The sequence below is a fragment of the Diuraphis noxia genome, unplaced genomic scaffold, assembly GCF_037042655.1.
Source record: "Diuraphis noxia isolate RWA-SAM2 unplaced genomic scaffold, SU_Dnox_SAM2 contig0003, whole genome shotgun sequence".
In the NCBI taxonomy this organism is placed as follows: domain Eukaryota; kingdom Metazoa; phylum Arthropoda; class Insecta; order Hemiptera; family Aphididae; genus Diuraphis; species Diuraphis noxia.
This window is the reverse complement of record NW_028301713.1, coordinates 40,751,099-40,872,994: the sequence shown is the minus strand read 5'-3', so window position 1 is coordinate 40,872,994 and position 121,896 is coordinate 40,751,099. Positions and strand designations below refer to the sequence as shown.

The 121,896-nt window shown below is 27.6% G+C and overlaps 7 protein-coding genes across 11 annotated transcripts; 3 read left to right on the top strand and 4 right to left on the bottom strand.

Annotated features, from left to right (window-relative positions):
- The first annotated feature begins 451 nt into the window (after nt 1-451).
- On the top strand, nt 452-20,775 carry HnRNP-K (Heterogeneous nuclear ribonucleoprotein K). 2 transcript variants are annotated; one of them, XM_089222308.1, is made up of 12 exons: nt 452-648; nt 11,475-11,572; nt 11,653-11,709; nt 12,265-12,308; nt 12,997-13,078; nt 13,154-13,300; nt 14,383-14,511; nt 14,578-14,771; nt 15,363-15,556; nt 16,944-17,059; nt 18,303-18,472; nt 20,100-20,775. In XM_089222308.1, the coding sequence occupies exons 2-12, from the start codon at nt 11,477-11,479 to the stop codon at nt 20,146-20,148; spliced, it is 1,278 nt and encodes a 425-aa protein (XP_089078434.1). In that variant the 5' UTR covers nt 452-648; nt 11,475-11,476; the 3' UTR covers nt 20,149-20,775. The 2 variants fall into 2 exon arrangements, with proteins under 2 accessions (XP_089078434.1, XP_089078433.1); XM_089222307.1 differs by lacking the exon at nt 452-648 and adding an exon at nt 7,609-7,728.
- A 9,064-nt stretch (nt 20,776-29,839) lies between these two features.
- LOC107167579 (brain-specific homeobox protein homolog) lies at nt 29,840-36,644 on the bottom strand. The gene is made up of 5 exons (XM_015516707.2): nt 36,337-36,644; nt 33,716-33,878; nt 30,906-31,111; nt 30,674-30,800; nt 29,840-30,495 (listed from the first exon to the last, which is right to left on the bottom strand). Exons 1-5 carry the CDS (start codon nt 36,433-36,435, stop codon nt 30,230-30,232), a joined length of 861 nt encoding a protein of 286 aa, XP_015372193.1. The 5' UTR covers nt 36,436-36,644; the 3' UTR covers nt 29,840-30,229.
- A 16,819-nt stretch (nt 36,645-53,463) lies between these two features.
- On the bottom strand, nt 53,464-62,913 carry LOC107167659 (transforming growth factor beta activator LRRC33-like). 2 transcript variants are annotated; one of them, XM_089224851.1, is made up of 6 exons: nt 62,774-62,913; nt 62,207-62,638; nt 55,069-55,301; nt 54,637-55,011; nt 54,399-54,574; nt 53,464-54,018 (listed from the first exon to the last, which is right to left on the bottom strand). In XM_089224851.1, the coding sequence occupies exons 1-6, from the start codon at nt 62,775-62,777 to the stop codon at nt 53,655-53,657; spliced, it is 1,584 nt and encodes a 527-aa protein (XP_089080977.1). In that variant the 5' UTR covers nt 62,778-62,913; the 3' UTR covers nt 53,464-53,654. The 2 variants fall into 2 exon arrangements, with proteins under 2 accessions (XP_089080977.1, XP_015372309.2); XM_015516823.2 differs by lacking the exon at nt 62,774-62,913 and having other exon boundaries at nt 62,207-62,660.
- A 101-nt stretch (nt 62,914-63,014) lies between these two features.
- LeuRS-m (Leucyl-tRNA synthetase, mitochondrial) lies at nt 63,015-76,368 on the top strand. 2 transcript variants are annotated; one of them, XM_089224849.1, is made up of 12 exons: nt 63,015-63,152; nt 69,635-69,790; nt 69,989-70,417; nt 70,502-70,714; nt 70,779-71,021; nt 71,092-71,234; nt 71,577-72,254; nt 72,318-72,484; nt 72,543-72,899; nt 73,443-73,684; nt 73,748-73,981; nt 76,043-76,368. In XM_089224849.1, exons 3-12 carry the CDS (start codon nt 70,325-70,327, stop codon nt 76,289-76,291), a joined length of 2,619 nt encoding a protein of 872 aa, XP_089080975.1. In that variant the 5' UTR covers nt 63,015-63,152; nt 69,635-69,790; nt 69,989-70,324; the 3' UTR covers nt 76,292-76,368. The 2 variants fall into 2 exon arrangements, with proteins under 2 accessions (XP_089080975.1, XP_015372252.2); XM_015516766.2 differs by lacking the exons at nt 63,015-63,152; nt 69,635-69,790 and having other exon boundaries at nt 70,194-70,212; nt 70,290-70,417.
- On the bottom strand, nt 73,979-76,044 carry LOC107167627 (uncharacterized). Its single transcript, XM_015516774.2, has 4 exons — nt 75,603-76,044; nt 75,396-75,534; nt 74,507-75,243; nt 73,979-74,448 (listed from the first exon to the last, which is right to left on the bottom strand). Exons 1-4 carry the CDS (start codon nt 75,885-75,887, stop codon nt 74,098-74,100), a joined length of 1,512 nt encoding a protein of 503 aa, XP_015372260.2. The 5' UTR covers nt 75,888-76,044; the 3' UTR covers nt 73,979-74,097.
- A 1,392-nt stretch (nt 76,369-77,760) lies between the features above and the next one.
- On the bottom strand, nt 77,761-79,098 carry LOC107167438 (gamma-glutamylcyclotransferase-like). Of its 2 annotated transcripts, XM_015516486.2 has the most exons (3): nt 78,577-79,098; nt 78,369-78,478; nt 77,761-78,309 (listed from the first exon to the last, which is right to left on the bottom strand). In XM_015516486.2, exons 1-3 carry the CDS (start codon nt 78,578-78,580, stop codon nt 77,878-77,880), a joined length of 546 nt encoding a protein of 181 aa, XP_015371972.1. In that variant the 5' UTR covers nt 78,581-79,098; the 3' UTR covers nt 77,761-77,877. The 2 variants fall into 2 exon arrangements, with proteins under 2 accessions (XP_015371972.1, XP_015371963.2); XM_015516477.2 differs by lacking the exon at nt 78,577-79,098 and having other exon boundaries at nt 78,369-78,570.
- Nucleotides 79,099-86,308: 7,210 nt separating this feature from the next.
- On the top strand, nt 86,309-109,559 carry LOC107167399 (DNA-binding protein D-ETS-6-like). Its single transcript, XM_089223992.1, has 4 exons — nt 86,309-86,630; nt 88,361-88,615; nt 104,770-105,016; nt 106,300-109,559. The coding sequence occupies exons 1-4, from the start codon at nt 86,555-86,557 to the stop codon at nt 106,637-106,639; spliced, it is 918 nt and encodes a 305-aa protein (XP_089080118.1). The 5' UTR covers nt 86,309-86,554; the 3' UTR covers nt 106,640-109,559.
- Nucleotides 109,560-121,896: the final 12,337 nt, after the last annotated feature.

Below are 121,896 nucleotides of genomic sequence, written 5' to 3'. Positions count from 1 at the left end.
CCATTTCAATAACGTGGAAAATGACACGTTATTCCACAAACATTAATTTGTAAAAGTAATTTCGTTACAATTGCGTTAATTTAAATAAATTATCATTGAATTACTCCGCTACTACACAATTAATATCGTTATTCGTTATAGTTAGAGAGCCTATAGATAATTATTATCCAGGCTCTCTAGTTATAGTTATTCGCGATACGTATGTATTAATGTTGTAATTAAATATTACTAAAATGAAGTTAGTTCCCAGCACAGATGAATCAGTGGTGATAGCACACACTGTCGCCTTCGCCGAATGAATTTGTTGAATTATTTTATTCTATTGGGTTTCAAATTTCTAAAATCCCGCCAGCGAGAACGAGTATGTTTACAAGTTTATAGTACTCCTTGGAAATGTACCGCTCTCTACTGCACCACTACGAACGTGTACTATGACCGGCGGACAAGGACGCGGTTGCGGTTCAGCCATTTTGAAGTCGTAACAATTTGTTATACGTTTATACGTTGGTCCATCGCATTATTACATACTCCACCGTTTGTGTTGTTGTTGACTGTGGTATCTAAAAGGACTAAGGAGTTCGTTCATCGACGTTTACGTTTTGCAGCTGCAGTTTAGACGCTTACAAGACCATACTTCTGAATCTTCAGGTAACATGTTTTAACCTCACAGTGTTTTTCGAAAATTACGAAATCTCGATCGCGTCCCGGCCGGTTGATCGGCAAACCGCCGTTCGGCCTCCCGCCTCTTGGTTTTTGCTGACTAGATAAATTGTAAGAAATGTAGGAAACGCCAAGCTCTAATGTCAGTCATTCCCTATCCCACTCGCGTGCGTTAGGGTCGAAGCTTTTGCGATTGTTATAGAAATTTTGTTTCCCGCCGTCATGGTGCACCTAGTATTTACTATTTAGTAACGGTCCGGCGGGGGCACGTACCATACATGAATACATGATGTACGTGACCGCACGCTCATAGGCGTAACGTCTGGTGGTTAGGTATTTTTCTGGTACCCTCACTTGTGCGTACGCTTAATGACCCGTTGTAGTTGTCATACTCCTGGTACACCCTCCCCTTTTGTCCAATACCCGCTACTTACAGCCATCGTTTTCCCAAACATTTTGCCGGCTTTAGTTGCTTGCCTACGCCTTTTTCCATTCCCCTGGTAAATTACTAGGGAACGGGCTAACCATTAATTTTCGTGTGGTTGGTCTGGTGCGTTACTATGGTGTCAGATACGACAACACTGACTGTCCGACTTCCGCAGCTGGGTGCTTGGACTTTTTCTATGAATATTGTATAAGGTTTTGGTGGCTGGTCATTAGGTCAGAACACTGCTAAAGTTAGTTTGTTTCATAAGTATAAGGTTTGGTCGCAGCCCAGGAACGCCTCAATAACTATTAATTAATAAATTACTACATCCAAACTCCAAAGTAAGCGATCTATGTCATTAATAGTTTAAAACACAGGATTGTTTTGTGAATAATTTGGAGGCTATCATGTCCTTTTATTATAGTTTAATCTATACTTTTATAGTATGTTTTAAACTTCTTGGAAATAAAGTAGGTTTTTAACTCATAAATGGCTAATGAAGTATTAACTAATCACTAAAAATTGGATGAATCATTAGTGACTAATAATCCTTTAGCAGGGTTGGTAATATAATAATTTCAAACATTATATATATTACACATATAATACCTTACTTATAAAATTTATATTAATTTGCGACTAAGGCATAAGGAATATTAAGTGTACATTGTTTTCTTAGAAATTTATAATTGTTACCCGAATTGTTATAATATTGATAATACCATACATTTTAAATTTTAATAAATTTAAACTTAAAAAGCTTCATCAACTTGATGAACTTTCTTAAATTAAAACATTACAAAATAAATTTCTTTTTTGTTATTAAAAATATTAATGAAGTTATTTATAAGGATGGACTTAATACCTTATTTATGTAACAAATAATTAACAAATCACATCAACTTAGTGAATTATGCTTGATATTGCTGTTCAATTCAGCTAAAAAAAAAAATGCATACAGTATAAAGTGTTTACAACTACAGTAGGGTCTCGATAATCCAAACGCAGGCTAATCCAAAAGACTGTATTTATTTATAAATAACATTTTTCGATTATGTGGGACAAGGCTACCAAACCATAATAAGAACCAGTGTAAAAAAAAAAATCAATATTTTAATTAGTTAAGTTCATAATTATACCTACTCATTATATTATATTAATATTTTTATATATTCATTGTATTTTGAAATGACGAGTTTTTACACGATTAATACAAATAAAAATAAAATTTCATGTTTAAAATTACAATAAAATTGATGTTTTTTTTTCAAACCATAGATAATCCGAATGACCCCTTTCCCCAATCTCATTCAGATTATCGAGACCCTACTGTATGTAGTTTAATATGCATGTTTAATATTTGTTTTATACTTGACTGTATTATAATAAAATGTCCTTTAGATATTATATAGTAGCTCTTGATTAATTTTAGTGAATCATCATTAAAAAAATCAATTTTAAGCAACCCTGGATAATAATGGCTTTTTAATATTAATATTTAGTTATTTTATTTATTACAGTTGTTATAATTTTTTAGCCATATTGGCAATTTTGTATTAATTATATTTTTTAAATTATTTTATGTAAGCTGAGATTATTTAATAAAATTCTGGTTGGATACATTATGAGAACGTTTAATACACTTGTTAAACACACTTGCAAGTATCTAATCATAAAGTTCATATTTATTAACATTAGTTTTGGAAATTATATCAACACATTGGAAATAATATATTATAAAGCATTAAAGATATAAAGGGACATAATGAAACTTTAAGAATGAACAATAAAAAATAAATCCTCCTTGACTTGGGTAATATAAAATAGTTTATAAAATAATATATTCCGGCCTACAAGAAATCAGTACCGTTATTCATCCTGAACTGTCTGATTCTACGCATCCCCCATTTAGTGTATTACAATCATGTCACATAGTGGGGGATATTCCATCACTTCCGGTTATTCTACATGTGTGTGACGGTACTGATCACTTGTGAGCCAGAGTTGTAATAAAATCAACTTGGTTGAGACATTTGATATTTCAACCAATAGTTATTTGTTACATCATAAGGATACATAATGTGAATGTAATTAAAAATATATACATATATAGTATATTAAAGTTTTATCTTGTTTGTTATAGTATTTTCTGTAATGACTAATTGCATAATTATATTTATGAATTGCTAAAATAATAATAATGACTATGAATATGTCTCGTATATTAATACATAACAATTTAAACAATAAACAATTGCATGAAAAATTCCTTTTTTAGATTATTAATTTGTTTTTAATTTTTAAACTAAGTTCAATATATTTTTCTCAAACCCATTTTAAAAGTCTAACTTGCATCAATAGTATTTTAAATTGGAGTTCTTTAATCAACATCTTAAAATCCAATGTAAAACTTAAATTTTTTTTACTTTAACTTTATCAGTTTTTTATCAGCTATATGTAATTACTCATTAGTTATTACTTATACCACTTTCTCCATTAAAAACCAAACAATCCATTTTGATCTATTTAATATTCTACTCAGTGGCATACCCAAGATGGTAAGTGCAATATGGGTCAGCCCAACTTTCGAGTAGTTACTTACTAGTATCATCCCATATGGAGTGTTTTCAAAAGCGGCTCATAAATTATTTCATACTTCTATAACAAAATTTAAATACTTATTTATCTTACTAACTTAGGTACCTATCTATGTATAAAAAACAGTAATAATGTAATTGTTTTTTTTACACCAATATTAATTTTAAATAAAATTTAATTAGATAGCTTTTGCTTTGATGAATTATTCCTCAGATACTCCATTAATAATTAGTCTGGTGTTTGGTAGTAGAGAATACTATTACCATCAATGTAAATGAATGTACAGAAATGTAAACCTCTTAAGATGATATTGAGTCAACTATGTCCTACTAACTTTTCTCATTTTACTAATTACTCTTAAATGGCCTGTAATTAAGATTATTAATTGTGAATAGGTATACATTTTTTTTTATTTATGTACAATAAAATGTGGTATAAATTTTTCAATTAAAATGTAAAAGTGTGATGGTGGTTACATGCCATTTTATTCAAAATCAAAAGTAATCATTAGTGTTGCAACTCAGTACTCACCGAGGACCTCTTTTTCAGTCATACATGTTACATAAATGTTTTTTATAAATTCATCATAGGTATAACATGCTTATAGAATTTGAAAAAAAAAAAATTATTTGTTGAAATTTTAGGATTATCTACTTGGTTGTGTTTGAACTTAGAATAAATATTGGTTTTTATAATAATTATTTTTTTAATATTTTATTAACGCTGTGGCCTGTGGTTATAAAAACTGTTAAATATTATGGGTGTTTCCCATAGCAACTGTTCACAAACAAACTGGTACTTCTTCATTCCCATAGTTGACATGCAAACATGCAATCAAACAAAGAGCTTATTTTCATAATGGATGACACTACTTTTCCCCTTTTCTTTTATTAATATCATATGGGTAGCAAATAATAATATTTTAGGTTTTCATTTATTGGCACAATGAGTATATCATATTATAATATTGTAGTGTAGTATTTTCTTTTTCAGTATTTTTCTATAATTTTTAGTATTGTTTGTAAATTATAAAATAAAAAACTATATTTATATTTTAAGCTTTATTTTTCAATTATAGCTTATACACCTGAAAGTTAAGTCAGCTTAAATGAGAAACCTATACAAAGCCTGTCCTAATCATGAATCTTGTAAGGCTTCATCCTTATTATGTGTTTTCATTGTGTAACTCTTATATTATTATAAATAAGAGTAATAAATCCTTAAAATAAAATTTGCTTAATAGAAAATTAAATATTTCTATTGTAGAGACTTACTATAATAGTAATTTATGGTGCGTTTAATATATCGAAGTAAAATAATCGAAATAATGAAATTGTAAAATGTTAGACATCAAGTGAATGAATTATATAAGTAATTGACATCAGACATCTATTCCTTACTAGATATTTAAAAAAATAAAAATATTTTTATGAATATGATATATGTATAATATAAATATATATAAATATTTTTTGTTTTATAAACTTGGTTAAATTTACTTTTCTGGTGTCTATGGCAATTGGTATATAGTGTTAAGGTGGACAATATATTAGGATACCTACAGTATTTACACAAAGGGCAGTGTATTACTTTTAAGATTTAGTAAATATATCAATTTCATGTTATAGTTATTAATAACCCCCAGTGTAAAATACTCTCAGAGCTTGATTATCAAATTTAGGCCCCAAAACTGTCCATCTCTATTTTCTTCTGTAATAAAATAAAATGAAGCATAATATATTTTAAATTAATGTCGTATATAATTAGTTATTTATAAATGGGTAGTTGGAACATAGTTAAAAATTTGATTATTTTACTTTTTCAGTGCCTCTAATAATGTTTAATAATAATATTTATTTAAGTAAGTATATCTATTAAAAAGCTAATGTAAATTTATCTAAACTACCGTGTAGTTTTTTGTTTCTTCATCTTGTTTATTCTTGTGAGGAAAAATTAGTTTTTTAAAAATACATTAGTATTATTAAAGAAGAAATAAGCGTTTTATGAAATATTTGTAGATTACATAGTCGAAGACAATTCTAACAATTATTTCAATTGTTTATTCATTGTTACGTCTTTAATCAGAGTAATATTGTAATGTAATTAATCCAATTTACTGTTAAATGATATCTATGAATTGGTATTTACAAGGTAATTATTTTTAAGGTTAACATTTGATGCTTATTGAACTATTTTTTTTCCAGATTGAGAATAATTTCAATAAACTTCCGATTACTTATAACTGTTTACCTTTAAAAAAGTAATGTGTGTATACTAATTAATTTCATGCTCAAAATCAGGATGATTTTCTGGAAAACGACCATATAAAAACGAAATTTAAAATTAGGATATATAAAAATAAGTAGAAATTAGAGATTAGATTAACTGAGTATGGTAGACCTACATTTTCATGGTTGCCACGGTTTCTGGAAACCTGGAAAACCTGGAAAAGTCAGGGAAAACATGGAATAGTCAGGGAATTCGCACGAAATTCAGGAATTTATATTTCAAATCGTAATTTATATTTTCCCTAATATTTCAATGTAAATCATTCATTTCGAAAAAAAATACTTTACTTTATTGATAAAAACAATATGGAAAATATGGAACTTGTAAACAATAAATTAGGTATTCCCTAAAATGTTTAAAGCATATCCATTGTCAATTTAAATTATTATTTAAAAAAAAAAAAAAAAAAAAACGGTGTTAGGTATATTAAACTTAAAAAAAAACAAAATTTACACTTAAAATATATATGGAAAAACATGGGAAAGTTATGGAAAAGTCAGGGAAAATGACAAATAAAATATTGTGGCAACCATGATTTTGTAGGTTTCCCTGTGTAGCTCTCGTTCCGCTTAACTTAAAATACTTATTTTATATTTAATTAACTAACCGCTCAAAATTTTATTTTATGTCGAATAATTTTTAATTTACTTTGGAATATGAAAGTGCTATCATTGAAGAAAGTAAAAATAAATTGTATAATATGTTTTTTATATTGTTTACAAAATTATGTAAAAAAAAATATAATTTTATAAAACGTTAAAACTATATGATAACATTAAAGTTAACCATTTAAAATTATTACCTTGTAACTATATAATATATTATAGTCTTATGCAGCAGTGCCCACTATTTTTAAGGCTCTGTCAAACAGAAAGCGTTATCTTCACGTCGTGTGATTTTTTAATTTGTTACAACGCGGCGTTACTCACGCGCGTAAAAGCACCACGCCGACGAGCCATTTACCGCTTTAACGCGCGTTATAACGCGTTCTGTTTAACAGAGCCTTTAGTGTACCAAAATTCAAATATCTGTGTATAAACATAATGATAATGATACTTGTGAAATTAACTGGTCTTTACTATTCATCAAAATATTTAGTAGAATACTATAATGTAGAAATAATACATTATCCTGATTTAGGTGTAATTAATAGGCGTGTAACTATTAAATTTTCGAAAATTGTCAAGTAATAGAATGTGTTATCAATAATTATAATGGGCAATGAAAAAAAAATGCACTTGATTTGTGAAGATATTATACTAAAATAATTTATAACACACGCCATGGTAGTCTATAAAACTTCATATCAATTACTAGTAACAATATTACTATGCGGTATGTATACATGCTTCAATTTATTGTAATCTAATAATAAATAAATATAATACGTATATATATATATTTATAATTTAATATAATATTATTAAAATAACCTTTGTTTTGCATGCATGTTTATTAAATGTTTAGACTATTATTATGTGGGTTCGTCTAATACATTTGTATGAAAAGTATTAAAAAATAATAATAAACCCTAACATTCTATTTTTTTTACTTTTCAATAAATTAGTCAGCTTAAAATTGACCGTTAGTGGTCAATTTCTGAACTTATAGTTTCCATGGTTACTGTTTTGTAAACATCATTGGCTAGTGTCTACCAGGTGCCCTTAGTTTTCCTTTTATATCAGTCTGAGTGAAGCAGTCAAACAGTCTACTTCTCCCCTTATGAATATATTTTAAGTTCAAATATAATATGGGTAAGTCTTTGAAAACCTAATATTATTAATTTTATATCCTATACTTTTTATTCGTATCTTTTAAAAATATTTCTATGAGCATTTTTTATGTATTTATTTTTGTTAACCAAATATAAATACTTCGATCATTAAAATAATGTAATTAGTAATTATTTTATAAGATAATAATTCAATTTTACGTACGGCAAATACAAAAGCAGATTTATATAATTAAAAAGTGTATCTATAAGTTATTATGATGGTTAGAATATGAAAACAATTTAAAAATTTAAAAAAAGTATAAGTAGGCACGTTGGTAATAATATTTGAATAAATAGTTTATTTATTATATTAACGTCTTTTTGATATTATATTTCATCTAATACTAATTTATTTTTATAATTTTTTATGTTTGCAATAATTTATCTAAAATGTTAATTTCATTACTAAATTAATATATTTATAGTTTATCACAAAATAGTATTTGCTTTTCAATTTTTCAATTTTTTTACGTTTATTGATTTGATTTAATTTAAAATTCGTTAGTATTGAAACAAAATCGATTTATAATACCTAAAGCTCAGAATTATATTTTTACTTAATGAAGTGATTATTCTTCGATTTAATTTATCCATATATTTTATTGCAATGAAAATATGTAAAAATATTTTTCTATAAACACAAATCTTATAATCGTTATAGTAATTTTTATGAATAAAAATATTTTTTAACTTTTGTTGTTTAACATAATATGTAGTAAATCTAATTACGTTGATGGACTTCCGTCATTTTTAAATCAATATATTGTCTATTATAGTGTATACACTTGGGGGCTATAGCATGACATTGGTTTTTACTGGATCAATAGGAATAGAGGAAGTGTCCCCTTGCAGGGTAAAAGGGGTTGGTTGTTGGCGCCAGTCTGCTGTCTGCCGTATCGTGCATGCCAGTGAACTCAAGGTGAATGAAACTACCCTCGATTAAATCGCTCCCCACCAATTTTCAACGTGTATTATGTAATGTGCAAACCTTGCTAAAATTACTATGTAAAATGAGATCCTTGATTATAAGTATCCTTGACAATAGTTGGGTTTTAATTTAATTTAATTTTTTTTTTCATATGATTTATTAAAATTATTGATGAATTTTTATTTTTATTAATACATTCATTTTTTTATAAAAACAAAAAAGTTTTCGGAAAGAATATTATATTCAAGCTTCTTGGTGTTATTAAGCTGTTTATTTCTAAATTTTATTATAAAAAAATAAGTATCCAAAACTCGATTTTTATGTAATAGTAAATTGTTAGTTCTTAAATCGTCACCTTGTTAACTTCACCATATTAATTGTTATATTTGATGGGTAGCTTGAAATTTAAATAACCTTAAACTGATTATAGCTGAGTTATCTTTAGTTGTTGTAGGCCGTAGCTCATAGTCATACTTTGTTGACTTTGGTCAATGTAAAATATTCAGTAATTTTTTCCTTTTTCTTGAATTGTTAGTTATTGATAGTTGACTCGACTGTTCTTAAATTTCAATTACTGAAAGTTTCATAGCAATAATCATCTTGCATGAATTGATATCTACTCATAATTTTCTTACCACATTATTGCGTAGAATATGTAGGTGTATATAGAAGATATTTCAAATTCAAATTAACTAATGTTATATTATTATTTTTTATTTCAGTGATTTAATTTTTAACTTTATTAAAAATTTAACATCCCAATATTGATTAATATTCGTTATTAAATATCGTTGTTAAAGAACAAATTGCGATAAAAATTTAAAATATAAATATTTACTTATATATTTGATTTTGTTATGTTAGGTTAGTTCATTTATGGGATCATTTATTTTTTTCTCCTATTCATGTTTTTAGCGCAATGTATCTGAAATCTGAATCAACGATCACGTTGGTTGTGAATAGAATCAAAAACGGTAAAACATTTAACTTCGAAAGAAATAAGAATCTAAATAAATCATATAGTACAGAATTCAAATTAAAAACCTCTTCCTAAACTTAATCTTGGCTTTGCTCACTATTTAAATATTGGAAAAAATAATATTAAACTACATAATAATATCGTGGGATTGAATTTGATTCTATTTTAAACAGTTATCCCTGTAATTGTACAGGGTTTTTTTTATTGATCTTTATTTAGTTTTGTCGACTTAGTCATTAGCTTTACAGAAATTATCTTTCATAATAATTAGTAGTTATTAATGTTGATATTTATATTGATAACATTTATGGTACTTTAAAATACAAATAATTAATTTGATGTTATGGACACGAAATAACGAATATACAGTTTATACGCTTATACGTGTATACTGTATAATATAAAACATGGTAATTATAATTATTATGTTGGTATTTATAATAATAGTAGTAATGGATAATATCGAATGTAATGTATTTATCGCTACAGCGATACAGTTACATGTCATAGAGTATAATATTATTTCTGGTTCATAATCTGACAAGTATTTTTTATTCTTTACTAATAGAAATTTTTAAATTATAAAATATGTATTTTATTAATTGTTTTCAAATTAGAATATTTTACTTTGAATTTTGGTGCATATATAAATATTCGAATTACGAACATAAAGTTAAATATTTGTTACGAAGTATTTAAAGTGGTGCATCTAAGCTTCAAACTTTAACGAGGTGTCAAGTTTAATTTGCTATTGCTTGCATTTTTTATCTTTATTTATTGATAATTTAAAGAAAAATAGGTAGAGGTACTAATAGAGGCAGAGTCGCCGACTTTTAGATATTAGCGCGGGGGTATACTCTTCTATTAAGTGAAAAAAAATTCTATAGTATGCTGTAGTTTGCTTACCGGGAGGAGTAATTACCAAATTGTCCCTTAACTCTATTTTAATACTCCTCTAGGGTGCTATAAATATATTTGTTTATAATTTATAAATAATATTATTTGAATTGAAAATTTTTAGTTTATGTACTATAATGGTAATAAAATCAGTTCCGTCTCTATATTTCGGGAAAAATTGAAATGACAGATGTATTTTTAGACAAAATATAAAACCAAATAGTAGTGAGCGTCGAGCGATCTATAGTATTTATAGATCATATTTAGGTAATATACAAATATTCAATCGTCGATGTTCTAATGAATATTATCTGAATGAATAATCTGGTATTTTGACCAAATAATTATTATTGTACACAACGGGGCACGGGGGCGAAATAATACTTTTGCCCCCGTTAAATCAATGTACGGGGGCGATCGCCCCCTTTGCCCCCGCGGAGTCGGCGCCTATGAATAGAGGTACTTGTTATTTTTCTTCCAAATGTATGCACTACGCATACAAGAGGGATTCCACCCGTGGCACCCATTGTGTTTAAACTCTCTTCTTTTGAGTTTACTACTTTTCAACTTTGGCATTTCTATCTCGAAATAAACAATTTTGATGTTAAGATCTCAATTGGCTATTAATATCTGAAATAATAATAAAAAAAAAATAAAATTAAAAAAGGTTTTAATCTTAAAATTTGATAATAATTTATAACATTTATTACTTAAAATTTACCAGTAAGATGGAGGGAGCAGCTCTCCTAATTTTCTTTTTATTATGTACTTATAATACATTCATAAAATTTATATTTTTATATTTTTTTTTAAATTCAAAACAACAATAAATTAACTGATTTGTTCAAAATAATAATTGTATCAATTCTTGATTAAAATTTGGTTGACCACATTAAAAATTTATATTTTCTTATAATTTTAGACATGAAGAGATTCAATGATGGTCATTCAAATGCCCCATTCAAGCGTCCTAAGATGGGTCCTGACGACATTGAATTAAGAGTTCTTATTCCAAGCAAGGTAAATATTTGTTTCCCAAATTTTATAAATTTGAATATTTGATCTCTTATTGGTTATATTTTTATTATTGCTTATCTTAGGTTGCTGGTTCGATTATTGGTAAAGGTGGATTCAACATTTCTAGACTGCGTACAGACGTGAGTTTTTTGTTTAAAATTTGAAAATTATGTTTGTTAAATATACTAAAAATTAAAAACCAACCAAAATAGGCCTACTATTGACTATTGTTATGTACATTTAATCCCTTTATAATTATTTCTTGTTTGGTCGAGGAGCTCAGTTGATCATGAAGGAATATTGTTAGACTATTTTATACTTGTCAATTATTCCCAATTATTTTATCTTATAAAATTAAAATTAATAGAAATATGTATGAAGGTAAGTAGGCCTATTTGATATTTTTCCTCTCGGAACATGTTAAGTTTAAAAAAAAAAAAGGATACTGGAATTATAAAGTTCAAATAATAATCATGTATAGTTGCTATGTAACTTAACTAAAACAGGACTGATCTTGGAAATTTGTTATGTGTTCTATGCCCATATGCCCATGCCCCTCGATGTGATTTATTTCACATGTCCCGTGGTACCCTGGGCCCCTCTGCATATACCACGCATATGCCCTGAACCTCAATCATCGACGAATACAACCTGCGAACAATAACGGATACTACCTGACGCTGTCCATCTAACAGTACAATGCCACAGTCACTGTCCCAGATTGCCCGGGTCCTGAACGGTAAATCATCCATCATCAATCTCTCATATATATATATATACTTAAAATTTTCTTTTATGCATAACTTTTTTTTCTTTAGTAGATTCAGATGTGTATTTATAATCATTTTATTGTTAATAAATTATTTAATTGACTGAAAGCCTCTAATATTGAGAAATTTTATTTTATGAAAATAGGTTAATTTCTCATATGGCTTTCAGGGCTTGCAGTTTTTTTTTTCAATTTTCATTCTTTATGGTTAATTTATAAATTGCCTCCTACACTGGGATTTTACACTGAGAATAACTTAGAAGAAAAAATCCATTATATCCAAAAACTATTAAAAAATATAAATTAAATGTTATAGAACTGTTTGCTAAATCACTTTCCGTTAGTCCTCTAATTCAGTTTATTTAAACTGATAAATTTCTTTTTTGTTTGTGAGTTTTATGGGGAAATATGCTAAGAGTAGACCAATTTCTTACCTGCATTAATTAATATTAACTATGCTTTTTAAGTGTTTTACCTATTTATTTTTTATCAATATAATTTAATTTTAAAATATTGACATAAAAATTTGCCTTTTGAGATTAATTTTAGTGTTTGTATCTATAAATTGGTCCATTCTTAGTGATATGCTTTATTTTTTTGTTGGCCTTTTATATATTCATGTGAGATCAAATAATTATTTATTTTATTTTTTTGTTAGAATACTGACTATTATATCAAGTAATGACAATGCTTTGAAAGTTTTGGGCGAAGTTATGGGTAATTTAGAAGATGGTGGTTCAGTAAGTATTCAAACATAAATAAAAAATAAATGTATTAATTTAATATTAATTTAAATATTATTTATTGATAATTAGAGATTTAAACGTGGTGGAGCTGGTGGTGGTCAAGGTAATAACGATAATCAAGGAGAGACTGATGTCGATGTTAGAATGTTGGTACACCAAAGTCAAGCTGGGTGTATAATCGGAAAAGGAGGATTAAAAGTGAAAGAGCTAAGAGAGGTTAGTTTGGGACATAATTAATTAAGGGTTGTAAAATAATTTTACAGATTGTATACTATTGATTAGGTTTTAATTTAAATTTGTACATTGGTGAAAATAAATTTAGTGTATCATCCATTTAAAAATATTTTTTTGTAATACAGCTCTTGTTATTTTCCTAAGTTACATTCCAGAAAAAAAATATACTAATAACAGACTATAAAATAATGCAAAAGGAGGAAATTACTTTATTTTTTTAATTTTAAAACTTCTATTGTGTTGATTGTTATTTAACTAACAGTATAGTATAAACATATTATATTTGTTACAATATGTAACATATAATAAAAATTATCTAATTTAAGAACTGCCTGGTGTGGCCGTAATCACTTACATATTCTGAGGTCAAGTATCGGCCTTAATCCCTTGCTCTCGGATGTGTAACCACCTGAGTTTTTAGTGATCACTCCTCATACTATATACACTTGTCCCAAATCAACTGTGCCCTTCCCATACTAAATACCAGCTAATAACCGTGCAGTTGATGTCTTATAGGAAAAAATTAAAAAAATTGTGGATCTAAAACAAACTATAGTGGTTGTATAACAATGATAAAATGTTCTGGTGTTTCTGATTCAATCATTGATACTAAGGCTGAGGGATAACTGTATAATATTGTATGATATTACATTACTTACATTCAATATTATTTACATATCATTAAATATCATAGAAAATGAACTTGGCTATGCAATCTTATCACACCGGAATTAATTAAATAATTATTTGAGGTTACAATACACATTTTATAACATAACATAACGTTAAAAACGACCCCTTGCAGGAATGATTAACTGCCCTTACTCTCTTTGATATAACTCTGTTTTTCTATGATAATTATTCCATATATTATGAGCTGGAACTGTAGATATCTGTAAACCAGAACTTAAATATTTATAACTAATGCTTATTTTATTGCTGAATTTAAAATTTTAATCTTATATTTCATTAAAATTTAAAACTGAATACAGTTTTTATTTTAAATTATGTAATAACTTATACAATTAAGTAATACCTTTATTATCAATTACAAATAATTTTAGAAAACTGGATCACGGATTAAAATTTACACAAGTTGTTGTCCTATGAGTACTGATAGAGTTGTACAAATAACTGGAAAGCCAAATACTTGTTCAGATTGTGTAAGGGAAGTCCTGGATTTATTAAAAACTGTAAGTTTTTTTTAAAATTATTAATTTTTCAATGTATAATTCTTTATTGTTGGTTTAATTCCTTAGGCCCCTGTTAAGGGAGCAGAAGATCCTTATGATCCCAATAATTTTGATGAATACTATTCTGATGAATATGGTGGTTATGGTAATCCAGCTGGTGGTGGTGGTATGAGAGGTGGTAATATGAATCAACGTGGACCACCTGGACCAGGAAGATTCCAAGGCGGTGGTGGTGGTGGACCTATGAATAATCGGGGAATGTAAGTGTTACATATTATTATTTCTGAAAAATATCTTATGTCAATAAATTATATTATACTATGTATAAATTTGGGATGGCTGCCAACCGAAGTAATCTCATTTTGAAAATGCATTTAATTCTTCATTCCTTATAAAAAATTAGATAAAAAATATTTTTATTATAGTGTCATTGGGCATCACATTTTTACGAATATTCTGATACTAGGCTTTCTTGATAAATATAATTAATAATTTTTATATAATATATTTTCTCGTGAAAATGTAGGAAAATGTCATGAGGCATAAAATAATTAAAGGCAGTCAGAAAATTAGCCACCTTTGCTATAAATTATAACTATTAAATGTTAAATTATTTATATTGTTTTGAGATTTTGTATATTGTATTATTACTAGAAATATAAGTTATCAAAAAGTTTTGTTTTTCGTTGCCCATTTTTTGTGTCTTGACTATAAATAGTTATGAGTTATAACTCATAAGCTATAAACTTTTTATTAAAAGTTATTATTAATTTATTGATAAAAATAATGTACCATGTTATTTTTATTTATTAGTTTTTTAATAATTGATTCTTATTTTCCATATATTTAAGGGCTTATTCCAGAGGCGGCGGAGGTGGCCGTGGAGGTGGTGGCGGTTTTGGCGGCGGTGGAGGTGGAGGATTCAATAATACTGGTGGAGGAAATTATGGAGGCAATACTGGAGGCTATGGTGGCGGACCAGGTGGTTATGGAAATAATGTTGGCTCTGGAAACTTTGGCGGTGGTGGTGGAGGAGGTTATGGTGGTAAGTTATATTTTTATTTTTTATTTTTTTTTTTATTGATCTAAAGCCCGGCGACCAAGGCCATTGGGTGGGGGGTGGTATAGTAGGGGTTATTGTTTGTGTATTGAGTTTGTAGGGTTTTTTAGTGGGAAGGGTTGTAACACTTGTTGTGTGGCAAGGATATGTTGCTAAAATTCACAGGTGGTCACCCATCTGGGAGCTAGCAACTGCGGCCGGTACATACACCCAGTGCGTTTCTGCAGATTGAGCGTATGATCGCGCCTCACCAAGCCACATATATTTTTATTATTATTACCAGTAACACGAAAATAATTTGTTTGAACAATCATTTTCACTACTCTATTTATTTATAATTTGGGTATATGATACAAAAGTTAATTTAATGTTAATATTGGGGGAAAAACAAAAAGAAACATAATTTTTATCCTAATTTAATCAAATCATGCCTATATTAGAAAAATTAAACTTATGCAATCTAATGAATTTCTTATTCAAATGTATTGAATAATACTTTCTAAATAATTTTGATTATAGGAGTTTCAAACATATTTATATTATTATATTATTTTCAATCTTCATCACAGTAAATATAATTTAGTTAAAATGGTCTAAAAATGTTTAAAATTAAGATCAATATTGTAAAAAAACAATTGATTATTAAATTTGTATTACATACTTTATAGTGATTGTATTAGTACAAATTATAATTTTATACAATTATTTATAAATATTACCTATCTAGTTATAAGCTATTAATTAAGAAATTAAAATTTCATTATAAATACATTTTAGGTGAATACTTCTGACTAGTGATATGTCCAGAATTTTACATATATTATTATATAATACAACAAATAAAATTTAAAAGTTGTTATTATATATTAATTGTAATTATGAATTAGATACTTATCGATTTATCTACTTAATGAAATTATATATTTTGTTTTTTTTAAATCTTTATAAATTTAGGTATATGATATTGATAAATGCATTTTGTCTAATTAATAACATTTATTTTTTAAGATAATATGAATCTTATTAGGTATATCTTAATATCTCATAATTTAATTCACCTTCAATTAATGTATTAAAATACTAATTAACAAGAAATATTTTCAACCATATTGAGGCCTATCAGTATTAATATTTTCTATTTATTTAATATCTTATAATTTAACTAACACAAATCAAATTTATGAATTTGTTATTATACATATTAATCCATGTATGTTTAATGCTAAAATTTTTTTTGTTTTTATGATACAATTAAAACTAAAAATGAAGTAAAATTTGACATTTCTAATATAATTATCTCAAAACTGAAATACAAAATTTTTTATAGCAGGTTTTCTTGTGTAATATAATTCATATTTTTTTATTACAAAAGGTGGATTTGATGATGGTCCTATGAGTGATTTTAGTATGCCTCCTCCAGCTATGGGTCCTGGAGCTGGAAAACCTGCGGCTTTTAATGGTTCTACGCAAGTCACAATTCCGAAAGATGTAAGTGACAGTTTTACCGTTGACGGAGTTATGCACAAGGCTTGCGTACCGAAAAGCATAATAATTATCAATAAATGTAAAATATAAGCGATAATAATTTTATTAACCAAACATTAATATGAGTTAGTAAGATAATTAAAAATAGAAGCAAAAAAGAATAGTATTTCTATCAGGGGGAAATTAATGCATCACTATTAGCATTATGTAAGCAGTAAAAAACTTAATAAAATAAAAAAACTACAGTGAACAGAAAAAATTAAGAAGAGAAGACTTAAGGTACATTGAATGGAATATGTGATATAAATAGTTCGTTTAAGTTAGTTAACTTTGTGCTTCAATTAACTCCAATTAAATTTTGTTTTGTTATATTATTTGATATTTCGGTACGTTTGTCTTGAGTAGTTCCATTTTAGCGATTAAAACTGTTGCTTCCATTGTTTTTCGGTATGCGATCCCTTGTGTGTATTTCTTTTTTACAAATATTTTAACTCAAATACATGTTTTTAATTTCCTATTGGGTAATAAATATTATAATTAAATGTGCTTCTTTGATGTGATTTATGTTTCTAATTTTACTTCATCAATTCAACATTTAAATATAGTTTATACTATAATTAATTACCTTTTAACGAAACTCAACAGTTTTTGACCTATTTTATATGGACATGGTGTTTCCTAAAGATGAAATAATTATATATTGTTCTAATTTATTTGATAAATGCAATAATTTGAATAATTTGTCATGTAAATAAATAACACAATACTTGTAAATTAAATTATTAAACTCGTGTTCATTCTAGATTCTCATTTAATTTGAATATAATTTAGTATGTTATGTTTAAACTTTTATGATGAATGTTAACCCAACTCCCACAATTTAGCATAAGTGCTCATCTATCATTATTAAACCTTACATTATATGTTAATAATGTTTAATCTATCCATATTTAACATTGTATAGCATTTTACAGATCATTGATTACTTTATTGGCATCAGCATGTGATTAAAATTTTGCTCTGTTTTTATATTACAAATTATTTCTTAGTTATTTATTAAGACTCAGTTTTTACATAGCTATATTATTAATTTTAAAGTCAATCTTAGCATACAACTAAAAATTATTTGTTTAAAGATATATTATTATCTAGAAGTTTAAAATATTTTAAACTTTTTAAAAAGTTTCATGAGAAATCATAGTGACTGTCCATTATACTTATTTAAATATATTTATTTTATTTAAAGCTCGCGGGCGCGATAATCGGCAAAGCCGGCGCTAGAATACGCCGTATACGCCAAGATTCAGGAGCCGGAATCACTATTGGCGAACCAACTGAAGGCTCAGATGAACGAATAATCACTATAAATGGCACAGACAGTCAAATTCAAATGGCACAATATTTATTACAACAATGGTAAATATTTTATATTTATATTTCTTTCTTAATGTGTATTATTTAAGGTGAAAGGATCTTATAAAAAAAATACTAACATGTAAAAACGAAGTGCCAATGCAGCTAACTATGGGTTCTCAGCTACAAGAAAACCGTTAACTATCGTATGGAAGACTAGTGATTTTGTTGTTTTAAAAAAAATTTATTTTCCTAACAAGAAGTCTCTAGTCTTCTTACGAAAGTATCGATTAACAGCATGCAACAACATAACTGCTTTTATCTACTTTAACTATCTAATAACTTATATGCTTTATATTTTACTTAAGATTGTTTGTTTAAATATATTATAATTTTGTATTGTATTTTTCATCCAAAAGTACCTACATTTTTTCTTCTAATTTTGTTTTTGATTAAAATTTCATAAAAATGATTAACAACTACATTTTATTGAAAATTTAATTTATTGCTATTTTTTATTTAAATTATTTTATGTTAGATATAATTTAATGTTCAACCATATTTTATGTCCGTATAAATATAATTTTTATACTGTCAATTGCATTTTTAAATCTTGCTTAGTTATATTTTTTTTTTGTGGCCAACATGGGAAATAATATATATTTACTAATTTTGAAATGAAAAAATGTTTTAATTTTGAAATTTTTTTTTTAGACAAATTTTGTAAAATTAAGATATTATTGTTAAGTGTTCATTCATAACTGTATAGCACTTATCCCTATTATACCATTATTCTAATGATATATAGATCAGAGATGGGTAATTGGTGTATTGAATTTCGCCTGCATAGCTTTTTGACCTGACTTTGCTATATTTTTAAATTCCTCTATAATTATAACGTTTTATATATATTTATATATTACGTTGTTTGGGGATAAGAAATTTGTGCTATAATCTTATGACAGTTGAAGTTGAAGAGCAAGATACTTAATTTTATAATTATAATTATGTGAATTGTAAACAAATCTGTTTTTATCTACAAAAGACATTGAATTGTGCTTTAAAATATAATAATCAATTAAAGAATATTCACTTTTGCAATATTTAATTGTCTTCATATTAATATTGTTGTCAATGTTCTTGCCCTCTAGATTTTAAAGTTATATAAATTAGCCCTCTAATAACTTGTGTGGCTACCCATCCCTGATACAAATTATTCTATTCACTAAGAATATTTAAAATTTAATTTAATATTTTCTGATGTGAAAATGTTATCGATTTGTTTTTATTAAAATTAGCAAATTTTTATTATTTCCCCTAAAATTTAAAGCATCTGAGTATAAAAGTGTTAATGCTTGCATGGATTGTTGTTTTTAAAGTTATTTTGTAAGTTTAAAAAACATTGTTTACCAAAAGTATTTTAAAACTGACCTTACTAAAAAATAATTTTAAAGATCTATTCTAGCTTAAGTATTGTGTTAAGATTTGTATTATATTTAAATCCATATCTTTTTTTGTATAGCATTATTATTTTTTAAATTTTATACCTTATTGCACATCTGTGTAAAAATAAAATAATTGGTATATTTTTAAATTTTGTCAATTAAATTATTTTTAAAACTTTAACCACTTCATAGCTTATGATGTGTAAAATATGAAATTAAACTTATTTTATTTATTTTTGTTTTAGCGTTCAAGCCCAAAAACCTGGAGGTCCTGGTGGCGATGGCTTCATGTAAATAATAATAATAATAATAATAATAAAAAAATAAATACAATTTGTGTTTTGCTTTTCAATTATGTATTCAATCATATATTATACTCTTTTCATACTATTTAATGTAGTTAAATTAGTATCCATTAGTAATTATCTGTGTATTCAATTTTATTTGGTTTTTTATCTGTCTGGAGAAGAGGTATAACTGAAACATACTTTGAGGGTTGCTCATGATTATTACACCTGTATTTTCAGTTATTTGTGCTTCTATATATTTTTTTTTTTTTTTTTTTGTAAATATATGACATTATATTAATACAGATTTCCATCATTTAATTCTATTAATAAGTTTTTTAAATTTTAAACGCTTTAAAAATTAGTAAAATACCTAAGAAATACATTATATCTATTAAGTTGATTTATAATAATTTAAAACCTTTCAATATATACAAAATTATATAAATCTTACAATTTATTCACGCATTTTATATTTTAAAATATAAATTAGGTATTAATTATTAATATTAGATTATATTTATAAAATAATTTTATAGACATGTAATTATTTATTATGTGTATTGTGGATGACGATTTTGTACTGGTGTAATAATACTCAATAAGTAATACAGTGTGTGTTCTGTGGTTTTAATTGTATGTAATTTTTTGTAGTGTGTTTTCCAATTTTGAAATTATTTGAGGAATTAAAATTATTGAGATTAATCTAATATGCATTACTCTCAAGTATGCCATTGGAATATTGCTGTTCAAATTTCTGTGATAAAAATTATTTATCAAAATGCAACATTATAATTGAATTTATGTAATATGTTCTATACAGGCAATAATTATTATATTATATATTATACAATTTTTTGACATGTCTAAGAATCTTAACTACATCATACAATAAATAATAAGTCTTATATCTGAAATAGGATAAGTATAATGTAAATTAAGTGAGAACATAATTATTCAATTAGTGGCGGAAAATTTTATCCATATGACGTGCTTAAAGTGGGGAAAAATTCCTGAGGGACTAATGTCTCCTTATAGTTTTAAGCAATCCATACCTATATTATCTTATGTAGAATTTCATAGAATACATTGAGTATATGAAATGTATAAACAGAGATGGTATAAAATATTCATACCACTTTTAAACCTGATTAATGTTAAAATTTGTAATTTTTTTCATGATAAATTTAAATCATTAATAATACTTCCTTGGCTGTCTTGTATGCGCTCTACCGTTTTTACCACTCTAATATACATACACAGGTGATAGGCACAAGCAATTAATTTGATATACAAGAAGTCGAACTATAGGAATATTTAGAAACCGTATTTTTAGATTTATTTTATTCTGGCAAACATCGTAGTTTAGATAATTTTGAAGATAATAATATTATCTGGGCCGGATACGGATTACGATTACAATTTATAGATTGAAAAATAAAATCATTATACAAATTAAATCATAAAGTAAAAAATAATACACGTAAAATTATATAAATAATTAACCAATGAGTCAAGTGTTATACCATATTAAATGTTGCAAATAATCTTTATTAGCATTAAGTCAAGATATTAAAGATAAATTGGGTAGTAGAGCACATACGACAAGATAACCATTTCATTTTAAGATTAACATAATATGTTTTATACAGATTTAATATTTTGAGAGCATATTTCTTCTCATAATATTAAGTTGTAAGTAGTGGTTGTCTTTCAAGAAAACTGAAGAAATCATCCAGACATAACTTTTTTATATCATACAAATGTATGTGTTTAGTGTTTAAAATTCTAGAAGGAAAAATTAAAATTCAACGCAAGGTGGGGGTGAGCAGAAACATGACACATTCATATATATATACATATATATATATATGTATGTATGAAAATCAATTGTACATTATTTCATTATTTAATAAAGAGCTATTTTAGAATAAAACAACTTAAATAGGAATATAAGTTGTATTTTCTTTAGTAAATGTTTTCTTTAACATTACATAATAAGAATTCATAGAAAAATAAAAATAAATATACATTATAATAATTTTGTATTATAATTGGAGCGTTCTGGTCATTGGCACAAATAGGGCAAGTGCTTTGGGTCTTTAGTACCCCTAAGTCCAAATTAGCTCACTAAGTTTTTCGAAAAATTCATGGTCCTATTAAGTTACAAAAAAGACTTGGAGCTTAAAAACCCCCTTATGCAAATGTTTAGTTGCACCCATGGTTCAAATGTACCTTATGAGTTATGGCTAATTTGTTAAAGGGGTTGTCTTTTAACCACCATTAGTGGTTGAAAGACTCATTCCTTTGCATCCTCACACTTCATCCCCTGCCTGTGAAAATATTTAAACTAGCCACCTACAGATAAATAATTATTAAAATCAGACTATATGTCTATATATATAGGTATTTTTTATTATTTAATTAATATTGATATTTTGTTTTACAGTAATAATTATGTTACCTATAATTTCCAATAATAAATATATTATACTATAAAATAATATTATCTTCTCAGATTCCTTTATACAGTAAATATTTTATTCCTATATGCTGACTTATAGTCCCTAGAGGAATCAGGAAATCAGTAAAATATACCTACATTGCTAATTTATCACTACATTAAAATCAATTTTATATTGTTTATTAATTTTTGATCTTTAAGAATTAAAAATATTTTTTCACCCCAACAAAATTACTCACCTAGATAATTAAAATTGATTGAAGTAATTGCCCCCCAAAAATATGTTTTTGACGCCATTCATTATAATAAAACACGATGTAGATAAAACGGTGTAGTCACTATCAATGATACGTCATATGAGAAATAAATGAGTACCATTTTTACGGCAGTTTAGTTACAGAATTGTCCACCAGAAAGAGCTAAGAAGGCCGATTTGAAAATATTTTATAAGCAATATTGTCTATTTAAGTATATTTGTTTTGAATAATATACATATTATTAACAAATTGATGAATATTGTTTATTTATATTTTATTATTATATAGTACCACACTACCTATAGTAGAAATATAACCCACACCTACCTAAAACTAGTAAAACTTATTATTTTTCATATTGTGCTAATATGCCCAACAAATGTTTTGTTCCCGCATGCAAGTCTGGTTACTTAAGTAATACTAAAATATTAAAATCAGCAGGGAAGAATGTACCAACCATGTTCCATCCACCACAAGTGACACTTACCCGATAGTTATTGTTTTGTTTTAAATAATAATAATATTTTGTATACTTAATTATGTACTGTAACATACCTCTAACGAAACTTAACACGTTGACCACCGAGAGGAAGCCTGCGTCCACAAATTTTTTTATTATTCTACTGATCTTTTTTAAGACAAAAGAAAACTATACAATACATATAAGTAAAAAAATAAAAATAAAAATAATAACAAAAACAAAATAAATATATAAAAAGCTACATAACAACTAATACAGGTATTCTGGTATAAACATGAACGTTTTAAAATTATTTATCTTGCAGGATATTAACATTGTTAGATTTATTAAGTTATTTTTAAGGAAAAAATAACAGAAAAAGGTAACTAATTAGGTAACAAAGTAATGCATTTATTTACCAATGCATATTGTTCTTCCAGTAAAAGTGGTCGTGACTCGAGAATCATTCCATTCTTCACTTTAGTTATTATTTTTACGTCAATAGTATTAAATAGTATTATAAATTATAATATTATAAAGTGCATATTTGATTATATTTATTATAAATTTGAATGAATATTGAATACTGAAGTCTGAAATTTTAAAACTTTACCGTGGATAATACGCAAAACGGCATTATAATAATAATACGGCCTTCTCTATAGCAGCCGGTTGTTGATCGGCCTTTTTAGCGCTACCTGGCGGAAGGCGCGCAAACCAAAGTGCCGTCAGATATGGACTCACTTTTGAGCTCGAGTGACTACACCGTTTTATCTACATCGTGTAATAAAATAATCTCTGCTCCATGAAAATATTAGATTTTAAAAATTGTCGTGTTCAACCTTGAAAACTAGTTTTTAACTTTTCTCTCTACGCCATGTCCTAACTAAATTGAAAATTCGTGCGTTGCGTTTAGACGTTCGCCCGCAACGCACGAAACGCAACATATTGTGGCAAAATTGACGTCGATGAATTCACACCTTCAACGTGCAAGAGGTTGTAAAGTTGTTGGCAGTTGTACATTTTATTTTCAGTAGTTAACATGTTGTTAACCACCGAACAACGTATAATTGTACTATCCGAAAGTTTGGCGGTTAAACTTTTTATTTTGAAAAAAAAAAACCGCAAACGTAATCAAATTTATAAAGATAGGTTTGATTTTGGCGAGTTTCATCATTTGTATTCAGAGCTACGCGCTGATGATAATTTATTCTGTTCTTACACAGTTACACACGAATGAGTACAAGTACTTTTTACTATATAAAAGAGGCAATTGAAAATTAATGTTATCATAAAACAACCAATTTTAAAATACCAATTTCTGTGTAAGAGACTGATTATTAGGTACTTTAAGGTAAGCACATTAGTTTAATAAATAACAAATCAAAATGATTAATAGTTTTTATATTATATTAACAATAACATAATATATTAAAATATATAACTAATTTAATTAAACTAAACTGGATTTCTGTATAGGTAGCAGTATTGTCAGTATTATATTAGCATTAAAATAATTAAATAAAAAATAAAACTTTTAAAATAATAAATTATAAAAAATAACTGTATTACAGTATTAAATTAGCATTGTAATGATTAAATAAAAACTTTTAACTTATAAAATAAGAAATTATCAAAATAACTAATTGTATATTTTAATTTTAAATACTAGAATGTGAGTCGTCTGAATACTGATAATTTGTTGAAGATGGTGGTATGGAAGTGTATGTTGGATGTACGGTAGAGGCTGATGGAATAATGTAATTTTGGTTATGCGAATTTGTCGAGCCGAAGTATTGCTGTGGGGGTACACTTTCACAAATCAAAATATTTTGGATCTCGTTTCTCACTCGTAATTTTCGGATGGGGCACGTTTTTTTTAAAATACGGAAGAATGGATTTAAAAAAAATCTTCGTCATCTGGAGCGGGTGATTCAGTTAATGCAGCTAGTTTTCTAGTTTCAAGATCAATCAATATTGTTGTTCAAAAGTATTGCCCGTTTCTTGTTTTTTTTACCTCTTATTTTTTTTTTTAGTTGTCGTAAATGAAGTTGATGGGGGTGATGAAATATTTATTATTATAATCATTTGTAAAAAATATTTAGTTCTAATGACTGGTCAATGTCTTCGAGTTTGTCTTGTTCCTCATTGATGTCTTCTTCAACCTCATCTACGTCTACATCGGTCATCGGATATATTTCCGTCACTAATTCTTGTTGTGACAGTGTCTTTAAAAAATAACATCGCACGAAAATAGCTCCATCTGCCTTGATATAGCGCAGTATATTCCTGACTACTTCCAGAACGACTGGAAGGGATCTTTTTAAATTCTTGATGAATATGATTCATATAATTATTTAAATTTAAAAAAAAAAAAAATGTTTTTTCTATGTATTGTATTGTCGAGTTGGAACTCTTTAGCTGGAGTTAATTATGGGATATTCTCTCAAATCTATTTTCATACGAACGCTTAACTGATTTCTTGGTTTAACTTATTACGGCAATACTACAACAATACGCAAAAGGCAGAATGCAGCACACATTTTAGCATAGTTTTTAAATACTGCAGCAGTTCTATAATACAACACAACATAATAATAGTGCTTTAAACTATTCTGTAGCTCTATGAAATATCAACATTATAAATATAGAAATGCGCCTGTTCTAATTTAATTATTTTATTAATTAATTTATTTTCATTAAAAATTTGAAGAAAATATCCTCAGTTCGAAAATAAGAATCAAAAGAGAAAAATAACAAAGCGATGAATCAAATGAGTTTAGATTGAATGAGTTTGAAACTAAACTGTGTTTAGTGGCCATCAATTCTTTTAAATAAATAATTTTTATTCCATCTGCGATAATTTGTTGAATGAGTTAATAAAAAGAAAAAATATCTATGATTATATAATTTCAAAATATTTATTTATTTTAAAACTACAAGAATACACTCCATCTGAAATAAGAAAAGCTGCTAAGATATTACGTATACTATATATAACGAAGACTTAGATGATGAATTATTCGATAATGAATGCATACATTTTCAGTATTTATTAAAGACATTAGAAAAGCCACCAAACACTTTAATTCAAATGAGGTTATTTAAAAAAAAAATTGATCTTGCAACAACTTTTCCGTACATGTATTGAACAGGTCTAGGCCAAAATAGCGAAACAATTTACAGCGAATATAAAAATCGCGAATTGATAATAGCATAAATAAAAAAATCGGGTGAGTGGATGTCGCTCTGCTGTACATTAGGGGTGGGGTGGACCTCTGACTAGAGTAGATTAAATTTGAATGCAATGATAGGTATCATTGTGTACGAAAAACGATTCTGAACGGAGATGATTTGTCAGTCTAGGATACCTATATTATATTTAAATATTGTTATATATTCTATTTTGAAACAAATATTTTATTTTTCAATTAGGACGCATTTTGCATAAGGCATGGTTAATGAATTTTTTCCAAAAACATTGCATGTAGTTATTATAATTCATAATACCTTATATTATCATAAATATACATATACCTGGTTTGAGGATAAATCGTTATCGTTACGCGATTTCATAAAAATTTAAAACTTAAACGCTCAAAACATTTTTCCTATAATGACGCTTCAATTTTCCTCTATAGCTATTTGAAGCAAAACTTATGTAAACTTAGTGTTGAATTTTTTAAACTTAGATATAAATACAAACAATTTTATGAATTTTAAACTACAAAGTAATTTGCAAATACGAGTATTCATGGCTTTGACGAAATTTTGTCAATATTTGAACTTCAAATGCTAATAAAAAAAAATTGTGCATATGTATTCTTATAATTTTTTAATAACTATAAGAATAACTTATGAAAAACTTTGTATTCAATTTTCAAGTATTTTGATGGGGCCAAAAAAATTTTATCGACACTTCAAAAAAAAATGTTCAGAAAAATTGAAAATTTCAGTTGTCTATCTCAAAAAATGTCTAAATATTTTGAAAATTAAATGATGTAAAGAAAATGCCAATCTAAATAACTGGTAAAATTTTCAAGTATCTACGACTTATCATTATCGTTACCCAATTCCGTAAAAATTTAAAATTCAAACGCACTTAAAATTTTTCCTATAATGATGCTTCGAGTTTTCATTATAGCTACTTGAAGAAAAACTTATGGAAAACCTAGTGTTAGATTTTGAACCCTTAGTTATAAACACAAAAAATTTTATGATTTTTCAACTTCAAAATTACTTGCAAATTTTCGCGTTTTCGACATATTTCGTAAAAATTTGAAATATAAACGCTTATAAAAAAAAATTGTGACTAACGATTTTTAATTTTTTGTAGCTGCATTAAGAACAACTCATAAGTAACCTTGTTTTAAATTTTCAAGTTTTTTTGGTGATCCAAAATTTTTTTACCGACATTTCAAAAAAAAATTCTCATAAAAATCAAAAAATTTAGTGGTCTATAAATATCTCAAAAAAAGTCAAAACATTTTGAAAATTAAACTGTATATAGATAACACTAACATAAACATTTGGTGAAAATTTCATGTATTTACAGTGATTAGTTTTTGAATTAAGTACAACCATATAAAAAAATCGATTTGGTCGAAAATTTGTTTTGGAAAATTCCCGTTTTTCTGTCATTTTTTTTTTGTTTTTCTCGTTTTTTTTTTTTTAAAACTGTTGGAAAATGTTTACTTTTGACCTCTATAATGCACCAAGGATATTCACTTTTACATCGGAAACCACCCCCAAAGTTTGAAATTGAAGCATTATTTCGACTAGTTATGCTGTACACAGACACAAAAAAAAACACATCATTGTAAAATCAATACATTCATCACTTCGTTCACAATCTAAAAACGGCAGGTACGTAATGGGTGGGTAGGTACCATATTTTTATTGCGTGGGGGAAAATGTTGTTACAAATTAAATGAATATAAATAGATTATGGTGCAGACGTTTAACATTTTAATCAACATGTCCTTCTTTATTGCTCTTCGTAGAGGATTTGAAGTGTTTTTATTCAGAAGTAATTGCAAATAATAGAGTTAAATTATTGAAATGACAAGAGTCAAGCGTCGGCTGTATAGGTACCTTTATATTCGCCGTCCCCTACATCGGATAAGGTTATATATTATATTGTAAGCATTTCATTATTATTAGGCGGGCGCGTGGCCATTGATGCTTTATTTAATATCACATATAGGTAATCAAATTAGTGTCGTCCACGCCCGTCGATTCATTTATGTATATGTATAGTATTATGACGACGACGGCAATATACGAACGGGCAGAAAAATAACCCCTCGTGGCGGGATAACTCAATAATTTTACTCGTTGCTATATATAATATGCACACCGTATAATGTTATCAAACTATATCAAAGAGTATAAATGAACACACGTTAAAGTGCGAAAAAAAATGGTCGATCGTAAAAATGTAAAACGTATGTTATTATAGTGTATTATTATGGCGGTTGTAATAAGGAGTATATATATTTTTTTTAATAAAGAAAAAAACACTTAAGCTTAATAAAGCTCATGCTCGTTCACGTTAATATTAATTTTCCATTTTAAATCTGCAATTATAGATGGTTTTAATGTATCCGGTTAAAGTACTGAAATTAAAATTTATTTTCTATTTTCAACTCAATGGAATTGCAGTATCTTTAATTTGGTATCCATATTATATATTATAATAGGATTATATTACCTTAGAGCTTTAGAGTACCTTTATAATTGTCATCAGCTATACAAATAATAAGACGCTTCGACGTCTAACCTATAGGAAAATAACATATTTTATATAAGTAATTTGTGAAAATCATTAAGTCCTCCAGCATCCCATAGATAATCAATGATAGACTTGATGGAATGTTGGGGAAATATATGATTTTAGATTAATAGATTATTTAGATTTGTAAGTGCGTTTTTGTATCTTTACATCTTTAATGATGAAATATAAATATATAATATACTCGTCTCGTAACTTCAATGATTTTATAGACATTTTTTTGGATTAAATTTTAAATTAGAAAAAATAAATATTTAGATATTGGCGTTCGGTACGCACTTTAGTGGATTTTTTGTAATTATGCTCAAACGAGGTAACCATCGATGACAATCTACAATTGTTCAGATACCAATATGACGAGTGTTGGTCTTGGTAATGCGTATAAATTATATATTTTTAAAAAATGACCTATCTTTAAAAGTATAGTAAATTATATAATTATAGCTAATAAATAGAATGTTTGTTTAATATTAAAATAGCTAATCAGCTTTTGAATTTATTTTGACATTCACTTAATTTAGTTGTACCTTCTATTACCTAATATTCTATGTTAGAAAGATAATATTAAATAATCAATATTTTAGATATTAAACGATTATGATTCAATTGTACAATCAATAATAATATAATAATGTGTAGTAGAATAACAAATTCAAAATATACTTTATAGTTTATGTATTACTGGTTTTTCGTTTAAAATTATATTTAACCTTATAAATTTATAATAATTAATCCCTAATATGTATTTATTATACATTTGAGCTATTTAAATATAAATGTTAGTTTACTTACAATATAGCAAATCATAAAAAATTGGAAGACAAACAATTTTATTGGAAGTGTATAACGCCAAAGATAACATAATATTCGTTTTCTTATTTGCCAGACAACTTTTTGTTTCTTTTTACATTACATATTAATATATATTATAATTATAAAACTATATCTAAATTAATAAATCTATGTACCTACCTAATAAGTAATTAGGTATATGTTTGAAAATTTGAAATATTATAAGAAATATAGATAAGATTGGTTTCTAACTGTTCTGTGCACAGTTTAATAGTAATAATAATGATAATAGAATATAATAAAAGATAGTTTAGCTTTTAATTAGAAAAATCTATGTTGTTCGTAATTTCGCTGTACGGTATTAAGTATATGCGAGTGGTCACCGACAATATCTATGATCTCATCATCGGCACCATCGACATCATCATCGTCATCTACTTCAGAGACTTCACTCAGGTCGTATCGTTGACTCCTTTCATCTTCGTTGTTAAGCGACCTACTTTGTCGAGCTAAATCCTTGGATTCCTGGATGCCAGTATCTAGTCCACCGCAAACTGATCCTTTAGATGAAAAGTCCACAGGATAATCTGAAGTAATGTTAATATATTCAACACTTTGATTAGGTTATACATAGATAATTCAGTAGATACTTGTATGGTATATTGGTATAAATATTATAACATAGTATATAACATTATAGTATAAACTGACCTATAACCTAACTCTTCTATTATATTGTAATTATAATTGTAATGCTTGACTAACCTGTGGTTAGCGATTTGTTCCCAGTGTTGTCTGCAGGTTTCTCTGATCCAATAGCCGCTGTATCGTCATTAACTTTTCTTAATTGTTTTTTATGTTTCATCCTTCGATTTTGAAACCATGTTTTGACCTAAAGTTTAATGATTTAACACCATTGAGTATAAATACAACATATCTACTGTCTCTATAGTTATATAAATGCGTATACGTAAATTATTATGAATTTATTATTCACCTGTGTTTCAGATAATCTCAGTTCGGTAGCCAGTTCAACCCTCTCTGGCGTACTTAAATATCGCTGTACTTCAAATCTTTTTTCAAGTCCCGTGAGTTGTTGATCGGAAAATACAGTTCGAGCTTTTCGTCTGCGACATAGTCTAGAACTTAGTTGTCCGTGACCGTAATCTGATCGAGCACCCCAAATACTTCCAAAAGGTACCCCTAAAATAATCATATCAACATTCGCACGATGTATTAATACCGCCTTTTTGAAATGCAATGTGTACCAATAACACTCAAAATCTATTTCCAAAAATTATTTTTAATCATATCAATCAAGCCAGACAAACAATGGAATGCTAAAATAATAATCATATTTAATATCATTATTAATTTATATTCGTGAAAAAAATGACAAGACCTACTTATTGCAAGTTTTTACGAGGTTTTATGTACAATGTATAATATACATAAATATTATTTATAACTATGCAGTAGATATATACTATATACATAGTATCGATATGAGTGAGTATATTAGAATAATAGAATACATTAATATAACATTATATTCTACTTAATAATATTCCGATGTGAGGCAATCTCTCAGTAATTAAAATGTATTTGCGTATTATATCAATGAATGTATTAGTTTACAATGATATGTTGGTATACTTTTATAATTTTTTGGGTCTATCATTACCTTTTTAAATAGTAAAACAATTTCAATATTATTAGGATGTATGATAAAAGATTTGTTTCAGTTAGTACTTGTTTGGGGTTAAATCAATAAATGTTCAGTAATTTTCAAATTTATCAGTAAACATTGCAGTAAAAAATCTACGAAAAACAGGAATATTAATACTGAATCCAATTTCGACAAATTAAATTAATTAATACGTTGTTATTCAAAGTAGTATAACTTTAGAGACTTTTGCCAAATATTCATTTTAGAATTTACTAGACGTGATATAATTTTCAAACTATTTAATAATAAGTTCTTTGTGCTATTAATAAATATTTGAAATTTTCGATTTTTTTTGAGTTTATATTCGGTTTATGTATTATTAAATTATTGTTTGTGACTAAAAAAGCTTGAAACTTTAATAAGTATAAGATACGCCATACAGTTCTTCTAATCACATTTAAAAAATGTTTAAAACACAGTCACAATATTTGTGTATAAATGCTTAAAGATCAAATCTTTACAAAATTCATCATTCACCTAAATATTCAAATTATTTCGAAGTTAAGAATTCAGTAAATATTTAACTTTTGTATCTGAGGTTTGAAAATTTAAAACAAGATTCTTAGTTTTTTTTTTCTTAAAAACAAGATAAGTATTTTTCTAAGCTTTATACATACAATTTGTATATGTAATTGAAGTTCAAACGTTGACGATATTGCTTATTCGTTATTCTACTGTATGATAACGGTTTACTATCAAATCTTTTTGTTACATCGATATTCAAAAATATTAACTGTAGAAACTTGAATAATTTCAATATTATCTACCTATACTTAAATGATAATTTTCTATACCCAAGGATATTCACATCATTTAAACGGTATACATCAATATTTACTTACAAAACTATATAACAAGTAATAATTAATATATTATAATTAGGGTTCGGAAGTTCATACATTTGCATGTTTTTTTTTTTGAACTATTATAATTTATTATTAATGCGGTTGAAATGGAACCTATCGTATTTATTTATAGTTTAACATCCGTAACGGGTAGAATATAGTAGAGGATATTGTTATATATATATTGTTAAATACGAAGTAAATATAAAAATATTTATTTAATATATTTTTTTCTTTTACTAATAAAAAAATAAACTATTCGTTTTAAAATGGATAAATAACAAAAACAATAGATAACTAGAGCTTGATGTGGCCTGTCATAATCCATTAAATACAGACATACGGCAAACTACTGGATGATTCTTTTATCATTGAACACTCATTATTCCAAAAGTTACTAATGCGTTTGAAAATATTTTTTCTCCGTACCACTCCACTCTGCCAGTCAAAACTTTAAATACTTATAACTCATAAACTACTCGTTCTAAATTCGATTTTTATGAATCAAAATACTTAGAAAAATATTCTGCTTTGGAATATGAAATTAAAACTCTATGTTGTCATTCAAAAAAGTAAAAAATTAAAAAAATTATAAGGATAAAAAATATTTTTAATAAAAACGTTGGTTTTTTAACAACTTGAAACTATATAAAATAATATTTTCAAAAACATTAATAATGTTTGTAATAATGAGTGTTCAATGATAAAAGAATCACCCGGTAATTATACTCAATGGCAACGATATACACTCACACTTACAGCAGAACGACTTCCGCAGATTTTTTTTTAAATATTTATTTTGATGAAATAATAACTTGACTTCAGTAATTTAAAGATCAAATTTTTTTTTTTCTATAAATCTTTAATAATTTTTCATACCTATATATAAAATTGGAAATACCCGTAGATAAAAAAATATTAGAACTCCGCTCAAGATTTAAGACCGTTCAGCAAACGTATTGATTCATCCTATTTTTAAAGTACATAAAAAATGGATATATTCCTATAATTCTTGTAAAAAACTGGCTCGCGAACAGGTTTAAAGTGCAAAACGTCTCTACGTATCCCATTTATATTTTTTCTTATATCCTGGCGATATCCATGTCAGGCCATTTATATGTATGATTTATATATTATATAGTTTGCTCATATGCATCCATTGTATTTGACTAATATTTACCGAAAATCTATTTTGTTACTTGTTATTATCTTGTAATTTTCAACAATAATTACCTTGGGGTGAAATGAAAAATGGTTCTGCAATAGCATTTTTATGCATGTAGTGTGCTGGATATGATAAATATGCGGAAGCTACCGTTGATGGTAACATAGAAAAGCATTCTTGACTTTGTGGCAATTGATGATTTCTACTTCTTTGGTGACTGGTAACCTGGAACTTTTTTTAATTTTTATTATAAGACTACGAATTTAACTTAAACAATAAACAGATTAAAAAAAAACCTGTATAATTTTAGTTTATGATTGTTTGTACCACATGATACCTATTAACATAACATTTATCAACCTATCCTATTTATATACCTATTTCAAAGAACTAAAAACACGTTGATATTATAGAATTAAAAATACAATTTAAATTATCAAAAGTGCGCTTAAAAGGATGTTAGTGTAATAGTGTATTAGTATTGTCTTCTCTCTCTGGTCACGTCTAACATTCGCATAGCGTATGTATCCAAAATCATAAATTTAAATAGTTTTAAAGTAATTTTTAAGTATATTACCTATCATACATTATAAAATTTAAAGAGATTAATATTTTTGATTGTTAACGATCATGTTATCAAATATCTTAAAAATTACATTAAAATTACAATTTCCATGTAGAATATAAAGCATAATTTTAAGAAAAATATAAAATATTTCCAACTCAAAAATATTATTCTCTGTATTTGTTGTAATGTATAATTTTCTTCTTTCTCAAAAACAATAACTAATGATTTTACACGAATTCATACATTTATGCGTTTTTTTTTTTTTTTTTTGATTGATATCAAATGCTTCAGCGACTGGGGCCATTGCCTACAAGAAATTACATAATATGTACATTAAAGAGAAAAGTTGTAATACGTTGTACTTCTTAACTATACAACTATGTAAAATATGTTAATTTTAAAATCTTAAAACAGAGTTAATAACTGAATATCTTAAATTGATGTATTTAATTTGAAAATTATATTTTATATTTGAATTAAAAATGCAATCATCACCTGTGATTAATTTTGTTTAGTTATATTTTTACTAGCTACAAAATGTATTTTAAGTTATTATATTATATTATATTTTCCCGTATAAATAAAATAACAAATGAAAAAAAACAAAGGAATTATATTTAATTATAGATACAATCTAAATCTCTATATAAACTAAAATAATTAGTGAATACATAACATAATTTATTATAATAATTGACCAATTTTATGTTTTTAAAAACTAATATAAATAAATCAGTGTTTTTTCTCTTTATAGAACAAATTGTTCATTGTGTTGGTATTATTGTTATTGGATGGGAGTGAAGGGGTGAAGTCCTATGGTAATGAGATGGTTAGTTTTTTATGGATCGCTCTTTCGTCCAACATTCGTAGAGTCCCCCTTTTAATATTTTTCAAAATTAAACACTGTTCTTACTTATAAATTATAATTATTTAAAATCGGTCTCAATCGTGGACGCGTGCTAAAGATCAGCTGAATAGGTGTAAGATACTTTTAGTGTCACTTTTTAAGCTACCACCAAAACTGCCTAATAAATTAAAATTTTTCAAACCAATAATAAAATAATAATTATCTTATAAAATATTATGGATAAGTACGTATATTTATACAGGTATCATCTAAAAAAACTTCATAAAACTGTGATGTACGGTGTACCTACCTATTATTTAATTAAATATAGAAATTCAATTTTTTTTTACTAGGTAGTAGGTTAGTATACCTATACCGGCTATACTTATTATAGATTGGGGTAAAAATAAAGTATAAACTGTAGTAAAACACAAAACATTTTTTTGTTTTAGTATTCCCTTATCACTTCTAGTATTTTACGAAATTCAACTAAAAATTTGCTGTTATAACTAATATTAGATATAAGTTAACTGTAGAAACGTTATGTACTTATACTTAAGCAAGGTGTATTATGGCGGAAATATATTTTTTCATTTATATTTTTTACATAGATTTTTATTATTAGAATGTTAAAATAAAAAATGTAGGTATATCTTGCATATTCAAATAAACGCATTTTACAATTTATTATATTTAATTATTAAACCAGTTTCAGATGGATAAATAGACGTTATTGTTTTCTACTTTAGAAAGAACGTACCGTACTACCGAGTACTGTATATGTGCAGTATTTGGTCAGCACCATAGAAGTTACCCGTGAAGGACTAATTATTTCATTCGAAATCTAAATTTTTTTAAGGGACGTAACAAAAATGGCACTGCAGGTTATTGTTTTAAAATATTATTAAAATATCTATGTGAGCCCTAAATATTGTATCGCATATTATAATATGACTTAATATCATCGATCATCGCATTCTAAAACATCTGAAATTAAATTTATTTTCTATAAAATAGTTTAATAAAATGACCAAACTGATATTATTTGTCGCACAAGTGTGTAAATTTTTTTTAATATATAGCTGGAGCATAGTAAATATTTTCAATATTGGTTTAGAATTAAAATATTATTCTTTATTATGTTAGCTGGTTAATTTTATGATAAAGATGATAAAACTTTTTGAATTTTATATTACCTATCATTTGTATTATTATAGGTATATAAGTATAGTTTTTATCTATGTTTATGTTTAATAATGCATAGTATAGAATACCTCTGAATTTGGCCTGTTGTTCTTTGATCGGAATAATATGTCCTCGATTAAAAATGAAGTTGAGTGTCCGGGAGACGATTTTCTCTGGTTTTCTGGCATTTTATTTCACTTGATTGTTTAAACTATATAATAAATGACGTCGCGTTTCCTACAAGCTTGACGGGCAAATTGTTCACGATTTACTACACCAAAACCCGTAAACGCGCAGGCATTATGTGTTACTTAGTCACCCCCAAAAGACCGTCCCTACGATGCCTCCCATTGGCTGCATTGATCGACACCAGCCCTTTCGTATTGGCTTGGTGGTAGCCATACTGGAACCCTTCATCCTTGCTGTTCCAGGAAGAAAAACGGAGATTTAAGTGTTATGTACTAAACAAGTTAGGATTGTCAGCAATTAGTCGGTAAATAGGTGGGCTGGCTTTGTGAGAGGAGGGTGTTCAAAAAGATTCCTCTCGTTATGAGATTCTCGGCAAAAATTATTTAAGCTATAATATATAAAGAAGAATACCTACTGTAAAATTGAAAATTCACCGTATAGGCAGCTACACAATATCTACGTTCAGTTATAACTTACTACTTACTTATATGTTTTTATTGAAAACCATGATATCAGAATATTTAATATAGTTGTATTCGTAGTATTTGTTAAAATAAATAAATTAAAATAAAAAAAATCTATTGTAGAATTCTAAATTTTCATTAGTTATTGCTTATTGTTTTAATGCCAAACTGCCGTGTTCAAGATTGTTTTTCGACACAAAATAGTTACTATACTATTTACTTATATTCTTAACACACAAAGAAAAAAGCTTAAACAATATTTAACCACAAACACTAACAAGATAATATTAAGTATTTAAATATTAGAAACAAAAGCAAGTCCGGATTAAGAGTCCATTGGGTCTCGAAACACGAGAACGAGACTATCTTAGAATGATACGTTCTCTATAACTTTTAAGCTTAAACCATGCTTCTCACTTCTGAAAAAAAATTATAGATGCGTTTTTAACAATTATACCTATATTTTTTTACTTTTTACAATACTTAAACACAAATAAAATAATTAATAAAACTATAGCATAATATAAGTATGTAACAATAACTATTAATAACTAATAATTATTATACAAATATTTAAGTATCAAAACAATCTACCATAGAATTCGTCTTAATGCAAATTTAATATACAATAGATTGTTATCCACAACTAACATTTTCACTAATTCACAAACCCTATCAAATTGTTAGCAGTTATCAATAAATTATGAATTTATCGTTTAATAAGGAATCTTTCGTGATATGCATATAATTATGTTTATTTTTAATTTTATATGTATTTTGAATGTGCATTAAAAAAAATTGTAAATGGAGATGAGTACCTTAACTCTATGGTTTGTAGCCCCAGAAATCATGCCAACCAGAATTCTTTTTAATTCGTGAATAAATATTCTAAACATTTTAAATATTAATTTAAAAAAAAAATTAAAATAGTGTTGATTTGTAGATTTTTAATTTTTAAAGAGATACTGTATTCGTTGTAATCGTTAAAATTAAATCTCAAGAAGATGTTACGACCGCATGTCTTACTGTAGATTTAAGCAGCATAACAAATTTATGTTCAGTAAAAAACGATTTTATGATTTTATTATCTTTAATATAAGATTTTTTGAATGTATTGATTTACCATTTATGTATTATCAAACATAAAGAGAATAAGAATATTATTTATTATCTATAGTCAGTTTTGAGTTTATTACGATTTTTAAATTGTTAAGTGAGTGGTATTATGTATTTAAAATATTAAAATTTATAATACACCAATGTTTTAATATAAGAGATAAAGATATAAAACTGGTTCTACTGAACACAAATTTGTTGTTGTATACTCATAAGAAATAGACAATATAATAATCGGCATCTTCTAAGTTTCTTTATGTTAATTGACTAACTAAAAAGTTGATCTTTTTAATTACGGGTTTTTGTTTTACGAAAATTTATTTAGAATTATAAAAACTACTCTAAAAGTAGGACATTATATTTTATTTAGTATGAATTATGACCATAAATTATAATTTATTATGGTAAATGGTAGGTATTAGGAAACATATATATTTCAAAAATTTAAGAATTTATTTTTCTAAATGGCATTAATCATTTTTTTTTTATTCATGGTACAGCTTCAACTGCTAAGGTTATTAGCTTGTAACAAAATTAAGTATTTAGTCATAAATCATTATATTATATGAATATATAATAAAATAGATTAGGTAATAATAAAATTATTTATACGCAACTAATGTATATTATATTGTAACTTTATAAATTATATAAAACTAACTAATTATTAATTACTATAAAACATTAAGCAATACCGTTTAATGTTTATTTTTGTGAAAAAAAAACAAATCACTTCCTATATCTGTGTGAAATACAGAAATACTATTAGTTCCTATAATATAATTACTACACATTTATATCATAATATGCAATTCACCTATGTCTGAACTGAAATTTATTTAAAACCGTTAAATATTTTCACGATACATGGATTAATTTTCAGAATACGCTGATTTATGAATTTTGTTTTTAATTGTGATTTTCTTACTTTCTGGGATATTGCGATTCTAGAAATTTTTTCTATTTTTAATAATATATATTTTAAACATTTAAAATTGCAAAAACACAACTTTTATCATATTATTATTTATTATGAGACGAAATGTTATGGAAATTTAAGTAATTTTGTGTTCATCATAATCTATAAACTATAGTTATACAATATACATAAAACAATAACCTACTATCATATTTTAGCATTACCACTATCAGAAAAATTGTTTCATAATATCCAAGTATACATTTTATTGTTTAAAGTGTTGTTCATTTTTCAAAAACTATTTTAATCACAGTTTTTATTTAAATTTAATGAAAAGCGTAAGCATGTATATAAAATAATTATTTCACACGAAACAAAACGTGTTTATTCAAAAAATAACACATAAATACCTTACATTATCGCAACATTATCTTTACATTTAGCTGATCCAATTGTTGGGAACGCATGCAATGTGTGATGAGTAAAAAGGAAAACCACTACACGCATTATCCTTTCCTCTTCTAATTAAATTTTAATAAAAACACGCCTTTGTAAACATCATTTTCATCAAGTGCTTTGTACAGACCATCCGTGCTCTATCTATGTAACGCAGAAATTTAATGAACACTCGCTATAGGGTTTTAATGGAAACCGTGATGCTCGTTCTGATCTATAATCTTTGTTGAGATTGTCTGCTCCAAATACTGAAACTCCTTTTTTTTTACCTTACTTATTTAATACATCATTCAAAAATCTAACAATACATATTATTACGTTAACGAGTACTATATGTATATTAGGTATAACACAAATCTGATACAATTTTATACATTAATCTATCATAATTTCTCAGTATATTCGTGTTAAATAAATATTAATGTAATTAAACTAAATTATTAGATTCAATTAAAACGCTTACGACTTTCACAATTTAAAATATAGAACGATAATACTACCACTTTATAACTCTGTTTCTCCAACACAAGCGTAAGTTTACAGGAGAAAGATAAATCAATTTAATGTTTTATTTAATATGTTATCTTGTTAAATATTATTTTTCTGATTAAATAAAAAAATAAATATTATTCAACCATTTTAACCTGTGAACATATAGCTTCTTTTATTTACATGTATACTATATATATATCAGCTAGGTGACAATTTTACTCAAGACACTGATTATTTCAAAAACTATTGAATGTTTCTGGCAATATTTTTATTTTATAATATAACGTAATCGTTAACAAACAAATTTCTTCTAAAAAATATATTTTTCATCACTATAATTTTTGCGTATTTTTGGAATTTCTTATAAATATAAAAATCTAAATTTGAACGAGTACCTTATGAGTTATAAATATTAAAAAATTTAAAAAATATATCCGAAAAATATTGATCCACTAGTCTACTTATCTAAATTTAAAATGCTCATCATTAATAAGCTATAGTAGTCCAAAATTGTATTAGTAAAAATCGAAATACTCCTAAAAATTATGAAATATGGAATTCTATTTCGAGATTCAAATTAGTAAAAAAATTTTAAAAATAATACAGATTTTCAAGGATATTGTTTTATAACAACTAAAAATAACGTAGGTAAAAGAAATATATTCGAAAACTTTAGTATTTTTTGAAATAATGAGAGTCTTACATCAAATGAATTTGACCATCACGAACCATAATTTTGGTGTTTATTTAAAATGTAATTATCAAATAGTGTCTATATATTTAAAATCATTCATGAATATGACGTGAAAGAATTCTTGTAAGTTTGTTATACCTATATTGTCGTATATTGTACTATATACTATATGATAATAGTTTAAATAATGTTTCAATGATCAGGCAACGTTTACAACAGGTTAGATAATATTTTTTACTCATACGGCCATCAGACCGTATAGGTAACTGTATACGTGCCATAAGACATGTCTCTTATAAAATGAAATTTACCTGATGCAATATTTGAACTCATTTCACAGAAAATGACTAGGTATTTTATTGAAACAAATTACGAGAGGATAAAATTTCGAAATGTAATTTATATAATGTTGATAATGTTCAAGTTGTAACTTTAAAGTATCTATACCAATATATATGTTTATTACTGTATATTAGAGCATATTATTAACTATTTAAAAAAAAACAAAACGTTCAGTAAAAGTTAAATAAAATATTTATATAGTTTTTAATATTTTAAAAGTTTGTTATTTTTCCTTTCTTAAATTAACTGGCATGTTTTATTCTCAGATTAAAATATTTGTACAAAAACCATAATTTACCATTCTATATTATTTATAATTTAAAAATACGAAAAGCTTACTACAGCAACTAAAATCAATAAAATTCAAGTTTAAATTTAAGCGAAACAAGTTTATACATTAACACGACAATAGTCATACATATTGTTAAAAGTCAAAACTTTAGTGGAAATGGTTATTAATTTCATAAACATCTTAATTTTTTAATTTAAGTTTATAGATCGACAACAAATGGGTTACAAATTTATAATTGTAACAAAACATATGATAGGTATTAATTTATTATATTTATATATACCTATTATAAGGTATTAAAACTTAAAAATTTAGTTAAACGTTATAATACTTATGAGCCAATGACTAGTTATTAGTGTTATTACGTACAATTATCGCATGATTTTTTACTAAAAGTATACCCTACTTAAATATACACAATCAATTAATTTTAAAAATTACTCATTATTTTTGTATTAGCAACTATAGGTATAAACTATTGTAAAGTGAGATCCACTTAGAATAGGTTTTTAAATGTGTAAATATTTATAATTGCGTTCAAATTTATGTAATAAATAATAATAATACACTCTATGGGTATGTAACTACATTATACCCACTATCTTGCGCTTAAGTGAATGAACCTATAATAAAAGTAAAATACTTATAATTAATACCTATAATTAATAATATATTAATATGTGTGGTTTAGGATTGTAATATGAATTTTTACTCAACATAGAAACTAAAACTAATGTATTATTATGTTATACATTTTGACTAACAGTTTTAATAATATTTTTTAATTATTGTTTACTTACCAACTCCTCCCCCCCCCAAATATAAGCTAGATTAAATTGTCTACCAGAAAGTTGAATATCGAAGCATTTTTTTATAATAAAAAGAGTTTTCAGGCACGAAAAAATATCATCTGATCGACCATTGTAAAACCAATAAACTCCTCTCATAATCTTATAAATAATTAATTGATTAAACAATTATTATACTTATAAAACATTTTCAAATTAATACTGATATTAATTAGTATTTTTAATTATTTAATATAAGATTCCTACTTAACTAGAAAATTGAAATAAAAATATGTCTTAGTTAGTTGAAAGAATAGCCAATTAGTAATTAGTGTTATTCGTTTTTGTATAAGCTTAAATTGTGTTGCTTAGTAACACTATAATACGCAATACGGCAGCCGCTAATTGTCAATTTTGAGGTTGCCATTTAAAATTAACGGCGGCAGCTCCCCAAAGGTCATACTTACAATAGATGAATGTAATCGCTATACTGGTATAGTTGACATTTCGCGGCGAATGACTTTTAAATTGGATTTATTTTTTCTTCAAATTCAGCTCGTCATTGCGCGGAATTAATTAATAATAAATGCCATGTCTATAATAGGTGTATAATAACATAATATAACTTTCTTTAAAAAATATTATTCTAAAGTACGAATTATCAATAATTTTATATATAATGTTATAATATTGAATATTTTTTAATAGTTTATTTAAATTAAAACAAAACTGAATAAGGAAATAGAGAATTGTTGTTATTTTAAATTTTATATTTATACCAACTATAGTACTATAATATTTGAACATAATAAACGTTAACTCTAATAAATATTTAAATACAAATATACAATTAATTGCTAATACATAAAAACACAATAGGTAGCTCTAAATAAATATACAAATCATAGTATACTATTAATTAAATAATTAAACATATATCTATTTGATGTTATAATTCCTTGCAATTTAGAGTATAAAATTAACCAATATTGAGGTATATCAGAATAGGTTACCTATAATATATATATATATATATATATATATATATATATATATATATATTGGACTTTTGGAGACCCAGTTGGACCAGTTGGATATAATTACTGACAAATTATATCATATAGTTCATTAGCTTTAATTAGCTTAGATTTTTAGCCTAAGTTTTAGAAGAAATTTAGAACCCTAATCACTTTGGTTTATAGGTATAATATATATTTACTCAGGTAGTTAAATACGATTAAATGTTTATATCCTTCATTTTAAATATTAATAGTAATTATATTTATGTTTAGATAATTCGTTCTGTATGGTTACTATAATGTTGGTACTAAAGTTCTTTTTACAGGGAGCATTTAATTTTATAAAAATTAATTTCGTTTTAAAAATATATTACATGTATAATATACCTATTCTAAGATTTTTTTTAATTGCTAAAATTGATTTTCGTATACAATGTTTAATTTTCATATACACCGTGATGAATATTGTTGGTTAAAAGTTTGTTAGAGTAAATTGTCTCCCTCTACCGCCCTTAAAAACAACTATTTGTATATACTGTATACACTATATTATACACTCCCCAAGTTTAGCTGAGACCACTGCTCTAAAGCCGATTGTCGTCTCTGGGGATTTCCGTTCGCCTCTCAATATAATGGGACAGTGATTGGCAATTTAAAGGCTGAACTAAACTCAGTTTATCCGCGTGAATTTCGATATTTTGCTTAAAGTCCCATGTAATAATGTCGTTTACACAAGCCGGGAACTTCATTATATGTGCATCCCTTTTACAGTGCGTTCGTGGTTAAATTGAATTACTTTGCGATTCGACCACAATCATTTTTTTGACCGGATAGAATAGTGTACTCTAATCGATTTATTTATTGAATTTCGATATAAATGCAGAAATCAATTTCTAAAGGAAGTTAAAATGAGTATCCTCTGCTCAATTCAATGTTCAATATACTTTTTCTAGTGACCATTTCAAATCAAATCACAATTATTATTGTTAAATGAAGCATACCAACCTATATTACCGGAAAATAATTTAAAACTAACGCTCAACAGCTCAAGTGTTTCCATGTTTTATTTAATGTTGGATATTTTTAATCAATTAAAAGTAAAAATTAAACTAATTTTGATACCTTAATTTTTAAACCATAAAAACTATAATATCTCATAATACATAAGCACATTTTTTTTAAAATTTAATGATGAGTTTCTCAAAATCTATTATGTTGTATATATTTCTTCAAGTTCCCCAATATTCTTAATTTATTATTAAAATAATACAATCTGACAATAAGTAGTTGCTCACAGAAAAAGAAGACATTTGTTTCTCAGTCAATATATTTTCCATTTTTATTAAGATTTATTTTACTTTAAATTACTTTTTTTATTGAACTTTAATATCCCAAATCGTAGAACTAGGCAGCTGTACACTTGTATGTGCTACTCCAACGTTCAAAATGCCCTTATAAATATATTAATGCAACTTGTAAATAATTTAAATGTTGATCTGTGTTCTTATGTCTCACTAAATAATTTTAATTATTATCTAAATAATCTTTTGGTTCGATAAATATTATGTACTATATTATTTATTATTAAATATTATTATGTCAATATCGAGTTAAGTTAATTTTTCATTGTTATGTATATTTTTTATTTTTTATGATTTTCTTTTAGTGAATTATGTATTTATGTCTAATCATAATCTTCACAACATCGCATTTATATACTTAAACTTGTAAATTTATCAACTATATTATCTATATTCTATACTGCCGTATTATATTTAAGATTAATCAGCTGCAATGTAATAACAAAATGTTAGGTAAATCCTAGACATATAGTTCTATAATAATTGTAACTGTGTTCACCCGTATAAATAAATAAATAAAATAAAAATATAAGTAGGTATAATATAGTACTTTTTTATGAATATTTTCAATATCAGAATATCTTACAAATTGTTTTTAATTTGGACATATTTATGGTTATCTGATTTTCATTGACAATTTTAGTTTTATTTCTGTTTAATTTTATTAAACTTTATAGGTAAAAATATTTATATTTACCTACGGTAAACGTATACAAGTTATAAAGGTAAACATAATTACCTATGTTTGAAAAGTAATTTTTTTGATGAAATTGATTTATATAATATATTAAATATTGAGATTAGCTATGTATACAAGTGTGTTATGTATATAATATATATATAACCTAACCTAACCTATAGTATTGCTTTATTAGTATAACAATATAGTACCTATACATACTACAACACTGTATAATGTGGGTTGTACAAAATGTCTATTGCTTAAACAAAAAATGCATCCAATCTACATAAATATTGTAATATTATCCTTAAACTCAATTTCTGTGATAGTATCGTTTTTATTAATAATTAATCAAATTTAGTACTTGTGTACGTTTTTAATGTTTTTATCAACAAAATAATTGTTGGTACATAGCAAAATTATTTCGAAATTATTTAAATGATACTATATCTAAATGTTAACTGTAGTTTCCAATTTTCCATACACCTTATAAGGTATATATATATATAGTATAAGGTCTATGGTAGTTCCAATCATATAAATTATTATCTAAAGTAAATTTTTAATCTAAAATTAGAATGACCTAAATCATTTTATATTATCAAATATAGTTTGTCATAATTTATGTCAGTAGGTACAAAGATAGTGATATGGCTAGTGAAAGGGGGTAGACAATGATCATATTAAACACTATATATAATAATATGTAAGTACCTATAGTGTGTACACAATATAGTACAATACTATTATAATATGTATAGTATAAAAGTGGTTTGGTGAGGCGCGTTCGTAAGTTCTGAGCGTAGGTACATACCAGCCACAGTTGCTAGCTCCCGGATGGGTGACCACCCTGGATTTTAGCAACATACCCTTACCACACATACACAAACACGTGTTACAACCCTACCAACTTAAAAACCTAGCAAAAAATAACCCCTACCGTACCACTCCACACCCAATGGCCTCTGTTGCCACGGGTTCCCCCTAAAAAATACTGTTATATTTTAAATATAATAGGTCTTTATAGTAACCAAAGGTAAAACAATTTTAAAGATAATCTAATCGTGACTATAAATATATAACTGTATATGTATGACTGAATGTATAATTATTATATTACATATTAATTATAAATTGAGTGAAATGTTGGGTAATTTTTCGCTAAAACATTTAGAAGTCTAACCTTATGTAGAAAATTTTTCCTGGTCTACTCATAATAGTATTCAATGTGTTTATTATTATTATATTTTGTTTTTTACGAAGAGGAGGGCAAAGGTTTAATAAGTATACGATAGACCGTAGTTGCTCTCGTGTAGACATATTCAAGTCATGTTCATGTTGTTTGGCAAATAATAGTGGGCCATTAAATCCGTTTGCGAGTCCCCAGAGAAAGGCTGTGTAAACGGCGCGTGTCCCTCTCGAGCCGCTGCCGTCGTCGACGACGGGAATTCAAAAACCAAGTAATACGAGAATGTCAGAGTTTTTAATGCCGCTTAATTAGCCGTCAACGTGCACGACGCCAATTATTACTTCTTTATTGCCTGCAACGCCCAAAGAACTTGGGTTTTTCCGGGGTATTACGTCGTACATTATGTTGTATTAATTTACACTTTTAAGTATCTAATATATTACACCAGCCCTGGCAAATCATCATCATTCGTCAGTTTAATAATAGTTCAATTTACGAATACTTAAGTGTAATTGCAAAACAACTAAATACCTACCATTTAATATTAGTGTATAACTCAACAGTCGACCTAAATAATCGTAGTATGTTGTATTTGTGTAGGTGGTTGACGTTTTTAATCTCTCTCTCTCTCTTTCTATATATATATCTTATGTTAATTTTTTTTTTTAAATATAATTGACTTCTATCGTTCTTTCTATAATTCTATGTACTAAAAATTAATCAATCATAACAGGAGTATACAGTATACACGTATACCTACCTATTTATTGAGTTTTTAAGTCTATGATTTTAGTATTTTACAAAATATCATATGATTCGTATAAAAAAGTGACAATACCTAGCATTCTTTACACATTAAAAATTAAAATAAATTAAATTCAGTGTCGTGTCATCCGGCCAAAAATCAAAATATTTGGTGTTGCCTTAAATCGTGATCAAACTGTATAATATTATATAAGGTAGGTGTGTTTTGTGTTTATATATACCTTGCTATGTAAAACACGTGTTGCGCTTGTATGCAATAAAGGGAAAGTATTACAACCATTATGGAAATAAATATGGCACACATAGTATATAAGTAAAAATATCAATTTATATTAAATAAGAAAGTCTTGTATGTCTGTACTCTGTATTATACTATAATATGACTCATCATTCTCCGTATGCCTAGCTATTACTCATTAGGCATTATAGGTACCTAGTGCCCTAGTGCCTATGGTAATAATAACAATAAAAATATTTATTTCGGCCAAGGTAGTATTAGAATAGTTGTTGATTAGGTATTTTGTTTTAATAATAATTTTTGTCCTGTTCACCATTAAGGAAGATATTTTATTAATGATACAATACCATAGGAAACACTACATAGTCAAAACTCTTATAGTAGGGTAAGTATAAATTTTTCTAAATCTAATAATACATTTAAAATAAACTGAATAATTAATAATTGTATATACGTTTGGGATTAATAGATTAATTACAATGACGCATTATACTTACAAACATTTTTAATTTTAAAAATAATACGGTTCTTAAACAGGATAATTTTTCATAGTTTATAATACTATCTAGTGATTGTTGAGTAATGTTGATTCATTTGGTATGTTTTGAGTTATAACGTCTCATTTTACTGATACGAATTAAAAATTTCAACTAAAATTTCACCAGTAAATAAATGTATCGATAGTCTCATCCTTTATTTCAATTGTGGACACTATCGTGTATTTTGGCTGGGATTTCTATCTGAAATTAAAAAGACGGTTTTTCATTACACATGTAATCAATCAGAATATTGTGACATCATTCATTGATATGATGAATTCGTAAATACCTAATATAAAACACTAAAAAAAATACTTCTTTTAACAATAATTATTAATTTAATAGGTAAGTAGTATACTCGGATGGATAAAAAAAAAACTGGTTGAAATAATAATGTATAATTAATACAATACCAGTATAATACATGGGTAGGTACTAAATGATAAATATCTAATAATATATACATTATTACTAAAGATTCAAAGTATTAAAAATAAAAAAATAAATTGAAAGTATACATTATAGCAGAGGATCAACGCTGTGATAAATATTAAGGTGCTCCGTGTTAGTGTATAATAAAATATTGAGTAACATTATTGGCTTCCGTTTAGATGAAGGGGTGCGTGATGTTTTAGGAGTTAATAAAACAAATACGGGTCGTGGTAGGAGGGAACGGTTTTTTGAGTCGTCGACTACAACGGCGACGACGAACAACGACGGCGGCGGCGGTGCTGTTGTAGCCGATTTCAAAAGGGTCCGAAAAACATATTGACTTGGCGAGATACGATATTTTTTTCCCTCGTTATAATTCTATTTTAATAATAAAAGGGCGCCCGTGTTTTGATTCGTTTCATGTACACGCAGGAGGGCTGTGTGTACATAATATAATATAATATAATATAATGTATATATATATATAAGAGTATATAGCCGGTTTCCAATACATATGTATTTACTGCTTATACGCATCTAAGTATATAGTACATAACGTATACACAGTACACACACGGACATTGATAATATATATATATATATTACGGGGTGGCGTTTAATCGGGTTATTCTGTCCACAGTGGTTATAGCCTCATCCGTACAGAGCAGCTATATATAGGCATAGTATTTACATTATTATTATTATTATTATTATTATAAAAGGCACGTTTTGCATAAAGTATATTATATATGCGCATAAAATACATCGCACAGTGCAACCGTCGCGGAAGAAAGAGTGAACCGGAGCAAATCGAATCATTTCGCCCAGTTTTCTTTCCGGGCTTTTATACACAATATTTTATGTATACATAATAATAATAATATACTATACGCGTGCACGGGAAAAGTATAAAACACGCGGTAAAGCTGTGTCGGCGGTGGTTGTGGCGGACTGCAGAGGGGGTGGGGGCGGTCCTGGCGTTTTGCGGCACGTCTGCGTTCTTCATTTAGCCCATTGTCTATGAGGCGACCCGCAGCAAAGTCTCGGAATACTAAAGGGGCTAGTAATATTATGGAGGTTATTGCGATTGAACACGACGACGACGTTTATTCTCGACCCGACTGAAGCGTCCGCCTTTGCCCGACGACGGCGGCGGAGGTGGTGTTCGACTCGTCGCGTACAATATAATAATATATAATACGCTGCAGTGTATACCCGGAACTTTAGATGGCGCGAAGAGTCATATTATAATAATCATAATAATAATAACAACAACAAGCCCGCTGCCGTGCACCCACACGTATTATTCGTATTATATATATGTAACAGACTCGCCGTTGTGAATATTAACCGTTATGGTAATCTTGTACGGTACACGTATAATCCGCCTACCACTAGCGGACGAAAGGGTATAGGTACCACATGGTAATGTGGTATAATAAAATATGTGAGGTTATTGTATTATATAGGTATATCCGTATAAGGTATCGTAGATAAAATTATATTAGGTATATATTATAATTAGGGATTGGATTTAAATTTCCTAGAAACTATCAAACAATAACAAAAATTGAGTAAAAAAAGCCTTTTAAACGTAATAACATGAACTTAAACAATGACCCAAATTGTTTTTGAAAGAAATATTAGAGGAAATACATAGTTATAATACGACGGATTAACTTTTGAAATTTTTTACACTTGTTTATCTTCACTAAATTAACAATAATACAAAAATAAAATAAATAAACAGTACCTATTTTAAAAATAAAAACAATCGTATTGTAATAATTTAACTGATCAATTAGTCTTTAAGTATTTGTTTGAGGTAAGACACTACAGGCACCACGTTTAATAATCGCTGCAGATATCGCATGTTTGCATTGATATTTTGAATGGGTGAAATTTGGTAGCAGGTATCTACCGAATAAAAAATAAGTAAAATAAGTAAATATTGTCTAAACAATTTTTTCTTTACAAAATATTTTGATTTCCTAATTTAGACGAAAAGTTATATTACAATTGTGTATTAATATAAACTAAATATTAATAAAATGATCTGAAAATGCAAATTTTTTTAAAAATAAAAGTTTCACTCTTGAAATATCTATTACATGAAACGAATTATTTACCTGGAATAATATGTGCTATAGCATCCAAACAATAATGCACTTTGCAGTTTGCATTGAATTCGTGCTCCTAATAATAATATATTTTTATTACGTGTGCTCTGTGTATATACATCGGTATTTCTAGTATTTCATATATATATATTATATCGATTGGCGATTGCGCATATTTATTATTGTTAATGGCGCAATTTAATTTGCGTTATATATGTAATATATAGGCATACACACTTGTAATAATAATTAATTACGTGTTTCAGATTTGTGCGTGGAATATAAAACAATTCACCAAAAGCCAACCATAATCAGAGCCGACTCATAAACTAAGTAGGGAACTGCTATAGGTACCTAAATACATTCAGATTTATAAATCATTGCTAATTTTTAGTCATTGATCAATTTTTCTTTAATTCAGATGAAAACAACTAACAAGTAGACTTACATAAATTCAGTGCCTGGAGCTTAAAGCACGTGTAAGCGGTGCGCCCGCACCGGCCCGCAAGTTGCAATCTTAAGTGAATAATTAGGGATGTCATTTAAGCCTTATTTAGTATGAATAATTTTTAAATCGCATCAAAAGAAAAAATACCTAAGGCCGTCCAGGTACATTATTTTTTTTTTTTTTAATTAAAAATTACTAATTGAAAGGAAATTTATGCGATAATTAGCATTAAAGTTCTTTAAATGCTAAATAAATATAATATCTATAGCTAAGATTTTGAAATTTAACAAATCACTTTTGTCATTACAAATCTCTAAAACCACCTGCAAAGTATGATTATTTGTTTAAAAAAAAGTCTATTAATTTCATTAAAATATTTGTAAAAAAATAGGTATTAATTAATAAACTATAAAGAACTTCCGAACATGTGTAGAAATACAAATGCACACCCTTTTATGCCATATAAATGATGCCCTTGAAAGTTGGAACATATAACCTAACCTACCTAACCTTTAATCTTTATATGGTATGCAATTTGATTAAATTGTTTGCTTAAAATGTTTGCCATTCAATTGAAATTTTTTCATAGATTATACTTTTGAAAACTCTCATTTATACATAAACTATATTGATATTTAACAGTCACGCTGCTCTAAATCTACTTAAGTATTTAGTATCTACATACTCTTATACTATACAATCTGTAATATGTGATACGTAACTTAAGGACATAAATATTGATGCTTGTACATCCTTATTATATGGCCAGGCTTTTATAGCTAGACCAAATCTTCAGAAGGAGGCAAACCAAGTATTAGATATAGGGCCAGGAGATGCAATTGCTGTAGATTCAAATAAAAATAAATGATTATTAGATATGGCAATTATACTATCGTGGCTATTTTTATTTAATTTTTACGTATAAATATTTAAGAAATACATTTATGATGGATTATATATTAAGAGCTGATAGGCACTTTTATAGGAGAATTGTTTAAAAGACTACGCATGCAAATTGCATAAATGTTACCTACTCCACACAAAACCGATCGCTTCTCTCGTAAACCTCCTATGGTGAGATAAATTAGTTAAATCTACATAATATATATTTTAAATTTTAAAACATATAATACTATGTAACCCAATAAATTATAGTCACTCTCCACAAAATGCATTTTGATTATATGTTTGAATACATTTATATACACTATGTAAAAAATAATTTTAGTAGGTACCAGTTTACTATTTATTATATATCTACCAAAAAGTACCTCATTTTTCAATTTTTTTTGCAATTGAAATTGGATCTAGAATTATTATACTTGTTGGCCGTTTTTACAAATTACTTATGTTGATAAATTTATATTAATCACTAAGATTTTTAAATCACCATATTAGCCATATCTTACATACTCATTATCCTTTGTACACAAAGTTAAAAACTCAAAAACCACACGTACGAATTTTTATCTGAAATGTCAACATTTTCAGAAAAATTATCCACTAAATAATTTACAATAGAAAAGGGTTCTCATTTTATAAACAGAAGTTTGTATCTCCTTTTGTGTTCAAGTGTCAAATACCTACGTTTTGACTCAAACAACAATAAAGCTAAATTGAAATATATAGAAGTCAGTTGTGTAGTTGGTTTCTTTTGTGCATTTACTATCTGCGTTGAGCAAAAAAGTGTAACTGATCGGTAACTTCCGAGCTATATCTGAACACTTCTACTGGTGGTATCTTTCACATTTTGTTTTAAATTAAATATTTTACGCTTAAATACATAACTTTGATTCTATTTTACTTATGCGCAAAACACGCAAATATATCAAGTGATCCATGTATTGTTGTATGACGTTTATTCCAGTTACTTGAAATAAATATTAAATTTAATACATATTTTATTCTATAAAACGAATAAATTGATGTATTTAGTTAATAATATTTATTATAATGAATAGTTTGTTGCAACCTGCTGCAGGCCATTATATAATTTAAATGATTTCATTATATATTATTCAATATTTAATTTACGTACTATAAATTAAAAATAATTCTTTATAGGTTAGCTAATTATATGCCTAGTTTAAACTGGTATTTTAAAATTAATTTATATTGTGAAAATATCTTCTCACTTCCTTTGTCATTTTTTTATACTTTTTTTTAGAACAATATGAACATAGGTTCAGTAACAAGGTTAAAAACAATTTTATATATACAAAAGCGTTTTGGCACATAGAGCACAACAATAACCGGCATCAAGGGTTTCCGGTTCTCGTCAACAATGAACTAAAAGAAAGAAAAAACACACCCCTTGACGTTGTGCCCTCATTATAGCTACGTGTGTATGTGATGAGACAAACTCATTATGTCAAAAGCCCACTAGAAATTTTACAGAAACGGATGAAAAGTGTTCTTAGTCGTTGAGCCGTTGCAATGGGCCTGTGACAAGACCCTAAAGACCTCTAAGAGCAAGAATGTGTAAATTGAGAACGCTTCAGAAAACGTTTTGAACTGAATGTAGAGACAATGTAGGTTAAAATGTCGGGTATTTTATTTTCACTAAATATAATATGATGGTAGATATTTATTAATATAAGTATGCACTATATTATTATACCAGCTAAATATCATATATTTTGTCACTGACGAAAAAATAAGAAAAAATAAATATGTAAAAATAACATTTATTAATGTAATCAACGACAATAAATTATTCATACACATATTCGTATGATGTATATATTATATATATTTAATATTTATAAACCTAATAACTAATTATTATATAGTTAAATGTTTCACATAATTATCTATCTTATTTTCTGGCTCAAATTTGTTTTAGCCAAAAAGTTTAAAATTTCAGTCTGTATTGTTTATAACTATCGGCGATCGGCCGTTGATCGTTGTAGACTTGGCAGCCACCTCTAATGTTTCTGTATCTTCCTCGAAATCTGCAGGCCTGTATTTTACACCAGTGCTAAATCCAGGTGGTACATGTATTCTGGGCTTTAGTATCTTCTTCATTTCCCTGCAACCCATGTTTATTAACGTGCCAAACACGAAAATGCCGATTACTAAACCCATGACAATGATAAAATGTCGGAGTCGTGTGACATGACCGTGACTGTGATTATTTGAAACATGAATATAATAATTGTCGCAATCGATGTGGTCATTCAATTGAGATACTAATGTCGCATATAGGTTTTTTGGCTCGTTACACCTGAAAATATAAATACAGGTATATTAAAAATAAATACTAACATTAAAGAACCTAATAGAAACTAAAGAACATTGAGAAAAATATTGGTATTTGAATGCGAGAAATCACTTTAGATTTAAGAGATAACAAGGAAATTAGTGTATTACAGAAATAGTCAATAGAAATATGGACGATATGAAATGAAAAATATCAGGCATATTTCAATGTTGAGAATTTAGTCTAGGAATATGTACAAGAAAATAAAGCAAAATAAATAAATATTATTGTATGATAGTTTTGACTATTTTTATAAAATACAATAAAATTAATATTAAATTTTTAATGAAATAATTGTCTAACATTTTAAAGAACTTTAATAGGTATTCTAATTCAATAATTACCGGTAATATAGAAAAGTCTCCGGTATTTCTTCAAATGTTTCATTGATATAACTTGCAAGCCAAGACAATCTACAGTCACAAGTCCATTGATTACCTTTGGCGTCGAATAAATCTAGCATTGACCAAGGATAGAGTTTTGAATCTAGACTGCTGATGTTCGTGTAACTTATTGATAGCTAAAATTTATTGACAAAACTGTAATATCACTCCTCAATCGCCAACGTTTTATTTAAATTACTTGTCTTAATGACCATTGCTGGCTAGTATTGTCCACAAAAGCGTCGCAATGAATGTTTGACAAACTGGGATTGTGGGACATTTGTAGTGTTATGAGCTTCTTTAGTGGTGCAAATGTACCGCTTCCGATATCGGTCAAATTTGGCATACCACTGATAATGAGTTCTTGGAGTTGGTCCAGACCGACAAATGACTCACTGTCCAAGTTACTTATGGGATTTGCGTTCATATTAAGATACGCCAGAGGCATGTTACGGATTTCTTTTGGTATATTCTGGAACTGATTACCGTTCAGGTATAATGTTTGTACATTGAGCAGTTGGGAAAACGCATCGCTTGGAAAGTCTGATATACCTGTATTGGATAAATCCAATACCTGAAATTCAAATTTTTTTATTACATCATGCTATGAACAAAAAACATGGTCATTTACCTGGAGTTTTGTTAAATGTTGTAAGGCTATTTCTGTATTTTGATCAATTACCGATAAAGGATTATTATTCAACTCAAGCATTTCTAAGTTGGTTAAATACTGAAAAAAATTCGGGGGCAAAGAATGTATATTATTGTATCCTAATTTCAGGACTCTTAGTGCTGGTTCATCATTTGTAGATGGTACATTTGGCCGTTCATAATTACGGTAAACGGATTGACGTAAATCATGACCTAAAATAAATTATATTTCTAGAAATTCAGTGTATATTTATTATATTATAATAATAAATAAACTCCTCAACAAAATTCAGTAAATAAAAATAACTATGTAGATCTTATTTAAATTTCAAAATATGTATTTTATTTTAACTATCTATTGTGAAAACCATGTTTCAATAAACAAGCTATAAAAAGCGTTTAAAACAAGTTAATTATTCTTAGGTACCTACGTACAACGTGCTGTCAGACATAGCGTATACAGGTATACAGCTAGGGTGTCCCGTGAGGATTTACCCATTGCGATATCTCCCGAAATAATGGTGATATCGAAATTCTGGTTTTGTAATAAGACTCACAGGGATAAGAACTACAATTATTTCATATTTTAATGTTTTGGTAAAAAAATATTTTTTTATTTAATTATTTCAAAAAAAAATTAAAGATAGCCATTTTGTTGAGTTTATTTTTCTGAAAATATTGGCATTTCAAAATTTTATTTTCATTAATTTCCTGATTTTTAATATTTTTTTTAGTTTCGAGAAAAATTGCGAATTATTTAACACCATGATGTTATTAAACATATTGTGACCCGCCGCGCCACGCGCATTCCATACGGCCGGCCGAATACTTTCCGTGTACCTAATAGTTATAAATTTATAATCATATTTTATTTCTTTAAATATTAATTGTTTTAATTGTTTTAATTTTACAATTTTTATTTATTTTCTAATAAAGTCAGATGCCAAGTTGGATCTTAAGTAATTTATTATATGTACTAAAATTTTAATTTTTTAAAAATCGTGTTTTATAATATTTTTTACTATTTTTACATGTCTAAATTTAAAAAAAAATTCATGACACCTAACTCTGTGTCAATCATATTTTTAAAAACTATTTGAGTTACCTAAGACAATTTTTCGATTATAATCTAGTAGGTTGAAAAAAATAGTGGATAATATTTTTATACTCTATTTATTCACATCTATTAACTCATGTACTTATATTTTACAGGGAAGAATACTGGAGGGTGCTTTGCAGAATGTCCGAATACATTATGCGAAACATTGACTAATCTTTTTTTTTTAGTTACTGCAAATACTCGGTGGTCTGGTATCATTATATATTATAAATATATTATATAATCTTTAAGAAAATTTCTCTATAATTTTTTTTCTTCGTGCCTATATTTGATTAAATCGGCATTTTAAATTATTTATCAATTGTCTACATTTTTAATAACTCCATATAATTAGTAATATAGTTTGTAAATGTTGACATAATGTTTTGATACATCTAATATTTTAATTTTAAATTAAATTTTTAACCAATGTCTTTTTTATAAATGAAATAGGTGGGGAGGGGGTTATTAATTATTATGCTTAGCACAATATTTATAACGTGCTTGCTGTAGCATACGTTATTATACCATAATATTATGAGAATATGAGAGGTAGAAATGTATGCATATAACTTGAAGAATGTGAGCAGTTTTGCATATTCTGTATACTGTATGTAAATTGTAATTTAATTGCTAATTAGTCAATTTAAATGAACCAAATTCAATAGGGTTCGCATGGCGATGAATTTAGCCATTTAGTATGTTCGTCAGCATCTTACGTAAAGTATATGCATATTATTATGTTCAATACATGTATCTACACGGTCGTTGTGGAAGTTTAATATAGTCTTATGGGTTGTTTGTCTGTGTAGCTTCTTCGTTCAATTTGCAGTGGTTAATTGAATCACATGCTCCGAAGGTTAATCAAATTAGATCTACCATTTCACCCTATAGTCATTGCAATTTCCATGGATACAAATAATTGTTTTTGTAACTGAAATTGTCCTTTGCTAAATCAGTAAAAAAGTTCACATAATATTGTTTGAGAGATTCAAATACACATTATATATAGTAGGTATTCCGTAACTATATCTATTATATAGTGGACGAGATTTCAATTTAAAAAAAAGAGAGATGCTGAAGTCTACTATTTTAGGCTCTGAATGGATCGTTGAAGGTTATTGGTTTTACAAGATTGTTTGTTTTCATTATTGTCTTTAGTATCAATTTTTGGACCATTAACAATACATTAATATTAAATTTTGTCAAAACTTTGAGGGTGGCTTCTAGTAACGAATCTATTCACACCATTCTATGATAGTATAGTATATTAAGATTATCGCGTTGGCGTTGAACGTTGAATTGTAGTTAAACAACGATTAATTGCTATTACATATTAATAATTAATAAAGTAATAACTAATGCTATATATATATATATATTGTTATACTGTTGTAGTAGGTACTAGGTACCTATCTAATATTATATGAAATAATTTTATACTATACGTGATTTGTTTTGTGCAAAAATGAATTCAGCCTAATCAATATTATTAATATCAATATTTAGGTAAATAACACACCTTAAGGATTAAAGCAGGTCACTGATTGTCTCCACTCAACGGTTATTCATTAATTGATTTACGTACAGAGAATGATTTATCACTAAATTCAAATTTAACATTCATTTTTTGACCCACCTAGTGACAATGTACCTACAGTCAATGCGAAACGCCGAAACCTATTATGAAACAATAAGAGACTTCTTCTTTTTTTCTTATTTAGTTATAGTCTTATGATAATTTATAGATTACCTACAGAATGAGTAGCTGAACACTATACACTTTATTTAAAAATTGAATTACATATCTATACATTTCTTTTGAACAGTACATATTAATTAATTTAGATAAAGTAAAAACTAATTAACTATCAATAAATTGCACAAATTATTAGAAATGCAAAAATGTGTTCAAAATTGAATTTTATTGAAACCCCCTTTCCCCTAAAAGAAATCACATTTATGTTTAGCGATTACTAGGGGCGTCTAGGGCTATGATTTCAATGCATTTGCACATTTTTTTGGGATATCTTACGCGATGCTTACCAAGCTACAAATATGTTCAAGCACTTCGCGTTCTAACTACAACAATTTTTTGGGCCATTTTTTGACATTTTAATGCATTTTTAAATTCTTTAAGACATTTTTTACCTTTTTATCGTTTTATGACTAAAATAATTGACCTCATTGAAGTATAAGTAGAGGAAAGGTGTACAAAGTGGTCATGTCTTATTATTCTGTCGTAAATAAATAAACAGCTGGTTTCATCACGTGAATTGTTTAATTGTTATCATATTTATCAACTGATATACCACTATTGATAAGAACATTGACCGTTTTCGTTAAAACGAAAAATTTGATTTTTTTAAGCTGTTGATGTAAGGTAAGTGTTCTGAATAAATAATTATATTTTATGAATAAAGTAATTAATACACCCAAATTATTTTTTTTCAAAATCTACATAAGTTTTTATATATTAGTATTATCTTAAGTTTAATTAGTTTATAGGATTAATATATTTTTAAACAGTAAATTAAATATTGTTAAAAGGGCAAAGTGGTTACTATGGTGACCAGTTTACCCGTACTTCAAATATTTTTAATTTTGATCGTGTCTATTTAATAATTATAATGTTTAATGTATGTAAATGAATTATTTGGTGTAGTTAATAAATCATAAGAACTAAGAAGACTTCTATAAACCAAATTAATGCTTAACCATGTTAGTGGTAAATAAATATCATTAATGAATTAGTACCTACTTACTATTAATATGATTAAAAATTATAAAACTAATAACAAAAACTTCTGAAACAAATAATTCTTAGATACCTACAATCATCAATATGTATTATTTTGTATCTGTTAAATTATAGAAATGTTAAGTTGCCTAGCAATTACAAAAGAACATCAAATCAACAAAGCTGGTATAAAGTTAGTATGAAAAGAGCAATTGATGCAGTTAAAAATAATAATAACAATCAAAAGCTTATTAAGTTATTTTATAAAATACTTTTTGTTACCTACCAAATGTTTTTACTAAGTCTGATTAATAATTTTGTTCCTAAATTAATTTTAAAAGTGTGATCCAATAAGAAAATTAAAGTTGTTATTTATAAAATATTGTTAATGTTAACTACCAAGACGGTGCCAAGTCTGATTAATTTATTAATTAGTTTTAAAAATATTACTTAATAGAAAATGTAGTTGTTGTTTTTAAAATATTGTTAATATTAACTACCAAGAAGGTGCCAATTCTGATTAATTAAAAAAATATAACCTGAGAGAAAACTAAGTTGTTGTTTATAAAATTATTAATGCAAACTACCAAGAAGGTACAAATTCTGATTAATTTGTCAATTAATTTAAAAAACACTTATTATCTAATAAAAAAATTAAAGTTGTTGTTTATAAAATTGTTTTTGTTACTATAATTTATGTATTTAATAATATTTATTTGTTTGTTTTCAAAAGCTTATTAAGTTAATATGTTTATTTTATAAAATAGCTTTGTTACCAGCCAAAAAAATACCAAGTTTGATCAATTTGTTAAATGTTTGTTCATTTATAAAAATATTAATAAGAGACCCAAAGCTTGAAATTAAGTTACTTATTTATCAAAGAAAAGTTATTGTAAGAGTATAATATCTAGTATAATAGTTATACCTATTATATATATTTATGATAATACCTACCTATTATGAAATAATGAATAATAACAGAAATTTAAAACTGGTGGACAAAGTGGACATTGTCTGACCACTTTGAGCACCTAGGTGGGCAATGCGAACAATTTTGTACTTAAAAAAAAATTAAAATAACCTTTTTTTATTTGTTTAAAATTGTTTCTGATTGCAAATAATGATTCCTGACAAGTTTAACTAGACAATCGTGAAGGTTTCATAAAAAAAAAAAAATTAAATCTTAATGTGTGATACTGTGTTGAACCTTAAGGTGGCCACTTTGGACACCTTTCCCCTACCTACTACATAGTAATATAGTACTATGTAATATAAATTATTTTCATTTTGAACTATTTTAATTTGTTTAACATCTGTAGGTAATCTGGTTTTAAATTACTAATAAATTAGACAATCTTTATGTCACACCATCCAATTAGCCGATTTTATTGCATACTTGTATCGGAGTATTTTCTTATCAAGCGATAATATTATTAAATCGATGGTGCGCGTGGCCGATTGTCGGACGCTTTTAGTCGTGTTGCGTATTACGTCGAAGCTACCTACTTACTACAGGTGTATTTCACATGTTACATATTTTACGTATATTATTTATATGTGTATAAACGAAACAAATATTAAAAATGAAATGCATAAAGTAAGGATGCCATGTTCGGACCGACTTCGTGGATACGTAAGAGAATATGGTAGTGCAGATGTGTTTTCTAAGGACGGTCAAATTTTATTTTGTAAAATATGTGAGGTGAAAGTTTCCGCAGACAAAAAGTTTACAATTTCTCAACATTTATCACGAGATAAGCACAAACAAGGATTACAACGACAAATTGCAGGTACCGAAATTCAAAATTTATTAACAGTACAAAAATCACCATTCTTTGAAGACTTAACTACAGCATTTCTATCTGCGAATAGTGCGAATATACCACTATATATTGAATCAACCGACTTTTCGCGAATTTTAAGAACAATATACAAATAAAAAAATACCAGATGAATCTACTTTAAGAAAAAATTACGTTTTTCAAATATGTATGAAAAACACACTTATAAAAATTAGTTAGTATATTATACAAAATAAAAATATTTGGATCTCTATAGACGAAACGACTGATGTAGAAGGGCGTTACCGTAGCAATAAACGTTATAGTTGGAACTTTAGAAGTAGATACGCCTGGATAAGTATTTTTACTAAATAGCGATGTTTTAGAAAGAGCGAACCATAGTACAATCGCAAAATTATTTGATAGATATCTTTTAATTTTGTGGCCATTTTGTGGCCAACAGGAATAAAACATGAAATGGTATTACTATTTTTGAATGACGCAGCTCCATATATGGCCAAGACTGGACAATCTTTAAGTTCCTTGTTTTCCAAAATGATCACAAGTTCTGTACACATCAGCACAAAATGGTGCCGATAGTGATGAATTGTGCTATCTATATTCTTAATAGTTTATGGTAGGTATATTATCATTTGTTATCAATTAAATTATTGAATGATATAGGTTTCAGTTTTAGTTGTTAAACATTTTTTTAATGTAGTTAAATGAATATTATAAGTTTTACAATGATTTATTATTTAGTTTTTGTTTTAAGTTTATTTTTAAAAAGTGCATTAAGCACTCAATGAAGTTTTGGTCTTTAAAAAAAACCCTTATATTACATTTTAAAATAAACAACAAAATTAAGAACTTACGGAAATATAATATTTATAACTTTTTTCGAAAGAAATCAATAATCATTTATTCGTAAAATACTTTGTTGCCTTTATATTATTCAAAAGACAATATTTAATATCATTATTTTGGTTAATTATAAAAATTCAAAAGATATTTTATAAATGCAGTTATATACTAACTTAACTTCGAGATTAAGTATAACTTAAAGTAATATTATTTTCTCACGAGTAGTATTCACGCGGGTATTGATTATTTATATAATTGTACATAAAGATTACAGATTTTAGGTTCATGACCTTGATACAAAAGAGTAATGATGAAAAATCGTTTACTTTCTCGTATGAAAAAACCAAAATGATACAAGTTTGAGGCAATCAAAATTGGAGTTTGGTGACCCTATTCATCCAGATACTCTCTATATCAGGCTTTGATTGTATATTTATAGTTTCGAACAATATTGAGGATTTGATTCATTTTAAAAAATATTTTAAAATACAATTGAAAGTTTAAAATTCGATAAAATATTTTATGTATAAGATATAATTTAAATAGATAAAACGCTTTTATTTAAATGATATATTGAGGTTTGATTATTTTTTTAAATCTGTTATCAAATTTTTGTTTGCGTAAATTTACTTACTGTTCAACGAATTGTAACTTATGTCTAGTTCCTCCAGAGCTGGTAAGTTCGTCAACGCCTTATTTGCAATGGACGATATGTTGTTGTATTTAAATGACAATTTTTTTAACGATGTCATTAATGGAAGTGTAAATATTTGCTTCAAATTGTTGTTTTCCAGGTTAATATGCAACACACGATTGGCTAAAATCCCATCATCGTAAAACGCATGATATCGGATCCAGTCTTCAATACTGTATGGATAACTCTTGCCAGCCATATTGGAACAGTCCAATATTATGCCAGTTTTATCTTTGCCCTTATTATTGTCAAAACATTTTACTCTGGTTTGTGCTGCCGTCGATGAAACTAGGCCCATCAAACATATGTAAAGTATTAAATTCATATTTGGTAATCCAGTGACAACAGATACGAGATTTTTCGATATTATTTCTGTAAAACAGAAGTCATACATGCTTAATAATTATAGCTGGTACCTAAATATGAAAACGTTCCAAAAATAATGATAAAATGGCTAGCCATTATAGTTAATACATGGTATTGCATACTACAAATTTGAATCCATACCCATTTTAAGAACAATAATTTTTGCCTTATATTATGTTGTGCAATTGATTCATCGGGTTGTGATGTCTGTTGCGTATTTGTTACGATTTCGTGTAGTCTTAGTGCACTTAAAGATTTATGTTTAGAAGTAGTAACGAACAGTATAATAATATTTCAAATATCAAAAGTTTTCAGATTCATGTATATAATATTATGCGCATTTTTTGTAACACTGACGTTTTTCGAATATATTAATTGTGCATTATAATATGTGACTGAAGATGAGAAGATGCTATGATACAAATGTTGTGTTATATTATGTTGAGTGGTTAATCACGCAGTAGCAGCGTACCTATGCCAAGGTTCCAAGATAAGATACTGTCTGTAAAAAATGAATCATGTAGGTATCGTTAGATGTGAATTTGTTCAGTGCATACATTATTATTTTTTTAAGTGCATAATAATATTATATTGTATCACACTATGTCATGTACTTACCTATAATAAATGTCTGTTGTATTTTAAACAAGAATACTATATCCAAAGTATATATGTGTCAACTTTTCAATTTTTTTGTCTTGATAAGGTATACACAAATCGAAGTATGAACGATAATACTACTCATTGCATCGCACTACGAAGACATGTTTTACAATAATTTACCTATTTTAATATCGTCTTGAATTTTATCCGTTGTCTATACGCGTGCTTCACACAGCCCTACAGTTGTAATCGCTGGCTGTTTTTTGCGAATGGTCTAATATTATTATTATTATTATTGTTGTAGAGTAAAATTCCGAAAAATATGAAACGATATAAAACCGTACATCATGATATTATTATTAGTGTTCACTGTTCCTGGTGTACCAGCAGTCAGTCGCTATATACAAACGACTCAGCTGGGCAAACGCGAACGAGTCATCGACGAGCTATACGCGACGGTTACGTTCACAATAAAATCGTTAATATTACAATAAAGTAAATAGGTATTTTTGTTATATATACGTTGCAATAATACGCGATCGAATTTTATACACACTACGTTGCTGCGTTAACGTCATGTCCCGAATGATCGAACGAATGAACTAAATCTGGAATTCTGGAAGTGGTTCGTATTTTATACACAGAGACCACATGCTCGCGATGACTACACCAGTTTGTACATTGCATACAATTCTACATTATGCATTTTATACCTACCTACCTACTATTTTATTATTATTATACATTTTTACGACCTTGAGTGCACATTGAAACGTCCAATGCCACCACGTGTGAGTAATCCTATGTCTAAATAATACGTATTATGTGTATATAGTATGACTACTATGACTATAATACGACTTTTAGACGAGATGACATTATAACTGGTCTTTGCAGGTATGCAGAACCGATATGAGGTGGTCATGCAGTGTATTAGGTACTTAATTTATAATAAGTTCATTATTCTCATACCGGGTCTTCAAAATTCGATCAAACGACGAGTGTCTGTATGACTACTGCAGTGTTTAAACCTACGCCGATGTTTAAGTTCACTGTATTCTATGGTATATAGGTATATAATAATATAAGGATTCACCGAATGGAAAAAATTGTCAGAATTCTACGCAGTTAGTTACAAAGAGCAGCTAGATTCAACCATGATTAATATTTTTTTTAGAGAAAAAACCCTCTGACCTGGCATATGTGTTTTTTATTTCAATAAAAGAAAAACACGTGGTACGCACACTCTTATGGGGATGATGATTAAACTATAATATTATATTATCATTAAAATTAAGTTGGATAGAGGGTGATATTTTCAACAACTATATGTGACATCGTTTTTTTATTCATTGCAATTATTACTTTAGCATGCCTATAAGAGCAACTTAATCATAACTATAAAGTCAATCGAAATAATGAGGCAGTGATCTATTAAGATTTTTTTTGTTATAAAATAATCGTTTAAAAATCGTTATACAAAAAATTTTAAGGCCTTGTCTGATATTAAATTTACCAAGAATTAATACTTTTGAAATTAATGAAGTGATTAACGAATTAACTAGTAAAAAAGAACAAAGTTATTCCTTGGTTATTTGTGTATTGAATATTTGAATCTCATTCTTAATACATCTATTCAGACTCAGTCCCCTCAGTTCATATTTTTGACCCTGGTATAGAGAACTAAATCCGGGCCCCGAACATTTTTCTAATATCTATTGAACTAACTTTGAAGTAATTATTTGCATGAACGGTGAGCCCCTCAGAATCTTTCTGACCGGGGGGTCAAAAGGGGGGCCTTGTGGAGGTGCTCCGTCTATTAATTATATATTTTTTTTATATTACGTTAACGGTTATTGGTTGGGATCACCGCTCACCTTTATGTTATGTTTAAGTATATCATGAAATATATACTTTTTTAAATATTTATTTATGCAACAAAAATTAATACAATACGCTCATAAAAACAATGTTTAAAAAAAAAATCCATTCGATTTTACATTATTATGAAAAAAGTTATAGCAATGTCGGTTTACTCATAAAGTTTTGCGTATATCTAATTATAATTGAATAATTAATATAATCCGATAATACTTAGGAGCATATTATTAGACTGTTTACTGTTTTCTTTGAGACGAATCCTTTCTAAATTAATAACTACATATTCAAGTTGGTAAAATTAAATAAGTTTATTTGTACATAATATGTAGGTAGATGTATAATAATGCAGAAATAATAAATAAATAAATAATTTTACATAATAACTCAAAAAATATAATCAAATTTGAATAATTATTAATTCATAAGCAAACCCTATTCATTTATATATTTTAAAAATTTACTATTGAATTATTGGGTGGGTTACAATTATTTGGTTGGTATACCTTCTTTATCAACTATTTGTTCCCACACATTTGGGGACACACTTAATTCAACTATGTATTGTAACTTTATAATTCTATAGTGAACATTAAAAAAATATTTTATATTTTTATGTATATCGCTCACACTCTCACTGGTAATATACTTATAACTTATATAATACATATATACATATATATTATAGTATTAAATAGTGAGTATATCTTTTAAATGTATTGCGAAAGAAATATCACTTTCTGATCCAAGAACTATCAAGTACGTTTTAGTTAGCTCAAGGTTATTTTTATACTGTACGTAAATAAAGAAATAATAACGAATAGATAGGTAACTAATATACTACATGTATGGTGACTGATATTGACACTCAATTTTTTGTCTTATGATATCCAATAACAATATTTTTTTAATAAAACTAATAAAAGAATAAATAATTAGTATAGGCAAATGATAATAATAGAACATTGTATATGAATTTAATAACTATGGCAGACTACGAAAATCAACTGTTATTGTTACCCACAATACCTGCACATTTTTTAGAAGACTCTTAATAGTTAATTTATAGTAATTACTAATTACCTACCAATTAATAATTGTATAGAACTATAAAACAGTGTTGGGAATTATAAATAACATCATAAAAGTTTTTATTTAATTTGTAGATTTGAATTATGGTAACTACATCTGGTAATTGGTCTGATAATATAATAATAATATAAAATATCTCAAACTATATAGAGATCAGACTTGGCTGCAATCTATTTCTACTTTGATTGACAGACTCTATTGTGAGGGAGTCTGGACTCAATGGACTATGCACTATGCTCTTTTTTCACGATTAGGTTTTCGCAAGATATAATATGTAATTTACTAATATTTATGAAAACCAATACCTTAATAATAATCTATTGTGATAAGTGTATTTTATATTATACTTTGGTTACATCAATCTCTTTTTGTGATAATAACTTAAAAAAAAAAACATCTGTAAAAATAAAAATTATTTAACGTAAGAATTTCAATAACTTTAATAATTTGAATATATTACATAGGTACCTATAATATGTACATTTAGGTACTATATTTGTAGTATAAGCCAGGGATTCTCAAACTAAAAAAAATTCTCAAAAAAATCAAAATTTTTTGAAAATTAAACTGTATATAGATATCACTAACATAAACATTTGGTGAAAATTTCAAGTATTTACAGTGATTAGTTTTTGAATTACAACCATATAAAGAAATCGATTTGGTCGAAAACTGGTTTTGTGTAAAAATTCCCGTTTTTCTGTCATTTTTGTTTTTGTTTCTCTCGATTTTTTTGAAAACTGTTGGAAAATGTTTCAGACCCCCCCCCCCCCCAAAAAAAAAAAACACACATTGTAAAATCAACACATTCATCACTTCGTTCAGAATCTAAAATCTATTTGGTCAAAAACTGGTTTTGCGTAAAAATTCCCGTTTTTCTATCACTTTTTTTTGTTTTTCTCGATGTTTTTGAAAACTGTTGGAAAATGTTTACTTTTGACCTCTATAATGCACCAAGGATATTCACTTTTCCATCGAAATCCACCCCCAAAGTTTGAAATTGAAGCATTATTTCGACTAGTTATGCTGTACACAGACACAAAAAAAACACACACACATCATTGTAAAATCAATACATTCATCACTCCGTTCAGAATCTAAAAAACACTAAATTTGTCAATTATTAATAAATTATACATTGAACAAGGTCCATAAATATTTATATTAACTAACGTTGATATAGTTCAACTTTATTATCACATTTTTCTATTACTGTATTTTATCGTTATACTAAATTTTAACGATTAATTTTTTTTATATACACAAAGTAAAAATGTTATGGTTATTATATTTTGCACCAGGAAAATAATTGACAATTTACTAATTTACAATTAAATGCTGCGTATCCATTCGTTTCCGTTACGTTTAAAAAAAAAAAGGTCATCATTTCTAATATCATCTCCCCTATTTGTATTTTTGGTATTTTAATAATTTGAATAATTTGATAATTTTCTTAAAACTGATATTTGTAATTTATATTTAAAATAAATTTGACGTTTTTTTCAGTGTCGTTTTTTCTTAGATTCATGTGTTGTAATAATACTCCATTATTTAAACGTCTATGCTTAGCCTAAGTTACTTAGGTACTTACTCGTTCTTAGTTCTATAAATTAATTTGAGTTGAATTTTATTAGTAATTCCTGCTATGCCAAAAGAAGCAAACACGAATATAAACATTAATTATTTTTAGATCGATAAATTATAATATAAGGAACACCTAATGAGTCATGTTAAATATAGGATTCCTGCAGCATTTTATGAAAATTGGATATGTAAATGTGTTTGTGTGTTAGTGTGTTACTGCGCGTTATATATGTATAAATGTAATATGTACCGAATGTTCGAACCCGTTTTAATGTATTGAGTTATCGACATAACTTGTAGTTTTCAATAATACGTTGTTGTTTTTTGGTAATTATCTTTGCAAAGATTTTTAGGTACTAGAATATATTTTAAATAATTACTATATCTGCGATGCATAGCTATTCTCTTATCCAGTTGGTATAAATCTGATGAAATATTTGTTACCATTACGTCACATTACGTACCTTAATATTTTAAAATTTTATATATTATTCAGAAATTCTAGAATTTTTATGAACAGATTAATGAAAAAGTGTAATAATATTTAGTCAAAAATAACCTTTGAATTGTTGCTATGATAATACCCTTTCTAAAGATGCAATAGGATATTTTCGGGTGAGGGGGGATAGGTAATAGGTAGATAATATTTTTAATTTTGTACCTTCAACCTACTTTTTTATTGCAACGGACAAGTGAATTAAACTGTTTTGAATATTTTATCTTTTTGGTTTTGGATATTTAACTAAGAAATGTTTATTTTTATATCTTAAATATTATAAATTAGTATGAACTTACATTTTCGAAAAATACAATATTAAAATGTGATTTTAATTGTTGCATCACACAAATGTGCATGGAATGATTTGCAACTATTTGTCGTTTTCCATAAACTACTGCTGAAATTTGACCATATTATGTGGATGGAGAATATTTCAGAAATAAATAAGTTAATAAATAAGTATAAGAATATAATGAATTAACTTTCGTAAAATTAACTATAGCGCGATCTAGTAGTATTTACTTTTGTTATTAACTTCTTTAGATAAATGTATACTAATATTATTTACGATTAAAGATATCTTAATATCTTATTAACGTATTATTATAATATCAATATCATAAATTATTATAATATTATTATTTATTTGAGAAATGCAAAAAAATTATTTCGTAAATGTATAGTAAATTTTGAAAATTATTAATATTTTAAATGTAACTTGCATGTTCGGAATACGATACAATTAATAAAACTTAAGTATCATGAATTTTTAATTGAATATTGCAAGCTCATTGTCTACAGGTTACTACTGTCTTATACTATAATCATAAACATAAAGTGATAAATATTATAGTATAATGTAATCTATAAGGATAACCTACATTGTAAATAGAACATAATTTTACATCATAATGTTTTCATAATAATTTATCATAGTTATTAGGTATTGACAAATTTCGATAGTTGTTCGTAATAACTAATAATCGTGGCTGTTTTGAACTAGTCGGGGTGTTGGGGCTTATATTATTTTTCTATACCTTGTGCTATAATAGATCCAATAGCGGCCCAACTATAAATTAATTTCAGGGGGAGGGGGTTACATTGTTAGAATATAATATAATATACCTACCTCAATATCTGAAGTCATACGTACATAAGACAACATGCTTATAAGCGAAAAAAAGATTCCGAAACCCTCCCCCCTCTCCACCACTGGTTGCGCCACTGCAGCGATCCACCTTGTTATTTTCACGGAATAAATTAAACCACAGAACAATATTAAAATAGATTAGATTGAAATAGATTCATCTTATTTCATCTATTTTGTTTTATAATTTATAATACAGAAATAAACTGCTGGTTGATGGTTTACTAGATGTCTAGATAAACTGACGACTAACAATCACGGTCTTCAAGAATCAAGACCGTTGTGTCGTGGTAAAGATCTTGGAAAATATCTACAGTCAATAGTCATGGCGTCGTGGTTACAACTCACGGATCACGTAAGTACAATACGTCAATACTACAATCTTAAATCATGCCAATCATGGTTTGCGCCTTCGACCATATAAGCTAATATGGTATTAGCACAGATTATATAAAATAATATATTATATAATCTGTGGTATTAGCTTATATGGTCGAAGGTTTGCGCCGCGCGCCGTTCGAGGTGAAGAACTGAAGACATATTATCTTATTAGTGGTGAAGATCTACAGCACAGATATAGATAACAAGCTAATTATCTATATTATCAGCCGTGATCTACAGACAGCCGTTCTATTATCACAAAGATTTATCAGTTATGAGTTTATGAGTGATAGTGTAATCAATGACCATGCGTCCATGAATTCAGCAATGCACATACAAATTTCGCATATCTATGCTATTATAGTATTATATTATATAATGCTACTCTTCAAGTATGTAAGGAAATAAAAAAGACCATTTAAATTGGTTTTAAATGTTAATAACTTTAAAATCCACTATTATATATATTTTAGTGTAGAGTTTAAGTATCGATTTCTAATCACGGGCAATGATTTCCAAAGAAATATTTTATAAACTTAATAATCTTAGATTTTATAGGAAATATTCTCCAAACTGTAGATATCTTAGTAATGATATTTGGGTGAGTAACTATATTAGTATCAATAATAAATAATTATTAGTTTTATAATAAAATATGTTTTAATGCATCACAATTTATTTATAGAATGAAGAGTTGACAATAGGCTTAAAACTAAAAATTGAGAAATACTGGAAAGATAAACTATGTAAAGGTAGTTTTGATAAAAATAATCTCGATAAAAAATTTTATGTTTTGTCAATGTTTCCTTATCCGTCTGGCCACTTACACATGGGCCATGTTCGAGTGTATGTAATTGCAGATTCAATTGCTAGGTTTCATCGCATGAACGGACAAAATGTAAATTTATTTGTTATAATTATTTATATTAAGTAAGCCTATTTAATAAACAATTTTACAATAGGTATTTCAGCCTATGGGATGGGATGCATTTGGACTTCCTGCTGAGAATGCAGCTATACTACATGGCTTACCAGCTGATAAATGGACTAGTTCAAATATTGATCACATGAAAAAACAGCTTCAAGAACTTGGATGCAGTTTTGATTGGTCTAATGAATTAGCAACCTGTGATCCAACCTATTATAAATGGACTCAATGGTTCTTTCTAAAAATGTTTCAGACTGGACTTGTTTATTCTAAAGAAGTAAGAAGGATTTTGATTGTATCAACTTTTTATTAGCATTGACCAATAATTTACTATTATTGTTGATTAGGCTGAAGTTAATTGGGATCCAGTAGATGAAACAGTGTTAGCTAATGAACAAGTAGACGAAAATGGACGTTCTTGGCGGTCTGGTGCTATTGTCAAGAAAAAAGTACTGAAACAATGGTTTATAAAAACAACACAATTTTCCAAGTTAGTTAAACATTCAATAACTTAGAATTTGTTCATTTTTATAATCAAATCAGTATGATACTTAAGAATATAAACTATTAAATGCATTAATCACTAATAAATGTTCAAAACAATAACACTTTTTTTTTATTGTCACTTTTAAACAATAGTGCTTAGAAATAGAACATAGTTTGTCTTTTGTAGAGGTTACTTTTCAGTATTTTTGAAATTTCAATAAAAAATCTTAAAATAAATTAATTTGCATTTCACTTTAAACATTTTTTTATTATTTTACTATGCTTCTATAACATTGAATAACTTGTATAGGTAACACAACTAATTGTTTTTAAATTATTGTTATAGAGCTCTGTTTGAAGGATTAAATGATCCATCTTTAGTGGATTGGAGAGATATTATTAACCTCCAAAAACATTGGATTGGAGAATGTGACGGATATAAATTTGATTTTCAACTATATACTGATAATGTTTGTAGAACAATACTCAATGTTTGGACACAAAATCCAGAACATATACCATTAGCTGCATTTATTTGTGTTAAGCCCAATTCTTTTGTACATCAATATTATGTTCTAAATCATAAAAATGTGTTCATCAAAAATCCAATTACTGGCAACCAATTACCAATTTTAGTTACTGATCGTGTTGTATATCCAGAGGGGCAAGAATCACGCTTAGGTGTGCCACATACAAATTCTATTGATAAAGAATTAGCTGAAGAGCATAATATTTTTCATTCTGTAAATCAAAGCTCACATTTATCTAGAGAAAAGATTTGTGAAAAAGCAAAAGAGTTAAATTTTAGTGGTTATCAAGTAAGTTCTAAATTACAGGATTGGTTAATATCTAGACAAAGATATTGGGGTACACCTGTACCAATTATTCATTGTACTAATTGTGGAGCTCAAGCTGTACCAGAAGATCAATTGCCAGTCAAACTGCCCATGCTTGATGTACAAAGTGGTAAAAAATTTAAATCGTTAGAATTAGCTGAAGAATGGATTAAGACTACTTGTCCAAAGTAAGTAGGACATTTAACACTTGTATGAAATATAAACATCACATTAATATTATAGTGTCCTAGATGTGGTAAAGAGGCAAAAAGAGAAACAAATACAATGGATACATTTGTGGATTCCAGTTGGTATTATATGAGATATTTAGATCCTAAAAATAATTTTCAGCCATTTGATAAGACTTTGGTCAAAAAAATGATGCCTGTTGATTTATATGTTGGTGGAAAAGAACATGGTAAATTTACTCTTAAAAGAATTTATGAAAATAGTTTTAATACATTTTTTTCTTTTAGCTGTTTTGCATCTATATTATGCAAGGTTCTTTAACCACTTTTTACATTCCATTGGTTTATCTCCTTGTTTAGAACCGTTTAAAAAACTATTAGTTCAAGGTATGGTGATGGGTCAAAGTTTTAAAAATAAAATTAATGGAACATATTTAAAGGAAGATGAAGTAATTAAAAAAGGTAAAACATATTTCTCTAAAGATGGTGACTACCCGGTTATTGCAACATGGGAAAAAATGAGTAAATCTAAGCACAATGGTGTTAAACCAAAGAATACTATAAATGAATATGGAGTCGATACTATGCGATTATTGGTATTGTCTAGTGTTGCACCTACATCTAATAGAAATTGGAATTCTGATAGTAAGTAATAAACTAATAAATAATAACTAATAACTAGGACTCAGATTTATATGTATTTATAATTTATATAACCAAAGTATGCATTTATACAACAAAAATATGTGATGAAAAATTCAAAGTGTGTTATCAACAAAAAATAAATTAATAATATAATACAATTTAATAAAAAATAATGAAAATTATTTTGATTGCAATTTATAACATGCATTTTTAAATTTTTGATTCATCGTAAAATTCCTTTATACATTCAGCATCACCTATAGGTCTTATATTACACGTAAATAATGATTAATGAGCAATAAACATAGGTTAAACCCACAATATATGCACCACAGTCTATTGCTCATCGCAGTATTCGCTTGTTGTTTAACACTAAGATAAGATATTTTATATTTTGAAGGATAAAATTGAAAAATATAATAATTTAATCTAGTATCTATACATTTAGTATGTTTGAAATTGAGTTTACCATGTCATGATGAAAATATATATTTTAGTACAATATTTATATATTATTGTTTAATACATAATTGATACTATTAGCATTTCCTGGAATTTTAAATTGGCAACATAGATTATGGTTGACTATAAGAGAATTCCGAACTGTTAGATCTAATGAAGATGTTCAAAGACATACAATTGATTCATCTATATTTGAAAAAGAAGAAATGAAATTACATGATGCACGTAATTATCATGTTAAAAAAACTTCAAGTAACTTCAGAAAATCATATCAATTGAGTGTAGCCATTTCAAAATTACAAGGGTTGACCAATATTTTAAGGGTATATACATATTTTAATACATTTTTATTTTTTATAGATTTTAATGTATTGACACTTTTTCAGAAATCTCCTAAAGAGTTGATTAAGTATAGTGCAGAATATGAAAGATTATTGGCTGTTCAGATAATAATGTTAACTCCAATGGCTCCACACTTTGCATCTGCTTTATGGAGTGGATTTGTATCTGCACCAGGTCGCATAAATCATAAATGGGAACAAATTAATTGGGAAAATGATGTAATTGATCAAAAATGGCCACAAGTGGATAGTGATTATATTTTAAATTTATATTGTGTGGTTAGTATTCAACAATTAAAGAAAACTACAAGTATTTATATTTTGAACGAAAAAAAAAATGCTGCATACAAATTTTGAAGGAAATCATAAAATCTGATGTTAAATATATTCATGTTTTATGTACTATACTGTTTTGTACAGTTATACCGACGTTTTTGCATATTATCTATCATATCAGCCACTTCCTTTTTCCAATTACTCACAAGTGTGTTGAATGATGTATTACTATAGCAATGTATATCTGGAATTTTGTATTCTAACAATGTCTTGGGTTTGTTTAGTATACAATGTTCAATTGATTTTACTTCTGTTAACTGATTTACTCTGTTCATGTTTTTAGAGTTTAGAAACACTATTTTTTTTGACTGATCTGGTTTTTCCTTTTTTTTTTCAGTTTTTATTGTAATCATATTTTTTATTTTTTTATTGCATGGCTGACACAATCGCTGCCGGCTTTTTTGTTTTACCTAAAAAATATTTTTATTTAAATCTTATATCAACTTAAGTACAGAATTAATTTTTAACCTTTTTGTTTTCAGCCTTGTTCAATTCTCTCTTGATAATTTGTTTCATTAAATTTCCTGGATCAAAAACTAGATTGTTTTGTTTTATTTCTTTAAGTATTTTTTCGGCATATTGAGTTAATCTTTTATTACCATTATTACACATAGAATGTTCATTTTTTTTGTTGGTAATATTTGAATTTATTTTATAACCCATTTTTAGGGCAAATTTCTCGTTAATTTTTTTTCTCCACGCTTCCTCTTCTTCTTTTTTGAGTGTGTCAAGCCTGCGTTGCCTTTCAGCTTCTTTTGATAATGTATCATTTTCTTTTAGTACTTTTTTTTTCGCTCTTACCTGCGCTTTTCCAATTTCTTTCTTTTCATTTTCTAATTCTTGTTTTCTTTGTTCTTCCAATATTTTGTCGCGTTTTGATTGAATTTCAATTTTTTCTTCCATAATTTTCCGCCGTTCTTCTTTTTCTTTTTCTTTAGCTAGGATAGAAGATTTAAATTTATTTTCTTCTTCCTCTCTTTTTTTACGTTTTTTCTCAGCTTTTAACCACAACCTTTTTTTTTTTTTCATAAAATCATCAGCTTCTTGCTGATCTTTTATTTTTTTTAGTTTCTCACTAGAACTATCTTCATATTTTTGAATCAATGAATCAGTTTTACTTTTTAAGTCATCTCCCATTCCATATTTATTGATTTTAAAATTTTTTATTTTTGTTTTACTGGCATTATTTTGCATAATTTTATCATCTATTAAAAATAATTTACCTATACATACTACACAAAACATATTATTTTTTTTAATTTAAGTACATTTTTATCCTAAAAAATACTTAAACTTAAAGTAATATGTCATTTTTCAATTTTTTAATTTAATGATTCAATAAAATTGCATCTCTTACTTTGTAAAATATTTTTTCGTTGACTTTGTAATTTTTTAGATTTAAAATTATTATTATTTAAATTCAAAGTATCAATCATTTTTCCTTGCTTTTGATTATTTATGGTTTTTTTTTGTATATTATATGCTTTTCCATAATTCTTTAAAGTATGCACTTATATTACACAATTATTTAATTTCAAAGTATAGTGCCATGACTAATATTTACCATTTTTTGTTGACCATAAACATTATATTTTTCATTTTTTTGCTTACGAAATTTGTATGAATTATATCCTTTCTTATAGTGTAATGGCATATCTATCCATTTGAATCCCCTAGGAGTTGATAGCATCTTAAGATAATCACGGTGTGTTAGAAGACTTCTATCCACAATAGGTCTATAGCATACTGTATGGTAACTAGGTTTGTTGCATATATCATTTGTTAGGCTTTTAAATTTTTCATGACAGGAATCAATTTTGTACATGGTTTTTTTGTTTTTTGTCTTCATCGTAAGTAAAATTTAAATGAATTTATATAAAAAACCTTTTCACTTGAAGATAAAATGTTAATTTATTTTAAATTTTTGCTATAATTATTTGTATCAAACAATGTAGTCATTTGGCATGGTAATCTACTATTTGTATAAGATAATATTTTTTTCAGGTTAACAATGCTGTTAAATGTGTATTACCAATGCCTAAAAAAGAAATTTCATTACTTACTAAAGAAACAGCTATAAAATTAACTATGAATCAAGATATTATAAAAGAGTATACATCATCTTGGAATATTATTGATATTGGATACCAGTCATACGAGGACAATGATACATATGTGTTTATTAAGACTGACCGGAAATCTGTTGCAAAGACTAAATCTACTAGTTCCAAAATTGTTAAAAACACTATTTAGTTATAAAAACATAAATATTACTTTAAATATTTATTATATATTATACATCAATATAGAAATTAAATAATAGTATTAAAGCAAGTATATACCATAGAATCTAGATACTCCATATACATCATAAGTGTAAAATTATGTTTGTAAACCAATCTATTTTATACATGTATCATACATGATGTATGTTACAGAAGTAAAATAGTGTTCTTACACTAAAATGCACATTGCATAATTATATAAAAACAAAAAAATAATGTTATGCAATATGTAGTTCTTGGTTTACTTAAGTAAAAGATAAATTGGTGAATAATTTACCATTATATACTGAAAATAATATCTAGCTTCTTAAAGATGTTAGAATGGTAAACATGTAATGTAGAGTATCATAAATAATCTATTACAGCAGTTACCAAACATTTTTCCCGTGGTGCTCTTTTTTGAACCAAATATAGCCACGGTGCTTTGCTGTAAATATCTTAAAAGATCCTTAGTAACAAATTTTTGAAAAAAATCCTATGCATTTTATATTATTTATTATGAGCAGTAGACCGTGGTGACCCTAGTGCACATTTTGGGAACCATTAATCTATTGGTATTTATATTGAAGTTTAGCCTGAAATGAAAGTTTGTAACAACACAAGTTCCTAATACATAGAATAAGTTTGTGTATTATGCACAAACCCTATTAAAAGGATATTGGCACAAAATTTGTTTTATCAGGAATCGGATCCATATGCGACATAGATAATCCACGAGAATTGTTTTTTCTATGAACTTAGAGTAATTGTTGAGTAAAAAAACCAATTACGAAAATTATATATGATAATATTTTTCAGGCTTTGACATATCTGTTTTATATTTAATTATAATTTAACTTTAAAAATAAACATATTTTTTTGTAAATTTAAATGGACATAAATTGTTTTGAGACAATATTTAGACAAATTGATATGTTATACCCTCAAAAATATTATCTTTTATAGTTTTTATATTGAGTATTTACTTCAAGATCTCTCAAAAAACATAAAAAATATGTTTTTAGGTGAATGTTGCAGGTGGGCGGTTAGTCGGAAAAAGAAAACAATCAGTTCACTCTCATCCCCTAAATTGTGTCAAAAGGTTTTACTTATGTGTTTGTAAATACAAATTACATAAGTAATATGCTATTATCCAAGATTTTGAAAAAATAATTCATTATTATTATCTGTTTATGTATTACTTCCTCTGACTTAATTAGCAATTACATAAAATATAATGCTATCTATATAATTTGACACAAATGATAAACCCTAATAAATAGTAAAGATTGTACATGATCTTAAATTTTCTTTTCATCATAATTTGTTATGCATACATTTATCTCTAAAATAAAGTAAATAAAAAGAGAAAATTTTTGTAAATACATTACTTAGGCTTAATCTGACTAATCTTTACTTATTGTATTTAAACTAAATTAAGTAAATAATCACTAACAATTTTGTCTGTATAACAATTAGTTTTAATCAATGTTCCCTCACCTCCTTACATATTTTTTCATCATAAAATACTTAAAACATAATTAATAACATTTTTTAAATAAGGTAAGTATTCAATTACAATTCAGTAGTTTTTAATGGTTCACGCTTTGACCATGGCATTGTTGGGCCATCATTGCCATTATCGAGAATTTTACTAAGATATTGTAAATAGTCAAATGGTAATCCACTTTCATTTGCCCCTAGTAATATAGTTTCTAAATATGCTTTAGATGGTCTTCTTTCAAGTGGTAATGGTATTTGTTTAACAGGCTGATTGACTAGCATGTAACAGCGGCTCAATATGTTATCGCCATTTGGCGTCACTATGTTTACCTCAAATGGTACATAGAGTTTTTTATCGACACCTTCTTGTCGATCTAGACTGCTCAAATCGCTGGTATTCAGTCGCCATAAAACACCCCAGACATGTTCCTCAGGATCTGGGACTACTGTCGATGGACATCCATCCCAAAAACGTGAAAATGTATTAAAATCTAAACGGAACGCCTATAACAATAATACATTAACTAAAAACAAGGGTTCATTTTTAACACAATATAACATACATTTAGTTTGCCAGTTCCAATTCTTACTGCAGTTGGATTTTGAATATGAATCCGCTGTGCAAGCATATTACTTCCGTAAGCAAAGTACATAAATGTATTCATATTATTGACTGCGTCGACAGAAAAAAATAAAGCATTAAATAGTAACCAATTAACCTGCATTTTAATAAGCATTATTAATGACGGTTTTAAAAAATCGCCTATTTACCCATAAAATATGCTATAAATTATTTATTATCTTATTCTTCTGAGCCTTCTATGCAACGTTTGAACAAATGATTTAAAAACAATATAACTTGAATTGTGATTTATAACATCATTGATATTATAAATTATTGTAGAACTAATCATCTATGTTCCATAAACAGCAAGCTGCAATAGCCAGAAAACACCTTTTCAGAATCTCTTGTCTTAAATCTCTGACGAGGTCTTATCTCAATCGCCAATTATATACACAGCTCTTGAACATCAATCAAATTGCGAACATGGGAATTAAACTGGCTATAAATTATAGTAGGTATTATGATTGGTATATTAATTTTTAATATTAACAATTTTATCATAATAATATATAAGATAAGTAAAATAACGGCATAAACATAAGCAGATAAACTCTTTTTTTTATTCGTTCGCCTCAACTCCCAAACCCAATATGCCCCCCCGGGTTCCAACTTCATACGACCTCATGACGTCCTATACTGTTAAATTGTTAACTGTTCCGTCTTCTTTGCTTTTGATAACATTTTGCACTAAAATGTAATAATGTAATATTATTATATAATATGTATTTCAACATTTTGCCGTGCAACGCACTGATAACAATGATACGATGCGGCATGACTACGCTGTGGCGCTGTGCATGGTCATAAATCATAACTCTTAATCTTGTGCAATCTACGACTTACGAGTTCGTAATTCGTATTGTTCGCATGTTGTATGTAGGGTAATCAGTAATTCAATAGTGCAGTAGTCTTAGATCATATACTAAGGCAGTAGTGCATCCAATTAATTTCTTACTAACAATATTTTAAACTGTAAAAGTGTGAACGTAATTGTTGGACCAATGCTTAAAAGTTAAAATAATAATATTTTTTCGAATTTACCTGTAGCTGCAAATTACTATTATTGAATAGTTTCTTTAATCAAGCAAACCAAGCCCTCTTATATAAGTTCCTTCATTGTGCATATTGAAAAAATATTTTATACAGATTGTACAAATTAAAATGAATATGTTAAAAAAATAAAAAAATATGTATAGGTATAACCTATAGTTTTACTTATATGGGCTATATGTCATAAATCATAATATAATGAACGCTTACTAACTAAAGGAAATAACAGTATAGTTTTTCATTAAAAATCAAAAAAAAATTCAGTAAAGATTATAGTGTATATTTAATTTTAGCCTTACAGGTATTAATATTTTAAACACATTGTTTAGACATTTTAATATAAATGAACACACTACGTCACTACATACATGTTGGAAAAACGGCAGAGTCAATTTAAAGCAGTTTATTTATTATAGAGCTGCAGGTTAATAGAATCGCATAATATTATTACAAAAATATTATATTTGTTTATGTATTGCAAGTTGTTTGTTGGTCTCAAATCTCAATCAGACGAACGCTTCAGCCTTCAGATAAAAATCGTATGATACAATACAAAACATTATGCTCTATGTCATATCACGTAATAATATACAATGGCGCTCATTACTGCATTATTGCTTTATAGTGAGATATAAATGTATACATAAATTTCCGGATTCCTCGGACATTAGTCACATGTCTGACTGGAGAGACTGTCAGTGATTTCCTATTGTTATAGTCTAAGTCTATAAACTATAGTGAAAACTGAAAACCTAGATTGCCCGCGGCTGGATCAAGTATATCGGTATATGTAACCGGATGTGAATAATTATTCATTTTGCGGCCACTATACAGACTCCAAATTTGAGTCATAACTTACGATTTGTGACCCGTAAAAAAATGTTTTTTGATTACATACTACATAGACTTAAAAAATATGATGACGCACACGTGCTTCTGCTGATGCAGAGGAAATCACGCAGCAATATATAGTATGTAGAAGGGGTTGTCATATTTTTTTTTGGTAAAGATTTACTGAGAATATATTTCATCTATAAGTCATAAAAATACATACAACTGTAATCTGTATTATTGTGGACAAAGATTACAGGAATTTTTTGGAGAGTTGCTTAATGTATAATAATAAATTCTAACAATTTTATAGATTTTATAATATGTATAGAAGATATATAAGAAACTATATAATCTCTTTAAATATAGCTTTAAACGATTAAATGATTAAATATTTTGAAAATTTAATTGTATGTAGAACAACTAGAACATTATAATTTAATAATTGATAGTGTGGAATGTTTCAGATTTATGCTATTATTATTATTTTTTTTTATAATAACAAAATAACAAATATCGTTTGATAAATCGTTATTAATCATAATAACTTATATTTTTGAGTATACAATATCGTCGTCAACGTTTTAACATTAATTACTAATAAAAATTTATTTCTTTATGAGGAATCTTGAACTACATTTTTAAGCCTTACATATTTAAATTTAAATTTAAACTAAAAATTAGGGATGGAGGCTGCTCAAAAATATGTGTTTAAAAAGTTCGTTAAAAACAAAAAGATTAAAGATTTTAAAAAAGTCCTTTATGAATTAAAAAAATACGAACCAAATTCAAGGTCATCCGTTTGTAATATCTGTCGTTGAACACGCTGTAGATATAGTGTAGGTCAGGGATAGCAAATCCACGGAACGCGTGCCCAAGGTTGTACGCAAAATTATATTACCTACCTATATAATAATAATAAATGTATTCAAATTATTCGTAATATATAAAATAGTTATATACAGCTACAGCAGCTGTATTATTATTGTATATTTTAAAATTGGAAATTCTTTGTATATCTTAAAATACTCATAACTCACTTTGAAATTAAAATATAGTAAAAAGCCTATGAAAAGCTCTCCATAATAATGTTAGGTACCTTTAATTGTTATGAGAGGTTAACTTACTTAAAATTTTAAGCTAACGAAGCTAAACGTGATCTAATGAGCGTGAAATTTGGTATGTTACGCACTTGTAAGACGGAGACAACACATGCGGGTGTGTAGCGTCCTCATAACAATAAATAAATCGTACGAATAATCTAATGATTCGACCAGAAAAACATACCATTAGCTATTTAGCTATTAAGTACCTATCATAGATATTTATTAATTTATTATATATATTTATATTGAGAGTGTACGGCGTATATGTAGTATACCCTATGGGAACACCCCTGCATTATACATAGGAATTAGGAGCTGGGGTAGAACACGATTGCGTACGTTTGTCCTTTTTGGCAACACGATTGCGTATGTTTGTAAATGGGTTAAAAGTACCTTTCAGAAAAAAAAAATAAACACGATTGCGTATGAAATTGTATGCAACGTTGTCAAATTTACCAATTTCATCGTATATAAAATAAATAATAATATAATATAATATGTAATAATAATATAATAAATATCGAATAATACATAAAAATAATAATAAAATAATAAATAAAACGAGATTAACTTAATAATATAAAAGTAATTAATAAATAATCTTCAATTATTATTTTAATAAAATTATCGTAAATAAATAAATAAATATGTGAAAAAAGGACGTTGCATCAGCGTAATCGTTCTATATACTTAATCTATACATTTACAACTTACTTGATAATTCGATTGACAAAAAAATATAATTTCATAAAATAAGACCGATTTTAATTCAGAAACAGTTAAAAATCAAAACAAGTCTCAAAAATCCAAAAAAAGCACTAAAAATTAAAAAAATCATTTTCATTTTGTTCATAAGCAATCCAACGTTAATAATGTCTTTTCTATTTTTTTTATTGCAATATTATCTAAATTAAAAAAGAAAAAAACAAGTACCTATATTTTAATTTATATTTAATATATTTTTTTAAGTTAAAATTTTATTTTGCGGGCTTTGAGCTCAGCTTAATCTATGGTTAAATATTAAATGACTATATAATATATATATTTCATAAAATGTTATTTTACAATATTAATTAATATAAAATAAGTATTTCTACTAAAATTTCAAAAATTACAAATAAATTTCAACGGTCCCACCGGCACTTAAAGTATTCGGGCCTCTGTACTCAAGGTCCATCAGACCCTCTTGTGGGGGTTCTGTATACCGGTATGAAAATTGGCAACAACGCTTAAAACTTCGAACGCAATCGTGTAGTTAAAAAACAGGTAAAATCGTACGGAATCGTGTTGCTTAAAAAGGTATCGGCGATAACGAACGTACGCAATCGTGTTTTACCCCCTAGCTGGACATGGCCGCAGTAGGTATTTTAAATTACAATACTAACAGGACATGGACCAGTAGCGCCGATAAAACAAAATTTGTAGTTTAGGCCAGTATAAAAATTGCGCTGCTTAAATTTTAGGACATCATTTTAATAGTACACATTTTTATAAAAGTACCTACCTATATTCTAGCCATTAAGTGTAATGTAGAATAATATTATAATTTTAATCATATAATATGTATGTTAATTTAATATTAATTGATATTGTTGTAATGCGTTAATAGAATATTTTTTATTTTATTGAGCGTAATTGGTCTATCGACCTAAAAAAGACCGAGCAAAATTGGTATATCGAAAAGTAATTTTAAGCGCAATTGGTAAACTCCCTAGTAAGTAATCATAAGTAATAACATATTATATTATAGTATAAGGTAAAAGTATGGAAGATGACGTATTAATGTCTAAGATTTTTATGAATGAACAGAGTGAACACTTTCACAGTGACCACGTTGTGCAGGTTAATGACCTGATGACGTATAATGACCGTGAATATGTCTATGACGCACGAGTGACGAGTGTGGAGTGTCATTACCCAAATTACATTGGGACATTGCAATGAATATCGTTCTAATACTGCGATGAAGTATTGAAAATTAATTAATTCGATAAATCTTCCACGTGGTGTTTAATCGTTGGTATATAAGTCACTTAGTTTACAAATAATGACGGGTCAATACAAGACAAGAAAATAAAACCTAATTTCATCTTTTCCCAACACGAACGAGACAATCAAAATAATTTTTAAAAACCGCAACACAACAAAAACTAGACACTGCAGTGTGACTGTGTGTACCCGGAATAAGATACAATCGTTAAATTCGATTTGTTTTACAACCCGTGGTCTGATGCGATCGCATAATATTATTATCTTCACTGTAAAAACTCGATCTAAACGTGATTTTAATATAATAACGTATTAATGAATAATAACAAATTTCGACTAAGAACACATTAATTGATCATCTATATGATATATTATTGCAAAGTTATAAATAGTTTAATGCTGATACCGGTTCTCTCCCTAGTGTCGTTTTTATCTACATACCTGGCGGCCTGGCCTACAAGAGATATTTATACTTTTAATATTAAAATTGCTAGTCAGAAAATAAAGCCACGGAAAAAAAGCCACAGGAAAAATAATCCACAGAAAAAAAAGAAATGGGAAAAATAAGCCACGGAAAAAAAGTCAAATTACAATAATTAAATATATAAGTATAACAATTAAAATTAAAGTATTGAATTAGGTATTTTTTAAAAAATTGTTTACACATTATTGGTCAAATATATAAGAAATAATTTTAATTAAATGTATAAAAAAATAAAATCTAAAGTATTATTCAACATTTTTAAACATTGGTCATATTGTATACATATAAAATTATTAATACACAGGTTATATGTTAATTAATTTAAAATTTTTAACACAGTTGATCATACTGTATTGTCCGTATTCATATATAAAAATAAAATTGTTAATATTATAATATACGAGTACATAGAATAAAAATAACATAATATTTTGTGGATATTATCTTGAAATCGATTGATTTATGTCTTACACAGTTACACTCTAGATATGTATAAGTATAATGTGTATACTTCGTACAGGGTGATTTTTTTTTAAATGTACATGTTGCAGTATGAATTACATGCTATCTTGAAATAAATAAATTTATACATATTGTTAATTTAAATTTTTTGTTTAATAAATCAATACATTCATTGCTGTTTAGAATCTAAAATATATTTATTACTATGAATAATAAATAATCGCATATAACATGTGTATTAATAATAATATATATGTATACAATATGAACAATAGGCAATAATATGTAAACAAATTTTAAATACCTTATTAATTATTTAATACATTAATTTTAATTGTTATATATTTAATTATTGTAATTTGACTTTTTTTTTCGTGGATTACTTTTTCCATGACTTTTTTCTGGGGATTATTTTTTCCGTGGTTTTTTTCTTACATTCATTAAAATTATGTTAGCACTCAGCGCACTGTTTGCAGTTTTCTCTCTCTGACCGATGCGCTGATACAAAAATAAAACGCAATCACCTAAAATCATTTTGTTTTTTGATTTTGAGTCATTTTAGAGTAAAATTATGTAGTATACAAAGATGATAGATAATAATATTTATATGAGAGTTTGGATAAATCCATTTTTCTAAATATTATCAGTTTATCACAAATTCACAATATAATTTTAATTAAATAAAATAATAATAAATAAGGCTATCTTGTTAGATTTATGTCATATATTAAAACATAACACGTAAATGTTAAACTCTCAAAAATGATATTCTCTACAATTTTTATAGTAAGTATAGGTGGTTTCAATAAATATTAATTTCAGATTGTATACTCTAAGATTACTCAAAAATTATAAAACAATATTTTACGTGATGCATTTTTTTTTATGTTGCTGCGCATGGGTCTGAGAAAGAAAATAAACATTGTACTGCCATTCTCTTAAGAGGACGCTACATCCGCTGTCTTCGTCTACAAACGCATAACATATTGAATTGTATGCTCAGCAGATCACGTATAGCTCTGTTAGTATAAAATTTAGAGTAAATTGACCTCTTACAAAAATTAAAGGTAACATTATTATCGAGGGCATTTCGTAGGCTTTTTATTATATTTTAATTTTAAAGTGAGTTATGTGTATTTTAAAATTGTAAATTGTTTGTATATCATAAAATACACATAACTCACTTTAAAATTAAAATATAATAAAAAGTCTACGAAATGCCCTCGATAATAATGTTACCTTTAATTTTTGTAAAGGGTCAATTTACTCTAAATTTTAAACTAACGGAGTTAACGTGATCTGCTGAGCATAAAATTTGCTATGTTACGCACTTGTAAGACGGAGACAACATATGCGGGTGTAGCGTCCTCTTAAACACTTTTAAAACATAAATATTAACTTGTTTTAGAGTCTTTAGACATTTTTTGACGAAAACCAGCAATAAAAAAGTGATAGCACATTGTACGACATCGCTATATATGTTACATTAATATACGTTGGATTATAGAACGAAAACTGATGAGATCGGTGAAATTATGAAGTAATATAGCTGGTGAACCTGTATATAATATGTAAGTTATAGGTATATCTAAATAATGTCATAATATTTATATATATGTGCGCTCGACCACATGGTCGGCCCCGCGTCTATATGTACCACGGTCATCTATAGGGTTAGTCAGTGTTCGGTGTCTCGGAATCGAGATGCGTCATTCATATACCTACAACGTTTCGGATCTACGAAGACGCTATTATAGTATACCTGCAAGTACTGTACCACTGCAATAATGTAAAAAGCCCATGATTCAGTTTTCTTCAAGCCATCGTTGCATTCGCGTCGATAGTTATATTATAGCGTGCTACTTCGGCAATCGCACCCGCACGAAATACGTGATATCCGTCGACGCACGAATCCGCAAACCCTGATGAAAATCCATGTCATTCCTATGAAATATATACATATAAGCAATAAGACATATCCAGCGTAGTTTGAAGTCTTCTCGCGAAATATTTTTCTCCTGTTGACAGTAATGATATAGGAACAAAACTAACTAGTGAACGCGATGGACCGACGCTCGTGGATGGCGTTTTACGATTTCTACAGCTTTCTTCTGTTCCCGCCGTATTGACTTTGATGGAGGTCCGCTGCAGACATGCGTGTAGCTAACGAAATCGGTTACTTCTGCTTTTTTTCTGAACGTGATGTCCGACATCAACCACGAAGCTACAGCGCCCGAAGATCAAAACGCCACAACTGCAGATGTCGTCTTGCCAAACGGTGAGTTTAAAACGTTACATTGTCTGTGAAATTCTGTTGTACATCTCCACCAGATTTTACCAGTTTACCATTTTAGTCAATATCGACTTACCGTAGAATGGTGTGAATAGATCTGGGGTATTGCCAAACAGGCATTAGAATAAAATCAATCTAAATGTCATAATTATAATGCCATTGCGTATAAACAGTATAATAAATAACGCACAATTTTTGAAATTCATCAAAATAATTCAAATCATCATTATTCTTCATTTGAAAATCTAATTTTGCCTAAATACAAATGTGTATAAAAAGAATTTATAATTTAATACAGTTATAACTATAAGTACAGCATTAATTAAAAATCCTCGAGACTTTAACAAATTTTGAGTAGGTACAATTATTGAAAAAACCTAACATTTTTGAATTAGCTAATTCAATCCGTTGAAATTAATCTTAGTTTCACCTTTATGGCTTTATGGCTTTATGTGAATTCTGAATTGTAAATAGGTACATTATTTTTACAAACATACTCCGCACATTCAATAACTAGTATAAATATTGATTTTAGTGAAATTCTATAAAAATCCGGTACTTAGCCTATTTTAACTTTTAAATAAAGAAGTATTTTTTATTTCTTACATGTAATACGACAGGTCTATACTCAGTCTTGTAAAGTATCTGAGTAAAAGTATTCAAATACTTTTTTAAGTATTAAATAATTTTTAAATATTTTTAGCATAAAGTATTTTGAATGGTATTTTAAATACTATTTTTTGTATTATATACTTATTTGTATTGCATACTTTGATTTTTTTTCGAATAATTTATTTTCATTTGAAATATTTGGTTGGAAAAATATTATTGCCAAGTATCAACTACAATAATAATAGTTTTATTTAATATTCTGTATTCCTGTTTTAGCTTAAGCCCAAAGATTTCTAAAAATAGATATTCAATAACAATATTTCCTTTTGTATTATTATTACCTTATTGGTACCTAACTGTTGATCTGTGATTATTATCAGATACAATGCTTACTTTTAACGGTTATGCAGAATCACCAGAATAATATAGGTTGTTCAATTATATGTATAGCTGCAAGCTTGCAACGTTTTATTAAATTTATTAATTTAATGACTTGTGTAATGTGTAGTTGGTAGTTGAGTAGTTCGTTAATATGTACCTACAATGTGTCTGTGGGGGGACGAGGTGGCCGAGTGGTCTACCGCGTCGGCTGTGGCTCAGCCGGACCGGGTCCGATCCTCGACCATCGGGCGGCATTTTTCTCCAGGCAAGTCACGGTGTCCGGAGAACAAATGCCGCCATCCCCCAAACCGGGGCATGGCAGAAACCTACGGGTGCCCCAATAGAAATTCTGCCAAAACTCTCACCCACGTGTAAAACCAACCTACAGTTCCATAAGAACCTACAGTACTACCCCCTTCCCAGTGGCCGCGGTATAATTAAAAAAAAAAAAAAAAATGTGTCTGTCTGTTGAAAGTATGATTTTTAAGTTTTTACAGTGGATTAATTACATAATTAAAATTAATTATCTATTTTGAGTTTTAATATGAGTAATTCTAACCATATATTACTGAATTTTTAAAACATGTTTCTAAAATGTAATAAATGTTTATTTAATAAATAAAATATAAATGATTATAAACCTACTTTAAAAACCAAAAGTATTTGAAAAGTATTCCAAATATTTTTTTAAAGTATTCTTTAAAGGTCTGACTTTTGTTTAGATCCTTTGGACTGGACTAACGAGCATATAGCGGCATGGTTGAAATGGTGTGGAAAACATTTAGAATTGTTGCCAGCTCCACACTCAGACGACTTTCCTAACACAGGTTACGATCTTTGTTTATTAGATAGGGCAGAGTTTGACCGTCGATCACGGAACAGGCGGTCCGGCCGATTATTATTACTGCATTTGTCATTACTTCGACAGCCTGTCACTGGAACGCCACCTAGTCCCAGCCTCACAACACCAGAAGACGGTAAGAGGCTATAACTTTAATTATAATGTTATTTTTACTCATAAGTAAGAAGTGACACATTTAAAATTTTAATGTACTGATTTTACAATGATGTGTTTTTTGTGTCTATCATACACTTTTGGCGTAGTAAAAATGCTTCGATTGTCTACTTCAGTATCTTTTTGGTAGGAAAGTGAATCTAGCTAGAACTTTTAGGGGATTGTCAGTAAAATATTCAAAATAGTTACCAAAACTGCCGAGAAAAACAAAATTAAAGAAAAACTGAGAGTTTTATGCAAAGCTAGTTTTCGATAAATTGAATTTTAAATTATGATGTAACTTTTTAATACATTTCTGTAGATACTTGGCATTTTTATAAAATATTTATATTAGAGTTTTTTATACACCATACAATTTAAAAAATATTTTGAGCTATTTATAAGCTATTTAAGCGTAAGAAAATTTTGACTTTTATTAATTTTTTTCTAAAAAAATAATGTTGATAAAACATTTTTCGCTATGTCAAAAAACGAAAATCTTACACAAGGTTTCTTATAAGTAGTCGTTAGTGGAAATTAAAAAAAATATCACAATTTTTTTTTTGCATATGCACATAAAGTAAGAATTTTTATAAAACTCGTCAAAATCACGAAAACTTTATCGGTAATAAATAAAACAATAAATAGTTTGGTTTCCACATATGAAATAAATGATGATAACTATTTTCGTATTAATATCAAAAAATACAAAATAAGAGTACAATATTTTGAATTGAATTAAATATTCAATTTAAGTAGGTAGGTAATTAATTTTTCAATTTATTTAATAAAAAAAACAACAATATTTTGGATAAACGAATTTGTTTAAAATTAAAAATGACTATCTAACCATTCCAATTGATTGAACACGTAATTTATCGTAGGTACACTGTAAGTACAAATAAAAATATTCTAGTTTTCAATATGTGGATCGTGGACATAATAATTAGGATAAAAACATATACGAGTTTTATCGCTAAAAACACACATCTTAATCTGGATTTCACTTGTTTTGGCTTATTTTTATGTAATCTGGACAAAAAACTACATAACGATTGGTCCGGAATATAAGCAGTAACTATATAACACTATTAACTACCAAAATTAATGCCTAGATTGATATTTTAGAACTAAGCCTAATCAAGATTATCAAAAGTATAATAAATAATTATCATGATATAATAGTAAATTCGACTTTCACAACCGTTTTAAGTTTTATTTTTTGACTATCTTTACTAATAGTTATAGTATTTTATTGTTATATTTTCTTTTTCCAGTTTCTTTAGAAAACGTCATCATTGTTGACAAGCTTAGTAGAAAATAGGGATAAAAATCCCACAGGGTCCAGAGTGTAATATATCACGGAGGGACACAGGTAATCCCCTTTAAGGCATGCTGTCGCTTAACCTCGGCCATTATTGCTTCTCGACATTTGACTTTTAGATTGCTAGATTTTTTTATCCCTATACCTCCTCGCAATTTTATTATTGGAAGGATCTCCAAGACATGATTTATGCAACAGTCACCCCGAAATAAAAGAACACTAGGAACCGTTTACTTTCCATTCCTTTAGTCTTGGATATAGTGTATATTGAATATATTAAACTCTAATGACGAAATTGTATTACAATACAATCTTCTATATGTAATTTGGTGAATGTTTTTTTCTGCAAGAAAATGTTTGGAAGCAACGTTGATACCTTTTATTTATTTTATAAGTATTGACGATTCACCAAGCATGGTCATCCCATTTTTCTTTTATAATACAGTTATTATAAATCTGTTTTTAACATTTTTAAATACAATTTCCGTGACTACTATAATATTTTTAAACTCTTTAATTTTTTTGTTGGTATATTACTTCAGGATTAATCTGTGGAAATACGAACTTCTATTTTTCAATTGAGATTTCACCCTTTTATATTGTAAATTATTTAGTGAACACATTTTTTGAAAATTTTTACGTACCACAATCAAAATTGTAACGAGTAATTTCTAAATTTTTCACTTTGTGTAAAAGGATAAAAGGTCCATGGTGATTTGATAATTTTAATAACTAAATCTATTTAATCAATCAATATTATTATAAATAAAAATGATAAACTATACATTCAATATTTAATCTAATCTACTGACATGATCTTTGTTATAGGTACATAAGTACATTGCATACATTTTAATAACTTAGAAATTATTTATTCGAACTTAAAATTACTTTACTATATCAAAATTTTCTAAACTTTATATTGTAGAAAAGTAGGCTTCTCATTTGAAAAACAGAATATTGTATCTTAAAGAACTGTAGACAAAAAATCAAAACAATTTGTTGATGATAAAACCAGCATATTTAAAAATTCTAAAAATCAAAAGTTGAATAAATTGAGTATTAAAGGGAAAAAAGCGAATAACACTATATTATTATAGACATTTTATTTAATATTTATAAAATAACGAAATTATTATTAAAATAAAATATAACGTTAACAATAATAATAGTTAGCTAATATAATTTAAAAATTCTTATAAGTTATCACACTTTTCAAAATATTTAAGAAAATCACCGGCTTCAATTGAATTACAGAAAATTTTGTGTTACCTTTATTAAAGGTTGTAATAATATGTCACTATGTTAGTTCATCATAATATTAAAATTAATGAAGCTAAACGATAACTTCAAAACGTATAGGTAAACTCGTCATACCTACCTATATATTATAGCCAGTTATAGGTAGACAGTATTGTAACATGTAAGATTGAGACGTCATAGGTAGTATACTATGGTATTATAGTGTAGAATATTATACCATAGGTAAAAGTCTTGATCGGACTTGATGACTAAAATAAATAATTGTTTTCTTGTACGTTTATAGTGCCTTCCTATAATTTTTACTTTTATTTGAGGTTAAGTGATCTTAACTACTGTGTTAGCTTAAATGTAATAAAAATAAAACAATCACCTACTCTTAAAACTTTTGGAAGTTTAAAATATAAGGCCGTTAAGTGTTTTTATAGTAGATTCCTGATTCGTTAACCAATATTTTATTATGTTTTAACAATTGAAGTACCTATAAGTAGGTATAGAATGGGTTCTTTCCTGTTTAATTTTTACTACTCAATACAAAAGTTTCAAATACTATATGGGATTTGCTGAGGGCAATGAAAATATGTCACTAGTAAGAGCGGGAAATAAAATAAAATAAATAGCTACAGCAAGGAAAGTATAAAACGTATACTAAAGGATTTGTGATGTAGCTATATAAATGCTAAATGGAATAGGCACGAGGTTTTGAAAGTTTTCTAAATACAAAAAGTAATATTAATATAAATACGATTTAAAGAAAATTTGAATATTTTTTTAATATTTGATTTATATATAGGTATAGGTATATAATATTAATTTAATATTATTTTTATAACACTACTTATATTAGTTGTTATATAAATACTGTGATAAAATATATAACGCTAATGATGTAGAATTCAGATGTATATCTATTCCGTATTCGGCTCTTCACTAATCATTGGTGTTTATTGGTACATTATTACATGACTTATGGAGCTATATGCCTTATGCTCGGTTCTATTAATACTTTTTGCGATATATCGGGCGTGATTTGGTATATTCGTGAAAAGAGCATAATATTGTTGGTATTCACTTATACGCAATTTTTCTTCGATTATATTGTAATATACTATAGTTATCACTTAATAACTTATAGTAGTATAGTACAGTCAATTATACATACTTAAATACAAATATTATTACGAAACTAAGAGCACACTATAATGTAAGTTATACGTTGAAATGTATACACTGTAATAATCTAAAATTAAAATACTTTTTTTTTTATACGACGACCCCATAATATCATTATCGCGTTGGTCCATAATCTCCTATATAATATATTTTAAAAGATTTACGGGCAAACGCGTATATATTATCATCATAACGGCACGGCGGAGTCGTTAAAAAGAATGAAAAAGCGTATCATATACAGCCGTTTTAATAACAAGCGGCGGCGACGACGTCATTCGTATTATATGTAAAGCTCTCGAGACGAAAACGCATTGTCGCCACCGCCGTCCTCCGAAAGACGGAGAAAACGCGGTTTAATAACGTCAGCTTATATATAGAGGAGACCCCCTCCCTGTGCAATAGTCGGCTGTCATTATTGTTATTATTATTTCACCCTCTACGCGACGCGCAATAAAGACATTGAATATATAAATCAAATTATAATAAACGCGCAGTCTATACACACAAACACGCACACACACACACACACACACACACACACACACACACACACACACACACACACACACACACACACACACACACACACACGCACACCATACGTGACACACTCATACGTATAGTTTACCTTTATACACCCAAAATATTATGACGCGTGTAGTGTGTATTATGAATCGGCTATTATGCCTGTATAATAATGTGGAGACTGAAGAGTAGAGGTGCAGTACGATGCAGCACAAGAGCGTGTAATAATAATTCTGAAAAAAGGCGAAACGGCGGCGATATAAATCTCTTACGGCGTTGAGAATTTGCGAAGAGCAACAAACCACCGGGTGGGTACCTTATAATATTGCAACATAAGATACCCACTACGTACCTGTATGTTTTTTGTATATGTATATTATATACGTATATATCGACATATCGTATTATAACATATTATAATATAGGTCTTATTTTGAAAACGCAAAAAAATACAACATATAATATATTAATATTTTATTTAAGTGATTACTTTTTCACAGAACACTCGACATTATCTATTATTTTAGATTCTGAGCGGATGAGCGATGAATGTATTGATATATGCAAATTATATGGTATATAATATATACCGCCTTTACATATTTCACCTTACGGCGCAGTACAAATGTTTCGATTTTATACTTCAGCATTTTTTCTGCTAAGAAAGTGAACTTAGTTGCTACTTTGAAAAGAGCGTTGAAATTCCAAGTTATTTTTAAAAGCATATTAAGACGTAGTGGAAAACAAAAACAACTTTTTTTTTAAAAGATCATTAGCACGCGAAACGGTGAATTCAATTATCGACAAAATTGATTTTGTTTATTTAGTGTAGCTCAAAAACGAATAACTTAACTACAATCGTTACTTGACAATTCACCAAGTGTTTTTATACCCAGTTTTCATCTATTAAACAATAAACTGAATACATTTTGACTTTTAAAAGCTATTTTTAGGCATTAGAAATTTTCTATTTTTAAAATTAAAACTATTTTTCAATTATTATCAATAAATAATTTTAAGCTCGGTCAAAAAACTTGAAAATATATACAAGATTTCCCATAAGTTATTATAGTACATAAGCTTTTTTTATTATAAGCATTTAAAGAGCACATTTTGACGTTTATTAAAAATAAAATCATGAAAATTTGCAAATTATTTTGTAATTTGTAATTTATGATTTACATTTATAAAATGTTCAATTTTTATAGCTTAGAAAATTTAAAATTAAAACAAGGTTACTGATAAGTATTTAATACTGAAACCGAAAATTTTTAAAAAAATATGTGAACACAGTTTTTTTTTTAATATATCTATTTTAAATTCAAATTTGGACGAATTTTGATACTTAAACAAAGAATAACAATTTTAATAACTATTTTGTTGTAATTAAAAGTATTTTTCATAGGTACTTGAAACTTTTAAAATATATGTGTAGGTATATATATATATATAAATACAAATGCAATGTTTTCGGCAATAAATTACTTTTATAGGAATAATAATATATCATAAATAGTTATGTACTTAGTAACATGGCTGACTCGCTGACAGACTTCTTGGTTTATCATTTTTCGTATACAAAGATTTTATATCATTGTTCATTGAAACCTAATCTAAATTAAACACTCAAAAACCATATTATACTACAAAAATTAAAAATAAATAAATTTTTATCCAATCATATTGACTGTATTGTTTAAAATAAAAATGCCACAGTGGAAAAAATCGATTTAAGAACAGAAATATGTCTCAAAAGTAAAAAATAGCGTATAAAAATGTAAAATGTGAGTTTAAAATCAAAAAACGCAAAATATGCATTTATATGCACAATAAAATTTCAAAACTAGCTTTGTGAAAGCATGAAATGTATTTGTATTGTACTTTGCTATTTTTGTGACTTGTACAAAACAAATATGCAAATGCTTCAAGTCCTCTGTCCTATTTATAACTCTATACAATTATTGTAATAAAATATATTGTTAAATGCTTATATATTGTGTATAGGTATATAATATGAATCTATGTAAAAAATAAATTCACTGTATTAAAATATAGTTAAGATTGTGAATGAAAATAATATACGAGAATATAACATATAAGATAACGTATTATCAGAATATACAGAATATAACACTTGCATAGTTGCATTATATTTTAGTTAATCCATCTAGACCTAAACATTTTAAAGCGATTCTAAATTTCTTAATACAAATATTCATCTCTCTGTGTTCTATTTTAAAGTACCATGCGGCTATTGGAGAATATTTTATATTTTATTAAATACCATGTAAATTATATAATATTATACAAATATACGATCAATTTAATCATAACATACCAATAATAAATTAATGATTTAGTATTTTAGTATGACTTATGTAAATCTATTTCTCTTTCAGAGCAAATTCTATGCCGTTTTATTCCTTACATTATTTTTACACATTTCCCTATTACAGAGAAGACGATACTGTAAAAAAATCTAGTATAAAAAATCGTGGTAGTTTATAAGCCGTAATGGTCTTGGTTAACTATAGTATGATTAGTATGCAATGCATACATACAAGTATATGTATATTAATTAATTTTTAAATATGGATAATGAAGTCTAGTATCTTCATGCACGTTTAAATTGACTTATGCTCAAAAAAAAACTAATCAAAATTAGAATTACACTCCCGCTAAGCCAATTACTGTCTGGAGTGTATTAAAATATGAAAAATATTTAAGTTTCATAAATTTAGTAATTTAACTTAATGTACAATGATATTTAGTTTTTTGGTTGTATATATACAGCATACACTGAAAACTCTTTATAACGAAACTCGTTAAAACGAAAAACTCTATATTACTCAGATAACATTAAGTTAACTTAAAATGGTTGGTTTGATTTAAAACCTATTAATTACTCTCTATTACGAAAACTGTCAATAACGAAAGAAATCACATGCGATGGTTCCTTCAGATTCGTTATAGAGAGTTTTCACTGTAATATATATTATATATATACATTAATATATTATGTAAACCTATTCCTCAGGGATCTTCCCTCCCCGATCACCACTATGTTGTTTAATAATTTCTAAAAGTAATTTATCTTTAAAATTAATTAAATTGTAAATTTCACTTTTTTATTTCATTTCAAATTACTTTTATTAATTTGTGTATGGTTGTAACTTGTAAGTAATAGTTTTTTAGGCTTTGAGTATAATATCAACTATCAAGAAAATGAATAACAAGTAGGTACCTAATTAATGTCTTAAACGTTTATTTAAAAACTATAAATGTAATATAACGACTTTAACTATGAATGAACAGATTTAAATTAAGTACAATTGGAAGGTTTTTTTATTCAAACGTTACGATTTACAAATATATATATATATATTATATACAATAATATGATAATTGAATAATTATGTATTATATTTATATAATAGCTAATGGAATATAATTGAAAATAATATTTTGTACGCATCTGGAAATATATCAATATCTTCGTTGCATTTTTTCGAGTTTCTATAAATAAATGTTTCTTATTTGATTTTTGATGTGACTGTTTATATACATTATTGTGGATGTAATGGGTAAAATGAAATCGGAAGGGTCTTTGATTAAAAGAGGTCATTTTTAACAAAAGGGCCGATGTTATCCGGTGCGTAGGGGTTAAAGCTGTTATCGCGTCTCTGGGGTGTTGACCGTATAGTCTTTTTTTCTGTGTCTTTTCCCATTCTCGCAACCTTTATAATATAAACTCGCTGCCCAACGGTCCAACGTCCACTTCTCGAGGATATTTTAAGTGTGTAGATACGATTCCATTGATTGTTGTATACGCGTTGAAATAATCAAAAACTCGCATCGACCCCGTTATAGAGATTTTGACACTAAACTTTCAGATTAAACTTGAAATTACGTTCCGCACGCTACACTTCGTCATGATATAGGTACTAATACGAATCTATTACTGCACTTTTGTTCAATCCCTCTTGCCACCAGTAAAATAATTTATTTAAGTTTAACCTTCAGATACCTATAGGTACAGATAATAACAATTTCATTCGCCTTTATACATTCGTTTTAATTGAAAACTGCTTAAAACGTATACCTAATAATATAAAAGGCGGGTACCTTCACAATATGAGTTGTTGATTCATTGCATTCCTATATAAGCTTTCATTTCACACATCTACGCTTACCTTACATCTTACTTTCGTTGCTGGTTGAAAAGATTTCTTTTGTATCTGTTTAGAAACAAAATCAATTAAATCTCACTTAAATCGAAAATGTGTACTTATTATAATTACAATATTCACAAAATTTTACATAAATTACTTTGATTACAATTTATACAACTCTATCCTACCGGTATCAAGGAGAATAAAAGTAGTATATACTGTCCCATGGGCAATGGGCATACACCTGCAAAGTTAGGTAAAAATATGTGAAAACTCGCGTGGTTCATAGTTGTGGGTATAAGACTTTTTTTTATTGTAGATACATTTGGAATATCGGAAAATTAAATAGAATGTATAGGTAAATAGGTAACACTTAGTTGTATCTATATTACCTATAGGCATCATCATGTAGGAATAACAGTAATATATATATATATATATATATATATATGTATTATTAAATTTGCCGGTTTCCTAAATTTTCCAAATCAGGTTCAGCACGCCGTTTCAAAATACATATTATGGTTTAATTAATTTTTACAGAATAATAAATATTGTAAATAGATGAAAAATTGATACAATGAGTTTTGAAATATGTTTACATATTGTGTTTTATTCTAATTTTTGCTAATGTTATTAGCTATTATATTTTATGCAGAAGGTTGGGCTCTTTGAGGAATTCCAATATAGTGATGATGTTCTTTCTTCGTTTAGTGCAAGTATTTCACACAGATTATTGGGGAGCATCAGTTTGTGTCTGGCGTCTTTTGTGAGGAGGCATTCAATTACATATGTATATATTTGTGTTAAAAAAAATTTTAAGTGCATATTATGGGGTTTTTAAGTGCATAAGTACTTGCATATTTAGAGCTACAAGTCTTCTGCCCTAGTTATAAATATTAGAAGTGTCCACACTTATACAGGCTTACCCCATACGGGCCATACGGCTGTACCCACATAATTTCAGTAAGTCTGCAAGTAAATAATTATAAGCTTTAAGTTTTAACTTACAGCACGAAGGTATTGATAAATCACAGATAAAAAATTCAATTTATTCGTTCAACGGCTATTTAAATCTAAAGTCTTTTTTTCTCAATGTGAGCAATGGTAATAAATAATTATAATATTATTCAATAAATATAATTATTGTATATAGATGCTAGTATGTGACCATAATATTATAAATCATTTTACCTTTACTTTGGTCTTTGCTGCAGCAGCATTATAATTTATAGTGACATTCAGAAAATATAAGCCTGGCAGATAAATAGCTGTACATAAATATATGAGTTTTAACTTTTTAAGCTTTTGAAATTTAATTCTACGCATATTAGCAATTTATTAGCAGGCGTAAAGTATATATATATATATATATATATATATATATATATAGTAAGGTATTTACTTATGTTCTATTGGAGTGTTATTACTTATAACCTACATATTATTATAATTGTAAATTAATATTAAGTTTCGTGATTCGTAGAGGTTTCTATCATTTCAAAGCCAATATTACTATTGACAATAATAAAATACGTAACATCCAACTATAGGGTAAAAAACTAAATGTTGAAAAATTTCACTTGGACTTGGCGTGGTTTAATCGAATATACAGCATAAATCACATAACAAATCATGTTTGTACGCGTAAAATAGATGAGATAACAACATGCGCAACGACTTGACATAAACTTTTCACGTTGTACATATAATAATAATATATAATATATATTATATTCACGTCATCGTCGTCGGAGGGGCGCAGGAAAATCGTCGCGAAGGCGTGGACTCGATGGGAAACTGGAGGCGTGTATAGAAAAATGGTGTTTTCGCGGCCTATCGGCGGGTGGCTCGAACCGCCAGCGGACCATCGCTTGTGTGGTGGGTTGATGGCGGGTGGGCGGGCGGGGATGGGTTAGCACGGCGAAACAGTTCTATATGGGTATAGTATACATTATCATGAAATGCGCGGAGAAAAATCACCGAAAACGGTTTATGCGGATCAGTTTTATATACTTATATATCGTCGAATCTAGTACGCATTGCTGTTACGACAACAGTCGCGTGACGTCGTTACCACTGTACACGCGCGTTCCGCTGGCCGCCTACCGTTCGACATGTTATGATGTGTAACATAATAATATATCATATTGCTATAAGCGATATATTTTATACGATAAAAATACACGTCGCGTGCACAATAAAAACAATATACTTTCTGCATAATAACTATATTTCGTATTAAATCATTACACGTACATTTATCTTCGACTTAAAGAATAATGTATAATATATAATATTATTGTGATCTTCGTCGTCGTCGTTGTCGTTCGCTCGTGCAATAATATATTAGACGATAATATTTTATATATAGCTGTCAGGTATGTCGGCCGACATACAGGAGATGTTCACTGCAACGACGTGAATATCGTGTGCTCTTACACGGCGGTCCGCACGTACATAGCTATAGATGTGGCAACTGTCGGCTTGTGATCGGAATGATCTCAGGAGACACTTGCAGATGGCCACCGCCCTCAACCGGGCCAAACCGTTTGGACATTCGGCTCAACTTTTCTACAACGGTTTATATAATATATATAAATATATAAGTAGATATTATATATAATTACATTAAACATATAATTTTACGCCATATAACATAACCATCATAGATATTAAATACATCATTCAGTACTATAACGTGGTCATGGAATTACCTATCATTTTTGAACTGGTCTAAATGTTTTGACCAGCTCATTTGTCCAACTTAAATTACAACAGATAGTCCACATATCACCCTATAAGGTATACGTTAGCTTCAAATATATTTCTGCATAATATATTACATTTGTATATTCACGAACTGATATCATTACCCAATATTTTGTTCTGCATCAAATAACAGTTATAGAGCTCAAGATTTTCTTGTTAATTATATATATAAATGATTAGTCGGTATCATTTGCCTATCCAGGAAGCAATACCACTACTCCCGTAAAACCATCACAATTGACTGTATTAAATTAATTTATAATTTACTTTTATTCGATGTAACTACCGACTATTACAGTAAGCATTTAATAAGCAGGCATAAAAATGTTTATTATTATTTCAAAATTTTGTCGTGTTATTGATTTCAAATCAAGTATAAAAATATTCTAAATACCGAAGTAAACGTTTATTCAGTTAGACGGGTAGAGTGATAGGTGGCGTCTTATTGGATTAGGAAGATAATACATCTAAAAAAAAAGTAAAAAGTAAAGAGTATAAACGCTTACCTCTATAATTTTAGTCAGTCGCGTTATAACGTAATATTATATACCTAACTCCTATCTGAGATTTTGAGATATACATAATTCCCTATGAATGTATGATATTTTAATGCGAAACTGCGAAAGTTGCGCGTAATTTACACACATAATTTTATACATAAACCTATCTGATAATTTACACATCTTAACATCAAATTAAATATACGTGATTACAATAATATATTTTGACAGTTGATATACTAATATACTATCTTAGTTTAATGGGTTTTTTTCATTACACCAAACATATACTATAGTTGTAGATACTTAAATATTTTATATAATATACCAATGGCGCCGATCACCTAATTTATCCATGACATATGTCATAGTAGATTTTATAGCTGGGGGGCCCACCAAGAGGTACTGGGGCCTGGTTGTGGTTAGGTTGTGAAAAAATTAGGGTGGGGGCAGGCCCCAGAGGGGCCTCTGAATGTACGATGTCATAGTATTTTTTAAACACTTCGGCGCCACTGAATATACTATGAACTTTAAAACAAGGGCTTTGAAGTTATTTCAATACTGTCTAAGATAGTAAAATTTTATTTAACCTTATATAATGTCTGTCTAAATGCTAAGTCCTGTAAAGCTATACTTTAAAAACAAGGCGTTCCCCATTGCATGAATCAATAATAATATTATTCAAAATTTTCAACTAATTACTAACTTTTTATTTATCATAAAGGTAAATTAAAAACTTCCATTAATCAAAAAACTTTAAACAATCTGAAATGAACAAAAATATAGAGGCTCCCAACTGTTGTATATTATTTCAAAAATTCTAACTGGAGAAGATTATATTTCCGAAGTACAAACTTACCATAAGATTTAACATGTGATATGGTGTATATTTTAAATGTACAACAACTATCCCAGATTACGCTGAACTTTCGTTTTCCTAATGATTCTATCGTCAAACAGCAGGCAATAGGCATTCACATTTCAAAATATAAAAATCTCTTGTGCTAAAAATTTTAATAATTAATAGTTTACAAATTAAAATCTTAGCCACGTTATAGATTAGTTTTGTTTAAATATTTTTTATTATAAATGTAGATCAAATTATTAATAATAAAATAGTTTTTATACCCTTTATAAATATTTTGTTTTTAATAGATTTTTTGATTCATCATAACTAATTCTTTGATTTTATTATTTTAATGATAATTATTAAGTGATGATAGTGATATTAGACCCACCAATCGATAACCTGTTAAATTTTTTTTGTATAACTGTTTAATATGAGGAAGGTATGGTATCTTATTTTATATAAATATTTTCGATTTATTTCTCATAATGTGTATTCATGAATCATGACTGGATTAACTAAAATGTTTATGGAAAAATATAGATAGTAAAAATAAACAGAAATTGTTATAAAACGTTTGAAATATACGTAATTTCCAATAATTGCTGTAAAACCTACGATCAATAAATATGTACTATGATAATTGATAATGCTGGTCATTGATGCCTTATGTTAAGAAAACCCTATTTAAATTCAGAATAACATTTAAAAATATTATAGTAACTAGGTACCTGCAGCTAAAATTGCGATAACAATAACATATGCATTATTTATGTATAAATATCATATGCTAATTTATATGTACTTATTATATAAGATTCATAAATAAATAAGCCAAAGATTTTAAACTTGGTTAGGTTATGTCACTTGTTCATCCAATTTTAAAGGACAGTGCTACTTTTTTGGACCCTAATACAGTTGATATTTCTTGTAACCACATGAGACATACAGACAATATAGACTACCCTTAAATGTACTTAAAATTTAAGATTAAATTTACCAAATGCAGGCATCCTTTCGGGTTAAAATTCTTAAGAAACATCCGTATTTGTTGTCTCAGTTTTACAAACGCGTAACATAGCATATTTACGCTCAGCAGTTCACGTTTTACCCCGTTAGTTTAAAAATTAGAGTGAGTAGACTTATTATGAAACTTGATGGTAAGAACATTTTCTGTGTTTTGACGGAAGTATTTTTATGATACTTCAGTTTTTAAGTGTTATGGGCGTATAATTAATTGTAAAATAAAAATGCTCATAACTCACTTAAAAACTGAATCCACCGTAAAAATACTTCCAACAAAACACAGATAATGTTCTTACCATTAAGTTTCATAATAGGTCTATTCACTCTAATTTTTAAGCTAACGGAGTAAAACGTGAACTGCTGAGCGTAAATTTGTTATGTTACGCGTTTATAAGGCTGAGACAACAAATACAGGTGTTGCCGGTGTTGGGCCCAATTAAGTGGATTATTGTCAGGGAATGTTTTAAGAGGAATACCCGCAACTTTGATGTCTCCGTCATTTTATGCCCAGCAGATCACGTTTAGCTTCATTAGTTTAAAAATTAGAGTGAATTGACCTCTTATAAAATTTAAAGGACATTGTCTGTGTTCGTACGTTAAGTTTTTACGATAGTTCAGTTAAAAACTGAGTTATGAGCATATTTTAATCTACGCTATATTATATACATAAAACTTGCTAAAAAATTAAAACTATCGTAAAATCCTAACATACGAACTCAGATAATGTTCTTACCTTTAAATTTTTTAGAGGCCAATTCACTTTAATTTTTAAAGTAACGGAGCTAAACGTGATTTTCTGAGCTTAAATTTGCTATGTTACGCACTTGTTAGACGGATACAACGCATACCTACGGATAAGGAGTCCCCATAAGTTAAATTAATTTCAAGGTCATCCAACGAACTATTCGATCTAACGTCCTACGTAACCTAAATAAATACTTGGACACCTACTCAGTGCTCATACAATTTCAACTTTACACGCTTTCGTTTTAGTGTCACAGTTAACCACAATAGTTAATAGAAAGTCTAAGATTTAAGTTGTATTATGAGTGAAGCTAGACACAGTACTTAATCGTAGGTATACTATGCAAGAAAAATTGAAATTAACTTTAATCTTGCTGTGCTACTTAATTATCAAAAGTTCTTCTAAAACATGAAAAACAATAAATAATTTATTTTATAATGTCGTCGGTCTTAGTATTTAAATATACTTCTGTAAAATATCTTAAGCAACAGAATATATTTTTGTATTTTTATCCTGGGATATGTTAAAATAGATCACTTACCTCATGATCATATTCTCCTGTATGTTCGCTAGCTGACGGAAGAGTTCATGCCAACTTGGGTTATCTAAACAAGTCATTGTATGGCTAAATACATACTAAATGGTTTTGGAATAATTATTTTTAAATCTATGTTATCTAATGTTTAAACAAAGACATATTGATCAAAAAAATGTAGTTAATAATGTATGATTAAAATTATTCAATTTGAATTCGGTACATAAACTATGTTAAGCTAAATAATTTTTAGAATTAGAATTTATTAGAATTTTTATAATATTATATTCATCATCTTTAATGATTTTAAAATTAATACATAATATGGGTATTAGGGGCCTACTCAAACGTGATAAATCACATTGTTATATCATTTATAATAATCCAATAGACCATAGGTGGTAGGTATGTATAAAGTATATAAAATTCCGATTGTGTTTTGAAGTTTTTAATTTAGATTCTCCCCTAATAGTATAGAACAAAAAGACTCGTGTTTATTTTTGTTAAATAGGATTACCAAGGATTTAGAACCCCTGTGGCCCTGTGTGTTTTTAATAATATATTATACGCATTACAATACAGCACTGTATACTCTGGTATATTATGTATAATTATAATGTTTACTATTAATCCCTCGATATATTTAAGACATAAGAGGGTGTCAGGCGTCAGTACAATATTTGTTTTCTCTCCCACATCCACATGCATCAAAACGCATTAATGTAGAATAGTTTTTTTGAAATATAAAATAAATAATTGGGGGATCTGGAGTGGCCCGGTGGTTGATCACATTCACAGATGTGTGCTATTGCCAAGTATCGTTTGGTTTCGAAGACACTCGGGTGAGTGACCACCCGAGTTCTTCGTAAAGAATCCTTGTACCACATAAAATCACGTGTTTTAACCATACCAACTGTAACTTCCACACAAATCCAATGGTTTTCATGTCACCAAGAGTGGAAATAAAATAATAATTATTCAAATAAATATTTAATAATTTGAATGTATATACTATATAGCTATAAACAATAATTGCTGATAAAACAATAAGAAATGTGACAAATTATTTTACATTTTTAAAATGTTTATATAAAAGTATTTAAGTATTTAATTATTTAATATAAACTTTTCGATGTACTTACGTCTAAAGTTGAAAATGAATTCATCCATAATTTGATGGTGTAATATGATACACAACATGTGATTTGTAAATACCCGTATTATAATGTCTCAAACGTGGCGTCGTGTTTGTTTACAGATCCGTACGAGGTAGTCAACGCGGCCAGCAGTCGACTTGTAGCCCAAGCAGCAGCAGGCTCGGGGCAAATACAACTGTGGCAGTTCCTGTTGGAGTTGCTTGCCGATTCCAACAACGTTGGATGCATTTGCTGGGATGGTCCTGGAGGCGAATTTAAGCTAATTGACCCAGATGAGGTAGCCAGGCGTTGGGGCGAACGCAAGTCGAAGCCCAACATGAACTACGATAAGCTCAGCAGAGCTCTCAGGTATAATTATATATAATCATACATTTTTTTTTCAGGGGCGTAACCAAAATTATGCTTTGTTTTAGGGTGGTCATAATATGTCATATAGGATTTTTCATCTTGAGTTTATTTGTTAAAGCAATGAGAACATTTTAGACTTTTGCAGAAACTACTATACAATTAAAATTTTAATACATGGTTACGTGTCTTGGTGTTATTTAATACTTTCACTGCAGATTATTGAATGTATTTTTAAATACAGCCTTCTTATATACTCCCGAATATGCCATTATTACTAAATATTTATGTTACAAATTTACGATTAAAGGTAGTGCCTATTACTTATAACACTTAACTTAATGTATTGATCGATATAGTATTTGTATCTAATCATATGAAAACTTAATAGTAATATTATTTTCGCTCCCTTGACATACCTACATTATTGACACCTCATTGTGCTCTTTAAAAAGTCAATGCATTTACCAGTTTTGATTTGATTATACATATTAGAAATTAAAGTGTTACGCACATATATTGAATACGCTTCTCATATAATATACTCTATATACGAATAAGGTATGGGTAAAGGTTAAGGAGTGATTTTTAATTTCTTAAATACGTTAGTTAAAATATAATAGTTTTATATTAAAAATGAAATACAGCAAGGTTTTTATTATACAATAGGTACATTTTTATTGATCTTTATTTAAGCTAAAACTCATTCCATTAGAATTACATAAATTATTAATATTATTATCCGATTTTTTTTTATATAAATGTCTCCTTTTTTTTACAATTGATTAGTTTGAAAAGTTTTCCATGTTCCATCAGCTGCAAAGAACAAAATATTATATTTTATATCTTGTCAAGAACTGTCGATTATATGACCTATATGATCAGCATATGAGTAGATAAAATGTTTGTCTTTATATTCACCGAAAATAAACGTCGGAACAAACCGATAAAAATTACCACATAATATTACGAAACATATATATTACCTATATAAGATTGGTTAGCACTTTTAATTTTAAGTCATTAAATTCGGTATGTCCCAAAAATAACCAGTGTCATTACAAGTGATTCCAACTGAATCTATAATATACATTAAATTAAATAAGTATATTAATTTATTTTATTAATTATGGTTAAACAATGAATCGATTTGAAACTTTCTTTTTACAAATAATATTCGGATATGTAATTTTATTTAGAAATATATTCTGTATAATAATATGTTTTATTGTATAATTATTTATATGGCGTTGTCATTATAATATTATATCGATGTCATGTCACAGGTACTACTACGATAAGAACATCATGACCAAAGTTCACGGCAAACGCTATGCATACAAGTTTGACTTCCACGGGCTGATGACCGCGTGCCACCAGAGCCAGCCGCAGATGCCAGTGGCGCAGTCCGGTCCCCAAGCGGCCGCTGGTCCATCATCGGTCGCCGTGCCGTCTGCAGCGCCGTCACCGTCCGAATTTTCTGGCGGCCTGTACGGCCAGCAGCACGTTTCTGTTTCCAGTCCACCGACCACCATATTTCCGGCCGGACCGTCCTACTGGGCCACATCCGCCGCGGGCCTTTCTACGTTGTACCAACATCCAACCGGGCCGCGGTATCCACCGTAATCCCATACATCCTAATACAATATCATATGACAAGGGATGAATTCTCGTACACCCTAAATCTCGATATTTCCGTTAAATTCCAAGTTCTTTGGAAATAAATACTCGAAATCGAATAATTCAAACTCAAAACATTTCGAAAAGTTCCAGAAAAAGCAAATCCGATGTCAATACTGTTATAAATTCAATTAATCAATAATTTTCAAAATACAAATAGCCACACATCATAGATTATATAGAATATAGAATACTTTTTTTATTTCACATATTTCCCGTATGATCCATATCAGTTTTAACTTTTATGTTTATCAGTTGCCACAATTTCATAATCGTGTTGCAATCTAATTAAATTTCGAGATTTCAATATAATCGAAAAATTCGAGTTTGATTTCAATTAGAATTTAAATTTGTGAAAATTAAAAGTCGACCATCCCTATAATATGTATACGAAAATAACTGAAAAGTGTACCGCGCGCTGCAGTTGCAACTTGTATTAAACATTTCTATAACCAAGTATTATGTCGAACAAAATTTTTCGTTGAAATAATTTCGTAACACATTATTATTTTCAGGACACCGATTTCAATATTATAATATATTTTTCAACTCATCACTTGTAGAAAGTATCGAAGTGATGCGTTGTTTTCGTGGAACACGGAAACATACATTATTATTGATATTTCAATTTGTTTGTTTCCATCCATAAAAACGAGACTTCATTAATCATTACTAATAATATCATAATCGGCAGCATTTCTCGCAATATTCGACAATACGCCTAACCCTAATCGGCCTAATCCCATCATTATACTTATACGGGGTGTGAATCCGTTTTTTTCTCAATATTATATTATGATCCCTATTATAAAACAAAAGTGCACGATAAATTTTGATTAAACAAATATCTTCATTAATAACTGTTTAAAATTATACACATGAACACATGACTTTAGATTCTTCATTGTACATATTATTATAGTGTCTTATTATAAAAAAAGATAATCGTTAATACTACAAGACAATAAAACATCATATACACTACAATTTACAATTTACAATTTTAAAATACTCATAACTTTCTTAAAAATTATATCAAATCGAGTTTATGACCTGAAGAAGCTCTAGATAATAATCCTTACATTTAAATTTGGTAATTATTGATCAATAATTCTCAATTCACTCTAATATAAAAAATAATTACTCAATAGAATAAGGTTAATTATTCTGAACATAAAATGTGGTATATTATTCGTTTATATGGCCGATATAATAGTTAAATACACTATGCAGGTACAACATCTTAAAAAGAGAGGTTTATATTTTCATAAATTAATTTAAATTAATAATATACCTAAGTCTCAAGTATCCTATTAAATTATTAATGGTAGGTATAATACTTGAAAGTAAAAATGATCTCATTAAATTTGAAATAATATTAATATAGTTATAAAAAACAATTAAATTATTTAACTGTTTTTATGTATGATAAGTAAGTACTTCGAAGTTTGTACGGCAAATTAATATTTAATTTTATTATTAATTAAATGAATCCAAAGCGGATAGACGACATTCGTATAGTGCAGTATAAACTACACAAGTGGGCTCGTTGACCTACAGTATTATTAAGATCCTGGACACTCGCCTTGTACTTAATAAAATACTAAATTAGTATATTAATTATAGTAATATACAATATACGTTATATAGTATTATACATGTATAATATTATTATATTATATTTATACTGTATTTGACTTGAATTTACCGTACCGTATACAGTTTACTGACCGCACAATGCACATGACTAACATTCGTATAGTTTGCATAACAAAACGTGTGATTGATTCGACGACGATCGTCACCCACTTGTAATAATGACAAATGACTTGTAGACTCATGTGACTTATGTTCTACACACTAAGTCAATACCTATTACCTACAGTATGACCAATACAACTTTCGACGTGATCTAATAACGATTTCGGTGGTTTATTGTATTAATAATATTTAATAATATGTAATTTATTTTAAATTATTTATAACTAAGGTCAGGATGTTTATGATCTTAAAAATTCGAAAATGCACTCAAATATATACGTCAGAAAAAATATAAAAATATGCTCTTAAATTAATAAGATATATGACATAAATAAAGACGTTAATTTTTTTTTTGTATTCTTTCTCAGTTTTTTTTTATTGAAACTAGTCATAAAAAGGGATTGGATTTAAAAACAATAAAAATACCTTAAGAAAATATGGTTTAATGAACTCATTATAGAATTTTTTTTTAAAATTGTTGTTGATATTATTATTAATATTTTTGACCCTGAAAAATCACATGCATGAAGTTCTTGTCATTAAAAGAAAAAAAATCACTCCTATTAATTAAACTTTATACTAGTTGTATAATATGATCCATAAACTGTACTTTTTTTTTCAAAAAACCGTGAACGGGTGGGAAATGTTTAGCACAATACTGCCACCAAGTCCCGTATCGTTTATTCACCGTCAATTATCGTAGTTATTTTATATATACGCGGGGCCTCTAACCACCTTGAAAAACTGGCCTTCGGCCCAACCATAAACTGTAACTATATATACATATTAGTGTCACTGAAAGTGATACCAACCATTACGTGTCATTTACGTTTAAATTATGATAAGTCTGTACCCAAATTTTGGCTACTTTATGCACTTACCGTTAAATCATATATTAAAAAAAAATGTTTTTAGTTTTTATCTAGAATTGTATACTATGCAACTACCTATTATGCAACATGCTGCAGCACGCGGTCGATATTAAATTATTAAGTATATATTATTATTATTTGTTATGCATTATATACTATTAAAAGTTCCTTTAAGTAGACAAAACATATTATACATAATTTGTACAATAATATATAAATTGTAAATATATAAATATTGTCGTGTTGTTTTTTAATTTTATTATATTCTGAGTATTTTTATTTCCATGAATAAATCCCCAATTATTTAAAATTGTATTGGTTACATGTACTTGGTACTTCAAAATTAAAAGTTAACATTAACAAACTTTAGTACTCATAAAAAAAAATTATATGTTATAATACATATAACACTTATAACTGAATAGCGTACAACATGTTTTAATCATTGATTGAACATATTATAAATTTAAGATTCTGAGCGGAGCGATAAATGTATTGATATTAGAATGATGTATGTTTTGATTTTTTTTTGATTTGTGTGTGTATTTACTATAAGATGTACACGATAAGTTGTCGAAATAATGCTTTGATTTTCGACTTCAGTAGGTTTTCCGACGAGAAAGTGAATCTAGTTGGTGCATTGGAGAGGTCAAAATTTCCAGTATTTGTCAAAACTGCCAAGAAAAACAAAAAAAATTAAGGAAAAACAAAAATGTTCACTCAAAATCGGTTTCAGATATTATTCTCTAAATTTGATTTAAAGTTACTCTTAACTTTAAAACAAATTACCGTAGATACATGAAATTTTCACTCAATTTTTATAATGTTATACATTATACAATTATAATATTATTATTATCATTATTATTCTATTGTTAATATTGGCATTTCTTATAATTGATAAAATTTTCAAAATATTTAAAATATTATTAAGTTATTTATAGACATTTGAAATTTGTAATTTTTTTTCTATAAATGTCAATACAATTCTATTCATTGAGAAAAAGCTTAAGAATTTAATACAAGGCTCTAAATAATAGAAATGTCGTACTAAATTCTTATTTAATTATGAATATAAAAATGAAAAAACTAATTGTGATTTGGATATCATATATTATATGGTATTTGAAAAAAGGTTTTAAAATGTTATTAGTAAAATTAGTATTAAAATTAAAACACCTATAACTTTGAAATAAATGCGCCCATGACTCATTATTGCATACCCGAAGCGCCGTATTTCAATTTTGTTGTATATTATTAACAATATCTAAATAAATTAATATAAATTATTTTCTGAATATTATATCACATTTTGTAGAAATAATACATATTTAAGTATTTTACTAATAAAAGTTTATTTGAATTTATAGAAACTAAAAAAATTTCAAAATAAAGAAATTTTAATTGTCTATAAATAACTCAAAACGAACCAAAATATTTTGAATTTATTATTATTTATTTAAAATAAAAGAATAAACATTAAGTGAAAAATTCAAGTATTTACGATTATTAGTAAAAATTTGATCTTCAAACAGTTCAAACGTTCATGAAAACTAATTTGACGTGGGTGAAATTTTGTATGAAATTTTTAGAACTTAGATTAAAATTTTTATTAATTTTTAACCAAAAATAATTTTCAAATTTTTGTAATTTTTTTAAAATTTAAACTGTTGACGTTGATAAAAATTGTTTTGAATCTATGCTCAACTTTTTTTTTTTTAATTTTCATAAACAAGAATTTTATGAGAAAACTTGTATGGTGCTTCAATTATTTTGATCGAGCAAAAGACTTGAAATGTTATAAAAATAACTCAAAAAGAATTAAAAAATTATTAAGTTTAATGACATCTATGAAATTGTAATATAAACATCCGGTGGTTCTTTAAAGCAGTGGTTCTCAACTAGTGTGATGCAAGAAATATATGATTTTTGGTAATTATGGAACTTTATTTCATTATATTTGTGTTGAGTGTTGCGAAAATTTGTGATTTATAATAGCGTGATGTGAACCAAAAAATCATAAGAACCACTGTTCTAGAAGATTCTTATAATTGATAAAATAAACTCAATCCAAAAAAAAATAAGTAAGTGGAAATCGTTCTGCTGTACATAAGGAGGTGGGGTGGACCTCTGACTAGGATAGGTTAAATTTGAATGCAATGATTGGTATCATTGTATACGAAATACGAAAAACGATTCTGAACGGAGATGATTTGTCAACCTAGGATATATTATATTTAAATATTGTCATATATTCTGTTTTGAAACAAATATTTTATTTTTTAATTAGGACGCATTTTGCATAAGGCATGATGGTTAATCAATTTTTCCAAAAACATTGCATGTAGTTATCATAATTCATAATAGCTTATATTATCATAGATATACATATGCCTGATTTCATAAAAATTTAAAACTCAAACGCTCAAAACATTTTTCCTATAATGACGCTTTAAATTTTCTCTATAGCTATTTGAAGCAAAACTTATGTAAAACATAGTGTTGAATTTTTTTAACCTTATATATAAATACAAGCAATTTTATGAATTTTGAACTACAAAAAAATTTGCAAATATTCATGGTTTTGACGAATTTTCGTCAATATTTGAACTTCAAATGCTAATAAAAATTTAATTTGAATTTCCGGTGGACATTTTTTTTTGTGATAAAGATTGACAAATTTGCTATGAATTTCTAGCCTAAAACAATTTGCGAATTAAGAAACATTTCAGAAACATTGAAAATTTCAGCTGTCTATAAATATCTCAAAAAAAGTCAAAATACTTTGAAAATTAAATCATGTAAAGAAACTGCCAATCTAAATAACTGGTAAATTTTTCAAGTATCTACGACTTATACTTTTTTAATAATAACAAATATTTAAAATCGTTTCAGGATAAATCGTTATCGTTAGGTAAGCTATTTCGTAAAAATTTAAAATTCAAACGCACTTAAAATTTAAAATGATGCTAGAGTAGAGTTTTCTCTATAGCTACTTGAAGGAAAACTTACGAAAAACTAACGGAAAACTTAGTGTTGTATTTTTAATCCTTAGTTATAAACACAAAAAATTTAATGATTTTTCAACTTCAAAATTACTTGCAAATTTTTGCGTTTTCGACAGATTTTGTAAAAATTTGAACTAAACGCTTATAAAAAAAAAATGTGACTAACAATTTGTAATTTTTTTTTAGCTACAATAAGAACAACTCATAAGAAACTCTGTATTAAATTTTCAAAATTTTTTATCGACACTTCAAAAAAAATTCTCATAAAAATCGAAAATTTCAGTGGTCTATAAATATCTCAAAAAAGTCAAACATTTTTGAAAATTAAGCTGTATATATATAACAATAACATAAACATTTGGTGAAAATGTCAAGTATTTACAGTAATTAATTTTTTAATTACAACCATATAAAAAATAGATTTATTCGAAAACTGGTTTTGCGTGAAAATTCCCGTTTTTCTGTCATTTTAGATTCTGAACGAAGTGATGAATGTATTGATTTTACAATGATGTGTTTTTTTTTGTGTCTGTGTACAGCATAACTAGTCGAAATAATGCTTCAATTTCAAAATTTGGGAGTGGTTTCCGATGTAAAATTGAAGATCCTTGGTGCATTATAGAGGTCAAAAGTAAACACTTTCCAACAGTTTTCAAAAAAATCGAGAAAAACAAAAAACGGGAATTTTTACGCAAAATCAGTTTTCGACCAAATCGATTTTTTTATATGGTTGTAATTCAAAAACTAATCACTGTAAATACTTGAAATTTTCACCAAATGTTTATGTTAGTGTTATCTATATACAGTTTAATTTTCAAAAATTGTTGACTTTTTTGAGTTATTTATAGACCACTGAAATTTTCAATTTTTTTGAGAATTTTTTTTTGAAGTGTCAGTAAAAAAATGTTGGACGACCAAAAAAACTTGAAAATTTAATACAAGGTTCCTTATGAGTTGTTCTTATTGTAGCTAAAAAAAATTAAAAATCGTGAGTCACAATTTTTGTTAATAAGCGTTTATAGTTCAAAATTTTACGAAATCTGTCGAAAACGCGAAAATTTGCAAATAATTTTGAAGTTGAAAAATCATAAAATTTTTTGCGTTTATAACTAAGGATTAAAAATACAACACTAAGTTTTCCATAAGTTTTCCTTCAAGTTTCTATAGAGAAAACACGAAGCATCATTATAGGAAAAATTTTAAGTGCGTTTGAATTTTAAATTTTTTCGAAATAGCGTAACGATAACGATTTATCCTCAAACGAATTTAAATATTTGTTATTATTCAAAAAGTATAAGTCATAGATACTTGAAAATTTTACCAGTTATTAAGATTGGCTTTTTCTTTACACGATTTAATTTTCGAAATATTTTGACTTTTTTTAGACAATTGAAATTTTCAATTTTTCTGAAAAATTTTTTTTTGAAGTGTCGATAAAAATTTTTTGGCCCAATCAAAATACTTGAAAATTTAATACGAAGTTCCTCATAAGTTATTCTTATAGTGATTAAAAAATTATAAAAATACATGGGCAAAATTTTTTTTATTAGCATTTGAAGTTCAAATAATGACTTAATACGTAAAAATTACGGCAATTTTCAAATTACCTTAGATCGAAATTCATAAAAGTTTTTCTTTTTATACCTAAGATTTGAAAATTAAATACAATGCTCCTAACACATTATAACAATAGCAGTTGAAAAATATTAAAAATACATAGGCACGATTTTTTTTTATAAGCATTTAAAATTCAAACTTTGACTAAATAGGTACGTAAAAATTACGGCAATGTTCAAATTATCTTAGATAGAAATTCATAAAAGTTTTTCTTTTTAAATCTAAGATTTGAAAATTTTTAATAATCTATAATATACCCTAGACAGATAAACCATCTCTGTTCAGAATCATTTGTCGTATACAATGATACCTATCATTGCATTCAAATTTAACCTACCCTAGTCAGAGGTTCACCCCACCCCCTCATTTACAGCAGAGCGATACCCACTTACCCGCTTTTTGTTGTTGTTTTTTCGATTTTTTTGAAAACTGTTGGAAAATGTTTACTTTTGACCTCTATAATGCACCAAGGATATTCAATTTTACATCGGAAACCTCCCCCAAAGTTTGAAATTGAAGTATTATTTTGACTAGTTATGCTGTACACAGACACACAAAAAAAAACACACATCATTGTGACATTGTGTATATTATTGTAAAATCAATACATTCATCGCTCCGTTCAAAATCTAAAACACACACATCATTGAAACAACTGCCAATATAAATGAAATAAATGAAAAAATATATATAATTAAGCTTAAGTTAAGTTCGGTGTTACCTGCAACACGGTCGCATGATGTGCGATTGTCCGCTCCATTATCGCGATATTAATTAATTAATATGTAATTCTATTTAAGGCCACCACTCTATTGTACTCGTTTTCATTATTGATATGGTTAACACCTCCTCTCCGAAAAGTCCAAGCACATGGTCGCCATTATCTCCAAATTCACCTCTCCAAATAGAGCATACAAATTCAGGTCATTCGTCTAGCCAAATAAATTTGCAGTCCTTGCAAATGAAGATGATAACGAATTCAAACTCGAAATCTCTTGTATTTCTTCTAACATAATCTACGATTCTACTACTACTAACATTCAACAGGACAATTTCGGGGCTCCACCAATAAAATATGTTCAAAACATAATCAATTACTCCGCTTTTAAAAATGCGTTAGTTCAAATCACCGGCTCTCAAACGGGTTTACATGTAAGTCTACGTCCTCTGTTCTAATAATTCACCCTCATGGATTCCTTATGTTTAATACAATAGAAAATCATCCCATGGAAACTAGTGCCTGTTTTCACACCTTCATACCCCCAACATATCAATCATATAAGGTCATAGTTAAAAATCTGCACCACACAATACTCATCTCTGATATATCTTACTCACTCTTGGAATTGGGTCACCTCTCCAGATAACGAGTCACGTACGTCGTCAAAAACGGCAACCCTTGCCAGCTTTTTCTCTTGGAACTAAATCCCAACACTAACAACAAAGAAATTCTAAATTTGTCTACAATTTTGCACACCAAAATCAAAGTCGAACTATTCTATAGGGCCAACAGTGGTCCATTCTAGTCTAGAATTTGTCAGAACTACGGTCATACAGTAAACTATGGCCATCATCTTTCCCATTGTGTCAAGTGTGGGGGGACCACTCCACAGACACTTGCACTAAGAACAAAGACAGCCCTGCCAAATGCGCTCTTTGCATTGGCGATCATACCTCCTAATATAGAGGATGTTCATTATTTAAAGCACTTCTTAAACGCAGCAAAACGTCTCATTAAAAATTGTAAAATCCAAATACTGTACTCTCGTCTCATCATCTTAAAACTCCCACTCCTCACTTTCCCAAAGTTTCTGTCGTCTGCGTCGCCAAATCCAATACTATCATCCCATTACCTAATAGCCACAATACCGATAAGTCGTTGGCTAAATTTGTTTCGGTACTTTCCTTATTAATTAATCCTCTAATTACACTTCTTACAGCTTTTCTAAACAAACAACTTATTCCATAGTCCAATCTTTATCACCTAATTTAACTATATTATAAAAATGTTAATTGTCGAATTCGTTATATGTAACTATACATCAGTGACGGTTATAAGGGGAGCGATGGGTGGATCGCCCCCCTCTGGTCCGTGTTTTTTTATAATCAATTATTATTGAAATTGTATAATAAATTATTGAAAGAAGTATTAATCATGGTACTATTTTTTTGTGTTTCTAATTTATAGAAATAGTATCAGCAATTTGTAAAGTTGTCTTGCAATATAATATGGTATATTTTTAAATAATTGTAGTACATTTTATTAATTTTTGTTATTATAGTATATGTACGTACTACCTACGTAATATGTTATTCGTAAAGTTGCGTGTCATTGTTTATATATGTATAATGTATATATATATATATGGCTGCTAGGAATAATCTCAATAATGTAATAGATTTCCCATTCTGATATTACGATAATTTTAAGAGGACGCTACACCCGTATGTGTTGTCTCCGTCTTACAAGTGCGTAACATTGAAAAAACTGTTTCGCGCGGTAAATAACCGGGAAAGATACAGTTATAACTAAGAAACGATATCTTCATCACATAAAAAGGAGAATTTTGATTGTGCAATATCGTTTTTATTTTTTCGACATCATTTATACAAAAAAAATTCATATTGTTTTATAATATATTAATTTTGTGTTTTTTAAGCATGAATAACTTTTTTGTAGTTCGGATATCGAAAAAATAAAAACGATATTGCACAGACACAATCCTCCTTTTTATGTGGTGAAAATTTCGTTTCTTAGTTATAAGTTATAACTATATCTTTCTCGGTTCTTTCCCGCGCGAAACAGTTTTTGCAATGTTACGCACTTGTAAGACGGAGACAACACATGCGGGTGTAGCGTCCTCTTAATATAAATCTAAAAATATAATAAACGCTATATTATACTCATAAACTCACATATATTATTACACGTTTTGTTAAACGAAAAAAAAGACATAATATGCTTGTATTGTAGATTTTTATTATTAAAATGGTTGATTAACTGTGCATCTGTGACTATTTTTTTTTTTTTTATTTAATTGTAAGTGCTGTTCGGTACCGCTCAAGTCTCTCATCTATATCCACTATTGAAGCCGGAGTTCCTCAAGGAGCAATTACAGCACCTGTCCTTTTCAACATCTTCATAGCTGATCAACCCACTTCTCCCTGCACGTTTGTTGCTGAATACGCTGACGATAAAGCTATCCTTTCAACCCATGAAAACCCTATCATTGCCTCTTTTCAACTTCAATCTCATCTCTCTCGTTTGGAATCCTGGTGTCAAAATTGGAAAGTCAAAATAAACGAAACAAAATCCTGCCACATCACTTTTACCCTTAAACAGCAAATTTGCCCTCAAATTTCTTTTAATAACATCACAATTCCAACCTCACCAAACACAAAATACCTAGGTATATATTTTGACAAAAAACTAAACTGGGCCCACCATACTCATAACATCAAAATTAAACTAAACTCTCGTCTTCGTTCCCTTAAATTCTTCTTTAACGCAAAATCAAAACTTACACTTCACACTAAACTAAACCTATATAAAACCCTCCTTAAACCCATTTGGATGTATGGCATCCAAATATGGGGCTCTGCAAAAAAGTCACATATAAATAAAATTCAAATAACCCAAAATAAATTATTTCGTTTAATAACAAAGGCTCCTTTCTATGTATCCAATCAAACTTTACACTCAGACCTAAAAATGAACACAGTGTCAGAAACCGCTACCAAGTCTTACTCTCGTTACCACAACTCTCTCTTCGACCATCCTAACATCCTAGCTAAAAATTTAACCAATCCAATGCCTGGCAACCCTCCCAAAAGATTGAAAAGAAAGTGGTGCCGGGACCTACTTTTATAATTTAACCTTACGACTCTGACCTGGAGTGTCACCAGTGGGTGGCTTCTCCTTCATATTTTTCTGGCTGTAATCTTAATTTGTTAACACTTAAGCTTATTATACATAACTTGTATAGATTGTTTAACTCAAATAAAAAATAAAAAAAAAAAAAAAAATTTAATTGTAAGTACAAGATGAACCTATTTTGGATTATTTCAAAATATTGGGGAAAATTTCCAACGACTCATTATTGTCCTATGATTTTTAATATTTACGCCCCCCCCCCTTAAAAGTCAGTTATAACCGCCACTGCTATACATTTTAATGTGTTTTCGATCCATTATTATTTTATCTAATACTTCTTTGTTACTATATAAATCACAATGTTTCACGATTATAATTTTGTAATGTATATCTTAATTATCTTTGCTATATTTTGATAATTGTTGAGTTATTATAGTTGCACTAGATGCTAAAAAAATAAATATAAATGTAGCAGATAGCAGTCGTAGGAAATTAGGAATATGAATAATTTGAGTAACAAGCCACGAGCAAATCAGCTGAGTCACGGGTTGTTTAGTTAGGTTTAGTTGGGTTTGGTTATGTTTAGTGAGGTTCGGTTAGGTTTGGTGAGGTTTAATCTAACATTGCTAATGGCTAAGAACCAGTGTTATAATTTGTATTTTAATTAATTCAATAACAGCAGCACCATCTAATGCCGATAAATCATTTTGAACTTTAACATGTACGAGTTTCCTAGTTAGATAGCGCTGCCGTATTCAAATTACAATGATATGGATTTAGGCTCCATTGGGTTATTTTTTATAAAAACTCATTGAGGAGCTCAGATCCCAACTACCCCAGTCACAAAACCTCATTTGTTTGGATTAGCTCATCACTAAATATTATATATATGGTCATTGACTAGTAAATAGATTTTGAACTACTAATTAAGTTTGATCATTGATTTCATAATATACAGATAAACCATCGCATAGAAATTTTCGATGACTAAGTCAATAGCGAGGCCTATTATTTTAGGGAACGTTGCTATGTTTTCAACATTTTTCAATATCGTGACATATATATTGATCGTGGTATAGTTTTTTTCTTTTAAGTTTATAATAATTATATGTTATTGATAGATGATAATATAAATAATTTCATTGAAGCATTTGAAACGATGATTGAAATAATAAACAAGGTAATTTGATTTATACCCTTCCCAATCAAATATTTGATTTATTGATGAATAAGTGATATTTGTGATATTCATTTATGTAGCAATTTTGTATATTCTGATGATAATAATCCTAATCTAAATGCAATAACCTGAATACCAACTCGCATTGTATTATCATAAATATTACTGCTTCTTGGTACTAGATACAAATAAATTTTATGGTTTATTAATATCTGGAAAAATATATTGTTATATGACCGACCGCAATCTATGTGACGAACTGACGACCATAATACTCAACACTGCAACCCTATTACCGAGACCCGACCAAAATGCATCCCATCCTGTGCAATCCCTCCCCCCGCAACTCCATCAGTTCATTTAATAATAATCAATAGTTTAATATTGACATTCGGTTAATAATGTTATAATATATATTTATACAATTCATACCGCCGTGGCACAAAGTATAGGAAATATTCCCTCGAATCGATCGCTGCTGTCAGTAAACATTCACAAAACGGTAATGTTAAAATGGTGCATATAACCTAACCTACTGCCACGGAAGACTCAAAATTTAATTAAAATGGTATAGATATTCCTTCAACCAAACGTTTAATTATAAAAATAAACAGTTTTAGTCCTTTCATAGCAATACACTCATAATATACCCACACACTAGTAGGTATACGCATCCACCAACATTTAAGACAATATTATATCCTACTGGTTAATGACAATAATATTAGCATTAGCATAAACTAACATGAATTAACGTAAAAGAGAAAACATAAAGAGTAAATATAAACCTATGTAGACATCATTTATGCATTTGATAACGTATTGTTAAATATTATGTACAACACTCTTATCGACTATCGTGTACATATAATTAAAATATATAAATTAGAATTCTCCATTTTAAAATTTACATTTTTAATGTAAAAGTTAAATCCCAGTGGCCGTACGTCATTTGCGCATCGTCTGTTTACCTGGTCCAAAATATCCCAAATCGTTCGCGCATGGGCGGCAAATTATCGTTTGGGCATTGTTCGTTTACCTACACCAAATTATCGTATAACATAATATGCTCATCAACACTATGAACAATAAATAGATATAAAAATAATTTTTGATTAAACATTCAATTTTGTTATAAATCATATTATATAATATATGATAAATAAATACAAACAGTTAAAATAAATTGGATTAATTTGATCGTATTGTTTTAATAATTATATAAATGTACATAGGTACATGGAATATTATATAGATAATTAATAATTTAAGATTTTTAAGATTAAAAATCATAAAGATGCATCAATTGTGTTTAATTAGGCACATCAAAACCATAGTTATAAATTATAATACAAATATAATATACATATACATAATATATAAAAATTGTTAATCAGGCAAAAAAATAAAAATAATATTATAAATCATTATTTAGTATATTGTAATGTCCCATTATTTTTACAAAATTACGAGAGTAAATTTAGAGATGTGTCAATTTTAAGATTAAAGTAATAATTTAAAAACAACTTGCTTTTGGGAATGCACCTTTTTTTGCAGTTCTATTGTTAAATAATATTGATGCGCAAATTTATACGACCTTTTAAGCGATCGATGCGCAACTGTCTAACAAAAAAGGTCAAAAATAACAATAGTGATGCGCAAATGTCAAATGATAACCGGCGATCCCGGTATAACATCTGCGAACAACGGACAAAGTAAACCGTTTGACGTCACCGACCCTTGTCAATTCCTGGAAACTATATATCTCATTTATTTTAAAAATTACCATACACCACTGCAGTGTGTGGAGACTTTAAAAGACAAATATTTTTATTTAGAGTCCTACACAGCTAAACATAATGTTATACCTATATATTTTTTAAATTTATTTAAATGAAATGATTCAGAAAATGAATGCCCTAGTTTAATAACCTACTTAAATATATTAATATTTAATATAGCGTATGTGTAAGTCATTTATGTATTTAAATATATAATAGGGGGGTGGAGTGGCCGAGCGGATGCACGCAGTCGCCGGTTTGAATATCGGTCACGGGCGGCATCGCTCTTTGGGCATTTCGCTGTGTCTGGAGAGAGAGGCCGCCGCCCCTCAACCAGGCATGGCAGAAACCTACGGTTGCCCATTCAAAATTCTGCCAAAAACCCACGTGTTAAAACCTACAGTACCTTCCTCTACAGTTCCCCAGGCTAATGACCTCAATTGTCGAAGCCCTAACCCTAACCCTAAAAAAAAAATAAATAAATAAAAATAGGTACTATAATTGGTAGTTTTCAACCTTTTTCGAATCAAGGCACAATTCAATATTGAAATTTTCGCCTAGAATGGGAAATCTGTTTAATATAGAGATTATTGATTTAACCTATCAGAGAGGACCTTAAAGAGAATTGCAAATGAACAATTATTTTAACCCTAAAAATGTACCAATATTTTGTCAATCAAACCAATAGACCTGATAACAGGACGATATTTCAGAAAGTGATTTTCGTTCGTTAATATCTATACTTAAGATCGATTAAGCCTCTTTTTAACATTTTGTCCTCGTGTACTCTGATACACATTGATTGAATATTTAAAATTTACAAAAATTTAAATGATTATTATCCGAAAATTAAATTAATTACCTACCTATCTTAAAATTTGGTCTGATCGATCTCAAGTAGACATATCAACGAATTCAAATCAGTTTTCAGAAGTTGTATCACGTTATCAGGTTATCTGGTCCATCAGTAGGACTAACAAAAAGTACAATATACAAACGAGTAATCATTGTTTAGCGTTAACCGTTCACTCGGGCTATGTCGATGCTGTGACTTGCATATGCGTAAACGCTCAATTATTTATTTTATACACAGTCACACACTATATATGT

Coding starts and splice junctions, on each gene's coding strand:
- HnRNP-K (XM_089222307.1), top strand. Junction 11,573..11,652: donor GAGTTCTTATTCCAAGCAAG/GTAAATATTTGT, acceptor TGCTTATCTTAG/GTTGCTGGTTCGATTATTGG. Junction 15,557..16,943: donor TGGTGGAGGAGGTTATGGTG/GTAAGTTATATT, acceptor TTATTACAAAAG/GTGGATTTGATGATGGTCCT.
- LOC107167579 (XM_015516707.2), bottom strand. CDS start 36,435: ATGCCAGAAAACCAGAGAAAATCGTCTCCCGGACACTCAACTTCATTT. Junction 31,112..33,715: donor ATTTTTCATTTCACCCCAAG/GTAATTATTGTT, acceptor TGATTATTTTAG/GGGTACCTTTTGGAAGTATT. Junction 30,801..30,905: donor TGAGATTATCTGAAACACAG/GTGAATAATAAA, acceptor ATTAAACTTTAG/GTCAAAACATGGTTTCAAAA.
- LOC107167659 (XM_015516823.2), bottom strand. CDS start 62,660: ATGTATGACTTCTGTTTTACAGAAATAATATCGAAAAATCTCGTATCT. Junction 55,012..55,068: donor AACATTTAACAAAACTCCAG/GTAAATGACCAT, acceptor TTTGAATTTCAG/GTATTGGATTTATCCAATAC. Junction 54,019..54,398: donor GAGACTTTTCTATATTACCG/GTAATTATTGAA, acceptor TTATATTTTCAG/GTGTAACGAGCCAAAAAACC.
- LeuRS-m (XM_089224849.1), top strand. CDS start 70,325: ATGATTTCCAAAGAAATATTTTATAAACTTAATAATCTTAGATTTTAT. Junction 70,715..70,778: donor ATCGCATGAACGGACAAAAT/GTAAATTTATTT, acceptor ATTTTACAATAG/GTATTTCAGCCTATGGGATG. Junction 73,982..76,042: donor TTTTAAATTTATATTGTGTG/GTTAGTATTCAA, acceptor TATTTTTTTCAG/GTTAACAATGCTGTTAAATG.
- LOC107167627 (XM_015516774.2), bottom strand. CDS start 75,887: ATGAAGACAAAAAACAAAAAAACCATGTACAAAATTGATTCCTGTCAT. Junction 75,244..75,395: donor ACGAAAAAATATTTTACAAA/GTAAGAGATGCA, acceptor TATTTTTAATAG/ATGATAAAATTATGCAAAAT. Junction 74,449..74,506: donor ACAAGGCTGAAAACAAAAAG/GTTAAAAATTAA, acceptor AATATTTTTTAG/GTAAAACAAAAAAGCCGGCA.
- LOC107167438 (XM_015516477.2), bottom strand. CDS start 78,542: ATGCTTATTAAAATGCAGGTTAATTGGTTACTATTTAATGCTTTATTT. Junction 78,310..78,368: donor TTGGAACTGGCAAACTAAAT/GTATGTTATATT, acceptor TTATTGTTATAG/GCGTTCCGTTTAGATTTTAA.
- LOC107167399 (XM_089223992.1), top strand. CDS start 86,555: ATGTCCGACATCAACCACGAAGCTACAGCGCCCGAAGATCAAAACGCC. Junction 86,631..88,360: donor AGATGTCGTCTTGCCAAACG/GTGAGTTTAAAA, acceptor ACTTTTGTTTAG/ATCCTTTGGACTGGACTAAC. Junction 105,017..106,299: donor AAGCTCAGCAGAGCTCTCAG/GTATAATTATAT, acceptor GTCATGTCACAG/GTACTACTACGATAAGAACA.